Genomic DNA, 124,737 nt, shown 5'->3' on the forward strand with positions numbered 1-124,737 from the left:
GCTCCCCCCAACAGCTCCTCCCTCACAGAGCCCTGAGCACTCTCTAGTGCCCCCGACTGCTCCCCCACACAGGCCCCCCCTCACAGAGCCCTGAGCACTCCCCAGTGCCCCCGACTGCTCCCCCACACAGGCCCTCCCTCAGAGAGCGCCCTCTGAGCGCTTCCCCCCACAACCCCCTTCGGAGGCTTGCCCAGCCCCTCGCCCTCAGAGCACTGCCCGGGCGGCCCGCCCCCCCGCAGGCTCCCCCTCGTGCGGGTGCCCGCGGGGCAGCGGGAGCGCGCAGGTCACGGCGGCGGCCGGAAGCGGTTCCGGGACGTACGGGAGCCAACATGGAGCCTGTCGGGGCTGCGGGACCTGGGGGAGGCCGGTGAGGGAGGGGTCCGACACAGAGCGGGCGCGGAGCCAGGGACGCTCCCGGTCTCTCCTGCGAGTGCCCGGCCCTGCGGCGGGCGGAGCTGCCCGGACCATGTCCCTGGGCGAGTACGAGCGGCACTGCGACTCCATCAGCTCCGACTTCGGCAGCGAGTCCTCGGGCCGGGGCGGGCCCCGCGCGGGCCCCAGCCTGGGCGCCGAGCAGGAGGAGCTGCACTACGTCCCCATCCGCATCCTGGGCCGCGGCGCCTTCGGGGAGGCCACTCTCTACCGCCGGACCGAGGTACCGCCAGCGGCTGCGCCCGGACCGCGGCTCCCTGGCACGACGGTCCCAGGCCTGAGGGCGTAACCGGCCCCGGTTGCCCCTGGGCGCTCCCCCGGTGCGGCCCTGAGCCCGCGGGCAGCAGGCGGCCGGTTGTGTTCAGCGGCGGCCCAGGCCAGCCCGTTGCGCTGTGGAGGCGACGCGGGCATGGCTGGCTTGGCACAGGCTCCTAACGGTGGGAGAGGTTTCGGTCTCTCCATCAGCTGTGGCTGGAAATAGGGATCCTGCGCGCCCTGCCTCCTCTGATAAAGCCTCGCTACTGCAAACCGTCTTGCCCAAGTCAGGGCCTGCTTCCTAGACGGGGGACCAGCATGGGCCCCGGCCACACCCCTTCTGCTAACTGGCATCGCAGTGAGCCTCGGCCAGTTCACTTCCAGCTCCCTTCCAATCTCTGTAGGGCACTGGGACAGCAGAGAAACTGTGGCCTGGTGTATGCTGAAATAGCCATAGAATTGAGCATTTTCAGCATAATATGTGATATCACCGCCCAAAGTATCCAACTCCTGCAGAAGTCTCCTATAGGCATTGAACAGGAGGAGCCGCAGGATAGGCCACTGTGGTACTCCAGAGAGAGACCTTGGGAAAATAGTTGTTCTTTAACAACGGCCTCTGAGTTATCGCTGAGAGAGAGGAGCTAAACCACTGCAAAGTTGTGCCATATGCCTCTGCAGGGGCCTGCATGCACATCAGCAACATCGGCTGGTCAGTGGTATCATAGATCTACTTATTATGGATGTGTACCATTGTAAGGCAGATATCTTCAGTCATAGATATCAGTACAGTTTCTGTGCCATACCCAGGCCTGAAAGCTGATTGTTTGGAACAGGAAAGCAGAGGAATTGAGATGCTGGCAGCATGCCCTATAATAACCTGTTCAATTTTTTTCCCCAAAAATAGGCGGTTAGGGCCCAAGTGATGACTGAAGATGTTAATGTCAAGCGATGTTTTTTTGAGCTGAAGTCTGGCTAGTGCTGCTTAGAGGATTGTTGGCCTTTTGGCCTTTCAGATTTTCAAAGTGAGGCATTAAGAATCCCTGCCACTAACGTACCTCAAACTTTTCTGCTGCTTTCACCAGTTATAACAAATACGAGGCCATCCTGCAGAGCTGACTGAAGCTCTCTTAGTATGTTCACAATCTCAGTAAAAACAGAGGAAACTCAGCCACAGAAGCCAAAGCTCTCTTTTCTCCCCTTTCAATTAAATCCATCCAGATTCCTTTTTTTGCTGCTGCTGGCAGAGAGAAACACTTGACTCCAGTTATCAAATTGTCTTTAGGATTTATTACTTCTGCTAGGATTGTCTTTAGGATTTATTACCTAATACAACTAGGTATTGTAGCATGGGTGGCTGGGGACAAACAATGATGTTTCACCAAGGCATTGACAGAATGACCCAATGAATGGACAGTATAATTCTACAATTGGGTGGGTGTATAAGGGCAGACTGTAACAATTCTCTGTAGCTCCTCAAGTCTCTGTTTGGATAAACTGGCTCTGGAGTAGCGAGGAGCTTCTGAGGGCCAATGCTCTTTCACCATACCCTACATTAATGCTTGTTGGGAAAAGAATGGATTATAGCAGAATTGTTGTTTTACTGGGGAATGCACGGTGTTTTTGAGTTTGTGCAAGAAAAAACAACCACCAAAAGACAATAAAAACCTCCCATTTCCCCATAACACTTTCCTAGATAAGTTCCTAATTTATTTTAAAACAAGAGAGCACTAGCCAGTTAGAAAAAACAGCTACATATAGTGATTTTTAGCCTCAGAAATAGAGAAACTTTAAATTAATTCTGTGCAAAAGCTTGGCCTGAATCATAGAATATCAGGGTTTGGATGGGACCTCAGGAGGTCATCTAGTCCAACCCCCTGCTCAAAGCAGGACTAATCCCCAGATAGATTTTTGCCCCAGATCCCTAAATGGCCCCCCTCAAGGATTGAACTCACAACCCTGGGTTTAGCAGGCCAGTGCTCAAACCACTGAGCTACCCTCCCCCTCACTGAAATCTGTAAGCGAGAGAAAGTGTGTTTATCTTTCATGGAGGTTTAATTTCCTGACTCAAGGGTACATGTTGTTCTTTACTCTTCCCAGCAATATGTTTTAATTAAGAGTCTTTGTGTTTCAGGATGACTCGCTTGTGGTGTGGAAAGAGGTGGATCTGACCCGACTATCAGAAAAAGAACGTCGTGATGCTTTGAATGAAATAGTTATCCTTGCTCTGTTGCAGCATGACAACATCATTGCCTACTACAATCATTTCATGGATAACACCACACTGCTGATTGAGCTGGAATACTGTAATGGTGAGATCCCCAGTCCCACCTGCAAAAGGGAAGGTGCTGTGCAGCTCTGGAGCAGAATCTGCTGGAGCATTAACTGTATTTCTTAGTATCTTCTAGAGGGAAGAGGAATAAAGCCAAATCTTGTAGTGCAGCTAGAGAAAGGGATATTGTGGGTCTATTGCAGGGTGCCAAAAAAAGAAGCTAAGTGATCAATCTAGGTCGTTCCAGAGACTGACTAGTGATTGTGAGCAGATGGAGCATTGAAAGAAGTGGAGGTATTATTAATACAGAGCTCTAAATACATCTCCTACATTTGAGCATGTACATAGGTCTTTCTACACTGTCCTCCTATCAGGTCATCTGCTCCATCTTCTTGCCAGTACAGGGCATGTCTCTGTTTTAGGGATATGGCCAGAAGACACAGCACCTTTTTAAATGAGTCATTTCTTTAGCTAGAGTTACAACCAGGGCTTGAAAATCCTCCTGTCCAGGGTAAGCAGGAATCTTTCCTGGGCAAGTGCCATCAGCTTTTGTAGAATCTAAATCTTCCATTGGAAAAAAAACGTTTCTAGCCATTATGGTTGTGGAGAGAACCTTTCAGACATGAGCCAAGTTTAAACCAATGCAATGATAACTTCCAAAGTCTGAAAAGAGATTGATCCCATTTTGGGGGTGCGGTGGTCAGCAGATACCACTGTTGGGAGATGGGAGGGGCCAGGCTATTACTGCTGGTAAGGCAGCTGGGAGAAGAGAGAATGTGCAGCTGCTACTGTTAAGAGCAGAGAGCTCTGGATGGAGCTACTACCTCCACTCTCTGGAGTAGGGGGCACTGTGGTGGGGGAGTCCAATCACCCCAGCAGATGACTATGTGAGCTTGGGGCCTTCCACTAACACTACCTGCCACTCAAGCAGAAGATTATTCTGTATGGGAGCAAGGTCCCTCATGTTGCCACCACCACCACAGGAAGGGTGAGGACTCCACACATGCACAGCTTTTTGAAGGTGCCTCACACACAGGGCTCTCTGCTTGTGGGGATATTGGCAGGAGGAGGCACTTGTACAAGAGCTCTTTGCTAGGGTGGCAGGCAGAGGGCCTGTAATCATTGGCTCTCATGCTGGCCAGTGCCTCGCTGCTCCTCAGGTCCACTGCCCTTGTTTTTAGGTGAGATGAGGTGTCAGTCTAGGACAGGTGGGCAAACTGTGGCCCGCGGGACCATCCTGCCCGGTTCTTGAGCTCCTAGCTGGGGAGGCTAGCCCCTGGCCCCTCCCCTGCTGTCCAACCCCCCCCACCCATAGCATCAGCTTGCTGTGCCGCCAGCGCTCTGGGAGGCAGGGCTGTGAGAGCCGCCGACCTGCCCCGGTTTTCTAGACTGCATGGTGGCATAGCTGGCTCTGGCCAGGCGGTGCAGCTGCCAGTCCTGGCGCTCTGAGCGACATAGTAAGAGGGCAGGGAGCGGGGGGGTTGGATAAGGGGCAGGGGATCCCAGGGAGCAGGGGGCAGTTGGATGGGAGTTCTGGGGGGGGTGTGGTCAGAGGACAGGGAACAGGGCGGGTTGGACAGGCGTGGGAGTCCTGGGGGCCGGTGAGGGGTGGATAGGGGTCGGGTAGTCAGGGGACAGGGAGCAGGGGGGGTTGGATAGGCGGGGGGTCCTGAGGGGGCAGTTAGGGGCAGGTGGTCGCGGGAGGGGGCTGTCAGGGGACAAGGAACGGGGGCAGTTGAATGGGTCGAGGGTTCTGAGAGGGGTGGGAAGTGGGAGGGGAAGGATAGGGGGCAGGGGCAAGGTTGTTTGAGGAGGCTCAGCCTTCCCTACCCGGCCCTCCATACAGTTTTGGAACCCTGATGTGGCCCTCAGGCCAAAAAGTTTGCCCACCCCTGGTCTAGGAGGAGGGAAACAGCCCTTTACACCACTGTGTGTGAGTCCTCTTGCCGCTCTGACAGAGGCTCTGATTTGGGGCCAATATAAATTGATTTGAGGGGGCAGATAAGGGCTGGCCAGTATTAATGGTTACATCCCCCCACGTACATGAATGTGCGCATATGCACACACACACTCTTCCTCTCTAAATTGTTTTATTTGAGGGCAGACCAGCATTAATTGACTTATTTGGTGTAGGAAGGGGCAGTATGAGTTGAGAGCTCAGAATTCACCCTGCAGTAGACAGGAGTATTAGGGGCCAACTAGGGGTGACCAGGAGGAGGGTGTGTGGCTTAAGACACAGCTGTATTTTGGCCTAACAAATGGGCTTAGTGTTTGAGCTAGTCAGTGTTGGGAAAATATTATAAGCCCTGAAGACAGCAATAGTGGGGCAATGAAATGCACCAGATGTTGCTCATTTCTCTAGACCCCTTTGTTTTATTTCTGGTGTTGGGAGTGGGTTCCAGTTTAGTATAAACTGTAAATTTCAGTAATTAAATGTTTATGCATTGCCTCCTTCCAGATGAATATGTTAGATAAGACCATGCCTACCTCAGTTACTCACAACCCTACTAGACATCTCCTGACAATGGGATGCTTTTGAAGTTTATTGTTGCTCTGTGTTTGCAGTTCTTCAGCCAGGTTTCAGTCCAAAATAATTTTTATTCATTTTTCAAGCAAGATTTAACTAGACATTATCAAATATACTGTGGAGATCCAAAACCATATGGACAGAAAATATTAGTATATAACCCCTCTCTTCCAGGGGTCTACAAATGTAGTTAAATATTATCCCCATTTTACAAATGAGGATGCTGACACACATGGAAGTTGTGACTTGCATAAGGTCACACAGCAATCATGGCAGAGCTGGAACTAGACCCAGATTCATCATGGAAGAATGCCAATTAATACGTTTGTTGAAAATAACCTGAAGCATAATTGATGGGAGAGTGAAAAACCTGGGAAGCAAGAATGAGCAAGAAAGACCCCAGTGTGTTAGTTGGCAGCAAGTTAGACATGAGTTTGCAATGATTTGATATGAAAAGAAAAAAGCGAATGTGATTTTTGGCTCGCATACACACACAGGCATCACATAACCAAGTGGGGAGGTAAAGTGTCTCCCTACATATGACCGTGGAGATAGTGTACCTGAGATACAGCATTCATACTTGGGCAGTTCTGTGCCAAAAAGATGCAGGTACACTGGAAGGAGTTCAGAGAAAACCAACAAAAATGATTAAAGGGCTTGGGGTAGGCGGGATGGGGGGAAAGGGAGTTTGATTTGTGAAGAAAGAAAAGAGCTAAATATAAAAGCTTGGCTTTTAAATTACTAAAGGGGAAGATGCATTGTTTTAAAATATTTTAGAAGGAGTGAATGCAAAGTGAGGAAAGGTTTGCGTGCAGCCTGCATATGACTAGGAAGAATGGGAAGAAATTAAGCAAAGGGAAATTTAGATTGAATATCAGGAAAATCTTCCTTATAGGGAGATCTGTGGAACACTCTCTCAAGGGATATAAAGGAATTCCGTCACCAGCACTTGGAACACCTAAGATTTGACAAAGCCTTGGAGAATGTACTGCAGGATGTGCTGTGCTGTCCCCATGGGAATGAAAAAGAGGGCCTAATGGGTCGCTTCATCCCTTACATCTATGATAATCACCACTGAAACATAAGTAGATGATTGTTGAGGACTAAAATGGTGCAGGATGTAATCAGAGGAATCTTGGGACTTGCCGGTAAGATGCTGGCTTGGTAGGGAGTATTTTCTTGCTTACTGCTTGCTGCAGTCCATTTGTTGATCATTCCTTTTAGCTTTCCTTGATCTTCAACTCACCCTCCTGGAATTGCTAGGCAGCCTGAAGAGAGAGACTCTGATTACTGATTAAGGCTTCTGCTCTTGTTGGATTGTCCGTTTCACATGGTATACCTTTCATCAGGGCATTTGATGGTCACAAACCTAGATAATGGGGCTTGCATGGACAGAGAAGATGGGGATGTAATCACTGCTGCTCTTGGGGATTTTTCTGCAGTGGTTGTAATTCTTTTTATTTTGTGTTGAATTTTTTGCTGTGCTCTGCTGGGCAGTCTAGTCTGATTCCTGCCCATTCTAAGAAACACTGTTACATAAGGGATTGGCTGTTCTTTCATATACATCTTTTAGAACAAATTGAAGGTGGTGCTGAGAGAGAATAATCCCTTTCTCACTTTAGATGTGCCAATTTCCCTGTTAGAGGAAAGGGGTTTGCATTCTGAAGAACTTGTTTGTGTGAGACACTGCAGATTCTAAGTGAAGATTACAGAGGGAGAGCTACTTAGGAATCTGCTGGACTGTTGCAGCCTATTCAGAACTGGATTCTTGATGGTACATCAGCAGAACATTTACTATCACTAAGATGTGCTTCTCTCTCTCACTTTTAATTGCAGGGGGGAACCTCTACGATAAGATCCTGCGGCAGAAAGACAAGTTGTTTGAGGAAGAGGTAATTTGGGCTGTTTGAGGATAGCAGTGGTGCTGGTTTCAGCGCTACTTGAACATATATAGTTATCTGTGTGTTTATATCATGCTCCTTCCCGTAGCATTAGCTCACCTCTATTCTTGTCAGGGGTCTTGCCTTGTATCCTTTGGGCTGTAGTCCTGCCTCTTCTTTTGGACATCATAAGCAGTTATGAAGTATCAGGAAGCCTTTTATATCGCAAATGGAATAATGGAGGGAGAATCAGTGGCTGTGGCTGCTTTACGGTCTCAGCTGAGATTTTGCTCTAAGATCTCCCTTTCTGCATTCCCATCTGACTATCACTCTGCTCATTTCTCTATTTTGGCCTTCCATGGGATCTATTCCAAATACAGCTTGTTCACTGACTACTTAATGAACCTGTCTGACTGGACTTTTTTCTGGGCTATACTTGTTAATGTGTACTCTTCTTTTCTCATTAGCTCCCACATTCTCACTGCTTCCTTCTCCCATTTTGTATTAAGATTCTCACATTTGCGCAGCTCATAAAATAAACTTGAAGAATTTGTGAGTCTTGTAAAGATAAAATGGTCCAAGTTGGGGGTTGCAAAGACCCACCCCACACCAAATTCCTTCAGAAGATCATTAGCTGCCACTCCTAATTATTTTTACTGGTAAGGTACCAATTTCTATAGCATGTGTCACAGTGCACTTTGAAGATCACTGACACAAAATTATCTTATGGAGGTTCCCTCTTATAAGGATCCCCAAATTGAGATATTTCCAGGGGAATGAAGAAGACCTCTCCCTAAAGGAGCCTCCAGCCAGGATATTCCTTGCTGATGGTCACTAGGTTCTCTTGCTGTAGCTTGCCAGGACAACGGTGTGCGTAATTTTTGGACCTCATGTGACCTTTGTTCCTGCCTCTACAGATGGTAGTGTGGTACCTATTTCAGATTGCATCAGCTGTGAGCTGTATCCATAGAGCTGGAATCCTTCACAGGTAGGTGTCTAATGTAAAAAAGCTTGGGTGAAAGTGGATTCATGTGTCTGAGGGCCTAACCCATTTGAAAATCTCTGCGCTCCTACTTCTGAAGCGGCATACCCCAGGCTAGCAGGAGGCATGGGGAGAGGGGAAATATGTCATACTTGTGTGATGTTCCTTTGGGAAGCTTCCCTGCTCAGGGCTTATCTGGGTGCTTTGGCATTAAATGCCAGCTCACCTCACAAGTTTAGGTTAGAAACTGCATTGCTGATTTTGCACAATGAACTAGAAAATAATTGCTCTATATAGCCCATGCTGCAGCCATTGGAACCTATTGATTGTTGAGTAAAAAGGTAAATATCAATAAGGGAATAAACCAGCCTCTGACTTGAAGCACAAAACAAATTTATTTCCTAAATCAGGCAGGTTGGAGGTAATCACTAGTGGAGAACACTGTCCCCATCTGCAGTAATATCCCAGCATCAGATCAGTGTGTGAATCTGCATCATTACTCATGTGGGCTAACCACATCACACCAGTGCTCCATGGACTGCAGTGGCGGCTTCATCACAATTCCAGGTGCTGATGTTGATCTGTAGAACTCTAAATATAAAATAGTGTGTCTGGGGGGACTATGTTTTCAGTGAGGGGCTTAAAGCTCTGGATTCACATTCTTTCATACTTAACAGTCTCCTAACCTTAAGAGCTTAGTGTAAAGCTCATCTCTTCCCGAAGGCCTTTGCCTAAGGCCAGAGGTGCTGGAACAATTTGTATAGTGCGGGTGCTGGGAACCATTGAACCAAACTGTAAACCTTGTATATAATGGAAACCACTTCAAGCCAGGGGATGTGGCAGCACCCCTAGTTCCAGCACCTATGCCTAAGGGTGAGGCAGATGGCTGTTATGTTTAACAGCTAAGTTCTAAGATTGGGTTGCTTTTACACTGTGTTTTATTTTGTTAAGAATTGTCCATGGGTTCATATGCCTGGGATTGGCCCATTTCTGAAAATGGAAAAATAAAACTGTCTTTAGTGGTCTTCACTGTGGTTCACAGGAGAAAGAACCATAGTCTGTACATTGGGCTCTGAAGGATGAATGTTCTAGACTATTTCTGTTTGTGCATATATGATAAAACACAGCTAAGGTGATTACTGCCCTGGGACTATGGGAAGAGAAGCTCTGTCAGTGATTGCAACAGTGGGCTTTCCATGTCTGAAGAAATGCTAATCAAGTCTGATACAGTGAGAGACACCATTCACGGCTAACAGAAAAAGGAAGGCAACAAGTTCACTCCAAATCCTGATGAGAAAACAGAAAAACACTCAAGTACCCCAGCTTCATAGTGACACTTCTCTCTCTTTTTCTCACCAGAGATATAAAGACATTAAATATCTTCCTCACCAAGGCAAACCTGATTAAGTTGGGAGACTATGGGTTGGCAAAGAAGCTGAACTCTGAGTACTCCATGGCTGAGACTGTGAGTATATTGTAGCAGAGCAATTTTGGGGCAATGTAATCAAAGAATTTTTGTTTTTAAGAAAAAAATTAGACATGTGAATGCTTGCTGGTAGGGGAAGTGCTTTTTAGTGGGTGGAGGAATAGGGATGTGAGGCTGCATCAAATGGAAGGGCATTATGGAGAAGGGATAAATGAAGCTGGGTGGTAGGGGAGGTAAGAGGGACTTGAGTGCTCAGGTGAGGGGGAGGGATTCTGGGAAGGAGACATGGGGATAAGTGGCAGGAGGACTAGAGGAGAACTGAGGCAGGGGCGCTGGTCAGCAACTCTGGTCAGTCCTACATTCCATAGGCACCGACTTCTGCTGGCACCGGTGGGTACTCGACCTGCCCCTGCCCCAACTCTGCCCCGCCCCCATTTCAACCCCTTTCCCAAAGTCCCCACCCCAACTCCGCCTCCTCCCTGCCCCTATTCCAACCCCTTCCCCAAATCCCTGCCCTCTCCCCGCCTCCTCCCCTGAATGCGCTGTGTTCCTTCTCCTCTCTCCTCCCTCCCAGAGCTTGCAGCAAGCACTGGGAGGAGAAGTGGGGACGTGATGTCCTTGGGAGGAGGAGGAGGTGAGGTGGGTGCAGAGCACTCACCAATTTTTCCCAGTGGGCGCTTCAGCCCCGGAGTACCCATGGAGTCAGCGCCTATGCTACATTCTCCTCTTCTGTATGTATGCACCCTTCATGGGAGATAGGATATGGAGGGCTTTGCCTCTGGGGATGTGCCAGGGTCCTGGGAGGACTCTGCCCATCTTTTGGGTCTGATCCTGCTTCCCTGATCCCCTCTTGAGTCAGGTTCTGGAGGGGGCTTGCCTGTCTGGCAGTCCCTGAGCCCCTCTCCCTACCTTTTCATGTGAGCTGGAGGTGCCCGCTCCTCTAGTGGGGGAGCGAATCTGAGTCCATCTCTCTGATGCCAATGGATATGTCTACATAGCAAAGACAAATCCTCGGCTGGCCTATGCCAGCCAACATGGGCCGCAAGGCTGTTTCATTGCTGTGTAGGTTTTCAGGCTCTGGAGGGTCCTAGAGCCCGGGCTCTAACTTGAGCCTGGAATTCTGCACAGCAATGAAACAGCCCGAGCCCCATGAGCCTGAGTCAGCTGGCACAGGCCAGCTGCAGCTTTTTCTTTGCTGTGTAGACATACCCTATGTGAGCCAGGATCTGGAGAAGCCCTACGCTTCTGGGGGAAGCTGGGAACAGAACTAAGAACACTCTGCTGACACAGGTGAGGCATTGAGAACAGTCATGCTTGATGGGTATCACAGGCTCTCCAGTGCTAAGGCAGGGAGATGGAAACACCCACTGATGAATGGAGCAGTTAACACATCTCTGAGTTATTGTTTCTGGCTGTGTTAATCTCCATAGGGTGTTCTTATTCATCAGAGATGATCACATCTCTCTGAGCCTCCAGTGCTTTTAGGATTATCCTGGGTTGGGGATCTGCATGTAGAAAAGCAGTTGCTGATGATTAATTTCATAAATATTATAGTGGACAGCAGCTCTGCTAGAGTTAGGATTGAGAAGATTTTTCTGTTTAAAGGATGATTTTCCTATGTGTTCCAAAATCTGCATGCCTGTCCATATTGTCTTGAAATTTGCTGTGTCTTACGGGGGTGCAGGGAAGGGTTTGTGATCCACATTTGGGGTCATTTGACCAAGGGATTCCCTAGATATGACCCTCCCCCCCTGGAAAAAAGCTTTTCTTTAAAGTTCACAGATTCTTCCAGCATTTTTTGGGGCACACTGGGCTTCTGCAATACTAATGGTTTAATGGGAAAGGATGGGGAGGGTGAACTAGAAGTGGTGGTGATGGGTGGGAATGGGAGCTATGTGTTGCAGGGAATAGTGGGGGTGGTCGGGAGGAGAGACACACATCAGTCTTCGCTCACAAAACTCAAAGCACCAAGCTGCTCAGACTTTGATGTAGCACAGGTGTTTGGAGCACATTGTCCTGGAACATCCAATACAGTTCTGTTGAAGGAGCTCTCCTCTTCTCCCTCCAGTATCTGATCTCCCAGCTCCATTGTTCCTGTGGTGATTAGTAGGCTTGGAATTGGAGACTGCTCTCAATCCCAACCTGTAAAGGATTTTATAGGCTAGGACACCTGCCAACACACACTTTTTCCCCCTAAGGCTTGATTGTTAAATTTAATGCAGCTGTTGGTGTTTTGCTAGGATGCTTCCTTCCTTTAAAAACTTCCTTCCAGAACATCAGCACTATTACACAGCTCCATAACAAATCGGAACTTAGGGTTACTGTAGTATGCCCTAGTAGCTCCTGCTATAGCAAAACCATTTCAGTTGTAACCCATTTTCCTCACATTCATAACATTTAGAAATTCACCTTTTGTGCTGAGAATTTCCATGCTTGATTTTTGCTCAAAAGAGTGTGTGTGTGTCTTTTTTTTGCCCTCTCCTTTTTGGCTGGTGGATAATTTGAGCAAAATTCATTCTGACACTTTTGAGTTCTCTGAGGGTGACAATAAATACATGCTGAAGTTGGTATTTGACTGTGTGACTAGAGTTCGTGGAGTTGTATAACTACCGCCCAGCTTAAGGGAAAATGGATAGTGGATAATAGAGTAAGAAGGGATTGAAATAGCCCTGTGAATGTTCTGGTAAGATTCTAGCAAAGACTAATGAAAGCTTACCTCATTTGTGACATAACTGCCCATTCTCCCAGCCTAGCCTAGCAGTCCCAGGGTCTGGTGCTGAGACAGTTTGCATAAAGAGGATTATAAATATCCCCCTCTTCCTAAAGACATGATCTATTCTCATTTCTCTCTCAATTTCATTCCACAGTGGTTAGTCTGACTCATTGCTAAGGGGAAGAGCCTATTCATCTGGAAGCTTCTTCCCACTTACACCACTTGTCATGTTCGTTCTCAGTTTCTCATTGTGATTTTGAGCTGTTCATCTTTGATGTGGTGTTCATGATGGCTTCTGCAGTTAACCAAAATATAGGTTTCATTGTTGAGGAAAGTCCAGTCCTGCAGCGGAAGTCTTCCAGATGGGATTTGGGCCAGCTTTTTGGCTTCCTGATCCTGAAAACTTCCCTCTTTATTCTGAAACAGAGCAGCTTTTGTCTGCTAACATCCCATGGTCAGACAGAACTGCTCACCAGCTGTGAGCTGGCAGCTGCTTTCACATGCTTTGTCAGATTCCTTGCCCCTCACCTTCCCAAGACTACTCGGAGGGAGGGTGAGGAGAAATGGATGTCTGAGCCTATGTTGTCATCGCCTGCTTTGTAGTCCTGTTTGCTCTCACCTGCAAGGTGGTGAATGGTGAGGTAGGGCTATAGGTCCGTCTCCTGAAGTCCTAACTTCCACTATGTGCTACATCAGAGTCTGAGCAACTTGGGTACCTTGGCTTTTCTGTAAACATTAGAAAATTAAGGTTTGCAATGGAAACGCTGATGGGCCCATAGTAATTATGGTGGGTCTGGGTGGAATGTATATGAAGATTTTCTGCTTTTGTTGTCTAGTTGGTGGGAACTCCATACTACATGTCCCCAGAGCTCTGCCAGGGGGTGAAATACAACTTCAAATCTGATATCTGGGCTGTGGGCTGTGTTGTCTTTGAGCTTCTCACCCTGAAGAGAACCTTTGATGCTACAGTAAGTCCATAGACTGGGGGATAAATTGAATATGCTGTTTGTTATTGTCACAGTGTCTCTGCTTGTCCTGTAGTTTTTCTAACTTTTATTTTTATTCCTTCATGGCTGTTGGTAATTTTAGTGTTTATGAACATGAGGGTCTGAAAGCACAGCCGAGAGCTGAAAGTAATATGGGCAAACTTTTCCTGCCCGGCTTTGTTGATACTCTTTGATCCTCCCCGCAGCCTGAGACGTCGCGCACATGCAGGGAGTGTAGATGGTCCTGATTTGTACTAATGTTTGAAGGGAAATGTTCCCTTTTGACCAAAGCAGGACTTCATTAATTGGCTGTGCAACCAAGTCCCATTCCCCCCCCCCCCCCCCCGAAGTCTTATGCTGGTAGTTGAGAGTTTCACAATACAGCATCCTGTTGTGAGAGTTTGTAATTTCTGAACCTCTTAGGATTTAATCATGTTGTCTTGTTCCACAGCTTAATTGTATGAGGAGTGTGGCTGACTGGCACAGCTGGGAGTTACCACTCAGCTTTGTGGGGAGCATGGCTGGGTGGGTGGGTGAATAAAGCTGCCAGCTAGTATAGTGTGGCCATGTGGGGAATACAGCCAGCTGGCATGGTATGGCTGTGATATGTTCTTGTACCAGCTATGGGGCCATTTCAAATCACTGTCCTTTTCTGACTTTTCATTGTCAGTGGTGCCAAGACTCCAGTACATGAGTGCCTGCATGGTATCTTCAGAGCTGGGGAGCTTCTGTACACTGATGGAGCCTGACAAACAGGGAGGAGCTCACCCTCCCCTCCCTCATTGCCTCATTTGGAGAGAAGCTTGGTGTTGCCACCAAGCCCTAGCTTGGAAAGGCTGTCTGGAAGAGGTAGCATTTTTGCAGGGGAGGTGACTAGGTTGCTGCAGCACCTAGTAGCAGCTGGGAGGAGAGGGGACATGTTGAAGCGGGACAGTCAGAGAAAGACATGATTAAATATCAGAGGCCTGCAGCATCCCTCCCCATTGGGCACACTGTCCAACTCAGCTCACCTCCGTTACAACTGGTCATTGTTTCCTCCCTAGAATCCCCTAAACCTGTGTGTGAAGATCGTACAGGGAAATCGGGCCATGGAGGTTGATTCCAGTGTCTATTCCCTGGAGCTGATCCAGATGGTGCACTCCTGCCTCGATCAGGTTGGGAAGATTAATTTTTTCTTCAGATTTTCTGCCCGTTGCCTAAGTCCTGCAGCTCCAGAGCAGTGGGTGACTGCTCAGATGGGTATTTCAGAGTGGGGTATGTAGGTGCAGACAGATTCCCACATGCAGCTGCCTTTGCAGCCTGGTGTGTCAGTGAGAGTGACTTCTGCTTCCTCTTGTTCTCTGAAAACTTCCTGTCTGGATGCCTTTCCAGCTCCATGGGATTTGGGGGGCTGCTGGATTTTCTCTGATGCTGTATGTTGGGGGATGGTTAGAGGCTGAGGTTTTCACATTCATCAGCAGGCCTATCAGCATGATAGATATGGAAGCATCTTCCCAGCATGATCTATCCTGGCTCCACCTCTGGCTCCAGCTCTCTGGGCTGTGGCTCTTGGCTTAATGTTCTTGTTGCCCTCAGAGCACGTGCTTCTTGGAGGCAGTTAAATTGCCCACATCTTTGGAGTGTTGTCCACAATTTGAATATCTGGCGTTTAACCCTGTGCTGTCCAGAGACGTGATGGCCCTTTGGTTCATTTCTGTTTGACCGCTTGCCTTTCTGAAGGCAAGCAGGGCATGAGAGGAGACCACCAGTGGGGGTTGGAATGAGCTATTCTATCCCAAGATTTCACTGTAGACACTGACCCTTTCCTTAGGAGTGACCTGTTGCTCACCTCTTTTCAGGATCCTGAGAAGAGGCCAACTGCCGATGAGCTGCTTGAACATGTTCTTCTCAGCAAACGCAGGAGGTAGCCAAATGTTCTCACCTTGGACGCAGATGGGCTGTAGGGGTCAGGAGGGACCTTGGAGCTTTGTGCAAACTAATAATTCTGATGCTTCCTGAATTCAGCCCTTTGATTGATTTCTGGCTGGTAGGAGAGACACCTGAAATAGACTCTACCATTTTCAAGAGAGGGGAGTGGATTGCTGCTATTCAGGCAAGAGAAAACCTTGCTGGTGTCTTTTAATTAACCTGTGTACCGATGGGAGCATGGGGGTCTGGGGAGTGTCCATCTGCCGTCTTCGGCCTAACAGCTGATATGCTGAGAACTCTGGTGTGTTTCTCTGAGACTCCTTAGAGGGACCCTAGCTACTGACATTCAAGTTAGACCTTTGGGAACACATAGCAGTGTTCAGGGACTTGTAAGGTCATTGTAAAAGCCCTTTTATCTCCTGTATCTCATGTAATAAGCTCAGTCCAGCACTTTCCCCTTAGCCCTCCCTGCAGAGTTGTGATGGAAATGCCCCATTTCAGTGGGTGCCCACACTTAGCTGCACTAAAGACCATGTTGGCAACTTACCAGAAGCCTGAGGACTGTGCTTGAGTATTTGCCCACCCTCATCTTCAGTGCAGAGGGGCAGCCCACAGAGACTGCAAGTCAAGTCCCAAGATGTGCTGCTTCATGGTGTTCTAAATGGCCTGGCTGAGACATAACCTACCCTTCATGTAAGATGAGGGTGGCTGTGGGCCATGCTGTTGGACTGTTTGAGTTACCCTTTGGCCACCCTGGTGATAGTAGACCTATTTCCTTGCTTGAAGGTGCTTTTTGTTGGTATGCAACCCCCAGAATGATGCTCCAGGCTGTTGTCTTGCTGAACATTCCATCTTTAGGATGAGATTTAAAATCCACATCCTGTTCACTTATGGTCATTAAAGATCCAGTGGTACTTTTCACAAAAGTTAGGCTGTAAGCTTCATCATCATGGCCAAATTCTGGCTCTGGTATATACTTTTTGCCTCCCTTAATTCCCACAAGAGTTTGTCAGCTCTGTGGTGCGTTACTTCTGCCCTAATCATGTGTATTGCTGTAGGATGTGTAAATAGCTGCTGCGGTCCACCCCGGAAGGAGCAGCATTTAATTTGAAGAGAAAGTAATCCCTGAATCCCTGTGTATGGCTTGTCACTTTGTGGAGTCTGTAAAGTGTTTGGGCTATAGTAATATGTAGTTATTATTTTCTATAATGTTTTTCTTTTTTTTTTCCCCTGTGGCAGGGAGATGGAAGAGAAAGTCACTCTGCTTAATGGGCCAACCAAACGACCAAGGTAATGATTTGAGCATGTATTTAAAGAGATATTTGTAGCGAATACCTCCCTACCTAGAAATTTTGCTGAGAATGTTAGAGATGAGGCTGACATATTCTTAATGGAGTGTTATCGTTAAAAAAACTTTAAATGCAAGAAACTCAGGGAGGGTGCAATTGTATGCTCATCAGTGTATGAGGCTGTAATCCGACTCCCTCTTTTTAGGCTTGTCTCAAGTGCAAAGGTGGGAGTTTCTACTACATGTGGGGAGAGTGTTAGGTGGATCATTCCGTCTCTAGGCCAAATAGGGAGGGTCGTCATTTGCTTGAAGGGGCCCCATAATTATTGGCAGATAACATGCAGCTAACTGATGCTGATGAAGCAGCCAGTGGGACCCAGTTCAGAAGAGTAGGAGGTGTCCTGTGTGCATCTCAGTTCCCTCAGTGTACATTGTTATGTCACTTGGCTTGGTGAGTGGCCTCGGGGAAAGGGATGGGGTGTGGAGGAAGCACTGCTTGGACTCTGAGGAGGCTGCCAACCACAGCCTATATCTGTCAGCTACCCATCCTTTTCCGTGGAGAGAAGGTGTGGTGATGTCCCCACATACTTGGCTGTTTGTGGTAGTCTGGGGTCCGTGGACAGTGAGAGAGTTGGCTCTGGCCTGTATCTGGAGGGTGTGATCTCTGACTGGTATTGGGAGGGCAAATGAGGTAGTTACAGTGGGTTTCTAGGCCAGATAGGGAGGGTAGTCAGTATAGACTGGGCTCTTCAGGCCATAGTGAAATGGGGGAGATGCTGGGTCTACACTGTGTTGAGGGTCAGATGTGAGATGTTGAGCTCTGTGGCACTGTGGATGGTTGGATGAACTGCAGAATGGTCAGGTCACTGGCCCATATGTGGTGGGTGGGTTGTGATTCATCAGTTTGTGGTGTAAGGGAAATAGTGGGTCTGTGGCCCATTTTAGTAATGTAGATGGAATAGGGTGAGTGTTGATGAGGGGGCAAAGCTAACATTGGTATTTTCTGATCTTTAAAGTGTGCAACTTTCTATAAAAGTTCTGTTAGCAGCCTTTTGAGGGTGATACATTCTGAACCCTAACTCAGCCCTAATGAAGTTTTTGTTGGATAATTCCTTTGTGTGTGTGTTAAGTTTGAGTGAAAGAGAGTGTCTTATAGTCAGATAACTCAAAAACAGTACTGGAGCGGTAACTCAAGTTAGCTATGGTTGTGGTGCGGAGATGAGCACAATTAATTGAGGTGTGGTGGAACAGTGAAAATTACAACAAATAAAGCATAGTTTTTAAGTGAAATCCCATGGCAGACTCACATTCCTAGAGACTAGTTTCCACTTTGAGGCTTTTGAAAATGAGGACGATTAGATTTTTTTTAAAAAATGAGGTGAGGTGTGGTGGTATTCATAACAGTCATCGAGCACTCCAGGACATAATAATCATGGCCCACAGGTACCAGGCTGCCAGTGAGGAATTGGGCTATTCATTTTAATTTTGTGACAGTTTTTCATAAAACAGGGTATGTGCATAAATTCTCCCTTAATCCCAGCTAATGAGCTAATCTGTAGCAAACAATTTCTGCAATAAATTTAGCTGTTTTTCTGCTGGCGAATTATCAAACAGTTTGATTTTCACACTGATTATTTGAAAGCATTGGCTCAGCTCTGTGTTTGATCTTGTTTCAGGCCATATGTTGTTCACAAACTATTCGCTTTGACTGTGGCTTCCATTTTGTGATCTGTTGTTTGTGGAGTGATTGGTCACCTAAGTTATGTAGCGTGTTTTTGTTCCTTGATTGGATGTCTGAAATTCTGTTAAAGGGAAACTGGAGATTGAGGTGGCTATGTGTTCCTTTATGTATGTTTGCGTCATTATTTGTGAATCTTTCACTTTCTGAGCACTTTTTCGTGAGTACTCATGAGACCTTCACATTTGACAAATACCAACTGTCATGTCAGTGTTCTAAATGTCATTAGATTGGATTCTGGTTTTTATTTGAATGATTGTTGGAGGCTCCTTTTTCTGCAGTACTCACCCAGCTGTGCTCCTAAACATATTTCGAACACTCCAGACATCACAGTCTCTGAGGAGAGAAGAGTTTTTGTAAAGAAAAACCCACTAATATTTGTGAAGAGCTGCAGCTCAGACGCAAGCAGTCCAATTCTCTTTTAGCTTCTCCTCTGTGTGGGGACCAGAAGAAAGGATTTGGATTGAACAGTGTTGACAGTGGTCATAGCTTCATACTAAGATCATTTGTGTTCTGGGGGATGTTACACAGGTCGAGCACCGTCAGTGAGACACCAATTGCAGTGGTGACTTCGCGCACTAGTGAGGTGTATGTTTGGGGGGGTGGGAAGTCCACCCCCCAGAAGCTGGATGTCATCAAAAGTGGCTGCAGTGCGCGCCAGGTGTGTGCCGGAAACACTCACTTTGCTGTGGTGACAGTGGAGAAGGAGCTCTACACTTGGGTGGTAAGTGAGCCAAGCAGAAAGAACTTGGGAAGGCAAGGAGGCCAGGGATAGAAGATTTAAAAGTTAGAGTATCCAGCCATAGATCAGTTTATCAGTCTGTTAGAAACAGGAGAATAGCAGCTCAGGAAGGAAAGAGATTAAATGTAGACAGGTTTGGGGATTGGATGAAGTAGCGGAAATGGTTGGAGGCAGCCCCTTTGGGTGCTAACCTAAACCTCTAAAATATAATATTTTTTTATGGTGGGGAGGGGGGGGGGGCGAAAGTTCTGCTGTGGAGTCAGGTGTTGAAGTGCTGCTGATGTTACCCAGAATTGCAGCACGCCAAAGGGTGGTAAGTTAGGGACTGTGGCATGATGCCCTGAGCCAATTATCCTTTCTTTCTCTCCCTAATCTCAAAGTGCAGTGTCAGTCTTGTACTGTTCCACTGGCCTGTATCTATTTTTGGAGAAGGGTTTTCAGAGACCACATGGAATGGGTGGGGGGGTCCATTAGAATGCAGGAGTCATGTGCTGAGTGCAGGAACCGTGGCCTGACTGGATATAGGTAGGACTCTGAGTACTCTGCAGCAAGCTGGTTCCAAATTCTGCAGCAAGGGCCTCTTCTTTCAGTGACCAAGCTGGAGACTGCAGCAGCTTAAGGTAAATGGAAAAATTGTTTTATAGTGAATTTTAAAATAATTCACTTTTGTTTCCCCTGTTGCTTTGGTATTAAACTAAACAAATGTATCCTACACCTACATTTTCAGCATTCTGCAGATTTTTGTATTGACAGTACACAACTGCAGCATTGAACCTGTTCAGAGGGGAAGGGGAGGAGCAGGAAATGTTGATAATTGAGTAGGGGATAGGTCTCTTGGGGAGGGAGGCAGTTGGTGATTATGGGACAAACACATTCACTACTAAAACCATCAGTGAGATCATTAACATTGTTGATACTCTAATTGTCATATTTAGGTTTCAGCATCAACAACCCATCAAGATAAAAGGGGAAGTTTAAAATTCTCAGAGCTATTGTTTCAGTCTGTCTGCAGACTCAGGCAGACGTTGCTGCATCAGTGACACCTGTTTCACACGCTTAAGGATTTCTTTGCACCCATAAGCATTAGCAGTGTATGTAATAATGAAAGCTGAGATCCTTGAGCACAGTTCTGCACCAATGAGCATATCCTGCAGCATTACAGATTACACAGGGCCGTAGCCATATAATGCACCTGTCCATTTGAATAGGCATGGGAAAGGAGAGGCGTTCCTTCTTAACGCCTGTGGCCATCAGCTGATGGCTTGAAACCTGATTGCTCCTCCTAAGGGCATAATTAAAGCTACCTGAAAGCCCAGGGTGGCATTTAAGTGGCATTTGTATCATACCCCACTGAGAGACCAGCCCTTTCCCTAGGATAGGGTAACTAAAATGCTTTCCCTTGCTGTTTTCTCCTTACCTCCTCATTCTCAGGCTTCAAGGGTACTGACAGTATCCTCCTGAGCTCTGGACGTGCATCCTTACCAGGCTTCTATGTATTACAGAATATGCAGGGGGGCACAAAGCTGCATGGCCAGCTGGGGCATGGAGACAAAGCTTCATACCGGCAGCCAAAGCGTGTGGAGAAGTTGCAGGGGAAGGCTATCCACCAGGTGTCCTGTGGGGATGACTTTACCGTTTGCATCACAGGTGAGAGACTGATTGGGTGGCATGAGGGGAGACCCTGGTCTGCTGCACAGTGGATCAGTCAGCCTCCAAGACCAGATCAGCAGAGCAACTTTACCAGGGGAAAGGCTACACTTTGGCTTTCTCTGAGCTTCTCAAACAAGAGGCCTGCAGGTCCCAGCATGCAATGATCCATCTTAATATGAACAACTAGGTTACATTTCAAGCAAAGACTTTATAGTCTCCTGGGGCCACTCCTTTGTATTACAGATGAGGGTGACCACAGGGATCAGGCTCCTTTGGCCACTCCACGGGAGGCTAATAGGCAGCCTGATGCAAGCTCCATGTGCTGACTGAGTTTGCTCCTTCTTCCATGCAGATGAAGGCCAGATGTATGCCTTTGGCTCGGACTATTATGGCTGCATGGGTGTTGACAAGGCATTTGGCTCTGAGGTCCTGGACCCTCTGCAGCTGGACTTCTTCCTCAGCAACCCTGTGGAGCAGGTCTCCTGTGGAGATAATCACGTGGTTGTTCTGACCAGAAACAGAGAGGTCTACTCGTGGGGCTGTGGGGAGTATGGTATGTGCAGTCATGTCACGTCCTCTTTCTGGGACCTGTTCCAAGCTTTGGAGGCCTAGGGACGTCAGACACAGTATGACCCTGAGAGGGAATGGAAACACATCTACTTTTACTCGCAACTGGCAGGATGGTGGCTACGATGCAGTTATATAAAGCAGGGAATGGATGAGGGCTGCCTAGGGCATCTTGGAGGCCAAAAAATCATCTAGTCGTTCATGGGGTTTTCTTTCCAAATTAGATTGAGAGATGAGGAATGAACCTTTGGGATTTTACTAGGAAGTTGGGAGGCAGGGTGGTTTCCCCAGGAATAGGTACTCCACTTTTGGGACGGAGAGTTCCCTGTGAACTGCAGCAGTGCACTTTGTCCTTGATGAATAAAAAGCAGCACTGTTTTCCCAGAAGCAGGGCTCCTGGCATTGGGGGATTCTGCTAGGAGTGGGGAAGGACAGGGGCATATCCCAAGGACAGGCCTCTCAGCCATGGGAAGATTGTGCATTCCTGTTTCTCACCATAGTCTGTCTGTCTGACATAGGGCGCCTGGGTTTGGATTCGGAAGAGGATCACTACACCCCTCAGAAGGTAAAACTCCATATAACTTGTCAGAAATTATTGGAAATCCATATAAAATCCCTCCCAAAAGGAGTGAGAGGTGAAGTTCTATCATGGGTTAGAAACCAGCTAAGAGACGGAAAAGAAAGGATCAGTTTTCTTCATGGCAAGAAGTTTACTTGGAGGCTCCAAGTGTTACTTGATGTATTTATCAATGATCAGAACAGGTGGATAAACAGAGGGGGGTTAAATTTTGCAGATTACACAAAATTATGTAGATTAGTCAATAGTAGAGAAGACTGTGAGGCACTCTGGAACCTCACATGGAACCAGCAAGTTTGCATGGCTAAAATGTTTACTGTGATCATTTTCCCCCACTCACTACAAAGATCGCTCCTCACCATCTTTTCTTTACCAAAAAGATGTTGTGTAGATAAACAATCCCCTGATCTTTATCACACTTGTTCTTACTTCCCCTATGCTGTCTGTTGTTCTAATTCAGTAAGGATCAGATGTTTACATTAAATAGGAAAGAAGATGCAGAAGGAAGAAAAACACATGCTTTGGGGATAAAAGCCAAATTCTGATAGTGCTTAAGAAGTGACTTCCCTTATGGAGTAATAACAGTTACTAATGCAAAATACCATTAAGGTCACAAGCTTGGTAGGATTCACTGTAGGATCATATGTTGATATGGATGGGCTTCAGGTCATAAAACCAAACTAATTGTCAGGAAGATGTAACTTCCCGGTGGGCAGTTTATTCTGTTATGAAGTTTCTTACACATTCATCTGAAGTAGCTTGTATTGGCCATTGTCAGGAATAGGACCTAGACTAGATGAACCACTGCTTTGATCCAGTCAGGTGTTTCCTGTGTTCTCGGTTTCGTCCTTGGCTTCTGCTCTGTATCTGTCAGGTCTTGATTCCTGGCAATTTTATGTTTTCAATCTAGGTGGATGTTCCAAAGACCTTGAACATTGTCTCAGTCCAGTGTGGCTGTGATGGGACTTTCCTGCTGACCCAGACGGGCAAAGTGCTGGCATGTGGACTCAACGAGTTCAACAAACTGGGCCTGAACCAATGCACGTCTGGGATCATCAACCATGATGTGAGTGCATCTGGTGCTCCTGTGCCTGCTCCCAGGGTTTCCTAGAAGATGGGGAAGCAGAGGTCCCCCAACAATGGCAAGGAATCCATCACATGGGATACGTCCATCTACTGGATCCCAGCTCAGAACTGCAGGGGGAAGGGAAATCCTAACGCACCTGCTAGTATGATGAGAGGCAAATCATTCCCCAGCCTCACATCTGCCAGTGGGTTCAGTTCACTTCTGTGGTGGTAAAACAGCATGTTAGCTGCATCTGGGGCACTCATACAACGTAAGTGGAATCTGAACCTGGCAGGAATTGCCTGCCTTCTTGCAGGGCTGGCAGACCCAGCACTGTCCTCTACCCAAGACTTGCATAGATAGATCTTGGCTGGTGAATGTGCGTGATGTGTGTGCCCCTGGGGTGCTGGCTCTGGGCTTTACCTGATTATGTCTGGTCTCTTCCTTCAGACCTACTATGAAGTTCCCTACACCACTTCCCTTACTCTGGCCAAGCAGCTCTCCTTCTACAAGATCCGCACCATTGCCCCAGGAAAGACGCACACAGCTTCCATAGATGGTGAGACCTACTCACAGTGCAAGTGGTATTGGGGAATGGCTCCACTTCCCCACTCCCAGTTAGAGGAGCTAGTTGTCCCCAGGGATAGGCTTTCACTGTACATGTCACTGGCGTGTATGCTGTGTTCGGAGTTAATAGGATACCATTTGTGCTAGTGCTTTAAATCAGCTTTATTCCATTTCATTTCAGCTCCACTGAGCAAAGTAGAAGCTCATGAAGCCCCATCCAGTGATTGCGAGCCGAGTGCTGACCCCTGGGCACTGAAGGTTTTAGATAGGGTCTCAGCTCCCTTTGCCACTGGCTGTCAGTTTCTGGAGCAGGCATGAATTTCACATTGTTCAGCAGAAGCAATATCAGTGCTCGGTTCAGCCCCCCTAAAGGGAGGAGAGGCTTGTGCGTGGAAAGGATAATACCCTGGGAAAGGCTGACGTTCAGCTTTAGAACCTGATCAGGCACCTTGGTTCCCCCTGCCAGAGCATCTCAGTTAAGGGACTGGGAGGAGTCACGGGATCCAGAATCAAAGGTGGGAAGCAAAGAGATATTTGAATGGCTGGGGGATTTTCTTGGGTTGAAGCAATTATCACTGGCTAATAGCCCCCTTCCAGCATGACCAAGTTCTTAGCTGAGTCCTTTTTGGTCATGGGCTGTTGCTAGTAATTCTCTCTGCCTGCATGGCTGCTTCCTGTCTTGGGTACCTACCATGACTCTCCTCATTCCTCCTCTCAGAGCGGGGACGCTTGCTGACCTTCGGCTCCAACAAGTGTGGACAGCTGGGTGTTGGCGACTATAAGAAGCATCTGGGAATTAACCTGCTAGGAGGCCCCCTTGGGGGTAAGCAGGTGATCAGGGTTTCATGTGGAGATGAATTCACCATAGCTGCTACTGACGGTGAGTGGGCATTTGTGGGGCTGCAGTGGACTCCTCCTGTGGGCTGGGTCTGCAGAATAGTTTGACATTTGGCTCCCATCTAGCAATGGAAGCATTTCCTGTATCTTCTGCCATTCAGGGCAGCACAGAAAGGCTGCCATCTTTGCAGTTAGCACTGGCACAGTCAGGCTCTGAAAGGCTGTGACTGGAACAAGGAAATTTTCCCAGATTGGTGCCATATCAGTGGGGTAGGGCAGCACAAAGCTTTAGCTAATGCTGTCCATAGGGTACCAAGTGGTGGGCTGGAGACTAGCTGCTAGACCTCACTACACATAATTTTAGCCTTCCAATGGCTAGTTGGTAGCAGGTGGACTAGATGCCCTGTCTGTCTTGAACCGGAGTAGCTATGGTAAAGAAGTGAGGTGTGGTGGGGCCCCTGGAAGGGTAATGAGGTGTTTCTAAGTTCAGGCTGATGGATCAGTTTTTTCCTAGATAACCATATCTTTGCCTGGGGCAATGGTGGGAATGGACGTCTGGCAATGACACCGACAGAGAGAGCTCATGGCTCCGATATTTGTACTTCATGGCCTCGGCCCATTTTTGGGTCCCTGCATCACGTTCCAGATCTGTCCTGCCGTGGCTGGCACACCATTCTCATTGTTGGTGAGTGTGATTCAGGGACAGGGGCTGTTCCAAGGACATTTGTTGTGATAACTCAATACTCACTAACATGGGCTTACTGGGAGAGAGGGTCAAGATCATTCTGAGGATCAAGATCACTGGCGAGTTCATGTCAGTCCCAGTACTGAAACACTGGTTTTGTCCTGTTTTGATTTGTACCACTTTGAGAGCCTGTAAGAGTCCGGTGTGGGGGGCTCGGCCGTCTCAGGTGCGGCCAGGAGCCAGGCCGCCTCACTACACGGCCTAAATCAGTAGTTCAGTCTCCGAAGGTCCAAGCCCTATGTCAGGGCGGGCAACAAACAATAGTCGAAGGGCTCAGACCCTCAGGCAGGGGCTGAGCAAAATAAACAGTTCAGGGGCTCAGGTCTTTGGGCAGGAGCTGAGCAACAATAATAGTTCAGGGGCTCAGGTCCTTGGGCAGGAGCTGAGCAAACAGCAGGTAAGTCCAGACTTCTATGCCTTAGCGCTGGTATGAGGGGGAGACTGCCACCCGTGAGTGGGGTGGCAGGGGGGACACAGGCCCACCCACTCCACTGTGTCCCAGCCCGGGGCCCTACCAGCGGCAGTTAGTCTGCTGCTGTGTCGTTGGGGTCCTGACCGCAACACACCGACATCGGCTCAAAGTCTGCTGTAGCCAGACTGGGGTCAGCTACCCCCGGGCTACTTTCCATCTCCCCCTCCATGGGTACCTGCTCATCTCTGGTGTCCGGCGCTGGGTCCCACACCATGGGCTCCTTGACGTGCTGAGGGCCGGCTAGCTCGGGCTGCTCCTCAGGACTCGGGTCGGGGGGACGCTCGAACCGCTCCTCAGGGTACCGGGCTCGGGGAAGGCTCGGCCAGCCCTCCTCAGGGTACCGGGCTCGGGGAAGGCTCGGCCAGTCCTCCTCAGGGTACCGGGCTCGGGGAAGGCTCAGTCCAGCAGGAGCTCGGTCAGGAGCGTCTGTGCTCTCCGGCCGCCAAGCAGCAACTGAGCGCTGGGGCCGGGCCTTTATACTTCCTGTCCTGCCCCTGGACTTCCGGGTGGCGGGGACAGGCAGCAGTGGCTCCGTCCACTGCTGCGGCGGCTGTTCTGGCTCGGCCGTCTCAGGTGCGGCCGGGAGCCAGGCCGCCTCACTATAGAGCCCCTTTACCGAAGGGATATTCTTTCTTTCCATAGAAAAGGTGCTGAATTCCAAAACCATCCGATCCAACAGTAGTGGCTTGTCCATCGGTACTGGTGAGTAATCAGCCCTGGGTAAAAGCCATGTAGGTCACTCCACAGCTGGGGTTCCTGGGCAGCAGCAGCAGCTTTGATGCACACTGGAAAGGTTCAGACATGTGCAGGGTCATTTCAAAGGGCTTTCAGAGCCAGTCATTACCCATCCCACTGTCACTGCTTCCTGTCTTTACTGGGCTTCCTGGTCTCCTTCCCTACTGGGGCCAGCTGACTGCCTCCCTCTCCAGTATTGTAGTACCTGTGAGGAGCATGATTATAGGAGGTTACTTGCCTCAATTAGCACAGTGCGACATGTCTGCTTAGGTGCAAGCAAAACCAGTCCTTATTAACCAAACCAGGTTTCAGCCCACTCAAACCCTCTAGAAGTGAGAGATCTGAGAAAACTAGAGCAGCTGAAATTTCTGAGGAGCAAAGACCTCAGGTCTTTGCAGGAGGCCCTGGAGATAACAAATGTGAGAGCCAAGCAGCAGAAATGTAAACGTCTGTATACTCCATGTTGAAGTCCCTGCCCAGTAGGGGGCTTGCAGATTGAGTTAGACTGAGTGCAGACAAGAAGGTGCATGGTCTGTGCAGGGTGGTTCTAGTATTTTATCCAGTCACCGTGGTATCTAGGTATGAATTATGGTATCTGTGTCCAACTGGCTCAGGCCTCTGTATTTTTTCAGACATGGCCCTTGCACCAATGCACTGTGAGAGTGGATGCAGTTGGTCCTGTCACAGGGTTTCAGTTCTATCTTTGAAAGGCCTCAAAGAAGAATGTGAGGGGCTTTGAATAAAGAGAGGGAGGCCAACTAGTGCACAAGATGAGGAAGGGCCAAGCCTAAGGGGAAGGATCCGAACAGCATGGGAGAGGAGTAGGAAGAGATGGAGGCAGGAGCTGAGCTGTGTGGGGCCTTTAACATGAGATGCTTGAACTTGATGTGAAAGGCAAGAGGAGATCAATAGAGGGAGGTGAGTGGGGAGGTGATATGGTAACAGCTGCTGGAGGGGGACACGTCTGGCAGAAACATTTTGGATGGACTGAAGGAAGGCAAGATCAGAGGCTTGTTGGTGGGGGAGCTGGACAGTGTGAGGTCTGTGTCTAGTTAGCTTAGCCTGGGTTGCCAGTGGTTCAGTAACTCGCAAAGTGGCAATGACTTCATTAACTTTCAAACAGACTGTGTTAGAAGGGTTAGGAAGGCAGGGCAGGCTGATAGGATTGGACTGGATGCTTGTGGAGGTGGTGGGACTGGATGAGTATCTACAGAGATGGAGACAAGGAGATAGTGAGGGGGAGAGGGGGTGAAGCAGTCAACTCTTCTGTCTGATCTGTCCAGGCATTTGTCGTCAGTGTCCCTTTATGTAACAGGAGGCAGTTTGATGGATGAGGAAGTGGTTACCTATCTTAGAGTCACTCCAGGGACTTTGGGGTTGGGAGAGATGGGGCCAGGAAGCAAGACTGGGTGGTAGAGGGTCACTTTTGGGGAGGGTGGCATGGTATTTTATGAATTACATAGCTGGAAGGAGACACAGTCCAGGCATATACTCACCCTCAGGGTTCTGCAGTTAAAGTAGCTTCTAGGGAGATAACCTCCCCTTCTCTTTTATCTGCCTCATCTGGGATCCAGCACCTGCTGCATTCCCTGAACAGATAGAGCCAGTGAAATGTGTAAGGTTGCTGCTTCTCTTTCTTGTCTGCCAGTGGCTCAGAGCTCCACAACTGGTGGAGGAGAGGAGGAGGAAAATGAACGGGAATTTGAAACCCCTGATCCAAGTGGAGGCTTTCGGGGAACCATGGAAGCAGATCGTGGAATGGGGGGCTGGATCAGTGCAACAGAGGCCATGGGGGACAGCAATGCTGACAGCAGCTCCTGCCCTGGCTGGCTGCGTAAGGTAACAAACTGCCTCATTAATCTATCTAAAATCCCAGGGATCACGGTTAAGGGAGAACAAGCTGCCCCTTTTTCCTCAAAGGGGCCAGCAAGAGAAGCTCCAAGAGGCTTCTCTCTAAACTGTCTGCAGCCTTTCTTCTTCCCCACCAGAGGGCATAGGAGATCTCCTCTTCACCAGATTGGCATTTCTCTGCACTTCTTGTTCTGTGGTAGTAGCTGGAATTAGACACACAGACTGGTTTGGTCAACTTAATGTACCCTATGTACATCCACACACCTCATACATCATTTGAAAGCTTATCACATCTGCTTTAAGATGAGGTATAATGTGGAGCTGTCAAGTGGTGCCATTACTATAGAAATGGGATAAACAATGACACCAAAATGACCATGTAGCAATGCAACGACTCACTGGTGCGGCACCTCCTGCTGGTCGTCCAGGAAATTAGCTTTTCCAGCCTTGGAGCGCCTTCTGCTGGCCGGTGTCCCACCTGTTGCTGGCCCCCGTGTGCCTCCCAGACCTCAGTGCCCCTTTACCTTGGGTACTGCTGCCACAGATCTGGGTCTCCCCTCCCTGGGGAACGCCTAATCCTCTATCCCCACCTCACCTCAGTCTATGGCTACTGCCAGTCTCCATCTAGCCCCCGCTCACTGGGGCAGACTGCAGTGTACAAGCCATTCATCATTGGCAAAGAGGGGGTTTGGACCTGCTGCCTTTGCCTAACCCCGGGCTGCCTCCTGCAACCCCAGTACCAGGTTTGGCCTTGCACAGGGCCTGCAGCCTGGGGAGTTGCCAGGCAGGACTCCTCTCACCTTTCCCCAGCCCTGCTCTGTTGCCTGCACCCTCAGCTCCCAGGCAGCTAGGTCCTTCTCCAGCTGGAGGGAGAGTGCCTAGCTCCTGGCTCATAGCCCTTTTATCAGGGTCAGCTGAGGTCTGATTGGGCCCTGGCCCTGGCCCAGCTGTGGCTGCTTCCCTAATCAGCCTAGCTTTTAGCTCCCAGCCCTCTCCCAGGGTTGGCTGTAACCCTTTCCAGACCAGGGAGCAGGTGACCACCCTGCTACAGACCACTTTGAAATATTTGCATACATTTGTTAGTTTAATGACTCTAGGTATTATTGCAAGACATAAAATTCAATTTCTTTGGGACCCAAAGCATCACAACATCAATCTAAAGGTGAAACAAAATCTAACAACACATTTTTACAAGTATCATTGAAATGTAATAGTGCTGGTAACATCTCTAGTCAACATCTTGTTCATCATTATGATCTCTGTCAAGAGTGCATGGGATAACATAGTCTTTGTTGCCTTGGCTTATACACAGTTCTGTGCAGGGAAGATTGTTCTGACTACAGACACAGTAGATTGTGCAACAACCTTTACTGGTACAGGCACAAATAAGGTCTTGTAGAAGCTCAGCTGCTATTGGGCCCTTGAAAAGTACAGGCAGTAGTTCATCCTCTACATTGCAATAGTGATCCAATAGCTGGTTTACCGATTTGTGGAGACATTCAAATATTTGTTTGCCAAGGTGCTCTTTTGATGTGCTTTTCAGAACTGTCCTCAGCCCTAGATTGAGGCGTAAGCAATTCGGGTTTCTATGGGTCTCTTTTTCTTTCTTATGCTGGTCAGACAGCACCGCTACCAACTTCTTTGGTGCAGAAATTGCAGCTTGTCCGTCACTGTTTCCCAATTTGGCATTATATCTGAAGTGGTACGGTACCAATTTTTTCTAAATACTAAACAGGGCTGATACAGAGTCACATCCTGTTAATACATGTACAGCAGGAAGTGTGTTGCAGAAGTCAGGGTGAATGCATCACAAATTGCATGCACAGATATGAAGCAGTGCTTGTCTGTTGTGCTGATAATGGTAATGGTACCTACATGTTACCTATGTGTTCCAGTTTTGGAAAGCAATGAACAGCAAGGATCAAAACTTGTGTATCAGGTGACCTTATTATGATTCCTTTGACACACAGAGAACCAAAATCTATATTGGTACATACAGCATGCAAAAGTATCTTTGTGTCTTCTTTCTCTTGAGTACTGTATAAGTCTTGGACTACTTCAAAACCCTCCACTGGTGATGGACTTTGCTTATTTCACCATCAGAAAGGCCTCCCTCAAAAAGGAATGTTTGTGCTGGGTGTGCTCCTACATGCTCAGGTGCATTTTTAACCCTATATTCATAGAGGAATTTTAAAAGTGACTGCCTGTTGGATATCACATTTAGAAAAATTTTCCATGGAGGCACAGGACATCCACCAATCACCTGGTATTTCTTGCATCCAACCTTAGATCCTGTCCAGCACTGTCTGTCAGCAGTTTTCACAAAGTTCCTGCCATATCTGTCAAAGACTTTGATTACAGAATTGGCTTTGTCAAATCCTTTTAGGACCTGCCTTAAGTACTCAGCAGGTAATTCATCGAATGCGTAGAATTAGTCTCCAGCCATCAGTTGTATGACAGCTATGGCATCTCTGGCTTCTTTGTTGTATGCTCTTTGCTCATGGAGTCTTTCAGCTTGAGCTTCCAGGTGATGCTTTAATTCAGTTTTATCCGTTCTTTTCATTGTTTCATCAGCATGGAAGAGGGGCACAGGCACAGGTCCTATTGGGTGACCAAGAAGAGTTGCCATTGAAACATCATCTCTGCATCTTGCTAAGGACTGGGCTCTGCAGAAAACAATTTCAGGACTAATAGCTGCTTCAAGTTTCCCTCCTTTGCCTGACATAAATGTGGTGGTCTTGGCCATGTCAGCAAATGTTTTGATGCCAGATTTCTTGACTGAGCTGAAGAAGATCTGTCCTGTCAGAATCAAGTGCCCCTCTCATACGTCTCTCTATTTGTTTTTCACCAACATCTGCTGTTTTCAGTAGACTCTTATACACCTGATTTTACATGCAGTCTAGCAAATATGTTGATAAACTCCTCTGGATGTGATTCAGGTCAAATGGGTTTGTCGTATAGTTGATGATGTTGATAAGAGTTGTAACATGCTCAGTGCAGAAGTCTTCATTACTTCTCATTAGGCCACTTCTTTCTCCCATAGCATTTGCATATTTATATTATGGCGCTATGTATTATCATCTCTAACACTGAGCCCTGCATAAGTGTAACTGAATTAAAAAGCCAGTTTCTAGAATATTTCAATTGCAAGTACTGCATGCATAGATAATTACAAATTAAAATATTTTACCAGGCAGACTAGATGCTACATTATATGTACAATAGATTACAGATGGAGAAGTATAATATTAGGAATTCACATACATTTATATGTACCCACAATGCAGCACAAACTGTAGGCATGCAATCTGCTTCTACTGGTGCAAAACCTTCAGTATGAGACTGATCTGGTCTGCAGATTTCAATTGAAGGTATAGAAAACTATTATCACTTGTAAGATACTTTGATATTGATATTCACCTTTTTTTGCCACATTCTAAACAGCTTCATTTCTGAAAAAAATACTTGCCCATGTGAAACTAAAAAATCTTTTAATACATTGTTGTTTGGTAGCTTTGACCAATAAGTACTACACTAAGGTGCTGAAATTAAGTTAAACAGTAAAAACTGTACTCATGGTCCTGTTGCAGTGTTTCTGGAACTGTGCAGAAAATGACACTTTTTTGTTTTAAGGTACCAGTGTATTACCTTGTCTACAGGCTTACGGCACCACTTGACTACTCCATTTTATGCCTCATCTAAACATACATAAAATAAGCTTTCAAGTTATATGATGTGGGTATGTGTAGGGTGAGTACATTAGTATGGCCCTTTTTGGAGAATTGTCGCACACCTAAATGGTCACACAAACGGGACCTGTCTGCCAACCAGCCCACACCAGGAAATGGTGTGGAGTTCACCCCAATGAAGATCTGAGAGCCTAGTGCTGTGCCAGGCTACTATCCAGAGGAGAGTGTCGCTGCTAGTCTGACTTCAAGCAAGGGGTCTGCTGTGTGAGGAGCCCTTAAGCCATAGTCTTGTTTTCCACCACAAGAGGGTGCTGGTGTCCTGGCTGAAGAGATGCAGGGTGTTTGGGAGCATGAGGAATCTCTGACACAGTGTTGCTTCTGTGTGTGTCCAGGAACTGGAGAATGCTGAATTCATCCCCATGCCTGACAGCCCCTTTCCTATGAGCACAGACTCTTCAGAGCCTGAAAAGGAGACACTTCCCTATCAGGAACTGCAAGGACTCAAAGTGGCCTCTGATGCTCCTGCTGAATTCAACAAGCCCAAGACAGAGCCCCAGGTAACATATATCTTAAGACCACATCTCCCACAATGAATGATGGTTGACTAAGAGCTGATGGGAGCATAAATGGTAACATTTGAGTTGTGGGGAGGTCTAGTGGGGGCCATTGGGTCAGGCTAATTGATGGTCTGGATGAGAGTGGAAAAGGGCATGTTAATGATGATCACAGTTGATGCTAACTTCGGAGGAGCTGTGAATACCAGTGAGAGGAGAGAAATCCAAGAGACAGTAGACATATGGGCAGGAAATAAAATGAGTTTCAGCTTAGGAAAAATGCAGCTAACGCATCTGGGGAAATATTAACCCCATGCTGGGAGACTCCAGTGGGAGGGAGGAACCTGGGAAGCATGGACAGGGCAGGAAATTATACAAGAGTTTACTGTGCTGCCATCTCTAGATGAGGTGCTAATTCCCGACTCACCTGGGAAATCAGGCTGGGGTGGGGAGGCATCAACAAGGATCTCAGAATGACAAGCAGGTAGGGACAACAGCTGCAAAGAGGGAGAGGGAGGAAGGTGTGTCCAAGTTTGGGGTCAGGGGAATTGGCAGTGAATAACATAAGGGTTAATATCGTGCTCACCTGGTTGCCCAAGGATCCAGAACTTAGGGCTTGAACATCTGCAACTTCAGCAGCTGTGGTGCCATCCTCATTCTCTCTCACCATGGCACAGGCAGCCATTGGCCTGGGAGGTTTCACATGTTCCACACACATACAGACTCACTCCCCCATCTTTCTTTGCAGCAAATGTGTTCAACTCCAGCCCTGCCCTGTGTAGAGGGAAAGGCAGCATCTCCAGCTTCAGCCTGTGCGTGCAGCACTTTGCAAACTGAGGTGGAGCGGTTGCAGGGCTTGGTGTTACAGTGTCTGGCTGATCAACAGAAGCTGCAGGAGGAAACCAGTCGTCTCAGTGCCCAGCTCCAGAGGTTCTGCAGGGGGACGGAGGGAATGCAGCAGGTGAGGACATTCCTTGGGTGGGGCATTCAGGCTGAGAACCCCCACACCCGTTGGAAGTTGTGTGTGGGGGCAGAGAACTTTGATCCTGGCTCTGGCTGGATTTGGGGGAGGAGAGGAGGAGCTTTTAATCAAACTCAAATCTCTTAAGCCAGGAGGAGATGGGACAGAGCAGAGGGGTGTAGGGTAAAAATTCCTTGTGCCTCTTGCTCTTTGTCAACTGCAGACACTCTAGTTTACCCCATGGCAATAATTTAATAGTAATACAGCCATGAAGCAGGCACTTCAGTGCCTAAAGGGCTTTAGGCAACTTGTATTTCTCCTGTCCAAGAAGAGGAGAGCAGTTAGATGTAGTGTGCCCTGTCTGGGATTGCCATAGTAGCTCTCTCTGTGATGGTAGAAACTTGCATCTGGAGTAGCCAGCAAATTGTGTATGGCCAGCAGCTGAGTTCTGGGAGTGACTGACTGTTTTGTCTGGACAGCTCCAGGCTCATTCCAAAGGAACCCAGACAGCCAAAGAAGAGATGGAAACGGATCCAAAAACTGACTTGGATTCAGATTCCTGGTGTCTCTTGGGAACGGACTCATGCCGCTCCAGCCTCTAGTCTCCTGAGCCTGCTGGGGTCCATTCAACTTCACAACACACTAACTGAATGCAGAGAGCGGCTTTCCTGGCTTCAGGTCACTCGCAGATAAGGAGCAAGGGCGGAGGCTCCAGAGCAACACCCATGTACGTTTGGTGATATGGTCTAGGAGTGAGTTTTCAGAGGGGCAGGGCCCTGAGCTCCAGGCCATGGTCAGCTCAGTGATTATGGCAGCAGCAGCTCTTCTCTGTACCTCATCCATCAATCCTACCCTTGAGGCAAGACGATCCTGGACCCATCATGTTGATGGCTCCAGTAGCAGCTTGTGGCCCTTTTGTTTCACTGCTTCCTGAGAGCTGCCCTTGGGACCCCAGCATTAGTCACTGCACCTCTAGGTGAGAGAAAGAGAACCATTGAGAATGGAAGTTGGCTGAACTCTTAACTCCCCACCTTCACTTTAGAGCGGTGAACTGTGAGCTGCTCCCAGCCGTTATGGCAACGGACGGCCCTAGCCCGTGGGACAGCTCAATACTGCTTACGGGCAAACAAAGCTTTGAATGTGTTTTACTCTGGAGGCAGTGGGGAGATGGTGATAGAAAGCATGTCCTTGACTTGAGGTGCAGCCTTTGGCCATACAGCTGTGTGCCCTAGTCCTACAGATGAAGTTTAAATGCTTTATTCTGAGGGCCTAGCACTCAGCTAGTGCTTTTCACCCTCCAAGCACTGCACAAACAGGAGATTGGATGTAGTTTCCAGTTGTAGCAGAGGGAACTGCTTGAGATAGGGTTCTTGAGTTCAGACCAGCTGCTTCCTAACCAGAAAAGGTGTGTCTGGATCTCAGGCTGTAGCACACTCATTACTCCATCTGTTCAGCTAGTTTTGGGTGCCAGAGCTCCTCTTGTCATGTCTGGTTTCTCAGAGCGAGTCCATTGCTGCTCCTGGCTTTGCTTCTACTTATCCCTCACAATAGGCTGGCACACAGTCTCCATGCTGGTGTCGGCCTCGTCAGTATTCCCCCCCCCCATTGTTTTGACAAAGTGGGAGCACAGCTGCCCTCTCAGCATGGGTCTCTACTGCAGTGCACACAGAATGTATCTTTCCCAAGGGCAGTATATGGTTAGGCCTCGGTCTAAAGCTCACCTCTTCTCTAGCTGCACCAGGTTCTCTCCTAAGGAACTTGAAGTGGCCTGACACTTGGGACTTTCCCATATCCTAGTAGGGAATGAGATAGATTTTTTCTAAATTGTTTAGCTAATTGACTTGGGGTGGATTTTTGGATTGGGAAGGGCCTCTAGGGGGAAGCTAGTCCCTCACCCCTTCCCCAGGGTGGGGCTTCTAGGAAGCAGAGTCCTCTCCTCCTGTGCAGTGGGGTGGACTGTGATTTCATTATCCCTAAAACTGTCCCCATCACCAGGGTGTCTCTAGTGTTGCCTTGAATCTTTCAATGAGAGCTGTTTCACCTGCCTTAGACTTTTCTTCCCTTGTGGGGACTGTTTAAGGGTGCTAACGTTTTTCTTGATGAAATCCTCTGTCTGGGGGCAGATGCCAAAGTGTCATGGTTGGAATCAGTGCTCTTTTAGGATCTTCTCTCGTGCCTATCACTGTAGTATCGTACAGCTGAATCAAATGCAGTCTGTTCTGGGCAGCAACCTGGGCAGAGTTAGACCTCAATCTGGCTGTCCTTATAGTTGTAGGGAGGGAAGGAGGGAGACAGCCCCAACGTAGGGTCTTGAATGCCAGGAGTTCAAGGGTTGCTTGGTTACTGTTGGTGACTGTACCCTCTCTTCTCCCATATGTATTGGAGCCAGCTCTCAGGTTAGGAGTCCCAGCATAAGAATTCTGTTGCTGCAGTGGAGATGGAGTCTGTCATGTTGCAGCAGTGGCTTTGAGAAGGAGTGAAGTGCTAAGCCTAAGCCATGTCCAATAAGCAAGCACCAAGCTGATGGGAGTCGCTCTCCTGCAGTGCACTGCTATCCTCATTTCTCAATGCTCTGCAGTTGGGAAGACTGGATTCCCCTTGGATCTAGTAGAGGATTCAGATCCCTGGCAGAAAGTGTCCTGTGCTCCACAACCTCATATGTGCCTTAGAGGATTCACGCTATCCAAGTGGTGCCTATTACAGACCACTGATTTTCACACCAGCTAGCTATGCAACCAAAAAAGCAGTTTAAACCCAGCACCATGTTTTGGACTGGAAAGTGAAGGGCAAGTGGGCAGAAGTGCCTTTGAACAGTTTTAAAACCCTTTTTACTTCTCCCCTTTTTGTATTGCTAGCTCCATATGTCAGTCTCTTGCTAGTTTTGCTGAGTTGTTATAGTGGAACACGACTTATGCCTGCTCTGACACTGGCAGAATAACTAGTTTGTCATTGTCTTTCTTTGAAAGAATAAAGAGTGGAGTGGTTTGTAGTTTGTTTAAATAAATGTTTAAACTAATTCTCCAGCGCGTCCTGACTCTGTGCATATTCCCACCTCTCCTTCAGGCAGAATCTCGGCTCAGGGCAGGTTCCTGTTGGAGCAGGGTCTCCTGTGTTCTCATTCCACCAAGAGGTGTGGGGAAAGTGTGCACGCACTCAGCTTAGGGGAAGGTTCATTGCTGTGACAAAGTGGCAAGTTTTGCATTACTAGGGACATCTACATGAAAAGACGCTGTGTGTTCCATGAGAGACCTGGTCTCTTGATGCTGCTTCTCTTACTGATGAGGATACCATTTTTACCACAGCTCCAATGGTACCATGTGGGGTATGAGCAGCAGGAAGAGATGGGCTCCAAAGGAACAAAATCCTGGTTCTCTTAGAACAGCTTTTACTGGGTGTTAAAAGTCTCCCAGAGTCACTTAGTCAGCAGTTTTAATAAGCGGCACTGCTGCCAGTTCTCATGATTTATTTGCATTACCAGAGCACCTAAGAGCATCAGTCATGGATCAGGGTCCCATTGTGCTGGGTGCTGTACAGAGAACATAACTCTGATTCTCCCTTGCTTCTCTGGAGGTTTTAATCAGGGCCACCTGTATTCTGTGGTGTGTGTGCGCCTGCCTGAGTCTGCAGATTAACTGAAACAATAGCTCAACAAGAGCAGTGAACTGCCCATTGTTGACTCTGAAACATAAAGATGGCAAGCCAATTATCTCCTGGCATAATTCCACTGATTTCAGTGGTGTAACCCCAGCAGACAATTTGGCCTACAACTTCAATGTCAACATTAGCTATTTAATCTGTTCATAATTTTAGCAGAAATTTGCAGTTAATGTGTTTATCCCACAATCCCAAACTGCCTCCCACAACTTCCCAAGAGCTAAAAGCTCCATTGTCCTTACCAACTTTCCCTGCTGACTTCTGTGATGCAGACACCAACAGCCTTTGGCACATTAAGAACAGGGTGAGGATAGTGTAAAATTGGATTTAATATAAACACATCACAGGGGTTACTGTACTGATTTTCTTAAACTCGTTTCATGTTTAGTTCATTTTAAACATTAATTTATCCATCAGTTCAGATGAATTTCCACTCTCCCCCTTTCCCATTTTCTTGCTATTTACTCCTCTCCTGCCTTCCTGTGACGTCACTGCTGTCCCACAGTAAAACCAGAAATGGAGTTACTAAGCCATGTGCTCAGCCTCCCATGATCACTCTGCATGTGTTGAACCCATTTCAGACCCTGTGTCTGGATTTTAATATTTCTTCCTAGGCTGTAAACTCTTCAATACTTGTACAGTGCCCAGAACCATGCAGCTTTAACCCTAATTGGGGTCTTTGAGCACTACCATAGTGTCCCAAGGGAGGTGGCTTTGCTCACTTATCTTGAGGACAGGAGGTCTCCTACTTCCTTGGGAGACTATTACACACCTCACAGTCAAGGACTATTTCCACATATCCAGCCTCTGACTAAGCCTAGTTAAATCTGGCCCCTGTGTATCTTCCCCAGGCTGTGCTGCGCTGGGGCAGGATCACCATGGGCCTTGAAGAAAAAGCTACTGGGCTTTTTTTGTTCATTTTCTCCTCTCGTTAATTACTTGTTCTTCCATTGGTATCCCTACACTGCTTGTGACCCAACTGCTAGGCCTTCGTTAGTATTGAACAACCTGCTACTTACATGGGGCCTAAAGACATCTGCCAGCCTGGATGCTCTCCATGGAAAACTGAGGCTGGAAAGAACCTTGCATCTGAGTCCAAGTTCATGCACCTGGTAAATAATCCCTTTGTAACAGTCACCCTGTCACCTAAAGGCCCTGACCCAGCTCTAGGAGTCTTTACTATTCCACAGTTGACGCTGGAACAAGCACACTTGGGATGAAAGGTGCCTCTCCAACTAGTAAGAGGCTGGTCGTGCATAGCTCCTCTGCAAGCTTTCTGACACAAGGAATTCTTGTGCTGAAGCTGCATTTTATGGGTCCCCCCTCCCCAATCTGCTCTTCTGATTAGAGATGCTATGTCAAACATGGCCCAAAATTAAGGTTTTTGGATGTTGAAAAGCAAAATGTTACTGACCCCAAGTCCAATAGAAACAGTCCCAGGATTTTCATGAATTCCAGTGGAAACAAGCTAAATAAATCCTCCTGTGGGCTATTGCAGGAGAAGCATGGAATGAGCCTGCCTGCTCAGTTTTCATTGTTCAGCTCAAAACCAATGCAGAAAATACAGGACTGAGCACAAAAAGCAGCTGAGAGAGGGAAGCAGTTCTGGATTCTGCCTCCAGGGGCTGTTAGAAACAGGGGGAAGGAAAGTTGTAGTTTGTACATTATGTTCTAACTTGCTAATGTCATTTATCTTCCCTCTCTCTGCAAGGAAACTACCTTTCCTGACTTATCCAAACTACTGTATCATCCCCCACAAGGCCTCTCTACTGCAGGAGCTGAGATTTCCTTCCCACCCCCTCTTCCTAGATATAGCCCCACACAGCCTTGGCAGATGAAGCTGGAGAGTTGATCTTTGGGGGCTTTCGTGTGCCAGCATCTGCAGCTAAACTGCAGTAGAATTCTAGCCCACTCCCCAGCTGTTCTGCAGGCAGGTGCTTCCTTCAGCACAGTCAGGGTGCTAACGTACAAATATCAGTTTGAGCTCAGCAGCATAGGGGTATTTTTGTGTGGCTGGTTCAAGGCTGAGCACATGGTTGGTGCCTAACTAAAGGGCTTCTTTCCATCTGCGAGCTCTGGATGACCTCTGCCCCACACTGTATTACTTCATATCAGAGGAAAGAGCCCTCAACCTTCCATCCCCACCACCTGCCCATAGCAGCTAATCACGATTCTGAAGAGCAGCCAGCCATGGTGGTTCTTCCCTTGCTGCTGTCCCATTGACAACCCCATTCCGTACACAAGGGACATCATGGTAATCTCCTCCCACTCACACCAAGACCCAGCAATCTCTTCAACCAAGAGAACTTGAACTCTTTGTGAAGAGCTGTAGAAGGGGAAGGGATGGGAACCAGCAGCAGTAGGGTAGTGGCCTAAACTCTCACGGACCTATCTGCACACACTCAGGAACCACTGGCTGCAGCTCAAAGTACAAGCACTTTAGTATTCTGTTCATGGGGTCTGAGCTCCTTACTCACTTTACATGGGGATATCTTAAAAGTTAGCAGCCTGCTTGGGGGATGGTGAGAACACAAAGCTTGCTCTAGACGGAAGCCAATTTGAGAGAGAGAGAGAGAGCTGGGATTCACTGCAGTGTCATCCTTAACGTCTCCTTTGTGGTGGTGGTGGGGGGGGTCGGTTCTTGATGGTTTTGCACTTGGGAATATGTCTCTCAGCCACCTTGGGTGCAAAGCGGCGGTTGCAGTGGGGGCAGGAGATATAGTCTGGGTTCTCTACAGGGGGCAGTGGGGGCAGGTCTGAGATCTTCCCCCCTTTGGAGATCACATGCTGCATCTCACGGGCCTGGCGCAGGGTCCGGATGAAAGACTCATGCTTTTGTCTCCAGTTGTTCTTGGGTGGCTCATTCTGCACAAGGAGGAAGAGTGGTTAGTATAGGTGGCAGGAGCTATAACTGGGCTGGCTCCAGGTTCTACCTTTACTCACCATCTTCTCATAGAGGGCCCAACCCCATACTCAGCCCTGAACCCACCTCCAGTTCAGCAAACCCCCAGATTGGTACCACCCCTTTAAGGCAGCCGAGACAGATGGTGGTTGCCAAGGGAAGGCATCAGTCACCAGGAGGAGCAGGGGAAAGTAGCCACTTAAAGGGAGCCTGCAGCAGTGAGGCCAAGATACATCAGGCAGGGGCTGCTGGAGCTTGGCTGAGGGAAGCTGATGTTCCCATTGCCATTGGTTTGTTTTAACAATAGGCTTTTAGATCAGGTCCTAGCCTGCCCCCAATAGCAGCTCCAATTATACTGCAGCTCCCTCAACCTAAGCACAGCAGACATCCCCCTCCCCTCCCAACACTAAGAGGTTGCCCCCTGATGGGAGCATCCTAGCCTGGTGGGAGTGGGTTGAGCCCCTTTCAGTGGGAGGAGATTCTACCCCTTGCACAGTGTAAAAGGCCTGGAAGTGGCATAGGTGTTGGAATAATTTTTATAGTGGGGGTGCTGAGAGCCATTAAGCAAAACTGTAAACCCTGTAAATGATGGAAACCACTTTAAGCCAGCAGGTGCAGCACCCCTGTTCCAGCACCTATGGGAAGTGGAGGTGGGTCTGATCTCCCCCTTGCTCCTGGGAGTGCCCCAGTCAGGATCTCCTAGTTGCTAGTCTTGGCTCATGGTAGATTAACTGTGCCCAGGAGTACAGAAGTGAGGGTGTACCACCCTTATTTCTGTGCTGCCTCTGGACGTGGGTCTCATCTCCCCACCAAGAGCAGCTGTGCAGGGGAAGGACAAGTCCCATCCCTCCCCAGCCCAGCCTGAATTAGCAGCCCCCAGCTGGGGCACTCCAAACAGCACACTGAGATTGGATTTCATGGGGAAGGGCTTATTTCAGAGCCCATAACACGTTTTTCACAGCTGTTAAATTAGTAGGGCCCTACCTATGAGCAAGTTCTTTCATACCCCCTCATTATTTTGGAGATCAGGTGACTATCTCCAGGAAGCGTCGGTGTCCTAAACCAAGCACCTAAAACCTTCTAAGGCCGGGTCCTGTGCATGGGCTCATTGCTGGCCTATCCCCTAAAGTTGGCGATATTCTAGTGGGCCTGAATGGAGTAGGTATTATTAAAACAGGTATAAATCCACGCTTCTTAAAGAGAATTCCAAGGAGGAAGGACTGACCCACCCCCAGGCCAGCCAGTTGCCTCCAAGTGCATGTTACCTGGGTGGGGTTTTTGCCCTTCCAGTGCTGATATTGCTCCAGCTCGGTTCCCCTGGCTCTCGCCATGCTTGAGTCAAATACTTTCCTCTTGGAGCCTTGGCTCTTGCTGCAAACATTCATGTGCTTCTCCAGCCGGAGATGGAGAAACCTACGCCCACAAAAGCCACACTCTCCTAGCTCCCCCTGCTCCCTGACAATGGGATCCTGTGAATGCAACAGTTCTGCTGCAGGATCTTGTTCTGAGGAGGCTGCTGCAGGTGGACCCTGGCTGTGTTTCATGACCAACTTTGAACAGGAGGCCATGCTCTCCAAAGCCATGTGCTCTTGAATTTTGCTGTTGCTGGCCACCAGCCGCCCCTTCTTGAGTCTCCCTATGCCCTGCACATGGGGAAGGTGGGTATTGTTTGGCACGGGCATGGCACCCTCTGGAGACTGCTCCCAACCACAGTCCCCCTCACTGGGCCTGGGTGTAACCCTGAAAATGTTCCCCCCAGAAAGCCCTGCTGCTTTCTTCTCTTGCATCCTCAGACCCTCTCTCTCTTTTCTCTCTTCCACCTCCACCTGCTGCTTCTCTCTCTGGATCCTCCTGAGTTCCTCCTCTGTTCTCCTCAGCTTCTCCCTGAGGAGGGCCTCTTTCCTCCGGATCTCCTCCTCCAGGCTCTGCCCAGCTGCCTCCAGCCTTTGGATGTAACCCAACTCTGCTCTGCTTGGATGGGTGGCTGACTGCTTATGCTGCTCTGCTGCCAAAGAAGATGGCAATACAGCTGGCTGGGCCCTGGCTGCTGGCAACTTCCCTCTCTTCTTTGAGCTATAGCTATTGCTGGGAGATTCAGCCATGGGTGACGAGCTCCTGAGCTGACTTGTGCTGACCACTGGAACGCTCTCAGCCTTGCGGTGAAAGACTGGTTTCAGAGGGTAGGATCGATCCACCCCTTCTCTCCGCCTGGCTGCCCACTTAGAGGGCAAAGTACTGGTCTGGCTGGTGAGATACCGGCTATGGGATCCAGCAGAGTAGAAGCCTCCCTGTCCAGAGTCCTGCTGGCTGCTCCCAGAAGAGAGAGAGCAGGAATAACTCTGGCTTTTGCAGATGCAGAGACCCTTCAGTTTCTCCTCCTTGTCACGCAAGAGCTGTAGCTGGAAGTTGTTCTTCAGGTGTTCTAGCCGGGACTGGTGCCCAAGGGCCTTGGGATGGTATCTCTTCTGCCCTGTTAATGGAAAACTAGGAGCTGCCACCATAGAATCCACAGGTGGACACACAGCCAGTTGCAGCTGAGCCATTCAGTGCCTGCAGCAGAACATTGGGGCAAAAACAAAGACATTACAGACATGTTTGTTCCCAAGCTGGGGCTTCCTCTCCCAAAATCTATACTCTAGAGCAGGGGTGGGCAAACTTTCTGGCCTGAGGGCCACATCTAGGAATAGAAATGGTATGGTGGGCCATGAATGCTCACAAAATTGGGGTTGGGGCTCTGGTCGGGGGTGTGGGCTCCAGGGTGGGGCCAGAAATGAGAAGTTCAGGATGCAGGAGGGGGCTCTGGGCTGGGGGTGGGGGAGTGAGCTCTAGGTTGGGGCTGAGGAATTTGGGATATAGGAGGGGGCTCTGGGCTGGGACCAAGGGGTTCAGAGGGCAGGAGGGGGGATCATTGCTGGGGCAGAGAGTTGTGGTGTGGACAGGGGCGGCTCTAGAAATCACGCTGCCCCAAGCAGCGCGGTGCGCTGCGCCACCCTTCCCCGGTCCTGCGGCGGGTCCCTTCTTCCCGCGGCTCCGGTTGAGCTCCCGCTGCGGCAGGTCGACCGGAGCCCGGGACGAGTGGACCTGCCGCAGGCATGACTGCGGCGGGTGCCGTGGTCCCGCGGCTCCGGTTGACCTGCCGCAGTCATGCCTGCGGGAGGTCCAGCCGAGCCGCGGACGAGCGCCTCCGCAGTCGTGCCTGCGGCAGGTCCACTCGTCCCGGGCTCCGGTCGACCTGCCGCAGCCATGACGGCGGCAGGACCGCCGGCCCAGCCTCCCGCCCTCCCCGGCGGCAGGGGACGCCCCCTACATTTTGCCGCCTTAGGCACCAGCTTGTTTTGCTGGTGCCTAGAGCCGCCCCTGGGTGTGGAAAGGGGTGGAGGCTCTGGGGTGGGGCTGGGGATGAGGGGTTTGGGGTGCAGGAGGGTACTCCAGGCAGGGATTGAGGGGTTTGGAGGGCATGAGGGGGATTGGGATTGGGGCATAGGGAGAGGCTCAGGGGTGCGAGAGGTATGCTGCCCCATCTGCAGGCATCACCTCTGCAGCTCCCATTGAAGCACCGGAGAGGGCCACTGGAGCGGGGCCATTGGTGTGCATAGGAGCCACAGCTTCCAGGGGCCGCATGGAGCAGTCCCTGACCCTGCGCCCCAGCTGGAGTGCCGGAGCAGGGCCACATGGCTGTTTCTGGCCACGTGGAGTAGCCTCCGACTGCTCCCTGCCTGGAGTGGGGCAAGACCAAGACCCCGCTCCCCAGCAGAAGCTTGAGGGATGGTTTAAAACCATCCCTGCCTGTGCAATGTCTTGCTATGAAAGCAGAAGGGACATGCTCAGCCAGCAGGGAAGTCTATTCCATTGAGACCAGGAAATTGAGGCTATAGCCTTCTGCTGATATTAGAACTCACCAAACCCTCTCTAAGTGGCACATTGGAAACAAGGCTGAGAATGGGGCAGGTTTGCAGGGACTCTGTCAGACTAAACAGCATTTATTGTTATAACACACACACACTTTTCCTTATATTAACCAACAGCCTGAGGTTGCTAAAGCTGAATGAATTTTGACAGCACCTGCAAAGTGCAGTTGATGCTGATGATTGTTTCCTTCATTGCCCTTCTCTCAGCCCAGGCAGTGAAAATCAATGAGGTCACGTTCCTTGGTGGGATATTTCCGTGCCCCTGCTGAGACAGGCAGCGTTGTCAGACGGAGACCAGTCACGGCTTGCTCCGCGAGAGGTGGCTGCTGAGCTGGGACTTGAACCAGGCCCTTAAGTAAAGCGCCCTGCCTCCTTTCCGCGTGGGGAAGGCCCGGCCCCGCTCGGGACCCGTTATCCCCATGTCAGCTCGGCACCACAGAAAACGCCCTCCGGCGAGCGAGGCTGTCCAGACACGTTCCGACACCCCGGCAGCCAACCCCCTGCCCCGACTCCCGCCCCGGGCAAGGTCACGTCCCCCCCGGGCGAGGTGCTGCCGTCACGCACCCCCGGGGAAACAAATGCCCCATCACCGCCATCCTCACCTGGGCCTCCGGCCGCGCTGGGCGGCCCGGGCGCTGCGCACCGCCTGTTTACTACAGTTGCCTGGAAACCAGCACGCCAACGCTATCTCCGGGGCCGCTCTAGCCTCCAGCTGAGTCGGCCGCTCTGGCACTCGGCTCTATGGTCTGGGGCGGCTCTGTTCCCGGCTCTATGACCGGACGGCGGTAAAACCCGGAGCGCCACAGCCGTTGGGCAGCGCGAGTTCTCGCTCTGGCTGCGGGTCCCTGGCGGGTGAGCTCGGCCGGACCCGCGCCCGAAGGGATCGGACCCGTCTCCCCGCCCTGCTGCTTATTCGTGAAGTTGCTGATGGGGACAGGTCGTGGGCGGAGGCGGGACACCTGCCCGGGGGGCTGGCGGAGGCGTGACCCCGCCTCCAGGGCACGGCGGGGAGTGGGGGCAGCTCCCTCTGCCTGCTGGAAGCGCCGGGTGGCTGCTCAGTGGCTCCTCCTTGGGCACGGGTCCTGGGACGTTAGGCACCATATAAGGCGCGGTTCCTGCCTGCCTGTCTCCCCACTCCCACCTCCCGAGCCCTGCAGTGCCGCCGCAGTGGGGCCCTGCGGGAAGCCCGTCTTCCCTGCGTGGGGGAGGAGGGTGGCGGCATCCCCCTGGATCTCTGCTAATAGTCGCCGCTTTGTTTTTGTACCAGGCTGGCGTGACTATGACTGAGGGCGACAGCCTCATCTCTGTGGACTATGAAGTCTTTGGGAAGGTCCAAGGAGTGTTCTTCCGCAAGTACACCCAGGTGTGTCTGCTGCAAATGCTGGAGCAGAGGGTGAGGCTGGTGGCTCAGCCACGATGTGGCTGCTCAGGCACCTTGATCTAGTCACCACCAGGGCCCACGCTGTACTCAACTCCCATCTGTATTTGAATCTCAGCACAGGCTGGGCCCAGGGGCGGCTCTAGGGATTTTGCCGCCCCAAGCACGGCAGGCAGGCTGCCTCCGGCGGTTTGCCTGCGGGAGGTCCTTCAAAGCCGCGGGACCAGCGGACCCTCCGTAGGCAGCCTGCCTGCCGCCCTCGCTGCACCGACAGAGTGCCCCCGCGGCTTGCCACCCCAAGTATGCGCTTGGCATGCTGGGGCCTGGAGCTGCGCCCGGCTGGGCCTGAGCTGCTTCTCCCAACTTGGCATTGGCCCCATCTGCCTTGTAGCTGCTGCTGTTTTCCCCCTTACTGCTCTTGTATGTTTTCTCCTTTTGGGGTAGCTGCAGGAGTCACCAGTCTTGCCTTCTGGATCCATCATTTTTTGCAGGAGAGGACTCGGGTGGTCCAGGTGTTGGGCTGTGACTTGCTGAGGACTTGTCTCACTAAATAAATACAGCCCATTAAATCCCAGCTCCTAGAGTAAGAGTATTTCTTGGGACTGGAGTGGTCTAGGTATTGCTGACCTCCCTAGAGAACAAAATCTGAGTTACATTTTGTATTTTAATGAAAAACATTAACATTCAAAGTCGAAGTCTTTTCCTTTTGGAACCTCCCATCCTGGGGAGTCACCTTACCCTCTTCCTGGTCAGTCAACATTCTGTTGTGATCTCTTAATGGTCTCCATCTCAGACTCTTTCCATCAAAGGTCCCAGAGGCTTTTGTGAGGCTTCTGGGTCATTTGTAAGTAATTCAGCTGAGACTGAGTCAGGAGAGTCTTTGATGAGTCACTAGCATCATGGCTTTTATACCCACAGCTGTGTTTTGTTTGGAATCTCTTCACACTGCCTGTTGCCAGTGACACCTGGTTTGTATTCCCTAGGAGGGGTAACTCAAGGGATGTATTGCAGGTGCTGGTCAATGTAAATGTGTTACAGTGGATAACTGGATTAATCCCAAAGTACATTCTGTATGACTATTCCATGGGATCTCTCTTATAGATGGCTTTCCCATGGTCCTCCCTGGGGACTGATTCCTATATAAAGATGCCAGTCTGTGGTCTGCGTTCAATTCATATTAATCCCATCTTCATCTCACATTTCCTTTTTAGGCTGAGGGTAAGAAGCTGGGGCTGGTTGGCTGGGTCCAAAACACCGAAGATGGCACTGTGCAAGGACAAATCCAAGGTCCCAGTGTCAAGGTACGGGAGCTGCAGGAATGGCTCAGGAAGACAGGAAGCCCCAAATCCCACATCAGCCGAGCAGAATTCCTCAATGAGAAGAAGATTGTTGCACTGGAGTACAGGAACTTCAGCATTGTGAAATAACTAGACTGAAAGACAGAAAGCACTGAGGAGGGAGTTGAGCTCTCAAAAACTTCCCCACCAACCTTTACTTGTTCAGTCAGATAGTGTCCAAAAACAGAGAGCCCTTAGTTTTATCTTGTTACTGTTCTAATTTATTGTCTGTCTGTTATAGTATTTAACCCTGAATCTTCCTGAATGCCATGGGCAGGAAAACAGGCAGACTGGAGGGTGAGACTGCCTTTAATAAAGGGATTGTTTGGAAACCCAACCTCTCATATCTGAATTTATTTGCAACCATTCAAACTCATTTTGTGTATAAGAGAACACACAGTCAGTATAGTATCCTATCTAGTTCACATAAGTCATATAACCAGCCTTGGAATTGATACCTTGAAGGGCAGAACCATGGAATTTTGGCTTCTTCTAATATTAAATACTGTTAAAGAATCATTTACCTCTCTCTATTAAGTTTCCAGTTCTCAGAAACAGCTGTTTTATCTTCCATCCAGCAATGACTGTATTTGACAGTTTCTATTCTATTGGGTGCCTTGTGTGTACTTCACATTAGCATCATTGATGTTTTTGGGTGACGATTGGCCAAGCTGGGAAAGCTTTTAGTGGTACTGCAGCAACACAGCCAGCAGGGGATATTGCTGCTGCTGCTGCTTGTGATGTTTTTCACAATATATGAATGAATATAGGGCTGGTACAAGACCAAAAGCCCTAGAAATTGAGGTCTTCTCTCTGTCCCCTCAGATTGGTAGAGTAGTAGCACAGCATGCCCAATGCCTTGATGCTAATTCTCTAGGAGGGAGAGGAAAATTTAGTCTGTGTAGCCGATTCAGTCTTTAGGCTCTATAGTGAGACTGCCAATAAAGTGGTTGATTAAAACCAATTGTAGCAGTGGTGGTGGTTTTGTCATGTTGGCACTTGGCTATTAGCAGGTAGACCTACCAACTCATTTTGCAGGTGGAGCTGCCATAATGGGTTTGAAATAGGACCAGCTTCTTAGGGTTACCATATTACTATTATTTTTGGCATGCATCCCTGTACAATCATGGTATACTATTGTTATTAGTTCATCCAGTTATAAGATTTTTTTTTTGTCCCATTTTCAGTAAACTTAGCCTGCCCACTACTTCTTTGTGTGAGCCCAGATTGCTGTGTAGTAGACCCTGTATGCTGCTGCTCACTGAGATTTTGGTACACTACCATGTGAGGCACACCAGCATAGAGGCAGCTGGCCTCCAGTCAGTGTTAACATAGGGAGAGGAAGAAGTGAATCAGGAATGCAGAAGGAATGGCTAGTGACCTCCAACCCATCTGCACCCTCAAGGGAACATCCTGATTGCTTACTAGATAAAACCCCAACCAAATTTCCCATGCCACCGGCTATCTGCTGTCTGCTCAGCTTTCCTAGAGGCGCTGCTGCATCCATGAGACTTTAGGGGATGGTGAGGAAATCAAAGTGGGCAACCTTGGGCACACACCCTGACCATGCCCCACTGAACAATACTGACAATATGGTGCGTTTGCCCATGTCAGAGGAGCCAGTGGGCGGCACTCAATTGACAAAATGCGACAGAAGGAGCCACCCTCAAGAAAGACTACAACTCCCAGCATGCATTGAATCATGTTGCAATATATGCTGGGAATTGTAGTCACCTCCGGCCTGCAGTGGTTCTTCCCTCGGCCCCACATATCTTCACTGCGCATGTGCCACAGGGTTTTCTCTCCCCGCCTTCCTTCTCGCGGACCGAGTCTGGGACTTGTACCTTGCGAGCCAAAGAGGCCGCGGCGGGCGGTTGATCGGTCGGTCTGTTTCGCGCCCGGCCCTTAGTGTGGAGGGACCCCCTCCCCCCTCAACGGGTTCTGAGGGAGTCAGGGGAACTGTGCGGGGACATTTTAATTCAGTCACCAAAATGCAGCTGCCTCCCTGAGCTGGTATGGTGGTAGAGGGACTGGGAGGCCCCTGTTTGGCATTGGCCAGGGCTGAGCTGGCACAGCTCCCTCACCCTGCTGCGCCCGGGGATCTGGGCGGGCTCCTTTAAGGGCCTGTTGTTTGTAAGTCGATAGACTTCATCCCTTGGCGGGCTGAACTGTTTCCCTTCCTTCCCTGCCCGGCATTCTGGGCAGTGCCCTAGCCATGGGCGGCAGGTTTGTAGAAATTTTGGTGGTGCCCAGAACCTGCCCCCCCCAACTCTGCCCCCCACCTGCCCAAGGCTCTGGGATGGAGTTTGGGGATGGGAGGGGGTGCAGGGGTGGGGCTGGGGATGAGAGGTTTGGGGTGTGAGAGGGGGCTCAGGGCTATGGCAGAGGGGTGGGGTGGGGTGCGGGCTGTGGGGTGGTGCTGGGGATGAGGGGTTCATGATGCAGGAGGGAGCTCAGGGTTGGGGCAGACGGTTAGGGTGCAGGGGGATGAGGGCTCTGTCGGGCTGGGGATGAGGGGTTTGGGGTATGGGAGGGGCTCAGGGTGAAAGTAGGAGTGTGGGGGGTGAGGGCTCTGGCTGGGGATGAGGGGTTTGGGGTGGGGAAGGGCTGGGTATGAGATTGGGGTGCAGGCAGGCTGCTCCGGGACAGGGGCCAGAGAGGAGGACTCCCTCCAGCCCTTTCCCTGGCGACTGCAGCAAGCTCTGGGGGAGAAGCCCCCTCTTCCCCCCCCCCAGCAGCACACTCACCCCCACCACTCTCACTGCATGTGCTCCTAGGGGCCCCTCTCAGGTCCAGGAATCTCCTCAGCTCCCCCGTGGTGGGTGCCGGGGGGGTGCGGTCAGGGGCGGCTCTAGAAATCACGCTGCCCCCAAGCGCGGCGGATGTGCGCCGCCGCCCCCCCCCGGTCCTGCCCGGCCCCCCCCCTTTCCCGCCGGTTGAGAGAGCTCCGCTGCGGGCGGGTCGGCGGGACCGGCGCGAAGACGCGCGCGCATGACGCGGCGCGGCGGTCCGTGGTCGGGTCCTCCGGCGAGTCCTGCCTGCCTGCTGCTGCGGGAGGGAGCGAGCCGCGGCGCCGGCGCCCCCCCGCCGCCCGCGCGCGGGCAGCGTCCGGGGCTCCCCCCCTGGTGGACACCTGCCGCGCGCAGGCCCGGCGCCCGTCCTCCCCGCCCTCCCCCGCCCCCCCGGCGGCCGCCCTCCCCCCCTAGGCCTTTGCTTGTGCTGCAGCCGCCTGCTTTTTTTGCCCCTGGGTGCTGTGTGTGCTTCCTCCCCTGCTGTTGCCCCTGGCTGTAACCTCACTGGGGGTGGGGGATGGGGCTGCCTCCTTGCCCAGCATGGGGCAGGAGTGGTGACTGCGGGCGGGAGGGGACTGGGGGGCTGTGCTGGTGGAGGGTCCTGATGGAAAAGGGAAGGGTCTGAGGTGGAAGAGCAGGCTCAGGCAGGCGATATGAGGGGCACTAGGACCCTGCAGCACCACTTGTTGCAGGGACGCAGCATGGAGCTGCACGCAAGAGGCAGGGATGCTCTGACGGGGCCAGCAAGGAGGGGCCGGGGGACACTTGGGGAGGTGCAGGGGGGTGGCAGGTGAGGCCAGAGGGGGAACCCAGCCCAAACATTGGTGGAGCTGGGCCCCGGGCTCTGAATATTGCTGGTGCCCAGGCACCACATGGGTATATAACTTGCCACCCATGACCCTAGCGAAACTGGGCATCAAACTCTCCCAGTAGAGAGCCAGAGCTGTAACGTGCTTCACACGGGCACCTGTGTGACAGATCGGTCTCTTTGGGGACCTTTTGCAGGTGCTGGGGTGAGTGACCTAGGCCTGCCCAAATTGAAAAGCCGGTTGATCGCAGCCTGTAGTGTGGACAGGTGATTGCACTGACACCTGTGACTAGGCTAAATCCTGGGATCTGGGCCATGGTTGAAGTAGATTGAAATAGGAAGGGGAGCACTTGCTGTACCTGCAAAAGAGGATGGGAGCTAAGTGGGAATGCTGCTTCCCAAGGAAGAGAAAGGAGAGGGGCTTTCCTCTGCTTTTAGCACAGGATGGGGACCTGTGCTTCTCCAATCCTCTTCACTCTAACATGTAGATGTGAGGTTCAAGGGAAAAGTGTACATCCTGCTAAATACCAACAGGTGATGAATGAACCCATATGATATAAAATAATCATAATAGAAAGAAAAGCTTAATTTATTAGACACCCCACCACCACCTTTGAGCCAGCCCATGTGCCAGTGTGGTTTTTATGGCAACTGCATCTTCCCAGCTGGGTACATGTTGGAGTGTTTCCAAGGATAGATGCTGTCTGGCCATGGTGAGGATGGATATCCTGAGTCCACTTGAAAGAAGAACAGCAAAATAAGTTTATTGGATAACAATGATGTGAAGAGGGCTCTGAGCCTCACTCTTGGTGGCATTCAGTACATATTGCTGAAGTTACTGGCAATTGGTGCTTTCCCTGTGCTGGGCATTGATAGCTTGTTTTTGTTCTTTGTGTTTGGATTTTCTTTTAGAGAGTATAGGATTAGGGAAAGGAGTATAGTGTTAATAAGGATCATGAAAATGCAGGCACTCTTATTCTTTATTGTTACACTTTCATGCCTAGGGCACTGTCGGATGCCTGGTCATAGCCAGGGCAGGGAAAGTGAGCATAGAAAAATGCTCTGAATACCAGGAAAAAGTTATGGCATTCATGGAGGCAAAATTAACTTTTTTAAATAACTTATATAGTAACTGTAAGAGATTTTTAAACTCTGAGCTTTTACTCTTTGTCCCTTTGTTTTTTTACAGGGGACTATTTCAAAGAAGGAAAAGGAATGATGTTCCTGAAATTTCTTGGGTTCCTCACCTTTCTGCTTTTGCCATGATCAAATGTTTGGTTGAAGATGTGCGCTCCAGGTTACGCTCTGGAGTGGCCATCAACTCACTGGCCCAGTGTGTTGAAGAGCTTGTCCTCAATAGCATTGATGCTAAAGCAACATGTGTGGCCATACGGGTGGATTTGGAAACCTTCAAGGTCCAGGTGGTGGACAATGGCTCTGGGATGGGGAGAGAGGATCTAAATAAAGTGGGTAATCGATATTTCACTAGTAAGTGCAACTCAGTGGAGGATTTAGAGAATCTGAAGTTCTATGGTTTCCGAGGGGAGGCTGTGGCCAGCATAGCAAATATGGCCAGCATAGTAGAAATTTCATCCAAAACCAACAATACAGTGAAAACCTTTATGAAACTCTTTCAGAATGGGAAAGCACTGGAAGTCTGTGAGGCTGAATTGACTAGACCAAGTGGTGGAACAACAGTAACTGTGTATAACCTGTTCCACCAGTTACCAGTGAGGAAAAAGTGCATGGATCCCATGCTGGAATTTGAGAGGGTGAGGCAGAAGGTAGAGGCTCTTTCGCTCATACATCCTTCTGTCTCATTTTCCTTAAGAAATGATGCTTCCTGTTCTATGATGCTTCAGCTCCCCAAGACAAAAGATATGTGTTCCCGTTTTTGTCAGATTTATGGACTGGGAAGAACACAGAAATTACGAAAAATAAATTATACATCTGGGGGGTTTGAGTTAAGTGGCTATATCAGTTCTGAAGGGCATTACAATAAGAATATGCAGTTTTTGTATGTGAATAATAGACTGGTTTTAAAAACAAGATTGCATAAACTCATGGACTTTTTATTAAGGAAAGAAAGTGTTATTTGCAAGGCAAAAGGTGGCCTTGCCAACAGACAGATGAGTTCAAGTCCTGTTCGGCATCGTGGCCCAGAGCTCTATGGAATCTTCATTATCAATGTGAAGTGTCAGTATTGTGAATATGATGTATGTCTGGAACCTGCAAAAACTCTGATAGAATTCCGCAATTGGGATGCTCTTTTAGCTTGCATTGAGGAAGGAGTGAAAACATTTTTAAAGCAAGAACACTTATTTGTTGAACTGTCTGGTGAAGACATAAAAGAATTTAATGAAGACAATGGCTTTAGTTTGTACGGGACCAGAGCTCTGCAGCCTGCACTCTCTGAAGAAAAGAGCATACAAGACAATTTTAAGAAAACATATGATGATATTGTAGATTCCTATGAAATGTTTAATTTGCAATCAAAAACTGTCAAAAGAAAAGTGACTATTCAGGAAGAGTCTTCAGATCTCATAAGTTCAAATGATAATGCAGAAAAGGAAGTCTCCTCAGGTCTGATCATTGCTGAACCAGCTGACACAGCGAGTCCTCTGCTCAACAAAGAAGGCACCACTTCTGATTTCTCAGGATTAGGTATCTCAGAACAAGAGCCAAAAGAATTCAACAATCCCAAAATGGTGTTTGTGAGCTGCAAGTCTTCAGAAAATCTCTCTGGGGAGTCCAGGTCAGAAAGAGTAGAAATAGACAGTTATGCTGAAATGCCATGTTGTACTGAGAATTGTGTGGAAGATGCAAGAACGCAGGAGGACAGTGCAGCTCAGAAAAGCAGCATCAACATTGCCTTCGGAAATGGTGTCACTCAAGAGCAGCATGAGAGAGTTGAAGATACAGCTGATGGACCAGAACTTCTTTGTGGGAGAGCATTGATGGGAATGTCTGATGTGATGAAAGATGACAGTAGAAAAAGTAAAGGGCCAAATAATGATGGTGAAGGAAGGGTTGTTAGATCAGTACCACTGAAGTTGTGTTCCACAGGCCTTATAACTCATGTGATGCAAAATCAGCCACCACATGAACAAACTGAAATGAATTGCTCATTAAACATGCATTCTAAACCTGGTCCTGTAAGTGCCAAGGACATATTTGGAAACAAGATGAGCTTTTCAGTTCAGGGTCTAAATGTTCAGGATATTTCTAGTATTTTAAATAAAGAGTATACTACACTACCCAATAGAGAAGTATGCAGAGCATATGCATATGAGTGGTTAGAAAATGAGACTGTATCAGGCCAGAAGAATGAGGAGGTAGCTTCCATTACTGCAAGAGATAGAAGGGAGTGTGTAACATCACACACTAGAGAGTTGCTTCCTGTCACTTCCTTGGGTTTTGCTCATAATGAAAATAATCCAAGCAACAGAAGACAAATGGTTGAGCTATCTGTTATGCCCAGAACCCAAGCCTATAAGAAGCTGAGTTTGGCCATACAGTTGGGGTCTTTAGAGCGATTCAGGAGACATTATGGGAAGGTCAGGAGTGCACCATCAGTATCTATTCCAGAGAAGAGGAGTGAATTTGAACCTCCAGGTGTTCTTGGTTGTCTAGCTGATCTTGACACCTTGAAGAATCAGAATAATAATTTTGAATGTGTTAACATTTGTGAAACCCAAGTTCTGGAACATGCTGATTCTAATATTTGCCACGCTGGTTGCCTCCTTTCCTTGGAGAGGTCTCAGTTCTGTGGCAAAGAAACTTTGTTAAACAGAAAAGCTCCTTGTGTGAGAGAGAGTCCTTTGACATTGACTGACTACTCTCAAATTAGAAGAAAAGACCTAAGTAGCAGTAGATCACTTGGATCTCTAGCTTCTAAACTGTCCAGAATGAAGGGTGACCACAAGGAAGTTTTAGCTACAGAAGTTGTGGGACAAGTTGATGAACAATTCCAAAGAGATTCAAGCAGAAAAGGTAACACATTGCATCTTTTGTCTCAAACTGATGATTTTTTGCAGAGTTCTTATCAAATGTGTCAAAGCTCCTCACAAGAAGTAGGGGTAGACGATTGCATCCTTGCGTCTGCCTCTGATGAGCAGGATGCTCCTTGCAAAATGTATAGTACAAGAGGAGGGACTATGGAAAATGCCGTGAACCAGTCACTTCTCATCAACACAGATGGGGAGTACATGGCCACCACAAGCAGTGGTTTGGCATTACACAGTGAAAAGAGTTATTCTGAGGGCATCTCTAAAGATGGAAATATTGTGGATGTATCTTCAAAGCAGACTTCAAAAGCCACTGAGCTTCCCAATGTAACTTTGTCAAGTAGTTTGGAAGTACCTGGAGATGTCACAAATGCAGTTCAGTCTAAAAATGAGGAATCAATATTGTGTCCTGTCTGGATGCAACGTTTTGATGTTTCACTGGGTAAGATGGTATACGTCAATAAAATGACTGGACTAAGCACCTACAGTACTCCTCCAACTGAAGAACTTCAGGCTGCTTGTACTAAAGATATAACTACAATGGCTGTGAATGTTGTCTTACAGAGTGGTAAGTACGTGATGTTTAATTTTGTTGCAAGGAAAGAGTGATGCAGATAGTTTGGGTCCTCCTGGCAGTCTAAAATACTCTTTATGGCAATGCCTGTAATTTCCATACAGAAATAACTATTGCATCACATGAATTAGTTCTGTAGAAAACAGGAAATTGTTGATGGCAATATGGAAATAGTACAGTAGATTCACATTTTGAAAAAGGTATGAAAATAGCATACTGCTTAGCAGACAACCACCCGGTGTCACCCTGCATCATGCTCTGAGAATTCTCATGATCATGACCCATTTTGTCATTTAATTTGTGACATCTTATACCAGCTTGAGAAGTGTATACACTATGGGTCAAATTCTTGAAGGTATTTAGTAGGGCTGTCAATTAATCGCAGTTAACTCACATGATTAACCAAAAAAATTAATCGCAATTAATCTCTGGAACATGCTGATTCTAATATTTGCCAAGCTGGTTGCCTCCTTTCCTTGGAGAGGTCTCAGTTCTGTGGCAAAGAAACTTTAACAGTTAATTGCACTGTTAAACAATAGAATACCAATTGAAGTTTATTAAATATTTTGGATTTTTTTACATTTTCATATATATTGTATTCTGTGTTGTAACTGAAATAAAAAAGTGTACAAAAACAAAATAATGTAAAACTTCAGAGCGTACAAGTCCACTCAGTCCTCCTTATTCAGCCAATCGCTAAGACAAACAAGTTTGTTTACATTTACAGGAGATAATGCTGCCCTCTTCTTAGAATCATTGAAGATTAGGGTTGGAAGAGACCTCAAAAGGTCATCTAGTCCAATCCTCTGCTCAAAGCAGGACCAACCTCAACTAAATCATCCTAGCCAGGGCTTTACCACGCCAGGCCTTAAAAACCTCTAAGGATGGAGAGTCCACCACCTCCCTAGGTAACCCATTCCAGTGCTTCACCACCCTCCTAGTGAAATAGTTTTTCCTAATATCTAACCTAGACCTCCCCACTGCAACTTGAGACAATTTCTCCTTGTTCTGTCATCTGCTACCACTGAGAACAGCCTTGCTCCATCCTCTTTAGAACTCCCCTTCAGGTAGTTGAAGGCTGCTATCAAATCCCCCCTCGCTCTTCAGCTGACTAAATAAGCCCAGTTCCCTCAGCTTCTCCTCATAAGTCATGTGTCCCAGCCCCCAATCATTTTCGTTGCCCTCCTCTGAACTCTCTCCAATTTGTCCACATTCTTTCTGTAGTGGGGGGCCCAAAACTGGATGCAATAATCCAGATGTGGCCTCACCAGTGCCGAATAGAGGGGAATAATCACTTCTCTTGATCTGGCAATGCTCCTACATTTGTAGCCGGCATTGCAAGTTATTTGGGTACCAGATATGCTAAACATTCATTTGCCCCTTTGTGCTTCGGCCACCATTCCAGAGGACATGCTTCCATGCTGATGACACTCGTTTAAAAAAAAAAAGTTAATTAAATTTGAGAGTGAACTCCTTGAGGGAGAATTGCATGTCCCCTGCTTTTATGTTGTCCCCCTCCCACCCCATTTTACCTGCATTCTGCCATCTATTTCATGTTATAGCTGTCTCAGATAATGACCCAGCACATGTGATTCACATTAAACACTTTCACTGCAGATTTCACAAAATGCAAAGAAGGTACCAATGTGAGATTTCTAAAGATAGCTACAGCACTCGACCCAAGTTTTAAGACTCTGAAGTGCCTTGCAAAATCTGATCGGGATGGGTTGTGGAGCATTCTTTCAGAAGTCTTAAAAGAGCAACATTCTGATGCAGAAACTACAGAACCTGAGCCACCAAAAAAGAAAATCAACCTTCTGCTGGTGGCATCTGCTCAGATAATGAAAATGAACATGCATTGGTCCACACTGCTTTGGATTGTTATTGAGTAGAACCCGTCATCAGCATGGACGCATGTGCCCTGGAAGGGTGGTTGAAGCATGAAGGGACATATGAATCTTTAGCACATCTGGCACGTAAATATCTTGTGATGCCGGCTACAACAGTGCCATGAGAACGCCTGTTCTCACTTTCAGGTGATATAAACAAGAAGCGGGCAGCATTATCTCCTGCAAATGTAAACAAACTTGTTTGTCTGAGCAATTGGCTGAACAAGAAGTAGGACTGAGTGAACTTGCAGGCACTAAAATTTTACATTGTTTTATTTTTGAATGGAGTTTATTTTGTTCATAATTCTACATTTGTAAGTTCAACTCTGATGATAAAGAGATTGCACTACAGTACTTGTATTAGATGAATTGAAAAATACTATTTCTTTTGTTTGTATACAGTGCAAACACTTGTAATCAAAAATAAATATTATCACTGTATTCTTTGTATTCGCTGTTGTAATTGAAATCAGTATATTTGAAAATGTAGAAACATCCAAAAATATTTAAATAAATAGTATTCTATTATTGTTTAATGGTGTGATTAATTGCGATTAATTTTTTTAATCATGCGATTAATCGTGATTAATTTTTTTAATCACTTGACAGCCCTAGTATTTAGTTGCTTAAAGATGCAAAACAGTGGACGTTAGGCATCTGGTGGTTTTGAAAATCCCACTAGGCACCTACCTGCATTTTTCAGTACCTAAATACCTTTAAAAATCTGGCCCTGCATCTCTGTGTCTATCAGTTTCTCTTTGTAAAACATTTTCTAATATTTCACGTAAAGGACAATATAACCATGCACTGTGTATGTTTCATATTCACTTCATTTTGCACAGAAATGTACTGTATTACAAATATGCTTCTTTCTGTGTTTAATGTTTTAGTCTTTGTTCGTATCCTTCATTAAAAACACACCTTTCTGCCAGGCCAGCCAGTATTCTCTGAGTCACATTAGAAGTCAGGTTATTAGGTACTTTATATTAATTTATTTTAAATGAAGTTCCCTGTACTAGCTTCTGATCATTCAGAGCACTGTATTATTATTTCTTCATTGTAGACTTCTAGTTCTATGGAGCAGGAATAATATCTTCATTGTTTGTACAGAACTGAGCACACTATAATGATTTAGTTTAATAAAAATATGAAGAACGGGGCTCTAGAGATGTTTGGAACTTTGTTAAATTTGCAGCAGTAAATTTTTGTTGTGTGTTTAGGGTTTCAGTGCAGGTGCCATCCTTTTAGAAGTGAGCTTGTTCTACCCTTCCTTCCTAGACCTCGGGAAGAGAGGATTCTGGCAAGCCAGGATTTCAGAGGTAGGGTCATTTTGCCAGGACAGAGAGTACTGGCAGAGGTGAAAATAAGCCGATCCAGTCCGGTATGGTGTACCAGCAAGAGTCAGTACGCCGTGCCGGACCAGACCAGCTTCCCCAGGCTGGTGATTTAAAGGTCCCGAGGCTCCCTGCAGCGGCCGGAGCCCCGGGCCCTTTAAATCGTCTCCCAAGCCCCGCTGCCGGAGCCCTGGGGTAGCAGCAGCAGGGCTCCAGTGGTGATTTAAAGGGCCAGGGGCTCTGGCCACTGCAGGGGGCCTTGGGCCCTTTAAAGCGCTGCCTGAGTCCCGCTGCCAAAGCCCCGGGGTAGCGGCGATAGGGCTCCGTTGGTAGTGGAAGCCAGCAGCCTGGGCCCTTTAAATTGCCCCTGAGCCTCAGGGCTCCCAGCTGCCTCTGCAGCTGGTAGCTCCGGGGGTGATTTAAAGGCCCCAGGGCTCCCAGCCGCAGCCAGAGCCCCTGGGCCTTTAAATCTTGATTTAAAGGGCTCAGGTATTTAAAGGCCCCGCCTTTCTGGTTGAGGCCATGCCTCTCTTCTGGTTGAGGCCATGCCCCCTGCTCAGGACTCTGGCATACCAGTAAGTCCTTTAAGTTACTTTCACGCCGAGTACAGTGAAAAACAAAGCAAAGAACTCTGCCAGATGTCCTGACAGGAACACAGACTTACTCAAGGTCTGTTAACAATGGACTCTTTGAGTCATCTCATATGTGGAATTGGAAAAAAATCCTGCAGGGTTGAAGCCTGTTAGGGAGTGTTTATATTTATAAGATGATGTTCCCAGGTCTCTGTAAAATCATATTCATAGTTTAAAGAGCAATTATATAATCCCCGTGTCTGTCCTCACATTCCAGTCTGAGTGTAGAAATTAGTTTAGTCCTTGGGACTCTTTCCCAAGAAACGATGAAATCAGTGTTTTGGTATGTGGCTTTGTCCAGAGGGAGTGGGCAGCTGAGTTTATCCATCTTTTCCTTTCCAGATTTTGTTGGGTTGTTCTGTAGTGTATACTCTAGTCAGAGAAGCTGCCCAGAGTCCTACTCCCATCTGACAATAGGAAGGAGCATTCTCTTGTCTCTTTTTCTCCCTTTTATTCAAAAAATAAAAGAAAAAAGAAACCCAGACAGTGCGAGCTTGAGGGTCCCAGCTTGGTGGGAATGAACAATCTGAGTACATCTTCTGTTGGCACTCCTAGGCTTTCTTACTCTCCATGTTATACACAAATTCTCTTCTAGATGCTGATGGGGAGTCTCTCCAGTCCTTGTTTTCAGAGTGGGATAATCCTGTATTTGCTCACTACCCAGAGGTGGGTATTATTACGTTCTAGAGTTTCAGTGGGAGCCGTTTCAATCTTGTCTTCTATTATGTTGATTTTTTAACTGAAATGGCAAATACTATAATTGTTGTGTATATTTATTCTGTTGTACATATACCAAGCTTGTCTATGGTACCTTTTTATAGATTATTTGTGAGTTCATTTGTGGGTTTATGCAAATTAGAAGTGATTGGTATTACAGCTGATCTTAAAGAATACCTAGTGTTATTTGGAATCCAAAGTGGTGGTGTGGGCTGAGTCTACAATGCAAAAATAATCACCTTGACTTTGGATAAAATTCTGTCCCTTGCAATACTCTCCTCCCCCTTATGTGTGTTATAGGTCATTTAAATATGTTTGTAGCATTGGCAGACCATAATGTGTGAGGGAGAAACAACATTGCACACTATGTCTATGGAGCTTTTAGAGCGATTTCCTTTACAGTCACAGGGAAATATCTTTAATCAGTGTGAGTAAGTGTACAATTTCAGTCAGGATGTGCAATATGTATAAAAATATTTCCACTTGTGTACAATACAGATGCAGGAGTAAACCACCTGCTGGTGAGTTTCTGAAGGGGAACAATTCTTTAGAACATCTGCTGTAGTAACAGTCATTCTGAGATGATACATCTTCCTGGATGTTCAGCTCACTGAGTGTGTATGTGTTGGCTGACAACTAATGTCAGATTGTCTAATGAAATAGCTCTTAGTGTGTGGGAAAGTGTTGAGAGAGGAGCAGAGAGATTACCAGATGGTATTTTGAGCTAGTTCTGTTCTTGTTAGAGGAACCAATGCACTAGGTACAGAGGGACCCCTTTCCAGAATAGCCTTATTCAAAGCTGGCAGTTTGATTTTGTGGCTTTAAACTCAATAGTTAATTCTGCATCCTGTAAATTATCTGTGTTGATCTTTTTCACAGGTTGCTGTTGATGTGAGCAGTGGCCAGGCTGGGAGTCTGGCTGTGAAAATTCATAATATCTTATATCCCTATCGTTTCACCAAGGAAATGATTAATTCAATGCAGGTACAATAAGTCAGATAGCTGCTTTGTGTAAACACCAATGTTTCAACTGCCACTCGCCAAATAGTATTTGTTTATGTTTCTGCTGGGTGAAAAAAACGTAGTGAATTAAATAGATAATACTTTTAATTTGCAAAGAAAAGCATTATTGATTTGTGAGAGAGACACCAACAGATATATGCATAACAAGTTATATCTCAAAACCATCTCTTGGATGATTGTAAACAGTTGCCTACACAGTGGTTCCCAACTTGCTTGAGTTTAAAGCTAGTTAAGTCAAGAAATAGTCCTGCTATCACTGCCTTGTAACTTACAGCACTATCATTGGCACTTAACTAAATAACATTTTGATAGGCAGTTGTAGGTGTAGCTATTTGGTTAATTCTGATTCTTTGACATATATTTTCAAAAGAGATTTGCCGAAGAAATTCTGACCTTCAGCTGAGCACTTTCAATAGCAATCCCAAATCTCATGTGAGGACTTTTACATTTATTTTGAAGTGTGGTTCTGCTCTGAAAAGTGACACTAAAAATGGCACAGTAAACATGAAACCCAGTTGTATCTTAGTGCTTCTGTATCAAATGTTTTGCCCATAAATTTTAAAATTAATATAAATAAGCTGCCAACCTTGCACTTTTACTTTTGGGCTCTGAGAGCCAATCTGGGTTCTTTTCTTCTCTCACATCTAATCTAATGCAGGTTCTGCAGACCAAACTATATTCTTATTTACATCCATGCAGTCACATTGCTTCCTGTGGTTTTGTAGAATTATAAATGGTTAGGACTTAGTAAAAAGATAGTTCACCTTGTGCATTAATACTAGACTCCAGTCCATTTTCTCTTAGTTGTGTTACCTCTGTAAGGTTAATGGGAGTAAAACCATTTGTCACTAATGGCGACAGGTTTGTCTGAAACACCAGGGAAGAGATCTAGAGACCTGAAGGTTTCATTTTTACATTAACTTTTTCTGGTGGAATTGCAATTTTACTCAACCAGTGGTCCCAATATTAACTATTGGTGAGGAGAGGAGTTTTTCTCTCTAAAGTTTTGTATGTTTCCCTTCTAAAAATGGTTTTGCCAATGGATAATGAACATTTTGAATATGTTACAGGTTCTTCACCAAGTGGACAATAAATTTATTGCTTGTTTAATCAACACTAGGAGTGACGTGAATGCAGATGCAGGTAAGAATGCCCATTAGTATTGATTAGGTTGAGCTAGCCCTCAAGTACAGTTTCAGTACAGATAGGACACTGACCTGGCATTCTGAAACATGTTCAGAACATGTAATTTTTTTCAGGGGTATATTCTTTTGGTCTGATAGTTCCGTGATGCTAAATGCAAAATAACAATGCAAAATTCCTCTTTCAGTAATATTAAGGCTCTAACTTATATCTGACAAAAGCCAGGAAACCAAAAGCAAATGCCAGGATTGTGTCCTTATCTTCTGCTCTTGGGGGACAGGAGAAAAAGGCATGTTATTATGAATTAAGGAGAGTGCTGGCCTTCACTTGAAATTTCCTGGATTTTTCTCTCTCTCTGTTTTGGAGATTGCTAATGGACTTTGTTCATGATGCTCCTCAGATGCTGTGGTGATTAATGCTGCTATAGATAAACACCTTACCTTTTGGTAATGTGAAACATATTGGACTTCATTCTCAGTTAATGGATGCATTTCATCTTCTGTATTGAAACTAGCTTGAGCAATACAAAAATGTTCTCCAAACCAGTAGCTTCTTCTTTTTTTATCTAATCTGCATAATAAAATAGAACAGATTGTAGTTGACCTCATCTTTAATATACAGAGAATAGGAATTTGGCTGATGACATCATCATACATACAACTCCTTTAACTTCATTCTGACCACCCCAGGTTTTAATGACTCATCTGGATCCTCGCATTTAATTTCTCCATTATTTTATTTTCTGTTAAACCAACTTCCTCCTGAATTTAGCTCTGTTAAATAGACTGATCCCCAGCTGCTAAATCTGACCTCAGTGAGACATGGGCAATGCTCCTTCTTCCTCCCAACATGTGCAGTTGTTTGGAATGAAGATGCCTTTTGTTAACCACCTCCCTTACACTTCTAGATGGAAACCTGCTGGTGTTGGTGGATCAGCATGCAGCCCATGAGCGTATCCGCTTGGAGCAACTTATTGCAGGTGAGGATTCAAATGTCCAAAGAAAGCTCTTTACTGCCCCAGCAAAGTGCAACTGGGAGCAGTCTCCAGGAGGAAAACTGTGAGTCTGCTTGCTAACAAAATTATTTTAAATATAAATTTCCTCATGGGGTCCAGAGATCAAGTATGATCCTCAACCTTTCCCATGTCATTGGCCTGAATAGGCATACAGGCATCTATGAGCTAAGATGTGAAAAAATTATCTAAGTATTGGCACCCAAAGGAGTACTAGGTGCCTTTCAAAAGAGATAGAATGATCCATGCCCTAAGGAGCTTTCAGACTGAAATAGATCTGGGGGCTAACAAGACAGGCAGGATGAATAAAGTCAGGAAAATGGGGATAATGTCAATAATATTATGAGGTTTAGCAGTGTGGACTACTGGGTGGGATGATGGAGTAAAGAACATGGGTTGTTTTTGTTTAACTAAACACCATGATCAGAAGAGAAACCTAAAATTCACCACATTTAGTCATCTGAAACTGTATGCAGAGGGATAAAAGTCTTTTCTCTTGCCCAGCTAAATTTTGGATATAGGTCTGTAAAACACAGTGCCCATTGACATCCACTGAGCACTTAAAAGATCACTGGCCTTCTCTTTCATTAAAAAGGGCCATGCAGTCCCTGCAAAGATGATTCCAGGAAAGAAACACTGCTTCTTTTGGCCTACTGGTGAAAACAGCTAAAGACTGATAACCTTTCTGGGATTGAGGGAAATGTCTAATGAATGGTATTAAAATGGAGACTGTGTGTCAGGACTCAGACATAGGTAGCCATATCTAGTGGGTAGCAGCCTGGTTCAGGAGGATCTTGTTCCAGGTTATGGGGAATCAGACAGGCACTAGGTTGAACTAATCCAGACAAGGTCAGACACTATTAGGATCACCAGGACTCAGGCCAAGGTCACGATACTCGTAATCAGGCAGATCAGAGTCTATAAAGCTGGGTGAGGGATCCAGACAGCAGCCACATAGAGCCCAGTTGTGCAAACATCGTCCTGTGCCTCTATTTGGATTTACATAGAAGCCCTGCAATCAGTAGTACTGGTGTTCCTCCAGTCAGAGCCCAAGGGAGGCCTTCCTGGCATAACTTCAGGTTTCATGATTTCTCTGCTGGGTTAGTTAGTAGCAAGCCACTGGGTGAGAGCAGGGAGGCATCAACTGACCGGGGAACCCACAGACCCAGCCAGTTTTGAGATCTGCAGACTCATGACACAATGCACTGATTTTAGATTGGGAGGAGGGATAACTCAGTGGTTTGAGCATTGGCCTGTTAAACCCAGGGTTCCAAGTTCAATCCATTTAGGGATCTGGGGCAAAAATCTGTCAGGGACAGTACTTGGTCCTGCTGTGAAGGCAGGTGACTGGACTCAATGACCTTTCAACATCCCTTCCAGTTCTATGAGATAGGATAGGTAGATTGTTCAATTCACAAGTGGCCATCCCATGAGTTGAGCTAACTCTTGTAATAACCTTTGCTATGTAGGATAACTCCTTTTTAACACTGATGGGGGATCCAAGTGTGGAATTAATCATACTCCCTAGACAATGATTGTCTCTTCCATGACTCTCCCTGTTCCCCATGAGTCCCAGGAGGAATTCAAGCACAGAGGGCTACATGCCAAGCCATAGGGCCATTGAGGATAGAGCCTGCATGTACATTTTAAGAACAGTATTTGTAATTTTTCTACCCACAGATTCCTATGAGAAGCAACCTGAAGAATCTGGCAAGAAGAAATTGCTGTCCTCCACCATCTGTCCCCCACTGGAGATTGAGGTAACAAAGGAGCAGAGAAGACTTTTACGGTTAGTAATGGTTGATGGCTCCAATATCTTGGATAGGACTCCAGTGAATGGGAGAATGTAATTTCTGTGTGCTGTTTTGGATACCACAGCCATTGCTGGAGTTGCTTTTATTCTGCTTTAGGTGCACACTGAGTGAGTTCCAATAGCTATAATGTGAGGAGAAGAGAATAGAGGGGTATGGGAAGTTCGTACGATGAATCGTTAGAAAAGAAGAGTCTCTCTGCTCTTGGGTGACAGAAACCAGAATCACTACATAGAATAAGAAGTGAAGGTTGGCTCTCAAATGTTTTGGAATAGTGGATTGGCTACTGTCAGGAATTCTTCCATCCCATACAGGAATTTAGATTAGATTCAGATTTGGTTTTGAGCAGTTACATTTATCTAGCATTAATTAGAGGTTTATTCAGAAATCTCTGCTCTCACTCTGATCAGGCACTCAAGTGGGGTGGGTATTTACAGTTACAAGGTGTAAAAGCAGCAAAGAGTCTTGTGGCACCTTATAGACTAACAGACGTTTGGGAGCATGAGCTTTAGTGGGTGAATACCCACTTCGTCGGATGCATCCGATGAAGTGGGTATTCACCCACGAAAGCTCATGCTCCCAAACATCTGTTAGTCTATAAGGTGCCACAAGACTCTGCTGCTTTTACAGATCCAGACTAACATGGCTACCCCTCTGATAGTTACAAGGTGTTCTCTCCTTTTGTGCTCAGAGTAGGCTTGTTTGGTAATGGGGACTTTTCTGCCCTTCTTGTGTGGACTCATTAGGAACGTAGGAATATCTGTACTAGATCATATTGATAGTCCATCTAATTCAGCATTCTCCTTGACGGTGGCCAGTGCCAAATGCTTCAGAGGCAGGTGCAAGAAATTACAGAATGGATAACTATGGAATAACCTGTTCATAGAGGAACATTAAGAAAGAGGGTAAATAGGAGCACCTGATTTACCTTCTTTATCCCTGTTCATTATTTTGTATGCTTCTGCCATCTCCTATCTAAACAGTCCTAATATTCGTAATCTTTCTTCATAGGGAAGTCTTTCTGGACCATTAATAATTTTTGTCACCCATCTCTGAATCCCTTCTATTTCTTTTCTATCTTCTTTGAGATAGGGTGACCAGAACTGAACATAGTACTCCAGGTGAGGATATCCCATTGATTTATACAAGGACATTGTGACGGGTTCCCTGGGGTGCAACCTGGAACTGAAATACCACTGAGTCCTCTGTCTCACCAACCTGGGCTCCCTCTCACACTGTGATGTTGTGGCAAGCTGCAAATCCCTCCTGCTGCACTTGTACAGACATCCACAGGCAGGGACATACCCAACTGAGTTACGTGAATGCTTTCACCAGTCACTCATGAATCAACAATAGACAGGCTCCAGACAATTCCCCCCAGTTGCCCAGCCTAGGACCCCAGATCTGTACCATCTTGCCCTGGTCAAAAGCCTGACTAGTGTAAGTCTGTTCCCCAGTCTGTCTGTCCCTCAATGTGGAGAAGACACGCACCAGCTCTTGTTCCTGAGCAGGAACAAATACTTCAAGCAAAACCCACTGGTTTAGGTAAAATATAAAACAGATTTATTAACTACAGAAAGATAGATTTTAAGTGATTATAAGTAGTAAGTGTACAGATCAAAGTTGGTCACCTAAAAAATAAAAGCTGTGTCTCACCCTGATGGTATAGTTCCTTAATACACAAGCTGGGATTCTCCTTTCTGAGTTCAAAGTCTTTGTTCTCCAGGCATGTTTCCAGGTGTTGAGTTGTGGAGGGAGTGAAGCCAAGTGATGATGTCACTTCCCTCTTTTATAGCTTATTCCAGCTTACTGGAAAGATCCTTTGCTTTGCAATGAGTCAAGCTGTCTCCATTGTCCGTGTGCTATCTCTGGGTATGGCTACACTTACAAATCTGCAGCGCTGGTAGTTGCAGCGCTGGTCGCCCAGCTGTGCAGGGTCAGCGCTGGTGTGTGGCCACACTCACAGCTACCAGCGCTGCAGTGTGGCCACATTTGCAGCATTTGCAGCGCTGTTGGGAGTGATGAATTATGGGCAGCTATCCCAGCATTCAAGTGGCAGCAACCTGCTTTTCAAAAGAGGGGTGTGTGGGGCAGTGTGACAGGGACTGGGGGGGGGGAGGGAGGAGTGGATTTTTGGAACTGACACTGTGCAAAATCAGAAAATTTTCCCACCCCCTTACTGTTAACTGCAAACAGCCTGCATCCAACATACTCTCTTTCCCCCCTCTGCCCCCTCCCCCTGTTTCTCTCAAGCAAAGCAAACACTCAACCCCTGTGAATGATTCCTTTTCTCGCTGCTGGTCAAGCAAAACGCAAACACTCAACCCCTGTGAATCACGCAGGGAGGAGGATCTCATTTGATTGTTCACAGATTGATCACAGCAAACAGGAGCTGATAAGCAGCTCCGGTAGAGCAGCTCCGGTAGCAATGGAGCTCCGGAGGTTCACAACAAAACAAAGAGAGGCTGCATAACAAAACAAAGGGAGTAATTTAGTTAAAAGCATTCTGGGATACACCCTTATACCCTGGAGGCCAATAACAGCGCTGGTGTGTGGCCACACTTGATGACCAGCGCTGCAGCACCAGCGCTGCAATCCTTATTCCCCATGCTGAGCCAGGTGTACGGCCAGCGCTGCAGCCAGGGAGTTGCAGCGCTGGAAGTGTCCTGCAGGTGTGGCCACTTACTAATTGCAGCGCTGGAAAGCCTCCACCAGCACTGCAACTCGCAAGTGTAGCCACACCCTCTGAGAAGTCTCCTGGGACAGTCCTTGTGAGTGTGTATTCCCTTTAATGGGCCATCATCAGTATCTGTCTGTTCCTTTGTTGTACATGAAAGGCTGGTTGTGGGTGTTCCCAACCTTACAACATATTTCAGTAACACACATACAACAAACTTTGTAACTTCATATACAATGATAGCTCATACAATCCAACGGGATATTAATGTTCAACAAATCAAGACTTTTAAATGATACCTCACAAGGCATACTTTGTACAAAGCATATCATAATCATATCACCATGATAAATATGGGGGTGCCAGGGTGTTGCTTTGGGGTACAGAGTGTCACAGACATTACAATATTTCCATATTATTTTCTGTCTCATACTTTTTACACCCTAACATTTTGTGTGCTTTTTTGGCTGCCACTACACATTGAGCTGTTACAATGACAGCCAGGTCTTTTTCCTTAGTGGTTGCAATTAATTTAGAACTTCAGATTCCGTTATCCTTCCTAATCTCCATTTTACCTGCTGTTTTTTTATACTCCTTTCTATTGGCTTTACAAGAATTTGATAGCCTGTTTTGGAAAGATACATATATGGCGTCAATAACCTCTTGTCCCTTATAATTTAACCACAGTGGACTATTTTTTACCTTCCTGCTTGCTTGTTTAGGACTATGCTTTCCTTTGTGAAAGTAGAATAAATTATATTGTAAAAATAAGAATGGATTAAAGAAATGTTGTATGTACCTTTAAGCAGAAATAAGAAATGTTGAAATACAGGTGCCAGGAAAAGAAACATTAGGCATAAACAATGGTGCTAATGGCAAACATTTAACAGAAGATGGGTAGTAGTAGTTAGTAAGGATATAAAATATGCATGCCTAACCCAGGTAAACTTATCTGATTCTGCTCCTTTGTTATCTGTTATCTTTCTATCTTATCTGTATGTATAAATAATATAGTTTGTTGTGTGCATTTATCTCACATTATCTGGGTGTTATTAGCAAGCACTGCTAAAAAAATAAAAAAGGTGGTCTGACTGACAAGTCCTGAGTCCTCTTTGACAATTTGGAGGGGGTTCACCGAGATGGCAGCACTGGGGGCTGTGGGGCTGTGTGTTGTTGTGTGTTTTTGTGGGACGGCCGTGGAAGGCCGGCACTGGCATTGGGGCGGAGGTCCTCTCCACCAGAACGAAAGGTGTGACGCACACAGTAGTGAAGTGTTGACCTGTTTTGTGTTTTGGTGTGTTCTGTCTGGGATCGGGGATCCTGGAATCAGATCAGTGATCAGGTAATTATTTCTGTTTTTTGTCCGGACTGAGGACTGTCCTGTCTCTGTCCTGTCCTGTCTTTGTGTCTGGGTGCCATCTCTGCCATCTCCGTCCGGGATCGGCCGACCAAAGGGGTCCCTGTCCTGCTGGTGAGGTGAGTGCAATCTGCCACAATCGCAGCGCACTGCACTTAAAAAAGGAAAGCAAGTGAAAGTGAAAGGCGTGAGGCGATTGAGGCCCTAGGGCTCCTCCTGTGGGTTCCTTTTCCTGTGAAGTGTGTGTGTCCTCCTGTATGGGTAAAGGACAGTTTCAAAAAACAGTCAGTGTCCACAGTTTATATATTTTTATATATTTATTTTTTTATGGGTCTCCTGTCTGGTAGAAGGTGTCTGACTGTAAATCTCTGGAAAAATGGTCTAAGGCTAACAAAGGATCCCAAAACTCAGTAAAATCTGTAAAAATTGTGGAACAAAAAACTTGGACATCTTAAAAACCAAACTAAGGAACCTAAAACTAAAAAAAAGCTAAGAATTAATTGTTGGCTTCAGTAAGTGTTTTGATCAAAAAAAAAGCTGGACAAAAAAAAAAACTCAAAAAAAATAATAAAAAAAATTAAAAAATAAAAAAAGCCTCCTCTAACTCTCCTCCCCAGTGCCCACCAACCCCTACCCCTCTCCAAAAAACCCCCCCCCCCCGATCCCCCCCCATAATACTCCCATCTCCCAAAAAAAAAGGAAAAAAAAAAGGCAAAAAAAAGGGGCAAAAAACCAGAAAAGCAACAAAGCAACAAACAACAAAAAAAAAAAAGGGAAGGCCCTAGAAAAGGAGTGTAAAGGTGCAGGCATAGTGCAGTAAAAATAAGGCAATGAAAGTGAGAAAAAATGGTGGAAAATGTAGTTAAAGGAGGGAAAATGGAGAAATTTAAGGGAATAGAAAAGTTAAGTTAAGTTAAGGAAAGAGGAGTTAAGAGTCCAAGTCTAAGGCTGGAGTTTGACACCTTCTGTAATTCTGTTCTGGTTACATAAGTGGCCCCCATGCAGAGTCTAATGATTTTAATTTCTTCATTCTTGACATTAAGGTCTCTTTGACTAGCTTCCTCTTTTAAAAAACATTCTCCTTTCTAAACTTGTGTCACAATTCTGGTTTTTAGTATGATTCCTCTCAGAGGATGTTAAACTTTATGATATTGTATATTTGTCACAGGGTACCTCACTGCTAGGGCACTTCCTCCTGGCAGCTCTAGGAATTAGCTCTTTCTGGGTCCAATGCCCCATTTATTGCTTGTCTGCATGCCCTGCAGCCTCTTGCTCTCTGCGTCTCAGGGTGCTCTCTCTCCATGGCTTGGCCCTCCAGCCAGCTCAATGTGTTTCCCCCTTTTGGGGGATCAAAGTCTCTCCATCCAAATTATCTCAGGCAGTCTTCCCATTCGCAGCCTGGAGCGTACCACTTCCCCAGTGGCTAGTAGGGGAATCTGGGCCTACCCTCTAATCAACAGCCAAGATCTACAACATCCCACCTTGCTACTATTTCCCTGAGCCTTGTCCTTCTCTGCATCTCTCAGGCTTGCGCCACCACCCTTCTGGATAAACTCTTCCTTCAGGGCGTGAACCCCTGGGGTTTCTACTGTCTCCCTGGGTTTCCTCTTTTCCCTCTCTAATGCCTAGGGAGCAAGTGCAGACTTCTTCACTGCAGCCCTTTTCTGCTGCCAGCTTCCTACCTTTATACTAGCCCCACTTGTTCCCTCTTAGTAGGGCTCCATCATCAATCAGGCATTGCTTAGGGCTTGTCTACACTTAAAACACTGCAGCAGCGCTGCTGTAACATTCCAGTGAAGATGTTACCTATGCCGATAGGAGGGCTTCTGCCATCACTATATCTACTTAAGCTCCCGAGAGATGATACCTAGGTCAATGGGAGAATTCTTCTTTCTACCTAGCACTGTCTACACAGGGAGTTAGGTCCATTTTAACTATATCATTCAGAGGTGTGGATTTTTCACACCCCTGAGCAACATAATTATATTGATCTAATTTCCTGGTGTAGCCCAGGCCTTAGCAAATCTAATTTCCCTCAGGCATGGCCTATCGGGTTAAATGTCTCTTCTCAGGCTCATTAACCCTTTCCAGACTAGTGTGGGGGTGAATACCCCATCATAATATTGCATTGCATGTATATAATATATTGTGGTCACTATTACCTGAACTTCCTGTGTGTATCTTAAGAAAAGAACTGTAGACAAGGGAAAAAGTGTTCACCTTCCTATTGTGCAATAAAGCAAACTCCTGGGATCTCAGAACCATGGAGCCAGCATTCTGCACAAATTTAATGGAGAGAAATGTGAACTGAAAGAGAAGCATTGCTGGGAAATCCTGAGATGTCATTATATGGGTGGAGAAGATGGGAAGCTTCTGTGTGGGGAGTGCAGAAGTGTCCAGCTCTGGGACTGATCCTGTAGGTGTGTGGAAGAGGGTGCTTCAGTTTCTCATTTCTGAGGTTTTCTTCTCAGGTGCTGCCACAAAAGCCTGGAGGAAATAGGCCTTGAATTATCATTTCCAGAGAACAACAGCTCCCAGATTCTAGTTGGGAAAGTGCCCCTATGTTTTATGGAGAGAGAGGCCAATGAATTACGACGGAAAAGACAGCCTGTGGCTAAAAGCATTGTGGAGGTTAGTCCTGGATGCGGAACTTGAGCAAATTACATTGTGATGATGTCATTCTGCTCTATATTAATGGTGCAGGGTGTTGGAAGAGTGGCTCCTAAGTGAGAAAGCTAGAGAGCCCTTGCTATGCTTTCAATAGAATATTTATCCATGTCCGCTGGCCTCAGGACTGCTTCTTTGCTGGTGTACTTTTCATCTTAAGTGAGAGAGTCTCCTCCTGAAAATGAAAGGAGCATGACTTACTAATGCTGTTCTGTCCCTGCAGGATAAAACAGCAAAGATTTACTTATTAATTGCATAAGAGGCTACATGGATGGATGGAGAGACTATTATTTTAAGTTTAATACAACTAAAATGAGACTCCCTAGTACAGAGGCTAGTGTTCAGCAGTGTGGGTGACAAGGTTGGTTAAGAGGGGTCCTGCTATTTCTGGTGAAGAGGAGTGGGCCACCAATCTCTCTCCCCTAGATCTGTGTGGCAGCAGAATTGATAATACATACCACCTCATGTACCTTCGACAGAGAGGCAGTGTTAATAGAACACTAGACTGGGACTCAGGAGAGCTCAGTTCTATTCGCAGTTTGGCCCTGGCCTGCTGGCATGTGACCCAGGGCAAGTCACCTCACCTCTCTCTGCCTCAATTTCCCTGTAATAATAATGATGTTCCTTTGTAAAGTGCTTTGAGATCTACTAAAAAAAGCACTAGATTATAATTTATTATTGAACACAATTAGTGTTAGGTAGCGATGTTTGTTTTCTTTTAGTCTCATAATTAGGCTAACTCTAAGTCTATAACTGACATAATTAGAATAATAGAATATCAGGGTTGGAAGGGACCTCAGGAGCTCATCTAGTCCCATCCCTTGCTCAAAGCAGGACCAATCCCCATTAGAGATGATTGCAGATTTGGGGAAGTGGATGAAATAAAATTCATAGTGGGTGAGTTGCAAGGAGGATTGCATTTAAAGATAAGAACAAATTAAAACATTATTGTTTTAAAGACTTTCTTGCCCCAGTTGTATCTGTGTGGCTTTCAGTTGCACCTGGGAGGAGTTTAAACTTTGAAATTCCTTAGAAAATGTTGTTGGCATGAAACAATACCTGCAATCAGGAATCAGATTTGAAAAATATAAGTGGCAGTAATCTCTCATATTCTGCTCACAACTCAAACTCCATCCATTCATGATGCCAAAATCATATACCTCTTATAGCAGATCATTCATAATTTGACTGCCCCTCTTTCTTGAGTGCTTTGATCAACAGTGACATAGTTAACAAGACTGACATTTAATTGCCATCATTAGGTGTCAGAGTTGTCTTCTCCTATAAACAAATAGGGGCAGTTCATCCCTCTCAGAGCTACTGTTTCAGGCTTTCTGAAAACTGAGGCAGAAATTGCTGCATCGATTGCTTACAGTTCACATTTTGAAGATTTTCTTCACACCCATAAGTATTAGAGACATTTAAAAAAACCAAAAACACTTAGGGATAGCTCAGTGGTTTGAGCACTGGCCTGATAAACCCAGCATTGTGAATTCAATCCTTGAGGGGACCATTTAGGGATTGGGGGGGGAGGAAATGTCAGGGACAGTACTTGGTCTTGCTAGTGAAGGCAGGGGACTGGACTCGATGCCTTTCAAGGTCCCTTCCAGTTCTATGAGATAGATATAATAACAAGATGCAGCCACCAGGCTGAACCATTGTGAGCCATTCCAATCCTACTCCTGTTTGCAATGTTTCTCTTTTGTTCATGTGTGAGAGTTTATATACAGGGAAGGTGCCCTTTTCAAGAGGTAATACTGCTGATCTCTTGGGGCAAAAAAAACAAACCAGGTTGTGAAATGCTGTTGGCTTAAAAAATTGACCCATTTCCTTGTACTTAATGTGGGAAACTTGGAGACCTTAAGCTTACAAAACAAGTGTCATAACCACCCCATTACAGACCTGCTTGGATTTGACTCATTGAAGGGAGCCCTTTTTTGAACAAATATTTGGTTTTATGGTGTTTGTTCTTATTCCCCATTATATGTCATCTGCTGAATGATATTAGCAATATGAAAAATCAGGAAAGCTTTTCCTCCAATCTATGAATAAAAACTAGGTCTGAGAGGATATCTACTAGTTATAAAATCTTGAAGGACAAGATGACCAGAAACAATCAGATCAGTTCACTAACTACAGATAATACTTCCTTTGTTTAATAAATCAGTTAGTTTTAAATTTAAAATATGTTTTGCTAAACTTTATGCTAAACATTTTTCTTTTGTATGTATTCTGCACATTTAAAATAGTTTTATTCTAAAAATAAAATTCAGTTTTTTTTTTTTTAAATGAATTTTAATTTCCATCCCAAGCAGAGATTGGCAAAAATCACAAGTAAAAACATAGTCATCTAGTAAATAAGAAATGCATACTTCACCATTTTCTAACATAGTAAAAGATGTAAAAGTTAAGAATCTTAACAAATGTAAGTTAAGCTATATAATAACTTAAATAAATGTGTATAGATATACTGTATCTTCCTGGTTAGCAAAAACTAAAAGGTGCTCCAAATTTAGTGTAAAGGCTATCTTTAGTTGCAATTCAACTGGGTTTTGTGGTTACCAACCAATGGAACCAACTTTTCTTTAGGAAAATTAATGATTTAAATGTTTTAAATCAGCGATTTCTGCTTGCTGATTTAAATTTCGATTTAAAATCAATGATTTATATTACTTTGATTTAAATTAATCCACCCTATTAGAAAACAGCATCTTCTGACACATCAAGTTCATTCTTTTTTGAGTGATTGTCCACATGGGTCACACAAGCACTGGAAGTGGAATACATGTATATGAGGTCTGATTCTTTTGGCTAGCAATGCCCATGTGGGCCACACCTGTACCCTGGATGTCCTCATGCCTCTCTTCTCCCCTTTTTCCACTGCTAGAGATAAAGGACAGAGTAGGCCCAGCTGACCCTCAGCTCCTTCTTACTGCCTGTGGCTGCAAGACAGAACCCCTGCAGCATCTGCTTCTCTGCACACTGTGTGACTTTACTGATCATGTGTGTAATGATATATATATATATAGAGAGAGAGAGAGAGTGTAATATTAGTATGGTTAGCGTAGTGTCTTTTTTACACTTAGTGGCTATATATAAAAAACAAACAAACAAAATCCTCTTATTAATGTTAGAGACTTCCCCAGTACCAGAATTTAGTCTCTGTGGCTGAAAGGAAGTCCCAAGAGTTCAAAACTTGCTCCTCCTATGATTCAGTTAGTCTGCTTAATGATTGGCACTCATGGGGATAGATACTCAGTCTGTTGCCTCTTCTCCAAGAGGACACAGAAGGTGAGAAAGGTCCACCTTAAACATTTTTTCCTGAAGCTCTCAGGTAGAGCCTCCTCAGAACCAGAGAGAAAAGGGCCTCTCTGGCCTGAACAGGCTTCCTCAGTCAATGCTTCAGTTTTCTGAATAGGGTAGGAAGGAATATCTTTCCCACAGCAAGCACAGACCTCAGTCACCCTTCTTGGGACCCAGTAAAAGGAGGCATAGATGTCCTCAGACTATTAAGACAAAGGGTAGTTCATGGCCCAAATTAGGTTCCTCTGACACCCTGATAAAACCCAGTTGTTGAGCACACATGGTACTTTCTCAGGCAGTGGTCCACATTTCACCTGGTACTGATTCTCAGTGCATGAGATGTCAATGACTTGTCACCTCTGAATCTGGTACTGACCCCTACAGTACAGATGCTCCCAGCACTGACTTTCTTGGCACTGAAGTTATTTGTGGTGTCACGTGATCTTGCAGTGACCATGAAGCCTGAGTCCCCATTAGTATTCTCAGCTATAAGAGTGCCCTCGGTATTTTGGTATTGACTACCGGTATTGCTACAGTACCAGTCAACTCTTCAGCTGCAGTGGTGGGGAAGACTCCAGTTCACCCCAAAACTCTGGTTAGGGTAGAGGAGGAGTACTCATTTTCTTTCTCCCCTCCTGAGCATAGTAGGAAGGATATTCCCCCAGCCACTCATCTCTTTCCCATTCATATGACCTTTACTGGTCTAACAGGGAATCTAGGAGTTGTATATGTAGACCTATGGGATCTCAGGGAGAGCATTCACCTTGATATCCAACCCCATAGCCCCCAGCCCCTTACTTCTACGATGTGCAACCTTGGGCCCTTTGGGGTATCCAACCAGCCATAGGCGCTGACTTCTACTTGTGCCGGTGGGTGCTTGACCCCCATCTGCCCCTGGCCCTGCCCTGACTCCACCCTTGCCCCGCCCTGCCCCCATTCCAACCCCTTCCCCAAAGTCCCCGCCCCAACTCTGCCCCCTCCTTGCCCCTATTCCAACTCCTTCCCCAAATCCTCTCCCCGGCCCCGCCTCTTCCCCCACAGGAATTGGCACCTATGCAACCACAAGGAAAACTACCTCCACTACCTCTTGTAGACTTAGATCTCATTCCCCTATGAAACTTCATAGAGTGCTCAAGGGGCGCTGCTGGTGCAGACTCACAGTATAGCACAGGAAGATGAGGAAGAACACCTGCAGATGGTAGAAGCACTTGATCCCAGCAGTGGTCTACTCTTCCTCACCAGATTAGGCAATAGGGCCCTCCACTTCCACGCAGCTGGATGATTGGAAAACATTTCAGTAACTGCTGCATTACATGATAGAAATCCCCATGGAGGTAGAGCAGGAGGATTCACACAAGCTACTGGACATTTTGTACTCTGGCTTGCCTGAAAGGTGTGCCATGCCAATTAATGAGGGGCTGTTGGAGCCAGCAAAAAAATTGTAGTAGACCCCATCATCTGTGGCACCTAATTCTAAAAAAGCAGATAGGTGCTGTCAAGTCTGTCATAACATTGGACAGATGGTGCTAGAGATCATCACCCATGGCTACCCTACACTTCTACTCCTTGCCCCCTATGCTCCCTTCCCCATCCCTCTTCAGGAATCCTTCTCATGAGAGCCTGTTACAAGCAGAAGTGGCCTTATTGCTTCATGTAGAAGACATAGAGGAAGGGCCCTCAGAATTCAGGGGAAGAGGCTTCTACTCTGTTTTTTCTCATTTCAAAGAAAAAAGGGGGTCTTTGTCCTATCCTAGACAGAGGAGATTCAACAAATATATATGCCACCTCAGATTCAGGATGGTAATACTTGCCTCCATCATTCCATTTCTTGTGGCTCAGGACTGGTTTGTAGCTCTTTACTTTCTGGATGTGTACTTCCATAGAGCTAGCCACCCATTCCACAGGAAATATCTGAGAATCACAGTAGGGCCCAACTATTACCAATACAAGTCTGTCCATGGCACCAAGAGTATTCACAAAATGTCTGGCAGCGATGGCAATGCATTTAAGGAGAAAAGGTATCCATATCTACCCAAAGTCTACCCATATCTGAATGAACAGAGGAAGGTCCAAGTAGGAGACCACAGTATCAGTTCTTTCCTTGTTTTCCCAACTGGGATTCTTTGTGAACTGCAAGAAATCGTCTCTCACCTCGTAACAGACAATAGAGTTCATAGGAACCATGATCAGCTCTTAATCAGCAAATCCCTACCTCCAAGAGGACAGGTTATGGTCTCTCCAGTCCATAACAAATGAGCCAAAATTGACTTTAACAAGGTTGGTGTGTATGTGCTTAGGACTATTGGACCCTATGACAGCATACACGTATGTGACACTGCTTGCCAGACTTCACCTGTGGTTCTTGCAGTTATGGCTGAGGTTTATGTACTCCCTGTCAAAGCATCACATGAGCAAGAGAGTCCTGGTCCCACCCCAGAACTCAGTCGGTGGCTGGGAACATATAGAAGAGGGTTTCCTTCTTGATCCCCTCCCTGACAATAAAACTCGTCACAGACACTTAAGATACAGGTTGGGAGTACCATCTGCATATGCAAGGGACCTGGTTTGAAATTGCATGTTAACATCCTGGATCTCAGGGCTTCCAGCTGGCCTGCATGGCATTCCAGCTTGTTCTGCAGATCTTGACAGACAATATAGCCACAATACACTATATAAAGAAGCAATGAGGTGGTCAGTCTGCCAGGAGGCCATCAAGCTAAAGACTAACTGGGTATGTAATTGTATTAAATCATACCATGAGTTAGCTAGATTAGATCTATTCTATATAGGTTCTTAGACTGAACTTATCACTGTAGTATCTGAGCACCTTCCAGTAGTGCCCTAAGCAATGTGACTAAACATCTGTCATGTATTGTTTTATTTTCTTATCCTCTCCTTAGGGAGAGAAGTGTATGCAGTGGAGTGTCATGTGTTATAGGGCTTTAGAGGGTCGGGGTTTGGGGGTATTTTTTTAAATATACATGTTATGTATTTACGTTAGAGTGAAAAGGTTAAAGAAATATGCTTCACACTTGAAGCAGAAGGTGGTGAGGTTTGTGATCATCCTTAGATCCACCCATGCAAGTTATAGCCCACTTCACAAGGGCTTAAGCAGCTTCTGGAGCATCTCTGAAAAACATACCAATTGCAGAACTTTGCAGGGAAGCCATATGGGGGATCTGTCCACTCCTTCATCCCACATTATTCCTTAGTTGAGGCCTGAAGATCTGATTCCTGTTTTGGCAGAACTGTCCTGCAATCATTATTTAAATAGGACTTCTAGCACCCACCTCCTGATTATGAGGTCAATGCTTGCTAGCCACCAGAAGTGGAATACATGTGGATAATCACTCCCAGAAGAAACAATGGTTGCTTACTTACAGTAACTGTGGTTCCTCACAATGTGTTGTCTATGGATTCTGCAACCCATCCACAACCTGCCCTCCTTCCCTGGTACTACAAAGTACTATAGCACCTGGGGTCTGTATTGGCGAAGAAACTGAGGGATGGTTGGACAGCCTCTGCCCTTTATGTCCTTGGATGGGAAGGGGAGAGGGGGCATGAGCACATCCAAGGTCTGGCACCAGTGAACACTGCAGGCCAAAACATTCCAATCTTGCATGCATGGGGCAATGGCTCACTAGAGGTGGAATCAATGTGGACAACACATCCCTTAGAACCACTATCACTGTTGGGTAAGCTACCATTCTTTCTTACTAGCCTTGTAATTGAACAAAATGATGAGAGATGCTTTAAGATTACGACTTAAACAGATTCTGGAAATTGTGTGTTGCTAGCCCCTTTACTGCAGTCTTGAAAAATTGTAGTGAGTTTGGGAGTTTGCTGGGGTGACTTCAGGCTCGCCTATGGTTAGGGTGACCAGACATCGCTATTTTATCGGGACTGTCCCAATATTTACTTGTTTGTCCAGTCAGGATACAAATTGTCCTGATATTTTGCCCTCCGGCGCACAGGCGGAGGGGACTTGTGTGCCCCTGCCCCAACTCTGCCCTGGCCGCGCCCCAACTCTGCCCCTCCATCCCCCATTGGATCCCTCCCCAAATCCCCCCCCCCAGCCCCACTCCCTTACTGCCTTATTGGATCCCTCCCCAAATCCCCGCCCTAGCCCCACCTCTTCGCCAAGCTCGCCTCATTCCTCCTTCTCACCCCTCCCTCCCAGGCTTGTGCTAATCAGCTGTATGGCGGCACAAGCGCTGAAGGGAGGGGGGAGAAGCAGGAAGCGGCAGCCAGCTCAGGGGAGGCAGAGCGAAGGCGAGCTGGGGGGGGCATGGAGCTGCCGGTGGGGGCTCAGCCCCCACCAATTTTTCCTATGCTCCGGTGGCTCTTGTTTTGTGTTTTTTTTTGTTTGGTTGGTTGGTTGGGTTTTTTTGCTTTTGTTTTTTCCTGAGACTCTCAATCTTTAATGTATTTATCCTCCCAACATAGTTGCCGACTTCCCCTTTGTCTGGTGGGTGCTCGACCCCACCACCCACCCCTGCCCGCGCCCCCTCCCACCCCGCCCCACCCCCATTCCACCCCGTCCCCAAAGTCCCCGCCCCCATTCCACCCCCTTCCAACAGGCGTCCTCCCCTGAGCGTGCGTGTCTCTGCTCCTCCCCCTCCCTTCCAGGAAGTCCAGAGCACCGCCAAACAGCTGTTAGGTGGTGGGAAGCACTGGGAGCTAGGCAGAGGCTGCCGGTGGGTGCAGAGCACCCGCTAATTTTTCCCGGTGGGTGCTCCAGCCCCGGAGCACCCATGGAGTCGGCGTCTATGCCTCCCAACACTCCTGTGAAGTGCTATCATCCCCACTTTACAGAGGGTGACTTGCCCAAGGTAAACAGGAAGTCTATAGCAGAGTGGGGGACTTCAACCTGGACTCCCGCTGCCTAGGCTAGTGCTCCAACCACTGGCCCATTCTTCTTGGTTATTTATCACAGTGAGTGACTTGGAACTGATACAGTAAATATGGCCAGGTTGGGACAGCAGATAGGAAAAGTGAGGATGGAAAAAACAGTAAGTGATTGATTGTTCTGCCTCTTGCTTTCCAGGAGTTGATTCAAGAACAAGTTGAGGTAAGTAGTGCTCTTCTTTTAAAGTGGATCAGGGTAGCTCTCTACTGAAAGTCTTGTTGCTTGAGACAGGACAAAACCTGGGAGAATACCATCCTTTAGCTCTTATGGATTGACAGTGGGGAGATGTGGACCAGATGGGCCCTACTAGGTCTTCCTCATCTGTTCCTTCTCTAATGTTACTATTATTTCCTTTTCATACTCACTGGAAAGTTGGACCATGTTCTCTTTCTACTTTTAGCTGTTGCAGACCACAGGAGGCGCACAAGGGACACTCCCACTAACCTTTCTAAAGGTGCTGGCTTCCCAGGCATGCCATGGTAAGTGAGCTGAACTTCTCCACAGTATACTTTCTGGGGTTCTGGCATAATATGGCACTTTGAAGGGTTGCAGGAGTCTGACCTTTTAGAGACAGGGTGTCTACTAGGTGGCAGGAAGCAGTTGCCCTCTTTTTGGAGAGCTCTGCCAAGGACAGAACATGCTGCCTCTATTTGCATTGTTTGTGGCTGTTATCCACATTCCTATTCAGATGCGAGATGCTGACAAAATAGAGCCCTAATGTACATCGTTCATATGAGCTCTAGAACTTTTAATTCAACAGTTCTGTGGGAGCAGAAGGAGTGCCCTGTTCTCAAAGAGCACATTTTTGGCTGCCCCAAATGGTAAGTTGTAGAAATGCCAGTGTAGGGTGTCCTGGAGACACTGGAAGTGCTTGTTCTCTAGATCCATGATGGACATCTGACTCACCTTCTGGGCTTTCAGAAGCCACGGAGGTGAGCAGATCTCACAAATGCAAGCTGCAGTAATTCTAACTCCTTCATGCCAGCAGACATGTTGCATATTGCATTAACATTCCCCTCATGGCTAAAGGGCAAATGTGTATTGGTAGCATTGTTGCAATGGCACATCACTAGAGTCTCCAAGTGGCAGACTGCATACAAGATTTCTTTTAGCTAGAAGAGCAGGACAAGTGCCATCTCTGAACTGGAGGATACAAGCTGTTAAGGTGAGAAGTAAATGAGACCATAGATTCTCATGGCTTCTGGTGTTTAGGAAAGATAAAGATTGTTAAAGTACCAGAGAGATCTTACTATCCTGCCTGGATTGGCAGTGGTTGCATTAAATGCCCAGGTGTGGGAAAGAACGGGTGATTACTGAGGTGGTACTCAATCTCTAAGTAGCATGTGGGGGTGGGTATTCAGTCTTTCTCTGCTTTGGTAGCTCCTCATTTGTGGAGTGCCCTGGTTTTCAGCTCCAGAGGAAGCTGCTCACGTGCCTTGAGCTGCAACAACTGTAGCATCTAGGAAGCAAGGAAATAGTTGTCCTGCCATCTAGTAGCCTCAGACCAGACTAAGCAACTTAGGCTGTGGAGAAGCTAGTCGGTGTGTGCCAGGAAGGCTTCTTGGGGGAAGTCTGATTAAGTGGAGCTAAATCTGAAGTACTGTGCTGCTGGTTTGTGGTCTCAGGGTTGGGGAGGAAGTGGGAGCTGCCCCATATTAACTTGCTGTGCTGTCCAAAGTTCCCAGAGAGGAGCTTGTTAGCTGAGCTGAACTCTTGCCAGCACATGCTATAATTCACTTCTCTTTTCAGGAGCTATTAAGTTTAATGACAGCTTGACTAAGGAGGAGAGCTGCCAGCTTATTGAAGCTTTGTCCTCTTGCCAGCTGCCTTTCCAGTGTGCTCATGGGAGACCTTCCATGATGCCACTTGCAGACATAGACCACCTGAAGCAGGAAAAGCAGGTACAGTGTGAAGTGCTGGGCAGAGAAAGGCAAACAACTAACAGGGTGGGTTGTCTGAAAAGATGCGTTTAATCTTGCTAAGCCTTTTCATCCAAGTTTCATACCAACCAATAACACAGCTCACTCTGTATCCACCACTTAATACAAACAGAGGTATTTGACCACTGACCACATGTGATGTAAACAAACTTCTAGCTCCTGTCCCTCCCTTAACCGTTCCTGTATTATTCCCCACAGTATTGTATATAAATGAAGACTGCAACTCACTGGGCACAAAGTGCATGTCCAGATGCTATTTTAGATTCTACTCACATGGTGTATTGCACATTTGCCTTTAGAACCCTACTGTTAACATGCCATTTCCTGTCATATTTCTTCCTGAAGTTGTACAGACTTGGTAAGCAGCCACTGGCAATGGTTATTCAGCTATCCTGTATCTTCTTAGGGAGTCACACTATTGGTAATACTCTGCAATTGAAACACTGTTTTAAACTCATCTAAGGACAAACTGGAGGGAATTCAAAGAAGAGCAACAAAAAAATGGCCAGGGAACTGCAGGAGACTTATGAGGAGAGAATACGAGTTAAGTCTGTCTAGTTCGGCTAAGGGACAACTAATGGTGGGGGAAGAACTAGTAATGTGCACCTTTCTAAAGCTCCCTGCTAAGTGTGCTGTTCCCTAAATATGTTGAGTACATGGGATAGCCCATAGCAGATCAGTACTTTTGCTTTTTCTCTTCTTTCATAATTCAGTTTCTTAGGAAATGGCTGCCTGAAACAGTACATTTGCTCTGTGTGCCTGAATGGGTAAATCTATTTGAAAGGTGGAATTATTTAGGATGATATGAGGAGTTATAACCAAGAGATCTGGGATGAAATAAAGAAAGAAAATCTAGGCTGAAGATCAGGAGACCAGTCAAGGTGGAGTGATTTTCTAAAATCAGATTGAGGTTTTGTAAAACTAATTTGAAAATTTGTACTATTACAACTTTAGATGAAAATATATAATGAATTATTTTTCTTAAATGCCACTTCCAATAGGGTATTTGAATTTTACAAAAATAAATTGAATAGTATGATCCTGATCAGCTCATGCTCCAATACGTCTGTTAGTCTATAAGGTGGCACAGAACTCTTTGCTGCTTTTACAGATCCAGACTAACACGGCTACCCCTCTGATACTTTATTCACAAGAGAAGCTCCGTTTACTTTAATGGGGTCACTTGTGCTTAAAATTAAACATGCTTAAGTGTAGCGGCAGCAGCAGTTAAAACATTGTATTTTTATTAAACTTTTCTCTTAGGGGCATAAAATATTTCACTTCAGAACAAAATTGCTTCAGTGTTAACAATGAAAAGTTACTTAGACTTTTAATACACGAGTTATTATGAACCATTTTTGTATACACACTGACCAAAAATTTCAAAAGCAGGAGCATGAAATTAGACTTCTATGCCTATATATAGGCACTTAGGTGATTTATGAGCACAGCCTTACCAAAGCATTTCAGCTTTCTTCATTCATGCCAGTTTATATCAGAATGTGGTGCTGGTTGCAAATATAGGAAGGACAGTTTGCTTATCAGTTTTATGTTCTTACAGTAAGGGTGTCAATGAGGCCCTGGGCTTGTGATTTTCAGAAAAGATGAGCCTTCTAAGTGAGAGACTTAAGGAAAAAACATGTAAAATCTGAAATTCTACTAACAGTGAGGAAACTAATGGAAGAAACAAGTACAAAACACCTAAGCCTAAAATGAGAACCAATGAACTAGCAAGATGTATATTTAAAAAAAAAAATCTGATGTTTAATAAAATAAAATCTTGACTTTTATTCACCCTGCTGCCAAGGAACTGCATCAGATTGTGAAACTGGAAGTCACGGAGGACATTTAAAATTAGATTTGATAAAACACTTGAGCATCTTTCTGGGTGGGGAAAGGACTGTGGAGGTCAGTGAAGTCCTTTTCTCTTAATGAAACTTTGTATGAATTCATTAATTCTCTTTTCTCCTACCAGCCTAAACCTAATTTGTCTAAACTGCGGAGAATGGCCCAAGCCTGGCAGCTGTTTGGGAAACAAAGGACAGCACTTGGAAGTGTGAGCTAAAAACCAGACCCTCCAGGAATATTGATGTCACACAACCCTTAATACTTCCAGCCAGCAACGTGAAACCAATGTTGCTGCTTGGATGCAACTCCTGAGCCAGGACGGTATCAGAAGTACTACCTTCACAGCTGACCTTCTGAGGAGTCAAGATAATCCGTGGGAATGTGGCAGGAGAAGGCTCCTATAGTCCAGAGAAGAGGCTTCAATGTTCAGAAATTATATTGTGTGCCCAGACTTGGCTATTCAAGGATAGAAAGAGTCTCACACTTGCAAGTGTTAAATTCCCTTCTTGTGAGAATGGCAGGATTCCTCATGGCGGAAGGGTGGTTTTAATGTATTTACAATGCTTGAAAGTGTAGATGGCTAAGTATTTATTAATAAACCAACACCACTTTCCTCAGGCTCATGTCTGACTAGAGTGAGCACAGGCCATCTGCAAGGTTGTGCAGGCAAACTTAGAGTCAGACCATCAAAGAACCAAAAGTGTCACTTTATTCAACTAAGCATCTAATAGCAGAGCAATCCCAGCTTGCTGTTTCTTTTCTTGCCTGTGGCTTTCACAGCACATCAGTCCTTTTCCTCCAGGTGGAGGGGAGATCTCAAAAATATAGCCAGATGCTATCTTCTCAGTGAAACATGAGGTTGCTGGAAAAGAGGTAGTTAAGGATCTTAGAGCACTTCTCGCAATAAGAAGTCCTGCTCATATTCTAATTTTATTCGGCCTCCACTCTTCAATTCACCCTTTAGCTCTAAATAGACTGGGGTTTATTTCTATACCAGTAAGAGGGTCATGTTACAAATTTCTATTTACTTATTAGGCATTACTATAACACACAGCATTTAAGTGCCTAAATTAAAAACAAGAATCCTGGCCCAGCAGGTTTTACGGTCTAAGTAAAACTAGAGGAGGGAAATATTTCACTTCTTACCCTAAACTGTGATGTAGTGTTGCTGTGCACTGTTAAAAGAGCTGTCATATTGCCAGAGACAGCCAAAGAGAATGCACTCTAAGGCCTTTGGTTTGTAATAGAAGGCTTTTCAGTTTGCATCCACCAAAGGAACTACAGCCATCTTGCTACAACAGCAGCGCACTACTGGGGCCAGTGTGCTGCTACTGTTTGAAGAATAAGAATTTTATTCTTGTGTAGAAAATAAGCCAACAGCAGAGATCACTACAAGCAGTCTTTATTGTAGCACACTAAGGTAATGCAGCTTAGGGGCAACAGAGAATTCCATTTATACCCGGTCCAACATTGAACCAGAACTTCAGTGGAGATATACAAGAATGGCAACAACAGGTTCCAAAAATCAAATGGATTAAAAACTGCTCCATGTGCCTTGTAATACAAGTGACAGAAGCAAAGCCAGGTGTAGATCTCTGCTCTTGGCTAGGGTGGAAACATTATACTCCATGCAGATGTTTCCTTTTGAAGACAGTCACCCCCATCTCTGTAGCCCTGGATTTATTTAGCTGCTGGATCTTCTGAAAGAGCAAGGTAGGAAGAGCCTGGACACTGAGGCACTTCAAGCCAATGGAGCTTAGAGTTCATGGTCGTCAGGATGGTAGAGCTCACTCATGAGGCGATAGATGTAGGAGGGTGCATTACCCCCAATATTGGAGATGAAGAGAGTAATGAGCTCTGGGGGAACATAGTCAAACACTGGGCAGTGAACATTGATCTTTGACAGGATCTCCCCTGAAAATGGAACAGTCATGGTATTAGAGATGAGCAATGGACAAGATGTGGAGTGTGGCTTCACCATACACTGCTTGGAGCACAAGTTGTGACCCTCACCCCACCACCTCTAAAGTCAGCACTGAAATAGCAGAACAAGATTCGAGACAACCCCAACCATGGTAGGTTTATCTGAATTATGGGTATAGAGCCTAGTCTTGGATAAGAATGATAGAGTTTGCCCCTGCTGATGGCTGTTGCTGGTGCTAACCAGAAGAGCCTCCAGATGGAAAATCTGCAAAATGCCACAATGAAAGCCTTAATCAAAACTGTCTTAGCCCTGCACTTGTGGGGTCCTGCTGCACAGAAACATGGATTTGGAAGGTTGGTTGCTATGTAAATGGGCACCAGAGCTGCCATCTTTTTGAAGATGGAATCTCAGAATTTAAGGCCCAAAGGGACCATCATGATCATCTAGTCTTACCTCCTACATGTCACAGGCCACAGAACTTCACCCACCCCTTCCTGCAATATGCTCATAACCTCTGGCTGAGTTATTGAAGTCCTCAAATCTTCATTTAAAGACTTCAAGTTACACAGAATCCACCATTCATTCTAGTTCAAACCAGCAAGTGACTAGTGCCCCACACTGCTGGAGAAGGCAATCCCCCCTCTCCCCGATCTCTGCCAATCTGATCGGGGGGGAGAATGGGACACACATTGCCCTCCAATATGGTTATCAGTTAGACCATGAGCATGTAGCCAGACATCTGGGAAAGAACTGGGTGGAATAACTCTGTGCCATGTCCCATCTCCAGCCATTGGAGATATGGGCTAATAGTAGTCGTAGATGGGACATATGCCATTGTAGGCAACCTCATCATAACATCCCGTCCATAAACGTATCAAGCTCAGTCTTGAACAAGTTAGGGTTTTTGCTCCCCATTACTCCTCTTGGAAGGCTGTTCCAGAATTTCACTCTTCTGATGGTTACAAACATTAATCTAATTTCAAACCTAAGCTTGTGGAGGTCCAGTTTATATTCATTTCTTCTTGTGACAACAGTGGCATTTAACTTCAGTCCTTTCACGGCCTGGTGTTTGGTCCTCTGATGTATTTTATAGAAAGCAATCATATCTCCCTGCAACCTTTGTTTTGTTAGGCAAAACAAGCCAAGCTCTTTATGATCTTTTCTTGTAAGGCAGATTCTCCATTCCTCTGATTATCCTAGTAGCCGTTCTCTGCACCTGTTCCAGTTTGAATTCATCTTAAACATGGGAGACCAGAATTGCACACAGTAGCCTGGTCTCAGAAGCTCCAGGGCAGAAACAAAACTATGTCAGCCAGTGGTAATAATCCATATAGTATTTCTGGAGTTTTATGTTCCAAGAAGTAACACTACTTATGAGCGCTACACAGAAACTAGTTTGGTTTCTCTGCTACTGTGCTAGGTCTGTTCCTCCCACCAGCAGGCAGTCACCATCAGAACCTTGATTTTTTAAATTATTTTTTTAAATTACTACCTGTATAAGGAAGCGTTTAATAGGGCAGGAACCCAACTGCAAGAATGGACTTCAGAAGAAGCCCTGTTCCATTCCTCCCATTAGCCAAGTAGCATGTAAACTAGGACAGTGGTCAGAGTCATTTCAGAGTTTAAGACAATGGGCAGGGTTTCCTGCCCTTGGTTACAAGCTAATTCCGTCTTTAAATATGTGAGACAGGATCCCGGTTCCTGCTGCCTGGGGTCAACACAGCTAGTTCCCCTTCAAAAACCTGCTCTAAAGAGGACCAGTACCTTCTGTGAATGGCAGCACTTCTTGTGGAGAGACAAACTTGTAGAATGAATCCTCTTCATTAGGGAACTGGAAGAAAGAGCAATAGCGTCAGAAGAGACCACCCATCCCCATTATACCATATGGAGCTGGAGCATAAGTGCTGGAAGGGACTGAGCAGAGGAAAGTAAGTGCTTCACAGCTTAGGTTTGTAGAGTGTACAGCAGTTGCCTGCAGCCTCAGACTGGAATATGCTTGGCATACATTCCTAGTTCCTTTATGCCTGCTTAGATTCTGGCTGCTCTGCAGGATAGCCTGGTAGGTCAAGAGAGGAGAGAGACATGAGTGCCCCGAGCTGCTCTTTAGTGACTTGAGACAGGATCCATATTACAATATCAAAAAAGCAGAGAAGGAAAGTCCTAAAATATCTCCTTCTGCCTCTGAAGATGAGAGTTCAAATCACCACTGGATTAAGTGAAATGAATATGGTAACTCTCAGTCTCTAGTGGATGTTGGTCTATATCATAAGAGCCCACCATTCAGCGTATCTGGCAATCTGTGCTGGAACAAAGGCCTTATCTGCATCAGTAGAGCTGTTGTGGGGAGGTGTATCAATGGGGCAGGGGCATCCTTGCGTTAGGATCAAGGTGCATTAGCAGGGTTGGTAGAAGCCTTCTGGGTTGCCAACCTGTATTTTAGCCAATCAATGCTATCCATTCCTCTCTTTCATGAGCAATATAGGTCCCCCTATTTGCCACGAGATAGAGCAGATGCTGTAATCAAAGTTGCTGCACCTACCTGCGGTGAAAGCTTGAACATGGGTGCACAGACAATGAGGGGAGTGGAGTGGTGTTTAGCTGCCAGTGCCAGGGTATGAGTCCCACTTACAGCGATCAATGCCCCATTGGCCAAGATTGTCTTCGTACCAATGATCACCTTCCAAGTACAAATTAGTATTAGAGCACTCTGCAGTGAACAGACAGGCAGAGAAATGGAGCTCCAAATCCCGGGCTACTGGCTCAGACCATGCTGGGGTTAGGGGCTGCAGGTTCCCACCATCTATATACATCACAGCAAGAGGGCATTACACTGACTAGACAGATAGTGAAAGGCTGGGATTCTAGCTCAGTAGGGTGCGGGATCTATTCCATCTGGGACTGACTCTGCACAAAAGTTTTCCTCTAACTAGAACAGCACCCAGAACTGTCAGACCTGCCAAGTGGAAGTTAGAAGACTAGCAGGCATTCATTGGAGGGCTGTGGGGCCCTATTCTCATCTCCACATGATAGTGAGGAAAGCAGTCCGAGCTCAGGATGTCCAGCAGCCATTTTCGGACACCCTGCCAAGGGCTGGCATGCTGCCTACCATGTGATTTGTGCTCCAGGCAGGGACGCGGTGCTTCCCACTCTGGGGATGGGCACGTTTGGGGTTTGTTTTTTTGTATTTAAAAAAAAAAATGGCTGGAGTCAACCCTTTGTCTCACCGGGCTCTAAATATCTGTCTCCGAGCAACTCTGCCTCCACTCAGCATCACTGTTTGTTCTAATGCATCCTGGAAATTTAGCCACGCAGGTGAGGGGCAGCTGGGAGTAAGTTGAGACTCCCAGTGGAAGTGTCCCAGTGTGGTCAGTCACACTGGTCTCTGCATGTACATTGTATCCTGCTCCCCATCCCCAGTCTTTTTAAATTGTAAGCTTTTCAGGGGAGGGGTTCTCTTTCTACATGTCTGTATAGTAGCACTCATATTGTGCTGGGTACAATATGTAAATATTAAAACCCCTCCTGAGACCTCTCTAGCCACCTCTCTCCAAGCTCTTTGAGGATTTTGATAGGGGAAGCAAACTCACTTGACACTGCCTATGACCTGAGCACCAGAACCCCACTACTGCCCCCCCCCCCAAAAAACCTACCTTGTTGACTCGAGACATGACAGCAAAGATGGCTGCATCGCTCATGACAGTGGTTTCAATCTCCTCTTTGGACAGACGGACGGCCATTTCATGACCCTACAGAAGAGAGAGACTCTGGTGAGTTCCTTAAGAGGAACCAGACAAGGAAGCTTCTGAGCTGGACTTGATGCAGTGCCAGACACACTCAATTCAAGCCAGAAGTTACATTATCTGAGCCAGATATTTGCCAGTGATATAGCACATATGTTATCCTCTAAATCACTGGTGGGACAGGCAAGAAGTTTCCCCAACTTCTTGGCCTCAGCCAGCAATCTCAACATTTCTTGGGGCAGCCTGGTCACTCCCTTATGCTGAACAGAAGTACCTGTTATTTCTACACCTGCTACTCCTAAGACAGATAAAAGCACTGCACAGATACCACAGGCACAACCTGGAGAACATGGCCAACCAGGGTCCTACCTGGCAGAAGGGCGCACACTCCGCCACAATGACATGGAATTTCCGCTTGCGTGCTGCCTCCTTCAGGAAAGCCTCGACGGTGCGAGAGTAGCCAATGGTCATGATCACCTCATTGGAATGGATGTGCTCCAGTGCCTGCATCGCAATGTTATCAGTGGTGCCCTCTGCAAGGGAAGCCATCCAGCCGTGAGAGGACAGTCAGGCCTAACACCTGCCATGCTGATTCCTGCCACAGACAGCACCAACAGGAAAGGGCACAAGCCCTCTGCCACAGCACACAACTGCAATTCCCTCTCCCTGGAGCTATCCCATAGGCCAAAAAAAACCAACCAAAACATACTTTTTAGAGCTTTGGGTTTGAAGGGAGAGCATCTGAGGGTTTGAGCTCCAACTTGATGAAAGGGCACATCATTCCTTATCTGAACACTGAGACCCCAATTTGGTAACTAGGTTATTACCTGACACACACACCCCCAAACCAGGCTCTGTGTCACATCACCCTTAGCTCAGGCAGCAACATGGCCATTGGTGGAGGAGCATCAGTTCAGTTCTCCAGCCCCTGCATCAGCTGGGATCAAGCTAGAGCCTGGCTGTATGTACCTTGTGGCAGCACAAAGGGCACCACACCCTGACCTCCATAGGCTCCCAAACTGACCAGGAAAGTAAGGCATATTGAAAATCCTCATCATAATGAGAGAGGAAAGGACTAGCATCAGCCATGGTGGCCACCCTGCCCACAGACTAGCTCTTGGTGCCAGAATGGGAGATGCATGAGGAAGTTATAGCCTGCAGTACTGAATGTGGAGAGGGGTTGCCAAGCAACTTAATCCTCAAGACAGATGGTTGCTGATCTGTGGACAGATGTAGAAGACAGTCACACTGGTCTCTGCATATACACTGTATCCTACTCCCCATCCCGAGTCTTTTTAAATTGTAAGCTTTTCAGATGAGATGTTCTCTTTCTACATGTCTGTACAGTAGCACTCAGACTGCGCTGGGTACAATATGTAAATATTAAAACCCCTCCTGAGACATCCTCTCTGGCCACCTCGATGACCTGTTGGGAAGGAGAACTGAAGCAGAATGCTGTACCATGTGCAGAGTGGAGTTTGGGAGGCTCATCGCAACCCTCCTAGCTGTCTCAGGTGCTGCATGCAGACCTCCTTGGCTGCAGAGACAATCCTTGCAATGCATCCACCAAGAAAGAAGTGCAGGGGAAAATATTTAATTCTGTTCCCTGCAGGACAGAAGTCTGTCTCCAGGGTCCATCCCTGTCCTGAGCACACCATGGCTCCATCTTAGTTAGTTGGAGGAAGGGCTCTGATCAGATTCTTTCAAAGCCTTGAGTGTAAACAGCACAGGGCTGAATTTTGCCTGTTTCCAGAAGGTGCATACTTGACATTGTTCTACTTTCCTCACAGGACCACACAGGAAGGGATCCCTGTGTGCTGCTTCCGGTACACACATTTTGCAAGACTGAGTCTCACAGCTCCCCATCCTTTCCATTCAAACTGGAAACTGGTTCTTCCCCATCCCTAATCCCATGAGCAGCGCTCTCTCCCACTGTGTGATAGAATGGTTTTAGTTCATCTCCTACCCAGCTCTATTAGCAGCTCACTAATAGCTTCAATCACATTAGCCCTGAGTGGGGGATAGGGAGTGTTGAAGTCCTCACTGAGCCCTCCAGAGGTCAGAAGCTTGTGCAGTGACTCCTGCTGGTCACTCTCTTCACTGCGCCCATGGAGCCTATGGAGAGAACACAGCCCATCACAGCAAGAAGGGAGCACAAGTAAACAACCTGATGAAGCCTATGGAAGAGGCTGCTTTTGAGCTACACTGTCCTTCCACAGCAGAGAAATAAGGGGCCTTACTTATTAGGGGTCAGATAAGAGGGCTAAACCTACTTTGTCAAACAGCCTCCAGAGTGGACATGCCAAATCTGTGGGAAAAAAGGCAGAAATTGGGCTTGTTTTTGGCTTAATTGGCTTGTGAGTTGCTTGTTGGCTAGTTTTTGGCTTGTAGCTTGTTGCTTCTTTTTTTGATCAGCTCCTGGCAAGCAGGGGGGGAGGGGGAGAAGAGAGTCAGGGGTGCACAACAGGCCCACCACAGTCTAGACACATAAAGTGCTGCAGGTTCTTAGGGATTGGCTTGTTTTGGCCTTGTTTTGAAATGGGATTAGCTTGATTTTTGGTTTATTGTGAAAGTTGGAGTACTTATTTACTGTGTGAAAGTTGGCAATTGTGCTCCAGAGCTGTTTGTGGCAGAAAGCTACCTGAAGCTTTGCCAATAACTGTACCTTCTGAAAGCTATGTAAGTAAACTTTGAAAGCTGCAGGAGGCACATGGAACAACCTGGCTCAAGGCTGCTGCTCCAACAGAACTCACTCTCCTAGGAAAGTGGGGAGAGAACAGCACGTGCAATACAGGATCAGAACACAGAGAGATCTGCAGCAGAGGGAGGTTCACACAGCAGTAACACATACTAGAGGAAACATTGTCAGTAGCAGGGAAACCACAAGGCTCATTGGGGCTACAAATCTTCCTAGAAAGGAATTAAAGGAGTTTAACCTTGAAGGAAAATCTTTGACACAGGGAGGACAGACCTCTCTTTTAGACTCCTGAAGAGGTCTCACAGGAGCAGCAAAGAGAAGACACCATACAGGATCCAAATGATCCTGTCAGGAAGATCTCCCAGATCACTGAGAGGGATACACACAGGCAGCAACGGGAGGGAGAGCTTCACCTGCCATACTCCTCGCGAATGATCTTCAGCACTCGCCGCACCATGTTTCCCACAGTGGTCTCAGATGGCTGGGCTGCAGTCATCCTCTTGCCCTCCTTCCGAATCAGCGCCATCAGCTCCCCTGAAACAAGGGGATGGCTTAGTCTCTATCCTTCCAAGAGCAGGTCCTGGCCACAGACTCAAGTAACTCCACAGCCAGTGGCCCTACACCAGCTTAAAACCAATCTACCCTTCAACAGCCGTGCACCTGTTTCAATTGCTACTAACATACTGGAACAAATATTTAGACAGAAAACTTAGTACCATGATCTAGAAAATAACAGAGCCATGAGCAAAAAAATAAAAAAAAATTAAGAAGTTTCAGGTGGCCTATAAAGGAGAGATCATTCCAAACTTAACAGGCTTTTAGGTAATATTACTACATGAGTGCATGAGGTGAAGACAATAGATGAGATGGGATTTTTACTAAAATATTTCATGCAGTGTATCACTAAATCCTACTCACAAAGCTAAGTCAAAGTGGTTTGGATGTCACACATTCTAGGAACTGTTCAAAGGATCATAAACAGTGAAGCACTGGGAAGAGAGGGAAATCCAGCTGCTGGGTACTGCACGTATCAGCATTAGCTCTGGTCTTATTTAACAGAGCATACTGAATTGGGAAGATCTGCAAATACCAGCAGGGAGAGAGAAATCCAGCGGGGCTCACGGAAAGGCGGGGGTGAGAGGAGACTCGTATTCAGAGGGAAGTATCCCAAATCCAGGGCCGTGGTGGGCGGCAGACATTCATTTTGCTGTTCAGAGAATGTTTCCTATCAAAGCCGGGGGGGGGGGGGCTCATTAAAGAGCTAACCCCTGGGGCAAGCCGTGATTTCAGGGCGGACGGAGGGATAATCACTGCGAGTGCCAGGAACCTCGAGCGCGAGCCTGTGGCTGGGAGGAAGCATCTGGGGGCCGAGCGGCGCCGAGTCCTACGGAGAGGGAGAATCCCGGCTGCGGCTCAGGGAAGCCCCTTGTCAGCGAGATGGGGCCGGGGGCGCCCATCGCTGGGGAAACGAGCCCGGGCGCCGCTCGAGGGCAGGGAGCTGGCGCAGGCTGCGGGGACACCAGCGCCCCAGAGGGGGATTCCCAGCCAAGGGCTCCCGCGGGACCGCCGCTGCCCGCCCCGCCTCACCCGCGCTGCCCCAGCGCCCATGGCCGATGATCTTCCGCAGCAGCCCCACCGTCTGCCGCGCCGCCTCCTCCGAGCTGAGCCGCTCCCCGCCCCGCTTCAGCCGCGCCACGAAGGCCTCGATCCGCTCCGACAACTCCGACTCCTTCTCGACAGCGCCCGGCATCTTGGCGGCGGGAGCGAACCGAGGTCGGAACTGTGGGATCGAGGGCACCACTTCCACCCGGCCATAGGACAGGCACGGACCACTTCCGCCTGTGTCTACTGCTATTGGCCGAGAGCCGTTCTCTTCTCGTCCAGTCCAGGCCGTTAAGCCAATCACCGAGAAGGTCGAGGCGTGTCTCGTGCGCCGATTTCGCAAGGGGGAAGTGGGTTGCAATGTTTTCCGTCTAGAGGCTGTGACCTCTGACTAGCGTCATTCCTGGGCCCTCCCCCGAGTCTGGCCGTGTAGGGTCTGCCGGGGTGCTGGAGCTAGGGAGGCTTCCTGGAGTCCACGTGCCGGGGGGAGGAGCGAAGAGACCCCCCCACGTGCCTGAGATATGGGGAGCAAGTCCCTGGAACATTCTGGGGAAGCATGAAGGGAGCCCCACGTGCATTTCAACATTTCAAGTGGCTAAAGTGGGATGCTGCACCACTGAGGTTCAGCCTCTCTGCCCCTTGTGCCAAATATGATATTGCAACTGCACATGGGCTTGCAATGATGCTGAAATTTAGCCTGGCCACCCTGACGGAGACAGCAGAGGGACAGACCAAACCTGAGTGGTGCTGTGACTCTGCATCCCAAGTTGCAACACCACTTGGTTTGAGGGCCCAGAGCTAACTGCACCTCTGCTCCCCAAGCTGCCCTGAATGTGGGAAATGTTCCTTTTCCATTGGGATGGAGCAAGGTTGTGGGTGAAAAAGAAATAGTCCTGTGGAACCTGGGACTGTTGGGAGTTCTGCACATGTGTGGGACATAGGGGGTGCACAAAGTGAGCCCCATGTGCCTGAGGTATGTGGGGGTCAAGGACCAAATAACATAGTGGACATGACAAAGGGAAGAAAGCCCCAAAGACCCAGGGATGCGGTAAGGGAATGAGCCCTAAAGGCCCATAGATTTGAGGTGAAGGAGTAGGGGAGCAAGCCCCAAATGCCCAGAAGAGGTAGAGGGGAAGTAAACCCCAGTCGTCCATAAGAGGGCTCTCATTCACAACTCAGGGTGCTTTTTTGTCTAACTTATGTTTGCAGCCTGAGAGAAGGGTGAGAGACTTAGCTAATTGGTATAAAAGAAATGGCATTGTGACCCCCACACCGCACTTTCTGTAGAGCAGTGCTCCAGAAAGTCTGCAGGTGTCAAAGTATAACACATACTCTTGATCTGAGTTGTAACTGCTCAGATACAGTTAGGGTCTTACATACTGGGCACTGTCATCTCCCTAGACCAGGGATTCTTACGACAAATGTTTTGGTGGCCTCAGAGTGCGGCCACCAACTCTGGTTGGTGGCGATATTGACAATTTTTCCTAAAATATTTAATTAACTTTAGGAAAAACAAATAAATATGCACAAATAGATGTCCAAATCACTATAATTTATTTCTGTAGTGTTTTTTAGACTCAATAATAAAAGTAATTTACAGTTGTCTCTATTCTTTACCGAACATAAACGGAATAGACACACAAATAAGGTGCTTTGCATGGTTCTTGTCTTTTTTGTTGTTTCTTTTGCTATTGTGGTTGCGCCAGCTGCCTGCACCTCCAGCATTTCTGTCTCCAGAGGGGGGCAGGGCCCAACCGCTGTTAGTAGCTCTGGGAGAGGGGCCACTGCTTTGTACCCCCACCTCCCGGACCAGTAGGCTGTGGTCACAAGAAAAGGCCCTGGTGGCCGCATACAGCCACGGTGGCCACATTTGAGAAACACTCTGACTGAGCTAGCCTATTGAAGATGTGGATGATTGTGGGCAAACTGCCATTTAATCTACACGTACAAAATGCGAGTCAAAGTGGTGCCAAGGTGCTGTTTAATTCATTGGTTGCCTTGGAAGGGACAGAGTAGGACCTGTTGGTTAGTTCCAGGGTCTCACTAGTGTGGAGAGGGACACTTCCACATGGTGGAGCGGCCTAGAGCACTTGTGAGCACAGCAGAGTGGATGTGTAGTGTCTGCTCAGCAGAGGAGAGAAGAGACAGACTGGGGAGAGGAGGGCGGAAGCCATGTTGGAAGCTAGGTACTCTCTCTCACTCCCCCTTTAGAATCCCTTAATGCCTAATGCTGACATTCTGCTCGTAGCAGTTTATCCTTTTCCATTGCCCACATGACATTCACTGTCATTTCAAAGGCAGATTTTGGCCAAAAAGAATTCTGACCTTCCCCGGCCCCACAACTGAATTGGGGTGGGAAAGAGATTGGGAGTGTCCATCCTGTGGGAACCTCCATGGGCAAAGACTTCTGCAGGGCTAATTTGAAAAGGAGGTGGGAGGAAGGGCCTTGGATCACATGTCCTGCCCACAGTCCAGCCCTGCCAGTTCTCAGAAGCTCTGTTTTCTTTACCCACAATCCCCATGGTGTCCCCTGATGGAAATAGTAACAATCCCACGATTCCTAATAGCGGCATCAGAGTGAGACATTCCTGAGGTCACTTCCCTCTCTGCCCATCTCCTCTTGAGGCTGTCTTCCCAGCCCATGGGTTCTTGCAGCCTGTCTCTGGCAAGGCTTGTGCAGATATAGTGTGGGGACAGCCTGACTTGTGCCCCATTCCCTTGGGTCTCTGGAGGCTATGCCACTTGGAGCCGCTTCCAGTCTTGTTCGCTGCTCCTTCCATTCATTCTGAGTCCCAGTATCTCTACTTTCTGCTGCAATAACAAGGCTTTGGATTAAGGCTGTTAGATGTTATTTCAGCTGGGATGGGGCGGGATCAGCAGTGGGAAGAAATGGCTAGAGTACAAACTGCCTGAGAAAACGCATCTGGAATGTTCCCAGGGAGGGTAAATGGAGCCTCAGCATCAAAAGTCCCTCAGTAGAGGAGTAAGGGAGAGGAGAAATGGGATGGGGAGGAGGTGCTGCATCTCATCTCAGAATCGCTGCCCTACACAGAGATAATAGGGACCCAGCTTCTCTTACTGAAGCTCAGAGCACATTACTAACGCTAATTAATGGGGGGCCTCCTGAGGTCCCTGGGTAGCAGGTGAGGATCGCTGGTTTTCAGATGAGAAATGACTTAGCCAAGGCTGTGCTGGCTCTGAGCCAGCCCCTTCACCCCTCTCAGTTTTGCCAGCCCATTTCCAGAAAGCCCTTCCCAATTGCCAGATAGCTAGAATGGGAACTGGAAGGGACAGTCCAGCATGCTAGTGGGATGCAGTAACCTGAGAGGAAGGGGGACAGCAGAAGGGGTCTCACTGCTTCTATCACTGCACTCATCCCAATGGCTGGAAGTGCTGTAGTCACAGAGGAAGGAAGATTGAATAGGGATTCCCAGGTAGGCCCCCTGAAAGATGTGGAGCCTACATTGGTGGGGAGAAAGGGGGAGCGTTTGTGGGTGTCAAGCTGTCCTGCAGTGGCTCAAGAGCATGAATACCGACCTCAGGGCAGACTGTTAAGAGCAGGGGCGGCTCTAGACCCCAGCGCGCCAAGCAGGCGCTTGGGGCGGCCGTTTCCCGGGGGGCGGCATTTGGCTCCGGTGGAGCTCCCACCGGCTTGCCTGCGGCAGGTCCACCGGAGCCCGGGACTAAGACTGCGGCGGGTCCCCTCTTCCCGCGGCTCCGGTTGAGCTCCCGCAGGCATGACTGCGGCAGGTCCGCTCGTCCCGGGCTCCGGTGGACCTGCCGCAGGCACGTCAGCAGGAGCTCAACCGGAGCCGCGGGAAGAGGGGACCCGCCGCGGGACCGGGGAAGGGCGGCGCAGCGCTCCGCGCTGCTTGGGGCAGCGTGATCTCTAGAGCCGCCCCTGGTTAAGAGGCAGGACACAAACCCCAAATTGGTTGTGAGTTCCATACTTAAATTTCACCAACTGTCAAGTGTAAACGCCTCAGTCACTATAACAGCGTAACCATGAAGTCACAGCCAGTCCCCTGGGGTACTCCAGTCTATAGGCGCCAACTGCACCCACAGAAAAAAGTAGTGGGTGCTGAGCACCCACTGGCAGGCCCCACCAATCAGCTCCTCTGCCTCCCACCTGTTGTTGATCAGCTGTTCAGCGGTGGGCAGGAGGTGCTATGGTGGGGAAAGGGAGAAGGGGGACAGGAAGAGGTGGAGCAAGGGCAGGGGAGGGGCCTTGGGGGAAGAGGTGGAGTGGGGGCAGGGCCTGCGGCTGAGCAGGGGTTGAGTACACCCTCCCCGCACCCCCAGGAAAATCAGCAAGTCAGCACCTCTGCTCCCATCTATCTTGTCACCTAGGCAAGCTTGCCTTTGTGATAGATGGTTCTCTATACCAAAAATCACAACAATATTCAGGTTACTCCTAGTCCCAAAGAACCAGTCACTTACCTCAGGTCAGATGCCCCTTAGATCTCACACCAAAGATAACGCTTGTAGCCAAGCCTATAATGAACTATCTAAAGATTTTATTAATGAGGAAGAGGAAATCAGAGTTATTAAAAAGGTTAAAGCAGTTAAACATACACACACAAATGAGTTACAGTCTTAAGTTTCAAAATGTAATAGACGCGTCTATAATAAGCAAGCTTTATATGTCCCAGGCTAAATGCTGGGGATCTCCTACTGATGCCTAGAAAACCTTTTCTTCCCGGAGTCCAAGCAGCACAGAGATACAGTTTCTCCTTGTCAGGGATTTTTATTCCCTTCTTTTCCTCTCTAAGCTCCTCTTCATGGGGTGGGGAGAGCAATGAACAAAGTGTTTTGTCCTTTGATGTTCCACAGTAGTTCATCTGGTATTGGTGGGCTGGAGATAACACCTCCTGTTGGAAACTAGAATTTCACACTCATTAATGCTTTCCTATCTGGTGATTTACAGTTACAGAGAATTACAATGCAAACACTCAGATATGACCTTAAGGTATGGGATACAGACAGGGGTGAAAGTAGAAATGGGGACTTACCGGTACAGGGCTGGGTTGGGGCCGGCTCTGGCCCCCGGAAGGGGTGGCGCCTCGGGCGGAAGGGGCAGGGATGGGTGGGGGTCAGAGCCAGCCCCGGCCCGCCCTGTACTGGTAAGTGCCCTCCCCTCCCCCGCTGGGGTAGCAGCGGCAGCTGGGAGCTCCGGCAGCAGTTTAAAGGCCCGAGGGCTCGGCCACCGCTACTGCCCTGGGCCCTTTAAACCACTGCCAGAGCCCCCGGCTGCCACTGCTACCCCAGGGCTGTGGCAGCAGGGCTCCAGGGCTATTTAAAGGACCCAGGACTCCCCTGCTTCTTCCATCCCAGCCCTTTAAATAGCCCCCGGGGGTAGCAGCAATGGGGTTCTGGCGGCTATTTAAAGGTCCCAGGGCAGTAGAGGCACCGGAAGTCCTGGCCCTTTAAATAACCCCCGGAGCCCCGCTGCTCCTCCAGGGCTCTGGCAGTGGGGCTCTGGCAGCAATTTAAAGGGCCTGGGGCTCCAGCCACTTCTGGGAGCCCCAGACCCTTTAAATTGCCACCTGGGGAAGCCGGGCCACCCCGGTACAGCGCACTGGCTCTTGCCAGTACACCATACCAGGGCATACTGGCTTACTTTCACCTCTGGATACAGATGTTACAAGTGATATCAATGCAGGCGGCAACTTACAAGCGTTCAATAAAGTCTAAACATTAAGCAGATGTTTATAACTCTAATATCTATTTTAACAACACTAACACACAGTTGAGCCTGACTAATTCCAGCTGTGTATTTGTCAGTGTCCAAGTGAAGCATAGGGCCCTTGGCATAAGCTGGCACCTGGTTTGTCAGCATCACAACCAGTTAAAGAGTAAAACTGCCATGCTTCCAACAGACCCTCCCTGTGGCGCAGGCTGCCTTGGCCAGCAGGGGGCACACAGGGCCCCATTCCTGAAGGAATCATGGAGGTGGATGCAGGTATATGAACTCAGATAATATTTGAGAGGAGTCAGGCCGGGGCAGCTAATGGAAGAAGGATATGGAAGTAGATCCCACACATTGTGGCCTATGCTGGGCCCCAGATTACCTCACCCTGTGCAGTAGCTCCCAAGCCCCCCACATGCAGGACCACTGGACCAGTAATATAGGTGGGACCTGAAATGCAAGGTGCAGGCAGTGACTGGGGTTGGGGAGGGGAAAGGCAATGTTATTCAGCCCTAAATAGGCAAAGGGCCCAAGTAATAGACTGGGTTTTGATAAAGGAGGAGGATGCATCTGCCTGTGGGATAGGGTGACCAGATGTCCCGATTTTATAGGGACAGTCCTGATTTTTGGGTCTTTTTCTTATACAGGGTCCTATTACCCCCCACCCCCATCCTGATTTTTCACATTTGCTGTCTGGTCACCCTACTGGGGGAAGACATGATTTGTGCCACAGAGGACAAGGTGCCTGTACTGGAGCAGAATAGGAGGTCTGTGCCAAGCAGCAGGAAGGGTGGATGGAGGGAACACAGGGTTTGCACCACAGAACAGGAGGCGTCTGTCCTGAGAAGGAAAACAGGATTTATTTTGGACAATTCAATGTTCTAGAAACTGAGAGCCAAAGCAAATGGGCTAGGAAAGCAGCAGTTCCTGGAAGCCTGAGCACTCTTGCTGGCGAAGCCAATACCTATCTAGAATAAGGCAGGAATGTTGCTCTTTGTCTCCAGTTGCTGGAGCTCAGAGTCCATGTCTCAGGCAGTAGCAGCAGCATATTTCGCATCCCCACTCTGCTCTACCTGCCAGGCACCCTCCCCTGCACCCTGTTCTGTCAGCTTGTGAAAACCAAAGCAAACTGGCCTGTGCTGGGTGCTTGTGACAGGCACTCTGTCTGCATGGCCCGGGCTGTTCATTAGCCCAATCCACACCAGTCTCGCCCTGTTGTGGCTTGCTCCTCTCCCATTTGGTGAGTGGCCGAGCCCAGGGCAGGATGATACCAATTCATGGTTGGGCTGTGGGAGTATCAGAAATGTGGTACCAGACGGTTAATCAGATTGAGCACCCAGTCCCACTCCACTTTCTAGCAGATCCCTTCCCCCAGAGAGTCCCATGCGTCTGGAGGGGTTCTGTGCAGAGAAAGAGGGAAGTTAGCAACCCCAGGAGAGCCCAGGAGAGCCCAGCTTAGTACATGGGATCTACTCAGCAGGAGCAGTGACTGCATGGCCAGCCTTGCTCGGACAATACATGGGGTTATAGCATGGGCAGGTGATGTCTGAGAAAGACTTACGGGGAAAGGACTGGCCTCCAAAGGATTTCTCCTGGAGGCATCTTGAATCTCTCTGCAGAGAACCTTCCCCCCAACCCCCTCTCCCCCTGCCCATTCTGAGCCTAGCTAGGCAGCTCCCTTCATATGTCCATGGAGAATGGCTAACCTCACCCACTCCCCGCATTCTGTGCCGTGTCCCATCTGTAGCAAGAGTTACGGCCAGTGCATTATTGGACCCAGTTCTTCCCATACACTGCATGGTCGACGCTGGAGCTACCTTTAGCCTGCAGAAGATCAGAGAGTCACTTGGCAGATTGATGAATGTGTGTGTGTGCATGTGTCCAGGTCTGTGCAACAGTGACTGACTCCTAAAAATATGTGCCGCAGCACACACCTGGTACCATTACTCATAAATTATCATACGGAAGTACCAGAGCACCAACAAAATAAGACAATGCTGGAACAGTGTTCAGAGCATTCCAGCATGACTCCAGTCCTGCTGTGCAGGAGCATCTGGTTAGCTCTGTGTGTGGGCTGCATGCCCCTGTGCCTCGTACCTGGTGTCTTCATTTACAGCTGTGCAAAGTGAGCATAAAATGCTGCTTCCCCAGCAGTAAATAACACACACACACACACACAAAAACCCTTAACAATGGTTGGGCAGCTGCCAGCGGCGGCTCCAGGCACCAGCACTCCAAGCGCTTGCCTGGGGCGGCAAGCTGTGGGGGGCGCCCTGCCAGTCCCTGCGAGGGCGGCAGTCAGGCAGGCTTCGGCGGCATGCCTGCGAGAGGTCCACTGGTCCTGCGGATTCGGCAGCAATTCGGTGGGGAGTACATCGAAGCCGCCGAAGCTGCGGGACCGGTGGACCTCCCGCAGGCAAGCCGCAGAAGGCTGCCTGACTGCCGTGCTTGGAGCGGCAAAAAAGCTAGAGCCACCCCTGGCAGCTGCTGTGCCGAGACCACCCCCAGCTGTGCTGATCAGTTCTGTTTCATTCCCAGTACATTTCCCAGACCTGGGGAATAACTCTGTGCAGCTCGAAAGCGTGTCTCTCTCACCAACGGAAGGTATTATTCGAGATATTACCTCACCCACCGTGTCATTCTTTCCCAGTGTTTCCCCTGTATCTTGCATCCATCTGCTGTCTCTTGTCCTATACTGCGATTGTAAGCTCCTTGCGGCAAGGATGGTCTTTCTGTTCTGTGTTCGTACAGTGCCCAGCACAGTGGGACACATACACCCTACTGCACTATAAATAACAAGAGGGGCAAGGCTTTGTAGTCAGGCCCTGTGTGAGCATCCACCTCCCTGAGTGCCTGTGCCTGTGAGCACCTGTCTCTTCTTGTCTTTGTGCCTGTTTGGGCATGCCTGTGTCTGTGCATGCTTGTGTCTGTGTGCTCATGTGTGTCTGTGCATGCAGCTGGGACCAGGGCGTAGGGTATCAACCAAAAATCATCAGTTCTGTGCTTTCCTTTGTTTGTTTACATTTCGCTCTAGTAAACAGTGCAGCCTCAGAGATTAGGAAGGCGGGAGCAGGAGGAAGAGAAACTGGACTCTGAGGTTATGACCTCCTTGTGGATCCTGGGTTGTTTACATTCCCCAGCTTCAATTCCACAGCTACTACAGGCCATTTTTGTCTCAGAGTCCTGCTACGAGTGGCTGGGTCTGAAGCAGCCAGGAGCTCACCAACCACCGGTGTTCCTAACCTGTTCCCTGCAGCCCCTGCTGCCGGAGCTCCCCCCACAGCCAGCATGTGAAGTTGTGTGTCATTTTCATGAATGGAGAGCTCGTGAATGGGGATTTCAGGAGCTTTTAGCCCCTTGGCCCCCACGTGGCTGGGACATGCCAGAGCCTGATGCCCTCAGGGAACTGAAGGGAAGTGTTGGATTGTGGCTGCTTGGAGGGGTTACAGTGCAAGAGACAAGTAGCATCTGGTTGTCATTAGCGAGGAGCTGCTGCCAGGACCCAGACAGAGTTAGGCAAGAAATGCCCAGGAATATCAAAAGGGGGAGGAGGAGATTGAAGGCACGTGAGGATGGGGTGGGGCAGGGAACACAGGGTATGGGGGGGAGGGGTATGGAGAAAGAAATCATTTTCTCCAAAACACAGTTTATACTAGACTGAAATCCTGTCTCTCCTGGCAGCTCAGCAGCTGCACAGATAGCCCAGGCAATGAATTTGGAAGGTAATGCAACTAAGGGTGTCTGCTGTGCACCCACTGCCCCTGGAGCTTGGAGAGCTTGCAAATGGGCTCCAAAGTCTCCAGAGCAGAGTTGAGGCATGTAGCCAGCGCTAACCGTCCTGGCTCCAGTGAGGAGGCAGCCACAGCTTGGAGTGTGACTAAGACTCTATAACAACTGCGTCTTTCTGCATCCCGCTGCCAGATCCTTTCAAACTCCCCTCCCTCCCACCCAGTCTCTATGGTGTGTCCTGCTAAATTGCGGTGGCGGGGGGCAGGAAGAGACTTATTAGCCAAGTTGGTGAGGTTGCCTGATGCTACCAGCACTCCAACAGCACCTGTGTGTGCTCCCTTGTGCACGAATCAGTGTGGAGGCCTAACGGAGGCAGTCACAGGAGCCTCTAAGAAGAGTCCAGGGGTGGCAGACAAACAGGGCAGCTGACTGGAGCGCAGTGAGAGGAGCAGAGGGGTAGTTGCTTGGCTGCCAGAGGAGACTGGAATACTAATTCCCTGCGCCATTGCCTGTAGAATTTAATGAGCTGGGTTTGGCCTTATCTGCTGAGATAAGAGCAGACACCCCAGTTAGGGCTTGAAGTAGAGCCAGTGTCTCTAAGGGATGAGATGAGGAAAGCTTGGAAGCAACAAGCTGCTCTTTCTGTTCACTGTCAGAGCAGGGTACTGTGCAGGCCAGAATAGGGGTTAGTGGACATCTCTTGTCCTCAGCAGCCCCAAAAGCCGGGCTGTCCTGCCCCCACTGACATAGTGATCTCTGCTTTTGCAGATTCTGATTCTCTATGGAAGCAGGAGAGCTACATGTAATCCACATAGTTTTTCCAAGTTCTTTCCAGTGTCAAGGTAAGTGAGGAGAAGATGGAGACTGGAGAGCAGGGTTTGAAGTCAAGGGGCGGTGGGACCTTCTATGATGATGATGAGAGACCATTTGGATGAGAAGCTCTCTCTGATCGAGGACCATCAAGTGGGCAGGAATTGTAAAGTGACTAAACTAGGCTGGAGAGGGCAGGGCTAGCTCTAGGTCTTTTGCCGCCCCAAGCCAAAAAACCCCACAAACCTCCTGGAATGCTGCCCCTGGAATTGTGCCGCCCCAAGCACATGCTTGGTTTGCTAGTGCCTAGAGCTGGTCCTGAAGAGGGGATTCTGAACTTTAATAACAAGACGTGTGCTTCCAACATCCAATGTCAATGAGAAGAATGAGCCATTCAACAACAGGAGATGAAGAGAAGGAGCATACTTATCTATACACAAACACCAGGAGTATAGGGAGCCAGCAAGAACCACAAGGGGTGCTTAATGATGGAGGCTTGGGTCTAGTGGGAATAACAACCTGAACTATCAATGTTGAGGAATTTGGGACAGGTAGAAAGGGAAGGAGAGGTGAAGGGACAGCACTATATGTCCAAACCTCTTACTTTACAAAAGTAATTTTGGGGAGGAGTTAGGAAATCTAGTGCATATGGTGCACTGGAGGAAGTATTAAAATCCACCAGCATAGGAGAAGGTTGAAGAAGGCTAAAAGATGCCATAATGGAGGGGTGAGAGATGACATTTCCTCTGAGAGAAAGCTGAACAATGTGGCTTTGGAGATGAGTAACTCAAAGATCTGAGAATTGAAAAGAAGAACATGTAATGGAGAAGGATGAAAGAACCAGCAAGAACCAGAGAGTGTGTTAAAGCTGCAGGACGAGGATGATGTCAGGAAAAAAGCAGAATCAGTTAATGCTGCCAAAAAGCTAAGGAGACTCTGAAGTGCTCTCCCCCCATATATTAGAGGGAAGAAGAGCTGGAAAGAAATCAAGTCAGTTAATAAAAGAGGAAGGGGTGGGTGGAATCAAGGAGGGTTCTAAAATTAATTCATTTTTAAAGTCCAACCTTCCAGAAAAAAGAAAATAACTAACTTGTGATCAAAGGCAGGGAAGTTAATATTTTGAAAATTCAAACATACACAAATCAGAGGGTCTGAGGAATATACACAACTATTGAGGCATCGACAGTTATAGCACATTTGAAATTAATTGCCAACTAGACAAGCACTGGCAGACTTCAGAGATGGGAATGTGATGCCAATTTTCAAAAAGAAAGTGATCCTGGCAATGACCAGCCCATAGATCCAACTGTTGTCCCTAATAAAACAATAGAAACACTAGGAAGAGAGAACACTCCAGTAACCATCTAGAGGACAATAGAACCATGAGCACCATGGAACCATAAGCATCATAAACAAGTGGGGTTTGTAAAGGATTCTCTCCACAGAGTTGGTTGCTTTTCCATCACCCAAAGCACGTGGACAAAGGGAAGGCAACAGGACTGAATCAGTGTCTCTGGATGTAGAAAAGCATTTGATACAATTTCTCCCTGGGCAAAATGAATTCAGTTCGGATTCAATACATACCTATCACATAGCCTGAAAAATGGTTGTTGGGCCATAAACTCAGCTCGAACAGCAGCACCAGGGTACAGAACATCAGGAAGGAGGCCAAGGGCCAGCCAGGACAGGAAGAGATTAAGTGACCGAACATCATGTAGGCAAGCCTGATAGAGGGGTGAGAGAAAGAAAGCATCATGCAGGGTGAAGTCAGAAGACACCAGGTACTCACATCAGCGCAGTTCTGGCCTATAGCCGCAATTGTCCAAGCTCATAAGTCAAATGGTGTTGGGATTGTTGGTACTTGCATGGGAGATCCTCCCTCCAGTAAAACCCTGGGTGCTCATGAAGTGGTGTGGGTGACTCAGTAGGGGGAGTGGCCCCTCTGAGTAGGTTCTGAGTCAGGGCACTAGCATGGTGATAGAGGAGGTACTGTCTTTTGGATGGGACATAAAACCAAGGCTCTGACTGTTTGTGGTCACTAAAGAGTCAATGACTTTTTGCCTAATAGCCTGAGCTGCATCCTGGTCAGATTCCAGCTCCACACAATTACTCTCCTTCTATGCCCCCTGTAATCTTTTCCATACTGGATTGCCCTTTACTTTCTGTGCTAGGTGGTGGTGGTGCGGACCATTCATCAGCTAGCATGTCATACCCCGATTTGTGGGGGGGTTAACGATCCCTGTCTGTACATCCTGTAAAGTTCTTTAGGATAAAGCCTTTGCGGTACATACATTCGTCCTCACTAAGATGAATCTGGGTAAACCCTGCCAGTGTCGTTCAGAAGGGCCCTCTTATCAGCAGGTGTGGCAATAGGGTGTAGTGTTTGGAAGCAGCTCAGCATCCTGCCCCTATCTGCACAATGTAGGAGCCTGCTGCTCCCCTGATCCTCCTATGTTTTCACTCCAGAGCAAGGCAGGATTCCGCCTTCCCTATTATTTCATTCTGGGTCAATATTATGACAGCTAAAGCCAAGAGCGCTGCGTCCACATGATAAGCAGCCAGAAACACTAAGTTGGGTGGGGATGGTGCCTGAGTTTGGCAATGGAGAATGCCCAGCATCAGGAAGGACAGATTGTGGGAGGGGGCAACAGGTGGGGCAGATTGATGGATAATTGCCTCCATCTCTTGGATAATTGCCCCCTGCTCACCCCAAACCCACGTAAGGAGCATAATAGCCATGTCCCTAAGGAAAGGGGACTAGAGCAGCAGTTCTCAACCAGGGGTACATGTACCCTTGGGGGGTACATCAACTCATCTAGATATTTGCCTAGTTTTACAACAGGCTACAGAAAAAGCACTAGCAAAGTCAGTACAAACTCAAATTTCATACAGACAACTTGTTTATACTGCTTGATGTACTGTACACTGAAATGTAAGTACAATATTTATATTCCAGTTGATTGATTTTATAAGTATATGGTAGAAATGAGAAATTCAGCAGTTTTTCAGTACTAGTGTGCTGTGACACTTGGATTTTTACATCTGGTTTTGTAAGCAAGTAGTTTTTAATGAGGTGAAACTTGGGGTATGCAAGACAACTCAGACTCCTGAAAGGGGTCTGAAAAGGTTGAGAACCTCTGGACTAGAGGATCTGCTCAGGTGTTGGGCTCCCCTCCCCTTAGCAGCCCAGTCCCATTCTCATGGGAGCGGATCAATTCAGCTCAGTGTGGTGTCACTTGCAGGTGGTATCTACAGCTTGCTCTTCAGTATGCAGGACAACAGCTGTCCTCCTGTACTTGCCTTGGGAGTTCTCAGCTCTGCCTGGGCTGTCCAAACAGCGGCAGAGGGCAGCGCAAACATGGCCTTTCCAGGCCCCTCACCCTGTGCTTGTTACGGTTCCAGCCCTGCTCCGCTGGCTGGTGTCTGGAGCCTGCTGTTTATTTTTGTCCAAGCACAGTGCTCTGCAGCTGTTTGAGTGACATTCCCAGGGGGCCTCTTGTTTCTGGGCTCCATTCCCCTCCAGAACCTGTGGTGAGGCCCAGGAAAGAAGAAGCTGCCTCACACAGTTGGCCCCCATACAATTCTGTCAGTGCCTTTCTCCATGGCCATACTTACACCTGCCCCCGGGATTTGCACTCTTGAGAACATCTGCCTTAGTAACTAAAGCTCATTATTATCCAGGCAGGAGGGGCAATGTGGGATGTGCATAGGAACCCTATGTGCTGTCCTTGACTGAGAGGGCGTGTTGGGGGCAGCAGATGCACTGGCAGCTCTGTGTTCGTGCTCCCACGGTTACCTGGTACCGCCTGTGCCATGGCTGGGCTGGGAGCGATCGTGTCTCTGTATATTCTTCCTGCTTCTCAACAAAATAGAACAAACATCCGCCCACAGCTTTGGCCTCTCAGGATAGTTCAGCTCCTCCTGCCACCTGTCTCCAGCCCAGAAATGCTGCTAAAAGCCTAGCCCTGCACGTGCTGGAATTGAAAACACAGACTGCAGCAGCTGCCTCTTCACCAGCACCAACTGCAGGGATCGCACCCCCCTCGTGCACCACTCACTCTGCATGGTAGATGAGGCCAAGCTCAAAGTCTGTGTCCATCATCAGGGGCCTACCTGGCTTTGAGCCTAGGTATCTCACTAAGAGCCTCTCTTCATGGCGACAGCCTTCCCTGGCAGCTATGGACAATGACATTCTCAACCTTGAGGGGGAAACTCATGAGACAGGGAGCCTGAGCTCTCTTGGTAAGAGGGCCAGCGCCTGGGGACTCATTGTAGAGGAGAGTAGGAGGGGAATAAATCTCCAGAGCTGAGGCTAGCACCTCCTTCTTCAGCTTAGCACCTCGCAGCTGCCACCAAACCCAGTGCCAGGGAAGGGGAACACAAAATGGTGAGGGAAGAGACAGTGGGAAGGATAGACGGGAGGAAGGAGAAAACTGGCTCTCGTTCTGGGATGGGAACGAGAAGGAAGGGGCAGCAGCAATAAGGCAAATGCTCATTTGGGGCTTATGCCGGCAAAGAGGGATTCTTCGCTGCTCCCCTTCCCTGGGCCTCAGACACATCACTAGGCGCTTTCCATCGCCCAGGACTTGGGGCTCAAGCAGTCCACAGGGCAGCCTTGACACTGCCATCTCCCAGGACCCATGTGTCAGGTTCCCCTAAGAAGACTTCACTCCTCCTACAACTGTGTCAGAGCCACCACTGCCTCACACCCTGCTCTCCCTGTCAGATGGGCCATTTGTATGGGGGGATGCAGGGAGGCTGTTCAGAGGCCAGGCCCAGCTGCTATCAGCTGGGTGGGCCAGCACCAAGCTGCCTGCAGTTCTTTTTCTCCCCCTTTGGCCATCCCTACAGTGAGGCTATCATTCCCCAGGGCAGGCCTAATCCACGCCCAGCAACAAAAATAAACAGCAGCATTCCGGCCACGTGCAGCCAGGGGTGACTAACCGCCTGCCACTTCCTGCTGCTGCTGACAGCAACAACAGCAGCCTGTGCTCACAATGCATGGGGGGGAGAATGCACAACACAGCCCACTTCCCCCAATTGTCAGCCTCCTCCTTTGCAAACAGACCTTCCCCTGTCTCCCCCTATCCTCTGCACCTGGCCCTGGAGGGAGCTTTGACGCCACAGGAATTTGCGGCAAGGGGCTAAGGAATGTTCTAAGTAACACATTCCCTGGTATTGCAGGGGCTGGGGATATCGCTGCCTGGAGGGCACTTGCCCTCCACACTGTACTGAATAGTTTTAGTCCTCATGAAACACAGAGACAGAGCACACAGGGGCCCTGCTACGATACTCCTCACTCCTGTGCAGCAGCACTCCTGCTATTCCAGCCCTGGACTCCCCACACAGCTCTGTCTGTGCACCTAATTCCACACCTGTTATTGGCTAAAGAAGGAAATTGGATGGGGGCTGCTTCCCTTGCACTTAGCACCATGTAACGATTAAATGTAAAATCATGCTGCTTCCAAAAAGCTGTCCAGCACCTATCTCTTGTAAATATCACTGCTGCTACAGGCTGTGACTCTATATACCGTGTTATCACTGTCCATATTAGACTGTAAATTCTTTGGGTTATGGAGCATGTCTCTTTGTAGAGGCAAGGCCAAGAACACTATTGGCTCTTGATAAATTATGTTACCCCTTTGGTCCAAGTGGTTAGCCAGTATTTGGGGCCTTGCTGGGTTGTTTTTGTTAGGAGGAAAAATTCATGATAAGTCAGTTATTTCTTTGGTGCAATCCTGTTTATTTGCAAAGACTACACAAAACCTTGTTTCCCTGAACACAGTGGAAACAATCAACAGAAGGTAGTTTCCTTGCTCGGAAATCCAAGTCTGCCTTTCCAACAAGTTCTGTGCTCTAAAGAAGCACTGTCTCTCCGCTTCCTCCCAGGGCCAAGCCCACAGCTTTTCTGCTGCTTTCTGCCTCTCTCACACACAGCTGTAACCAATCAATCCCCTAACCTTTGCATTTGCAATCAGCCCCAGGAAAATCCCTCTTATTTTCCAGAGGCTAGTTCTTGCCAAAGCCTTGCCATTGGGCTAAGTGATTTGGGTGGTGACTTTTATTGTTTCAGCTATCACTATGTAAAGGAGCATTTAATTACTCCTTCCATTTAGCCTAAATGAAGCTTTGGTCTGCGATTGTCTAGCAATCAAAGACCTGCTTGATGGCTGCCATTAACACCTGCCAATATAACAATAATAAACAGGTGACATGAAGGGACACCTGCAATGGGCTGTTTTCTTTAGACTCTCTTCCTTTTGCAGACATTCTGATGTACTTTGAGCCTCTCTGCAGGGTCTGTCCCCAACCTTGGAGAATGCCAGTGGAATGGGAATTGACCGTGTGAACTATGCAGCTTGATTTCACCAGGGCAAACTGAAGCAATATCAAACAAAAGGGGTTGGGGTGGAGTGGGATGGGATGGAAGACTGTATCCTTCTCAAGCTGCACACATCTCCAGGCACTGTGGCAGCATTCTTTGGACATTGGGCAGATTTTGCTCTGTACCTGCACCTGGGGAAATGTTTCTCTTTCTTTCATTTCCCAGTCTTTCTCCTGAGCCTTATATCTCTCTTGCCCTGGAGGTGGATGGCTCAGTTTCCCATCACCAATGCTTTGTGCCAGCCTGTGAGGCACTAGGGAGTGTATGCAGTCATGGGGACTGAACTCTGCTGGTGTGGAGTACCATGATGTTCTGCATTGTGACAAAGCCCAAGGGCACTTGCCCATCCAGGCTGTGTTGGCTTTTTAATATTTTTCCTTATTTTCCCATTGGGATGGTTTGGGGAATCTGTCTACGTCCAGCTTATGAATTCTGGTTTATTCTGTGAAATTGCTGCATTGAATTCCTCGGTGAGTCAGCCATGGGTTGTTGAGATCCCTGACTCTTTCCCTCACCCTGTCTGGGAGAAGCTATAGCCCCCAAAAAAGAAGCCATTAACCTTAATGACTGTGCACTCATCAAACAATAGGTACGCTAAGGAGGGTCCCTGAGCTGGAAAACCAGTTCATCCAAGTTTATCACAGGGAGTAGCAAGGAAGCCACTAAGCCGATCACAGGGAGTGCTGAGTTGCAAATCACAGGGAGTGCTGAGTTGCAAATCCCCGAACAGGAGAGCAGAGTGGACAGAGCAGGGGTTTATAAAGACAAGGAAGTTTGAGGCAGGGGAGAGAATGAAGGGGCTGGCATGCTTTGATAGCAGAGAGGTCCTTTTAGACTCTGGGGCCAGCTGATGAAGAAGGCAGCTAGTTGCAGGAGAGAGACATCCATGATTTGCAGGAGAAGCCATGTGCGGGAGGGGGATCCTGGACTCCTTAGAGGACTCTGACCAAAGCCCAAAGAACACTCCAAAGTGGTGAGGAAGCTAAGGCAGGGAACAGCATGCAGGTGTGTTGTTGTTTTTACCTCAGTCTGTATCTCGCTTGAGCTGACTAACGAGATTGTGTTAGAAACCTTTACAAATCCCATGTGTTGTGGGCCTCAGCTATCACATATTCATGCAGGGGCGAACTGTAACCCAGAGCGCTCTGGGCAAGGGTGTTCTTAAGCTACTGGGGTGTCTTGGAGGTGGTTAGCACTGGTCCTGTGGCCTAGGGCAGCTATACAGCAAGGTGCCATTTCCATGAAGGGGTAACAGACAGGCTGTGGCCAGGAATTGTTCCAAAGAGGCCAAAGAAGGAGACAGTGCTGGAGCCTACCCAGATCAAGGGACACTTTAAGCGCATGGGCCCAGTGTGTTGGGACCCAAATGCAGCAGCCTGGTGAGTGTCCAGAAGGGGGAGCTTGACTAGGGCTGTGACACTCATCCTCTGCCAATTTGCCAGGCCAGAAAGGGAAGGTTTGTCATGTTCATGAGCTCAACTGCAATATGTTGGATGGGTGCAGATGACACGTAAGCCCTGCTGATAAATGATTCCCCACCACTGCCTCCTGCATGGCCTTGTGAGGGTGGAGGCTTGGGCTAGGAAGTGCTTTTCGAGGCTTGTCCCTTAAACTCAGGAAGGGCTGAGATGGAACAGACCAGAGGAGCAGACTCTGCCCCAGTCTGTTGTTGACAAGAATGCGCGTCTGCTGGAGCCACATTCCAGTGCCTGTTGCACACACCCTGGGAACATGAGCCCACAAAACAGCCAGATGCAGCTCAGTGCTGAGGAATTCCAGCTCATCACAGGGGCCTCTTGCTCTGCTCAGAGCACAAGTGGATCATGTTTGCTCCCTCGTGCAAAAACTCAGGAGGATAAGGATTTCATCTGCACTATTGTTGCCACAGTAGAGGGCCAAGTCTATTTCCTAGGAGGACAAGAGATGTCTGAACCCTGGCATTAATGCCCCAGGGTGTGGAATCCATTGTGCGGGGCTGATCCTAATGCCCCATTGTGGATCCTGCTGCCTTCAGGTGCCCAAATCTGCCCTACCCACCATAACTGCAGCTTTGCCAAGACACCCTGGGATACAGAGAGAACATAAATGTCCCGGTTGTTCCTTTACACCAGCACACTGAGAGCGGAGTTTGGCTCCTCATGTTGTCAGGGATTGTTATTTCTGATGACCAGAGAGTTAATTTCCTACACTTTTATAACTGAAGCCCTGACTCAGCCCAACAGCCACCACATCCTCACTCATGAGATTTCACCCTCCAGTGTGTTCAGAAGCAAAACAAGACATTCGCAATACATTGGCAGTGACTAGAGTCTGAAACTCTCTAGGGCTATTGTCTTCACAAGGCAGCTGAGCTGGCAAGATGAGCACAGCTTCAAAGTGGATTGGCAGTATGATGCCAGGGTGAGAGGAGCCCTAGGGCCCGTCTCTTTGCAAGTTTGCATCCAAATAACAACTGGATTTAATTCACACCTTTGTTGTTTCAGTGCAAGTTTGTGTGTAGACAAGCGCTTGGACAGTCACGTAACATAGATAGATAGAAAGATAACCTAGATTAAAAATGACATTGAAAACCCCCTTGCAAGTGCCAGCATACATGGGATTATATGAAAAGCAATGAGAAATCCATGAGTCTCAGGTTTCAGCCCTGGACTGGGATTGGGCTGGTACACAGCGGTACAGCGTATTGATACACCTCTTCCAAGCTGCTTTCTTGTTCTTCTGTTTCTCAAGAAAAAGAAAGAGAGTAAAAAGCAAAAGTCACTTGGAAGCCGTTATGTCTGCAACAAAGTCCTTGAAAATGTGAACTCTGAGCACATCAGTGCAGTAATATCTGCCTGAGTTGCAGAATACATGGCTCAATAGCTCTGACGGGGCAGGTGGAGCTTATGACTGTGGGCAGAACGTGGTGGCAGAATACTGTTACTCCCCTTCTCCCCTTGCTTCCGACCCCAGTTTGGTACCTGGTTTTGATACAGTTGAAAGCTCTTGGCAAGCAGGCTGGGAAGCCCAAAGGAAAAACTAAAGCTTCCCAAGAGAAGTGTAAATGTCAGAGTTCTTACAAGAAAATACTATTTTCAAATCATATGATTTACGGCCCCCAACTCTGCGCTATAGACATGATGGGTCTGGCTTCTCATATTTTGCAGTCAGCGGCACTGTCCCATTTTATGCACTTGTGTTATGTAAAGACAATGTGTGTGGAGGGAGGAGGCTCTTGGGGAAGGGGACAGCTGGCTTTTCCAGCTAGCTTGAAGAGCAAGATTCTCGTTATTTATTAAGTACTGACTGTGTGCAGGACTCTGTAAAAGCCATAAGCCCTGCCCCATGGGATTTACAAAAATAAATAGCCAGAACCAGATGCTCTGGGAGACCCAGTGGATGGTGCCAGCCTGGAGCTTTTTTAAATACTATGGTAGCAGCTTGTACTGACATGACTTTCCTGGGCCATGCAGAGGAAGGAAGTCTGCAGGAGGGAGCTGAAAGAAGGGAGGGTGAATACCGTTTTGGGGCATGGAGAAGGTTTCGGCCATAGGACATCAGCTCTACATGTCTCTGCGGACAATGTGCTTTTGACTAACACAGACATCCAGGCACCTCTGGGAAATTTGAATACTCTTATTTTTCTTCTAGTTGAAGCAAACTAGTCAGCTCCTCAGCATAGACACAGCCTCTGTATGTTATGGCTACGTGGGCTGGTGCATGCAGGGCATAAAGGCAGCAGTTCTGCACAGACGCCTCTTGAATGAGCTCCATCAATTCCAACTGTCTCTCAAAAATCAGAGCAATCAGGAATCTGTGCCTCTGGCCCCTGCGACATCCCAGCAGCCCAAGGCTGGGAGTCCTCCCCCAGCTTTCTCTGAGCTCCCCATACACAACAGGTTTAACTTGGCAGCTGTCCAGAAGGGTCAATTGTTACCATTAAATCCACCCACCCACATGTCAAACGTCTCCAATTTTAAAAAAACATGAAAATCATAGAGTCCAATACCACAGCCCCAGGTCTGTGACATTCCAGTCCAGAGCGTATTACACACAGATTAATATACAGCGACTCTTTATAGTGTGAATGTTTCAAGGCAGGCACCATGTCTACATCTGTGTGTATAGCACCCTGCACTATGTAGCCCTGATGGAAGGCTCCAGGTGCCGCCACAGGACAAATAGTTATGAATGAGAACTAGTTAAAGAGAAATCTTATTTAAAGGCATAAACCCCAGGAAGCAGCTTTAAGGTGCAGCCAGATTTTCAAGAGCTTGATCTTTCAACTTCAATGTTGTATTAAAGAGCAGGAGGGACGGAGAGCGTGGGAGAGAAAGAAAGAGCCAGACACACATTAACTAGAGGATGAATCAGAGAGAGGCATAGAGATTAAAGTGCCCTATTGGCAGGGCCGGCTTTAGGTATTTTGCCACCCCAAGCACGGCAGGCAGGCTGCCCTCGGCGGCTTGCCTGCGGGAGGTCCCCGGTCCCGCAGATTTGGTGGCACGCCTGCGGGATGCCCGCCAAAGCCGCGGGACCAGCAGACACTCCGCAGGCACGCCACCAAAGGCAGCCTGCCTGCTGCTCTCGCAGCGACCGGCAGAGCGCCTCCCGCGGCTTGCTGCTCCAGGCATGCGCTTGGCGTGCTGGTGCTTGGAGCTGCCCCTGCCTATTGGGTGCCATCTATTCCCTCACTCGAGAGCCAGGGCAGATCATTTTCTACAATCTATTTGCCAAGGTCTAGTCTAGTGATGTGGTTTGTATGACCTAAAGCCAATATAGGCCAACACGTTGCATGTGCATACCATAGTGATGGGGGGGGGGCGGGCTGGAAGAGAAAAGACTCCCTCCCACGGACACACCTGTACATGTGCCCGCTCCCATGACATCCCTCCCAGCCACATCTGCACACGATGACGCACACACAGTCACAGCAGCACCTGCGCAGTCACGCGCACACATAGCCACACGCATGGACATGCGGCACTGATGCACGACGAAAGGAAACAAACAGCCATCTGGAGGCTGTGGGGCTCCAAAGCCCAGAGGATGCAGCGCAGCTCCGTGCAGTCTCAGAGGAAGGGAAAGTGGGAGGGAGGGTGTGAGTTGGGGAGGGACTTGGGAGGAGCCCTCGGCTCATGAAACAGAGCTGCAAAGCAGGCAGGGCAGCATTCACATGGCTGGAGAGCAGCCCACAGGAGCAGGAGGTGCAGAGGGGCCCCAGAGCAGCCAGTGCAGGAGCAAGCGGGGAACCTGTGTGCTGGGGATTGAGCAGGGCAGAGGTGGTGTCAGTGTCCCAGGACTAAGACAGCTTGGACTTGCATCTCAGCTATCGACGTCCCTTGTCTCTGAGCACCCCTCATCCCAGGCCACCTCGGGGGCTCTGTAACACTGGCCTCCCGTCTCCTGACCACTGACCACCACAGCCTCTCTCAGGGCTAAGCTGCTGTGACTGGATCCACGGGTGCTGTGTTTGGGACGCTCGGGTCCTGGACTGTGGCCAGCGTGAGGGCTCCCAGGAGTGCCCCAGCCAGGGGATCTCTGCATTTCCCCAGCTCTGGAATCTCTTGCAGGGGGCCAGTATGTTTGTTTCAGCTGGGACACAGGACTCTTCACTGGGGCAAAACTGAGGAGGCAAAACCAGCGATGCAGCTTCTCAGCAGTTTCCTGAAGCTTCTTGTGGCTCTTGCGCTGCAGGCATCACACACTCAGGTGAGGGACCCCCAGCTTCTAGCACCCCCCAACGTGTCCTCCACATAATGGATCTGGGGGAGCAGAGAGGGGCACTGGCAGTGGAAGAGTCCTCGGGGATCCTGCCGTAATGGTCCCAAGCCCCATTAGCCCCCTTGCATCACTGTGGGGATAGAGCATTGCTGAGGAATTGCTCCTGTCGTGTATTTTGCAGGCCAGGTACAGCGGGGGGATCAGTCTGAACCTGTTCTTGGGTTGCCCCACCACTACCTGTCTCTGGTGTCTGAGCTCCGAGTGACCCTTTGTTCCTCGGCAGAGGAACAGGGGGCTGACTGGGGTACTGCTAGGCTGGCTGGCGATGGGAGGGATGATGGGGAGGGCAGAAGATCAGTATCTCAGGTGCTCTCTGAGGATAAGGCTGGCTCCAGCTAATTTCCAGGAAAAATAAACTCCCAGGAAACATCTTGTGAGAAGAGAGGAAGCGACATTATTGTAGGGAAGCTGCAATGGGGCTGGAGCTTCCAGACAGTCCAACAAGTGCTCATTTAGCTGAAAGCATCTAGAGAGGGCTCATTACCTGCCTCCAGGCCCAGGCCCCAGGAGAGCAGCCCAGCAGGTGCAGGACAGGGCAGCTTGGTGAACTCTGATCCCCAGGAACCCTCTTATACCTGGCAAATCTCAGGGAAGAGCCCCCTGCTCCTGGGAGAAAAAGCAGAGAGTTTCCCGTCTGCTGAAAGACAAGTGGGAGAATCACCTCCCCAGAGCCCCTACAAGGGCCATACCTGCCATGTGCACTGTGTCCCAGGGCATGTGCTGTGGCCAGCATGGCAGCACAGTATTACTGCACTGAAATAGGGGTGTGACATGATGCAGGGTCACCATCTGGACTCCAGTGATTGAGGTCTTAACAGTGACCCCTCCCTTGTACAGCTTCTCAGGGAAAGTCTGTCCAAGCAGCTGGTTGGGTACCCAGGGCTGGCAGGAAGCCAAGCCCAGCCCAGGAGAGGGTGGGGAGATATTTCCCCCCCTTTTTAAGCTTATATTAATTTGCTTTGATTTTGGGTTATAAACATTTGCCATTGAGGAAAAGTCCAACCCTGCTGACACCCCTGTGTTTTGCTTCTGCTGAGTGTCTGCCAGCTGCCCGGGCTACTCTCCTACGGGCTGCAGCCAGCCCACTTTGTGCTGTGATCCCATCACAGTGCGGCAGCCTTGGCCAGCATTTAGATGGCAGAGCCCCGCCAAGGGAAACCCAGGGCACGGCATGGAGGAATTAGGGTTTATACAGCTCCCCAGGTGCACATGGCACTTCACAGCTAAGTACGCGTGGCCCCTGCATGTGTCCAATAGGGGCAGGTGACAACATGCTGTGAGCCGGTGGGAGGGAATCAGATGGGGCTCTGACAGCATCATGATGTCTAGGGAAGGGAGGAGAGGTGCTGGGGAGCTCTCCTTTGGGGTGTTGTGCTCCATTCTGGGTCAGTAGTGACCCCAGGCCCCAGTGTGGCAGGACAGGCGCCGAGGTGATAGGTGTTGTGTGGATGAGATGTAAACTGAAGTGCTGACCATGTGTGGTCATTAGATCCACTGGCATGTTGGATAAGAGCTGCGCTGTCAGCCTGGGTGTCTTCTACCTCCTGCAGTTTGAAGTTACACAAAGTCTTCACCTTCACACAACCTCCTCAGCTGTTGTTTAGTGAATGATGTCCCACCTAGCCCCTCTCCTGGCACTCAGGGCAGGGTTGGTCCCTGTTGTGTTGCACTCAGGGCCGGCTCCAGGGGTTTTGCCGCCCCAAGCAGCCAAAAAAAAAAAAGCCACAATCGCGATCTGCGGCAATTCAGCGGGAGGTCCTTTGCTCCAAGTGAGAGTGAGGGACCCTCCGCCGAATTGCCGCTGAATACCTGAAAGTGCCACCCCGCTCCGGAGTGGCCACCCCAAGCACCTGCTTGATAAGCTGGTGCCTGGAGCCGGTCCTGGTTGCACTAGTCTACAGTAGTTGTAAACTTGCTTAACTAAGAATGGTGTCCTTAGCCTCTGTTCGTTGGAGGATGGAGATGGATGGCAGGAGAGAGATCACTTGATCATTGCCTGTTAGGTTCACTCCCTCTGGGGCACCTGGCATTGGCCACTGTTGGTAGACAGATACTGGGCTAAATGGACCTTTGGTCTGACCTGGTACGGCCGTTCTTATGTTCTTAACTTCATTGCTGGGCGCTGTTACACAGCTGGCACATTACACCCCAGAGGTGGCCGCATTAAGTGGTGAGTGAAATGATCCCTTGTGGATCTGAAGTCCTTAGGGACTCTTCAGAATGTAAAACAGAAAGGCTGGATGGTGCAGGGGACTGGCTGTGCAGGCTAGCATTACAACAGCTATAAACATACTAGATAATACTTAGTCCTGCCATGAGTGCAGGGGATTGGACTAGATGACCTCTCGAGGTTCCCCTCTAGGCCTATGATCCTATGCTAATTATTATCATTGTTATTTATTAGCTCAGTTGCCTTCCTGCTTCTCCATGTATACCAGCAAGTGCCTCGAATGCTCCACAACAGACCTGAGCTGGAAGAGCCGAGTGACCTGTGGGTGGGTGGGTGATGCAGGCAGATGAGTGAGAATGGGGGAGCTACACCCCAAGATTTTGCTGCATTGTGCTCACTCCCTGCTGCCTCTTTCCAAAGGGCTTGGGCCTCACCTCTCTGTATTTCTCTCCCTAGCAGTGGGACAGGTTCAGCAGAAACAGCACCTCAGAAGGGCAAGGTGAGTTTGCAGCTGCTTCTCCTGGTTGTGTGTGAGAATATTAGATTCCCTGTGGGCTCTGGGAATTCTCTCTCCCATCCTCCCTGCCCAGGAGCTTGGGGATCTCCTCTGTCCTCCAACCCCAGAGGAGAAGACAGCCGCAGGGGAGGGGACTGGAGGCTACAGAGGGAGCTGATGGGATATAGCCTATGGGGAGTCAGACTGGGACTATCATCAGCCACTTAGGGGGAGGTGGAGAAGTACAAATGGGAAATGTGTTGGCAAAATAGCTCCCCTGCCTCCCCTGGAAGTTAGATCCCCCAAAACCCCCACATTAATGCACCCTCCAGAAGGTGCTTAACCAGCCCTCCTTCGGAGCCACTGAGCACCAACAGGGAAGCCCCCTGGGATCAGAGCTGGGCAGAATTCTTCAGGTGAAACTTTTTTTTAAAAGAAAACCTCAACTCCAGTTTGATCAAAATGTTTTGTCAATTGGTGTTGAAATTTGCTGAATTAGTTCAGATTAAAAAAAAATCAGAAAAAACCAACACGTTTTGTTAGAACATTTTCAGGCAAAACATTTTGACTTTTCAGTTAGACTTTTACATCCGTTTAATTAAAAAAAAAATTAAAAGGCAAAAAAACTCAATTGCACTGATCTGTTCAACACTGGGTTGGGGGCAGGGGTTGCTTTACTTTTTTGGAACTGCGGCTGCCTGATAAATTCCAAGTTGAGCTCTGAGGCAGCTTCTCCTCCGACAAGGTTTTGGGTGCTATAAACCCTCATGCTTCAGGACACGAGCCAACATGTAACTATTTGGGGTTAGAAGGAAACTTCCCCTGAGGCCAGCTATCCCATAACTGCTACCAACAGACTTTCTTCCTCTGATCTATCTGGCACTGGCTGTGGAGACAGGGTAGTGATCTAGCTGGATTGCTGGCTGATCCAGTAGGACAGCTCCTATGATGAACACTATTTTTTGGCATGTCCCAAATCAGGACACCATCCCCCTGCCTTGTCCAAATGACATAACATTTTCCAGAAAAATTCAACCACCACCACAGGCCTCACTCCTTAGTTTTAAGGCTGATCAGAGTTGCTTGGTGATTTTTAGATGGGGGCCAGCATTGGGCTTCTAGAATAAACTGGCCTGTTGTCTTAACTATGGAGTGGTGCCACATTTCTCCAGATCTAATGGAGATTTTTATCAGTGTCTGGAGATGAAAAATAGCCTGACTCCAGTGCAGTGCATGACAGATGGGACAGGAAGAGAGCAGCAGATGGGACAGCTCAAAGAGGAGAAAACTAATCTGTTAGCCTGGAGGGAGAGTCATAACGCTGGGAGCTGCCTGCAACTTTTGGGGCATGCAGCAGGGCTTGCTCTGATGCCTGTGCCAGGTACATGGCACGTCTCCCAGACTCTGGCCTCACTCAGCCAGTAACTCCACTGTTTAGTGAGGGCTCGAGGGAGCAGGCCAGCAGGCATCTTCTGGGCATGAACTTATAGGGCCTCCCCTCCACCTTTGGGTCTCTTCCAGTCCTGCCCTTCCAGGAGGTTTGGGGCCGCAGCTTCTGTCGGCCCTTGGAGATGCTGGTGGATATTGTGTCCGAGTACCCCAGTGAGGTGGAGCACATGTTCAGCCCTTCCTGCATCTCCCTGCAACGCTGCACCGGCTGCTGCGGAGACGAGACACTGCAGTGTGTCCCAGTGGAGACGGCCAATGTCACCATGCAGGTAAGAGCCAGGTGGGCTCAGCTGACAGTGCAGGGACTCAGGCTTCTCTCCTGGTGGCTAAGATAACAATGTCAGGGCATAACACAAACGTGGGAAATTAAGGCATGGAGAGGTTAGCTGACTTCCCCAGGGCACAGTGAGTGAATCAGTGTCAGAGCCAGCAGCAGAAGTCAGCAGTCATTCCTGACAGTCCACCGAACCCCGAGGCAGGCTCTTCCCCCACATCCATGCTTCGCCCTTGGAGGTGTGTGGGCTGGGACAATGCCCCCCTCACTGGCTCTTTGCTCTTATGACTTGTCTTTTTTGCTGAAAGGTCTCATCTTGGACCCTACAGTTACAAACACAGGGAGCCTGGCACTGCGTGTATCCGTGAGGATGTGTGAGATGAGAGTGGTTTGTTGTCCCTGTGATGTGTGGTGCCCCCTGGTGTGGTGGCGTGAGGTGGACACTGCCCTGAAGTTGCAGCAAAACGAATCCCTGGGTCTCTGGTTCTGTTTTTTTCTCTGCCCCTCTCATCATAACCAAAGGTGTCTTTGGAGATGCTGGGCCACCTACCCATCACCATTTATAGCTAGTAACTGCACTGGCATCCTGAGAGCCCTGTTCCTCTGGGGCATCAGAAGCCTGTGGGGCTGGAGAGGACGAGGGCGGTGCTGGGGCAGGCTGGCAGGAGAACAGGAGAAGCAAAACAATGTTTTCAGGATCTGCTGGACCCAGGCTGTGGGGACCACACATTCTTTGGGTGGGAAATCTCGGGATGCATGGATGGACCATGAAGCTTCTCTCCTTTCCAACAGCCTCAGGAGGCTGCACTTTTACTCCACAGCCCTCCCCCAGCACCACCTAAGGCGCCTGAGATCAGCATGGAGCCCTGGCAAGGAGCAGAGGGGAGGGGAATGATAAATTGGCTTTGCCATGGAGGTGTAGGGAATGACTTTTGTTCCTTTACAGCTCCTGAAGATGAAGCCAGCGGGGCAGGTGCCCTATGTGGAACTATCCTTTACAGAGCACAGGCAGTGCGCCTGCAGGTATGGACCATCCAGGCTCATTCTTATCCACCATGCAGGGAGTCGCCAAGAGCAGGAGAGACCCCAGGGTGTGTCACCTCTTGTGTGAAGGCCTCAAACCCTTCCACAACCCCGGGGGTTGGCAGGCCACTATGGACCCCTTGCTAAGTGGCTCTCCAGCACCATCTAGTGGCCTCTCACGGACATATAGAGGCTGTTCCAGAACTGCATTGTTTTCCAGCTTGCTCAGAAGCTCTAACTGCGGAAGAATGAGTCAGGCCTAGATTTTCAAAAGTGGCCTCTGGTTTTGGATGCCTCAATGTTAGGGGTTCAAACTGAGAGACCTGAGGCCTGATTTTGAGAGGTGTGGGGCAACTACAGCTCCCGTTGCCACCAGCTGAAGTTGTGGGTGCTTAGCACCTCGGCAAATCAAGCACGAGGGATGTCAGTTTGGATTCCCAAAACTAGTGGTCACTCTTTTGGCCATGTCTGACCCTCACTCTAGTTCCTCATCTGTGCTGTGTCCTGGCGTCTCCCCTTATCTCCAGGTGCTACTTTGATTGAGAGAAGCTACACTGCATTAAATACTTTCCAGGTGTGCATTTGTCACAAGTCATTTATGTCATTGGCAAAAGGATGTTTTATCATTGCAAGGGAGAGGAGCCCAAGCGTGCGAGTTCTGGCAGGCAGTCTGTCAATTAGGATGTAGTCCCAACCCTGTGGAATCAATGCTATTTCCCTAGCATCCCATCCTCCCCCAGTACCTAGGGGCTCTGCAGATGCCACATATGCAGTGTGATCATTTTACTCTCTCCTTTTTGTTCTCCAGGCCTCGGCGGGATACACTGAAGTCAGGAAGGTAAGTGCTAGTAGCAGGGATTCTGGAGTTTGGGACTCTCAGCCCTGGCTCATCTCCCATCCATTCAGACACTTCTTTTTCCCCTTTCCTTTTGAAGGAGGAGACCCAAAGGCCGAGGCAAGAGGAAACGAGAGAAGCAGCGACCTAAAGGCTGTGATCTGTGAGTGGACGTTAATCCAGGAGGAGGGGTCAGGGCAGTGTCTCTTTTCAGAGGTTCCTCCCAATAGCGGCTCTTTGGCTGCAGCTTGCTGCACAAGTGGGGTTTAGGGACAACGCACCAGCACCCAGAGTGAAACTGCTGCACCCCAACACACAGGGGCTGATACAGACCCGGGCCTGTCTCTGCCACCTTTTCTGTGGATCTCAAAGTACTTTTCAAACGTTCATTAAACCCTCCTGATCCCTGACTCCAGCACTGCCCCACTGGGAGGGGACAGTGTCATTAACGCCACTTCACAGGTGGGAAAACTGAGGCACAGAGAGGCACAGACTTGCCCAAGATCACCCAGAGAATCAGGAGTAGAGCTGGGAATAAAACCCCGAGATGTTAGCTCCCAGTCCCCCTCTTCTAACCCCTCATCCTGTCTTTGTGCTGTGCTCTCTTTGCAGATGTGCCATTCCACGCAGGTAATCATCTCAGCAGGAGAGGGCAGCTCCACAGTGCCCATACTTATTACCAAGTCCTCTAACCACCTGTATGTATGTGCCAATTGCATTCTTGACTGAACCCTGTGGAACTTGTGGCTACTTGCACCTATGAGCTGTGACCCTCCAAGCAGACAAGAAGTGGCGAGGTGAGCAACAGGACGGGAGCATGGGCCCTTTCGCCGGAGAGGATGACCTGGACTCTTGCTTGGCCACCTGCAGGGATACAGCTCCAGGACCAGGGAAACTCAGATGCGAGAGAGGCAGTCACCCCTTAGGCTGATCTGCCCCACCTTAAGGGCCTTCCCAGGAATCTCTGCACAGTTCACATTAGTGGTTAAAGGACCCAGGGACCAAATTCAAGGCTGAAAATCTTCATAATGAGGCTCAACAGGTCCAGGGCTTTGCATTCAACACTCAGCCAGAGGCCAGCAGGGGATGAGTTTGGCCAAACGTGGGAATGTTTTGTGGCCCCTGCAGCTGAAGGAGTATTCCAAAGTGCGGAGGGTGCAGCAGGACAGCACAGAACCTCAGGCAGGTGCCAGCCCAGAGACTGCTGCACTGGGAACGTTCCCTGTTGTTGTCACCCACAGGAGTCTTGTGTTGCCACCTCCACCTTTGCAGAGCAACCCTTCCCTGAGCTGCCAGCTGGTGGAGGGGACCACACAGTCATGAAGGAAGGAAACCTGTCCCTGGTGGGGACTCCAGTGTGGTGTCTGTCCAGCTCCCTGCACAGGAAAGATGTGGAGAAGCTACAGTGAGCGGGGATGGGGGCTGGCCTGGGACCTATCTGCTTTTGGAGTTCCCTGGGTGGGATGGGATAGAGAATCCCAGGTCAACTGTATCACAGAGGGAATCATAACACCCCAGCACCTGGGCTGCAGCACGGTTCCTAGGGCTCCTCTCCTGGCTGCAGTGCAGCAATTTTCAAGCCAAGTCTTTCTGAATAAAACCTTACCCTAGAGAAATCCAGAAGCCAGCTGTGAGAATGCATTTGTCTCATGTCCCCAACACCTGTTCTTATCTGCTGCCCTCTGAGAAGCACCATTCTCCATGTGCTTCTGGGACTGGAGCTTCCTCACAGCCTGTGCCTATCCCTCGTTCTCTACAGCACGTCCTGCCAGTGCTCCTGCCAAGTTCCCAGCCTTTCCTTTTCCACCTGCTGGGCCTGGAGTTGCTAGGAGCTCCCTTAAGGGCCTGGAGGGCTCCATTTGGGTTAACCTGAGACCCCTTGTTACTCTGTTCAGTAAGAAACCTCAACAGAGCTGATGGCCCCCAGATGGTACAGCCCAGAAATGCAGCATAGCCACCCCAAAAGCTACAAATGCCCCTATCTCCAGACAGCTCCAGCCTGAAGGAAGGTCAACCTCTGCCTCTCCGACCTGCAGCCTCAGAGGAGGGGGAGCCTGGCAGATAAGGCCATGCAGAAGTTGCCTTCCCAGGGAACTGTGGGATGCATACCCATAAGTCATAGCACTTAACTGAATGCTGTCCCAGTGTAGCTGCAGGGCAGTGGAACAACCCATGGAGACACAAGCATGGATGCAAGTGTAGATGCAAACCATCCTGTTAGCTTTAATTGAGCTATGCAACCCCAGTTAGGAACAGTCGCACTCACTCGGTAGTGCAGAAAGGCCTATGGGAGTTTGGGCAGCACTCCCTGTCCTGAGCTGAAATCTTCAGTCACCTCCCAGGCAACTCACACATTTCAACTTTTCTTAGACTCTAAACCATAGGGGGCCTGAGTGCTGCAGCCAGATGTCTCCCTTGGGCCAGGTTGTGTTCTCCCCCGTTCTCCATCACCTTCCCAGCTCTGAAATTAACTCTAAATCCTTTGCCAAAGGGGTGACATGCTCCATTTTCTCCTCTGATCTTCCCTGACCTCTTTCTCCACATATGCCACCTCTCTCCTTACCTCTCCACCCCCTTCCTTTATTGGTGATCAGTCACTGGAGGCCTTCACCCTTGCCCTACAGCCCCTCCGCACTGGCTGTGCTGGTGCAAAGGGGCTATAGGGCAGGTGTAAGCCCCCCCCCTTCAGGGAATACCCTGGCACAGAAGATTGTCTGTGGGAGCCTCAGAGACAGCTCTGTACCTGCTCCCCACACTTGGAAACACCCAGCACAGGCGACACTCGAGAGCAGGCTGGGAATAGGAGGGTAGCAGCTGGGTTGTTGTGTCTTAGAGCTCTAAATGCCGTTAAGAACATGATGAAACCACACTGGCACAGTTGGAGTCCGAATAACCATGTTTGACCCAATTCCTATACACCACAGTTGTCTCAAGACTCCAGCTATTCACCATTGTGGCCGGGCCCATATGGGTCTTGGAAACCAGAGCACACCCTGAGGGATGAATCTGGACCTATGTTTTCTCCCCTCCAATATGTGGATACCTCAGAGTTCAAAGATAGGAATCACCGCACAAGAGCAGAGCAGTGATCCACCTACTGCAGCATCTGGT

At 48.2% G+C, this 124,737-nt stretch overlaps 6 protein-coding genes and 2 long non-coding RNA genes across 32 annotated transcripts; 4 read left to right on the plus strand and 4 right to left on the minus strand.

Annotated features, from left to right (window-relative positions):
* Window positions 1-283: 283 nt before the first annotated feature.
* On the plus strand, window positions 284-36,434 carry NEK9 (NIMA related kinase 9). Of its 4 annotated transcripts, none has more exons than XM_039533865.1 (22): window positions 284-655; window positions 2,819-2,996; window positions 7,320-7,375; window positions 8,281-8,351; window positions 9,705-9,810; window positions 13,321-13,452; window positions 14,514-14,624; window positions 15,309-15,373; window positions 16,618-16,668; window positions 18,936-19,128; window positions 20,649-20,793; window positions 21,149-21,349; window positions 21,882-21,928; window positions 22,851-23,006; window positions 23,457-23,565; window positions 24,292-24,453; window positions 24,925-25,095; window positions 26,270-26,329; window positions 28,011-28,201; window positions 32,295-32,459; window positions 33,205-33,417; window positions 35,807-36,434. In XM_039533865.1, exons 1-22 carry the CDS (start codon window positions 467-469, stop codon window positions 35,816-35,818), a joined length of 2,784 nt encoding a protein of 927 aa, XP_039389799.1. In that variant the 5' UTR covers window positions 284-466; the 3' UTR covers window positions 35,819-36,434. The 4 variants fall into 4 exon arrangements, with proteins under 4 accessions (XP_039389799.1, XP_039389797.1, XP_039389798.1 ...); XM_039533863.1 differs by lacking the exon at window positions 35,807-36,434 and adding an exon at window positions 33,897-35,029; XM_039533864.1 differs by lacking the exon at window positions 35,807-36,434 and adding an exon at window positions 33,903-35,029.
* Window positions 36,435-37,382: 948 nt separating this feature from the next.
* Window positions 37,383-44,619, minus strand: ZC2HC1C (zinc finger C2HC-type containing 1C). 2 transcript variants are annotated; one of them, XM_039533867.1, is made up of 3 exons: window positions 44,484-44,619; window positions 41,239-42,523; window positions 37,383-39,936 (listed from the first exon to the last, which is right to left on the minus strand). In XM_039533867.1, exons 2-3 carry the CDS (start codon window positions 42,514-42,516, stop codon window positions 39,673-39,675), a joined length of 1,542 nt encoding a protein of 513 aa, XP_039389801.1. In that variant the 5' UTR covers window positions 42,517-42,523; window positions 44,484-44,619; the 3' UTR covers window positions 37,383-39,672. The 2 variants fall into 2 exon arrangements, with proteins under 2 accessions (XP_039389801.1, XP_039389802.1); XM_039533868.1 differs by lacking the exon at window positions 44,484-44,619 and adding an exon at window positions 44,036-44,329.
* On the plus strand, window positions 44,596-47,115 carry ACYP1 (acylphosphatase 1). 8 transcript variants are annotated; one of them, XM_039533869.1, is made up of 3 exons: window positions 44,596-44,733; window positions 45,149-45,274; window positions 46,471-47,017. In XM_039533869.1, the coding sequence occupies exons 2-3, from the start codon at window positions 45,161-45,163 to the stop codon at window positions 46,684-46,686; spliced, it is 330 nt and encodes a 109-aa protein (XP_039389803.1). In that variant the 5' UTR covers window positions 44,596-44,733; window positions 45,149-45,160; the 3' UTR covers window positions 46,687-47,017. The 8 variants fall into 8 exon arrangements, with proteins under 8 accessions (XP_039389803.1, XP_039389807.1, XP_039389805.1 ...); XM_039533873.1 differs by having other exon boundaries at window positions 45,149-45,244; XM_039533871.1 differs by having other exon boundaries at window positions 44,662-44,796.
* A 1,281-nt stretch (window positions 47,116-48,396) lies between these two features.
* Window positions 48,397-83,658, plus strand: MLH3 (mutL homolog 3). 9 transcript variants are annotated; one of them, XR_005597662.1, is made up of 15 exons: window positions 48,398-48,822; window positions 51,386-54,771; window positions 57,887-57,985; window positions 59,228-59,298; window positions 60,229-60,333; window positions 61,443-61,515; window positions 62,423-62,494; window positions 64,208-64,316; window positions 70,844-71,003; window positions 79,390-79,413; window positions 79,652-79,730; window positions 81,001-81,152; window positions 81,598-81,739; window positions 81,905-82,072; window positions 83,167-83,658. XR_005597662.1 is itself a non-coding variant. In XM_039535160.1 (13 exons), the coding sequence occupies exons 1-13, from the start codon at window positions 48,812-48,814 to the stop codon at window positions 83,254-83,256; spliced, it is 4,431 nt and encodes a 1,476-aa protein (XP_039391094.1). In that variant the 5' UTR covers window positions 48,398-48,811; the 3' UTR covers window positions 83,257-83,658. The 9 variants fall into 9 exon arrangements, 7 of the variants coding, with proteins under 7 accessions (XP_039391096.1, XP_039391094.1, XP_039391095.1 ...); XR_005597663.1 differs by lacking the exon at window positions 81,905-82,072 and having other exon boundaries at window positions 81,598-81,734; XM_039535160.1 differs by lacking the exons at window positions 81,598-81,739; window positions 81,905-82,072.
* Window positions 58,809-66,122, minus strand: LOC120403689. The gene is made up of 3 exons (XR_005597667.1): window positions 65,995-66,122; window positions 61,956-62,085; window positions 58,809-59,371 (listed from the first exon to the last, which is right to left on the minus strand). It is a non-coding gene; the product is annotated as an uncharacterized LOC120403689 (long non-coding RNA).
* Window positions 83,659-84,425: 767 nt separating the features above from the next.
* On the minus strand, window positions 84,426-93,256 carry EIF2B2 (eukaryotic translation initiation factor 2B subunit beta). Of its 5 annotated transcripts, none has more exons than XM_039535167.1 (8): window positions 92,989-93,251; window positions 91,815-91,935; window positions 90,670-90,818; window positions 89,073-89,236; window positions 88,614-88,709; window positions 87,503-87,640; window positions 86,728-86,794; window positions 84,426-84,953 (listed from the first exon to the last, which is right to left on the minus strand). In XM_039535167.1, exons 1-8 carry the CDS (start codon window positions 93,149-93,151, stop codon window positions 84,796-84,798), a joined length of 1,056 nt encoding a protein of 351 aa, XP_039391101.1. In that variant the 5' UTR covers window positions 93,152-93,251; the 3' UTR covers window positions 84,426-84,795. The 5 variants fall into 5 exon arrangements, with proteins under 5 accessions (XP_039391101.1, XP_039391102.1, XP_039391105.1 ...); XM_039535168.1 differs by lacking the exon at window positions 92,989-93,251 and adding an exon at window positions 92,729-92,939; XM_039535171.1 differs by lacking the exon at window positions 92,989-93,251 and adding an exon at window positions 92,492-92,655.
* A 1,284-nt stretch (window positions 93,257-94,540) lies between these two features.
* Window positions 94,541-98,076, minus strand: LOC120404667. Of its 2 annotated transcripts, XR_005598103.1 has the most exons (3): window positions 98,016-98,076; window positions 97,444-97,884; window positions 94,541-95,814 (listed from the first exon to the last, which is right to left on the minus strand). It is a non-coding gene; the product is annotated as an uncharacterized LOC120404667 (long non-coding RNA). The 2 variants fall into 2 exon arrangements; XR_005598102.1 differs by having other exon boundaries at window positions 97,444-98,030.
* An 8,070-nt stretch (window positions 98,077-106,146) lies between these two features.
* PGF (placental growth factor) lies at window positions 106,147-123,433 on the plus strand. The gene is made up of 8 exons (XM_039534121.1): window positions 106,147-106,163; window positions 115,169-115,307; window positions 118,006-118,048; window positions 119,567-119,763; window positions 120,715-120,791; window positions 121,600-121,629; window positions 121,727-121,789; window positions 122,239-123,433. Coding segments are annotated over exons 1-8 (573 nt in total). The 5' UTR covers window positions 106,147-106,161; the 3' UTR covers window positions 122,261-123,433.
* Window positions 123,434-124,737: the final 1,304 nt, after the last annotated feature.

This window comes from Mauremys reevesii, linkage group 4, assembly GCF_016161935.1.
Source record: "Mauremys reevesii isolate NIE-2019 linkage group 4, ASM1616193v1, whole genome shotgun sequence".
Classification (NCBI taxonomy): Eukaryota; Metazoa; Chordata; order Testudines; family Geoemydidae; genus Mauremys; species Mauremys reevesii.

Excerpts from the sequence above, each read along its gene's own strand:
- NEK9 (XM_039533863.1), top strand. The coding sequence starts at position 467 with ATGTCCCTGGGCGAGTACGAGCGGCACTGCGACTCCATCAGCTCCGAC. Across the intron at positions 13,453-14,513 it reads AGAGAACCTTTGATGCTACA|AATCCCCTAAACCTGTGTGT; the intron begins GTAAGTCCATAG and ends TTTCCTCCCTAG. Across the intron at positions 25,096-26,269 it reads GCACACCATTCTCATTGTTG|AAAAGGTGCTGAATTCCAAA; the intron begins GTGAGTGTGATT and ends TTCTTTCCATAG.
- ZC2HC1C (XM_039533867.1), bottom strand. The coding sequence starts at position 42,516 with ATGGCTCAGCTGCAACTGGCTGTGTGTCCACCTGTGGATTCTATGGTG. Across the intron at positions 39,937-41,238 it reads AGGGCAAAAACCCCACCCAG|AATGAGCCACCCAAGAACAA; the intron begins GTAACATGCACT and ends CTCCTTGTGCAG.
- ACYP1 (XM_039533869.1), top strand. The coding sequence starts at position 45,161 with ATGACTGAGGGCGACAGCCTCATCTCTGTGGACTATGAAGTCTTTGGG. Across the intron at positions 45,275-46,470 it reads TGCAAATGCTGGAGCAGAGG|GCTGAGGGTAAGAAGCTGGG; the intron begins GTGAGGCTGGTG and ends TTTCCTTTTTAG.
- MLH3 (XM_039535160.1), top strand. Across the intron at positions 57,986-59,227 it reads GGCAAGCCAGGATTTCAGAG|ATGCTGATGGGGAGTCTCTC; the intron begins GTAGGGTCATTT and ends ATTCTCTTCTAG. Across the intron at positions 81,153-83,166 it reads ACCTGAAGCAGGAAAAGCAG|CCTAAACCTAATTTGTCTAA; the intron begins GTACAGTGTGAA and ends TTCTCCTACCAG.
- EIF2B2 (XM_039535167.1), bottom strand. The coding sequence starts at position 93,151 with ATGCCGGGCGCTGTCGAGAAGGAGTCGGAGTTGTCGGAGCGGATCGAG. Across the intron at positions 90,819-91,814 it reads ATTCGCGAGGAGTATGGCAG|GCTCCATGGGCGCAGTGAAG; the intron begins GTGAAGCTCTCC and ends TTCTCTCCATAG. Across the intron at positions 89,237-90,669 it reads TGAGCTGCTAATAGAGCTGG|AGGGCACCACTGATAACATT; the intron begins GTAGGAGATGAA and ends CTTCCCTTGCAG.
- PGF (XM_039534121.1), top strand. Across the intron at positions 118,049-119,566 it reads CAGCACCTCAGAAGGGCAAG|TCCTGCCCTTCCAGGAGGTT; the intron begins GTGAGTTTGCAG and ends GGTCTCTTCCAG. Across the intron at positions 121,630-121,726 it reads GATACACTGAAGTCAGGAAG|GAGGAGACCCAAAGGCCGAG; the intron begins GTAAGTGCTAGT and ends TTCCTTTTGAAG.